This window comes from Labrus mixtus, chromosome 2, assembly GCF_963584025.1.
Source record: "Labrus mixtus chromosome 2, fLabMix1.1, whole genome shotgun sequence".
NCBI classification, from domain to species: Eukaryota; Metazoa; Chordata; class Actinopteri; order Labriformes; family Labridae; genus Labrus; species Labrus mixtus.
Window position 1 is genome coordinate 29,751,263 of NC_083613.1, and position 144,179 is coordinate 29,895,441.

Below are 144,179 nucleotides of genomic sequence, written 5' to 3' on the forward strand. Positions count from 1 at the left end.
GATCAATAATATACATTTCAGACAACCCCATTTGAATTCCACACAACCCAACGTGAGGAAAGCCAACATCTGCCCATGATGACTTTCAGACTTAAATGAGCTGGACGAGCAATAGAAACACAAACTTTGATTTCCGTCTCTCTTCTACAAGGATTAAAAGGACAGCAGACAAAGAAAGAGCTTTAAATCCTCTAAGCATGTTTACATTTTCTCTCCTTTAATTAAATAAAGGCATTTGAATCACAATCACTCTGAAAAGTACCAGAAAAAAAATCATGATCTAAAGAATAATTATTTCTTATTTCATTTAATCTATATATTATTTTGTAGTTTATATCTATTTATTTAAATAAAATAAATAGATATAAACTACAAAATAAAAAATACTAAATGGGGACTTGTTCACTCAGATTAAAAAGCAGAATTTTTTGTTTTTCCCAATAACCTGTCAATACGATTTTGATAAATAATACAAAAAGAGAGCCCAACTATGTATTCTTGTATAGTCAACGTAATTATAACGCATAATATTATTTTACATTCTGTTTTTATATCCGCTCGTACAGTGTCGACGCATATAGTGTGCTTCCACCACAGATACAGCAGAGGGCGACCTCACACAAAGTAAATGACTTAAACAATTCTTTGTCCTTGTGTTTATGATATCTGCCCACTTCTTCTGTTATCCTGCAATCAGTTAATAAAGATCTATAATTAAAAGAAACACGATCTTCAGCTCCTCTGACTCTCTACCAAACAGACTCTCTGTATTATCCCTATAATATATTATTACTTATTACGTATATTTAACATAAACAATTGTTTTTTTTTAATGTCTATAAAGATGAAAAGGTTGTTTTTTATATTACAGCAGGGAGACTGACCAGTGTGACTTCTTTATATACTGGACTGGTTTACAGGCAATAAAATGAATTGAGCCAAAGGTCATCCCTCCCTCTCTTCTGTTATTTCATTACTGCTCAAAGCAAACACTGGTGGTGACACAGCACCTTCGGTCCTTTCCCATACTGTACGGAGGTGGAGGGGTGACAGCTTATTTCTGCTCTACAAACCCAGGAGCAGGCGTGAAATGCCAGCTGTGTGACACGAATATTCCCTTTCTGCAGAACACACCCTGCTGACTCAGACCTCATCAGGATGCACTGAAGGGAGCAGCTGCATGATTTCAAAAGCAAATTGATAAAATTAGAGCAGAGAGATGAAAAAAAGAAAGATGAAAAAACGGATGTTGGGAAATGTTTCTTTGTTGGCAGAGAGACAATGAGAGACCAGAGTGAATGAAGCAACACTTTTATTATTGGATTTTTTAGGAGCTTCATGCAGGAATAAAGCATGAAACTTCTGATGTTTGCTGCCGCTATTTAAACTGTTATTATTGCTTTTATTGTGAAAACGCCTCTGGCCACGTAATGACCATAACGTTACAGTGTAACATGCTGTACGTAGTCTGTGTCATTTTGTCGCAGCTCTTCATATACACTAAGCTACTGTTTCTAATGTTTCAGCTGAGCGACTTCATCAAACACAGACTTGAATGATCGCTCTTCATGGCTGCAGCCTTCAATCACATGGAAATGACCTTGAAGTCTTGTCGCTTCAATAATATAAACCTCCATCCTTTTGCTTCATGTCATCTTTGCTTGAGTGGAAAATAAATGTGTATGGCTCTGATGAATGTTTGGCTGAACAGGATGAGGACTGTAAAGGCTGACGCTAACAGACGGGCCTGTGGGTAACTAATCTGCCCGGTTGGTACAGATGTGTGCACATGTGTACAGCACTGATGGATATTGTCATAACGCCCGCAGCTGCATGTCTTTATGTTTTTGCAGGTCGTGTCTACATTTATATGTCACGTACATGTGCAGTCAGGCAGTCCAGCACTGTTTCGTCTCCTTCTTGTACCCGTCAGGCGGTAAGGACTCAGGTGCTGTTAAGGGGGCAAGACAAGGTCACTGGTTCCATTTCTCAGAGCCACCAGGCGCCGTTCGTCTGAGGCGGGTTATGATTTAAAGCCCCGCCTGCGATAAATAACAGAGTGAATCCGTTTTCTTCTGGCTCCTGTCCCGGGGTCACAGTATCTGTAAATCGTGAGCATTCCTCTCCCTCAGACACTTGTTTCGCTCCATGAATGCTTCAACCTGCTGCTTTGTCTCTGGCTCCAACCTACAGCGGTAAAGTTAGAGCATCCATTCTTAAGAGTAATGAGGTTTCACATTAACCTCCGGGCCCCAGATTATTAATGCAAAGTCATACACAAGTCGGGGGGGGGGGGGGGGGGGGGGGGGGGGGGGGGACCCGGCCTTAAACCACAGAAACCTTCAAACTGCAAAGGCCACCACTGATGCCTGCTCTGATGGGGATGCTGTTAGAGATAAGAGGCACCTCGAAGTATTCAAATTTACACCATGATGGCATTTATAGTGCTGATGTGACAAACAGAGGCGGCGTGCAACAACAACCACAACATAAAGATGATTTAGTTGTGACTGTTAAACCGTTGCATTAGTGTTTTACACGGGAAATAAAAAACAGAAACAAGAGTTCAATCACATCTGGACTTTACTGTATAAAAAGACAGATAACAGCATATTACAGCAGCACATAGATATATTGTACATCCCGTATTTATACTGTAGAAGAGGAGGTGTTATATGCTGGTACTTAAGGAGGAGATGAGCAGCTGTACATGCTTCATTTGTCTCTTCTTGGTTTGAATTCATGGGACAAAGTGAAACACACAATAACACTCTGCACTTCTACTGTGTGCTGTAGGCTACAGCATAAAGCAATAAGACTACATACAGATTTAATATTATTTATGTACATCATATACACTAAATACATAGATTGATTTGGAATGTCGTTTTTTATACAACTCTGTTTCCTTAAACGTTGGGACTTTGTGTAAAATGTCCAAAAAAATCAGAATTATCCAAATCAAATTCAAAGTCTAGATATGTTTGTAGATTTATTAAACAAAAACCTGAAAAAATGATTCTAAACAAAAAGTCCAGAAGGAGATGATCATTACGATAAATTCGATAACGATGGCGGTCAACAGAAAACATTCAAACCCTCTTTGTCTAGCCTCCCGCCTCACAAATGCACAGGTTAAAAATAAGGTTCACCACGCCCTCTGCAAATGGTTTACGTTTTTTACAAATCGTTCTGTTTTAATTTACATTTTACACAACATCCAAATGTTTTTTGGAAACAGGGATGTATTTGACCTCTGACTGAATTCAAACTCTCTGACTGTACACAGTGGAGGCGACACATTTACCTCTGCTCTCATCTCATCTGCTCTGAGGAGAACGAGTCTCTAAATAAGCAGCGAGCAGGTTTCGGCGGTTTGCAGGAGAAGAAGAAAATAGAATAATGCAGTCGTGCATTCGGCCTGAATAAACATCCGCTCAGCTTTGGGGAATCGCACGCCCGCCCCTCTCTCTGCTTTTTAGATGTCATGCTGGCAAATACGGGAGGCTTTTCAATCTTCCCTGGCTCCTGGGGCGCTTGGCTTTCGGCTGTGTGCTTAAGTGTGTGTGTGTGTGTGTGTGTGTTTGTGTTTATGTGTGTGTGTCCGTGTATCTGTGAACGGTCCATGTGTGTTTCTGAAGAGCATCCTGGGGGCTACATTAGCTCTAGATCTGTCAGTTCAGACAGGATGCCTGCTTTGCCTCTCACTGTCAGGAGCTGCTTTTCTGTACACTAAGCACACACGCACACACACAAACACACACACAAACACACACACACACAAACACAAACACACAAACAAAATGGGAGGAGCAGATTTAGCCACAGAGGGGAAACACACAATTACGTATACAGCTTGAATGACTGTGGCACGTGTCTGTTCTGCGCCTGCAGTCAGCGGATTTGTATTCTTCCGGTTTCCTGACATGTACAATAAGTTTACTCAAACATGAACGCATGAGGTCGAAACTCATTTTCTCCGTTGACGTCTGATTGTGTGTCTGCAGCAGCATCAAATCTAATAACGCTTTGAACTCCACATCAAACAAAACGTTACATCGGCTGAACCAGCGCTATTAAATTCAGGGTCTCATTATATGGTCTGTTGTTCATTTCTGTCCTTGTATCCAATTCTGCCCCTTAAACACAGTGCTGTGTGTGTGTGTGTGTGTGTGTGTGTGTGTGTGTGTGTGTGTGTGTGTGTGTGTGTGTGTGTGTGTGTGTGTGTGTGTGGTGATGAAGTGGGAAAATGGGGATGAAGAGAAAGCAGCGGGGAATTGTGGAGAGAGGGGAAGATTCTCATTTGAGATAAAAATATACTCTCTGCAGTTTCTGAACAACTGAACACATGTACATGTACACGCACACAATCACACACTTACAGATGGGACAGACGCTGAGCCTGGAAAGAGGTGAGCCTTTTCCATTCAGGTTCTCAACGCAGGGCCACATTTACGCTCTCTATGACTCAGGCTGTGAACCTCATTGCAGCTCAAATATGTGAAACCAAAAGCGAGAATATGACGTTAAACAACAGAAGATAAAAGGAAGAGGTGGAATAATTTGCATTTGTAGCTTGTTAAAAATCTAAAATAAGCTGCACATTACTGACACTCTGTTTGCTTCAGAGGAATATCAAGATTAAGCATCATGATGTGTTTTTGTCTAAAAAGGCATCAGCGTTCCTTACAGTACTGCAGCTCATAAGGTTGTGCTGATTATGTCAAAAGTCTTTCTTTAAACTGTCAGGGAGAAGGAGCAGGATAGAAATCGGGAGCAGAGCGCTTGCAGACTGCAGCATAAAATAACAGGGAATATGTTAAAATAGCATCAATGCACACTATCAGTTCATGTTAGGAAAAGTGAAAGCATAAAATGATGAGGCATCTCAGCCGTCCTGACAACCTCTCTCTCTCTCTCTCCGTCTCACTTTTTTGTCAACAGAAATAGAAGAAGCTGAAAGCAGCCGTGTAGGTCTGTGGATGTGTGTGTGTGTGTGTGTGTGTGTGTGTGTGTGTGTGTGTTTGTCCTACGCTGTCTGCAGGAACAATATAACAGGCAAGGGAGGGAAAAAAAACACCTCGAGACAGCTGTTCTGTCATGCTCACACAAACACTGCAGATTCTTCTTCATCACGGGCGTCGGTGGTAGTTCACTTCTACAGGAGAGGTTAACAAAAAGTTTGTAATGTGAAGACTCCATCAGAAACGCCGACACTCAACAACGACCCTAAACATAAAATAAAATAAAAATGATAGGGAGCCGTTACAGGAGAGTTCAGTGTGCTTCTGTCGAGGTCTGACACCTGAAGTGTGTTCAGTAATCAGTCTCTCACTTCCTGGTGGCGCTCACATGCTGCCAGGCAGATGGGTTTGCACGTCAGCGGTGGTGAAGAGGAGGGTTCTCTGAGCCGCATCATACCAAGTCCATCACTGGATGTTGTTGTTTTCACAGTCTGACAGCCACCACGCACGCTCCCGCCCTGCCCACGCACAGAGGCGCTACCTGCAGACGAAAGAAGAATGACTGTCACAGCTGGACACAAACTGGAGCATCAGTGGATTAACGATGAATTTAATATTTAATCCATCAGGTCCTGTGAAATCTTTTCTCTTTCAATTAATATATCCTATAGTCAGCTAATATTGTTTGTACTCATGGCTGTCTTAACACATTAGAAATATGGGTAACACTTTATTTTGATAGTCCGTCTGTTGACACTCAACAAGCTATCAGTAGATATTCAGTTGCATGTCAACAGTGTGTCAGTTGATATTCAGCATAACTTTTTCAACAGACAAGTAACATACATTCAACTAACTATTAGTAGACTATAAGGTGCATTTCAAGTTGTTACAACATTTTACAAAAAGTGTCTTCCGACTCTATTTTTTTAAAACAGGTTATTGATTGACATTCAACTAACTATCTGTAGATTGTCAACTTCTTGTAAGTTTACACTCAACTACTCTGAATCACTATGTCAATTGAAAGTCAACAGTATGATGTCAACATATCCCCAAGGTTTCTCACTCATCAAATGACTGACTCTGTAGATACTCTGTTGGTTAACATGCAACTGAATATCTACCGATAGCTTGTTGAGTGTCAACAGACGGACTATCAAAATAAAGTGTTACCGAAATATGAAATACAACACAGTCAATAACCTTGAAAATGAACTTTTCTGGTGCTCGGTTTGAACTTGACAAGATCGTCTTGACCATGTCTACATGCCTAAATGCATTGAGATGCTGCCATGTGGCTGATTAAATATTTGCAACAAGCAGTTGAACAGCTGTTCCTAATATAGTGGCCGGCGAGTGTATGTTGTAGTATCACGTCCAGACTACCATATTCCGAAAATGCAAAGAGCGGTCTACACGTCTACAACACCACCACCACAACTAACAACACCAACACAAACACCACAACCACCAAGAACAACAACAACCACAATGATGTTTGAATCTCTATTGTTTTGTGCAAACATAATAGAAACTTTTAAAGTGGTCAGAGATTGGACCAGCACCACATAACTCAGCGTAACTGCTAAATCTTTTCATTCTTAGGGAACAAAAGCGTAAAAATAATATTTGTCAATGAAATTAGATGTTGGAAAAATATACTTCCCTTTTTTCAAACACAATGTTACAGAGTTTTAGATTTGATCGTTCATTTCAGTTTTGAGGTTTCTTTTAAAGGTCACTCTTATGATGCACTGATGCTTCGTCTGTCAGGAACATGAATCCTTTAAAAAGACATTATTTTGAATAAAAAGATCATTAGCATAATGTTTCATTGTCAAGGACAAAAACTATTGTGATGTAATAATTAATATATGAAAGGGTTAATGAATGCTTATGTTGACCATTGTTCTGTGACTTCTGCGCTGCTAAAAGGACCTTGACCTGAGATTTTTCAAACGTTGTTTTCAAGGTCAAGACTTAATTTAAAAATAAATAGCTAACTGAAGGGAATGTGTAAGTGTGTTATAAAAGTACAAGTTGTAAAACATGGTGTTGTCGATGACTGCTGACGCACACTGGCTTCAGCACGGCAGGGAGTGGGTATGGATGTTAAACATTCGGCTCTATGGGAAGATTTTTTTTCTGTGGTTGTCTACTCCAGTTAGTTTTTGTGTCTCAAATTTCTCCACAGGAATTCAAAGCTGACTTTCAGTCCCCTAATACTAAACTTAACCGCCATGTCTTTAGAAACCAGGAGACGTGACGCTGACAGGACAGAGAACAAATCCTCTGCTTTGTTTGTTTCTGTTACTGACAATGAGCAGAGGATACATTTAATGGTGACTACTTGTCCCCTCTCCTCTCAGATTGTCCTCCTCCCTCTGTGTCAGTCTGGTCGATCTCTGTATGTTGCATCTTACCCACCTGCAGCCCTCTTGTTTGAATTGCCCCCCCGGGGACAAATAAAGTTTTTTGAATTGAATTGAATTCTCACCAGGGTACATGACACCAAAACAGCAGATTTCTCTTGACTTTGGTTGGAAATCCTATTCCAGAGATGAGGTATAAACTGAAGTGCCAAAGACTTTATTTACATGAAAATATATATATAAAATTGTCCTTTAAGCAAGGGCAATTTCAGCCTTAAGAAAACACACATTTACATAGTGACAAAAACATGCCAAGCTTCATGGACGAGGAGCTGGAAGAAGGTCCAAATGTGACCATGTTTGTAATACACAACTTTATTTGTATTCATCCTGATTTATTTCTTGTTTAGATCAAACTACAGTCAATTCGCCTGTGTAGTCTCAAAGTGTCTGTGAAGACAAAGACGTACTTTAGTCCCCAAGAGGAAATTCAGTTTTTCATTTTACATACACAAAGTCAAGGAATACACAGACACACATGCACAAACACAATCCTGTGAGCATACATAATGGAGCGATGTCTGAGTGAGGTGCTGCACACTGAAGAGCGCCCGAACAGTTGGGGGTTCAGTGCCTTTATTCAGAGCACCTTGGTGATGCGTCAGAGAGTGTGTGTCTGCACTGTACTGTGTGTGTGTGTGTGTGTGTGTGTGTGTGTGTGTACCTGTGTCCATTCATTAGTCTGCGGGTCGTAAGCTTCAACGGTATTGAGGTACACCTGCCCGTCGTAACCGCCGACAGCATAGAGACGGTCGCCAAGGAGACAGACTCCGACAGCATCCCTGCTAATACTCATGGGGGCGACTGCCGTCCACACATCCGTCTGAGGGTCGTACCTGTAAACCGTCAACACACACACACAAACAGGTTCACAAAATATGATGGGTTCGATCAAACTGAGTTTAGTTTGTTGCAGATAAGAATGAAGTAAAATAGTTAAATAAGGTGTTAGAATACAAAATACATTCAAATATAAGATCACAAAAACAGGAGATTAATATTAGTTTAATTAAAATAATAAGCATAAGTAGATAAGAAGTGACGGAGCTTATGGGACCCGAGACTGAGAGCGCCTCAGGTTCTCTGGTCGCTTGAGCCACAGTTTGGAGTGTAGGAACTAAAAGCCGCCTCACCCTGCAAACACTCCCATTCCTCATAGACTTAGACTCACCTCTCCACACAGTCACTAAGCCGAGAGGCAAGCGACGAAGCTGGAGCATCATGACCTCCGATGGCGTACAGGAAGCCGTGCCATGTGGCCACGCCCACACCTCCACGCCTTTTAGCCATTGGAGCACAACCACTCCACCTAAAAAAAAAAAGATTGAAACCACCAGAAACAAAAGGTGAGAAAAGGCAAAGCAAGGCGAGTTTATTTAGAGAGCACCAATCATAAAGCCAATCAAAGTGTTTAACAGAGCTAAGAACGTTAGAAACATGAAGAGCAATTAAAATATGGGATCAAAAGCAAAAACTTAAGCAAAAAGAAGACATTAATATACCATTTTAATATCCACAAAGTGGGCAATTATTGATGAGTAATCCTCATTGCGCCCTACCATTATTAAAGAGCTCTTTAGAGAATGACAGAGTCCAACCTTCCCATCTTCTCGTCTTTCCTTCATTGATTAGATTCTGTTTAACAATCCACCCCAAAACCTTTTCCCCTGGATTTAGACTCACAGTTAGCTCTGTCTGTGTCGGGCACAGCTCAAAGCTACCCCACACAGGGTTGCTGCTGTGGTTGTGAAATCCAGCCGCACTCTTCACACCTCAACACCTCACCAGTTGTAATTGAGATGCTTCAGACATAATGAATTTGTTTCAGACAAAATGCTACAGAGCACTTTTTTTTCCATCACCAATAAAACCTAATGAAGGTGCAGCCTCTGCTCTGTTTAAAATCTCTACAGCGAGGTCCGTAATGAATGTGTTGGATAAACAGAAGTTGTTTGAATGTGATCTATTTCTCACATCCTGGGAGGGTTAGCTGTCTCCTTTGATCTGTAGGTAAACAACCTAAAAAGCCTAGAGGCGCTTCACTACAAACAACAGCAGGCAGGAAATAAATCAGGAGTGTGCAATTAATTCAGGTCAGATGAAGAGCCCTCGTCTCTGACCTGTTGGTGTGTGGGTCGAAACACTCCACTGATCGCAGGCAGGACGAGCCATCACGACCCCCTACTGCATATAACCTGAGGAGGAGAGAAGATGCTGTTATCTCTGAGGAAACACACACACACACACACACACACACACTTCACACCTGCCGCATAGAAAAAACTGCCAGCATTTCTGGACGCTGGAAGTCCCTTTCCGATTTAGTGACAATAAAACAGATGGTGTCAGGGTTTATTTATGTGTGTGTGTGTGTGCTGTGTGTAGGTTTTTGGGACAAAGTGAGGTGAGCAAAATCAATCAGCCAGACCTCTCAGGGCACCACACATCCAGCTTGTGTGTGTGTGTGTGTGTGTGTGTGTGTGTGTGTGTGTGTGTGTGTGTGTGTGTGTGTGTGTGTGTGTAGGTATACATGGATGTGGACTTTGGAGGGCAAAATAAAAAGTGCATCAGAACCAGTCAAGCAGGTAATAAGCTCCATCAGGCAAAGAGCCCAGAGAACACACACACACACACACACACACACACACACACACACACACACACACACACACACACACACACACACACACACACACACACACACACACACACACACACACACACACACACACACACACACACACACACACACACACACACACACGCACACACAATGATTAGCATCTATGAAAAGCTTATTTTGGAGCGTCTGTCTGAGGCACTGAATAATAAAACCAACACTGGAATACTGAAATTCTAACAAATGCAAGTCAGTAGAGTGGAGGCTTGAACTTATGAAATGTCACTATTAATGTGTGCATGAGTGAGTCTGTGGGGGTCTTTGTGCAGTAGCTTACACCGCTGAGTGTCTGTGCATGAATTAGCAGACGAGATACAGAGAAATAAACACCTGTCTGTGAATCATCTAAATTAAATTAACATGTTTATTTGACTTGATTATTTTAGTATGGTTAATAGATTGTTTCTTCTAAATTAGCAACATGTGATGTGAAGCTGTGTAAGTACAGTTCAACAATTAAAAAGACACTTTTTATGGGACACACACAAAACACTTTGGTGTCCAATTTGGTAAAGACTCAAACAGTTTCTTACAACGTGATCTAGCTCATATTTCACAAATGAATCAAACATGACTCATACATTCATCTCATTCATTCTTCAGATTGGAGACAGTGTAGATGTTTGAGGAAATAAAACGAGTGGGTTTTTGAGATCACTTACTTGCCATTGAGTACAGCGACTCCCACTGTGCTTCTGGGCGTCGCCATGCTTGCAACAAAGCTCCACTGGCGAGCTTGTGGGTCCCATCTATTTAGAAATTAAAGTGAATAAAGTGAAAAAGAATCCATTACTGAACAAAATAAAACAATATGTGTTATGAGATATTGTATTGTCGCTTTGCATTATCTCTCAGCAGTCTCTGGCTCCTTTGTCACTCGTGATCCTCCACAGAAACTGCTGACAATCGTTTTATTTGTTCAGTTTCATCCTGAGGGAAATTCCCTTTGAACTTTCACCTCAGTGTGTTGGGATGGAGACAAAAATAGCCGAGAGAATATCCTAAAACTTTGTCAAATCTGCTCGTAAATAATCTGATTGGCTACGTTCCACAACAGGTAAAGGGCCAAATATGAACATATCTTATCGTATTATTGTGTGATCTGATCCTTTAAGCAGCTGTCTCTTACCTTTCCACAGTGCTGAGGTAGCTCCAGCCGTCATGTCCTCCCACCGCGTACATGGGCCCCTCTAGGACAGCTACACCTGTGATACACAACCACACACGCATCATTAAATCATGGCAACGTACCAAGACACAATCAGCTTGGACAGGCAACCAAACACACACCGGACAAGAGTGTGAGTTTTTCATTGTGTGTGCAAATACACTCTTGGCTCCAGGCATGCAGATTTAGCAGCATGTTGACACCTTCATATTTATCTGCCAGCGCATCTGTGGCGCCAGATGTGAGTTTGAATATTCCCCTCCCTTACATGCACACACTTGATAAAACAATGACACACCAGAGCAGCGCAGGTTGCCCTTTCTCAATGGGGAGACTGACTTCAAACAGAAATACACGTGTTCAGTTCACACTGTTAAAGTGCTCTGTGAATCTCTCACTGCAGAGACGCTGTGAAAAGAGCTTTGGGTTTAAAAGGGGTCCATCTTTTTTTTTTTTTTTTTTAATTACAAATGAAAATGAAACCTTAATTTAAACAAATAATCTTCATTTGGTAGCATCTTGAGAGTTGAAATCTTAATAAGCAGACTTTTCTGGAGCCTAATTAGTTTCAACTGTGTTTTTATGAAAGTTTATGGAGTCATACCTGCGAGCTGGTTTCAGGCAGGTAACTCGGGCTGCACTCATTATACACTATCGTGCGTCATTCTCTCCACTTCACAAACACATCCTCCCACTGTGGCCGTCTATTTAAGCTGCAAGATTTCCCGTCTCTCCGGCTCTGCTCTGTCATTTGTACTCTTGCGTTCAGCCCCAACACCTTCTCCCCAGCCACCTTCAGGCTCCCTCTGACTAAACGTTTTCAGATACCATCTCATCCCTTCAATTTCTAGATGTAAAACAATCAGTGAGGAGTGATGACGTCAGAGGCTAGACACTAAACACAAACGACGCTCTGCTGCTGCAATTAACATTTCAAACCATTACAGTTGTGAGTCGACTGTTCAGACAGGTGACTCACCTAAGCCGTGCCTGTGCGTGGACATGGGAGGCATGACGCTCCAGGTCTTGCTGTGCGGGTTGTAACACTCCACAGTGTTGAGGGTCTTGAGTCCATCTCGGCCGCCCACCACGTACAGACGACCGTCAAGGACAGCTACACCGAACTGAAGTCTCCGCCCACTCATGGTGGCCACCTGCCTCCACGTGTCCTGACGCAAACAGTACTGCTCGATACTGGTCGCACCTGCACAAAACAACACAAGAAAAAAAACTGTCATTTCATTTGCTCATTTTTATTTTAAGGTTAGATCTGTTCTGTTATGTAGATTTGGTTCCTATGGCTACATCAGACATTTTTCTTTGCTCTCCATTCTCACAAACTGAATAATACCAAAAAACCAGACCGGGTTAACGACACACAAGACGTCAGGTGACATTGAGAAAACTTTTCATTCACTGTGCACCAGTAGACTGTTAATAGAAACACAGAGCCTGCAGGCACACATAGATCAATTAACTGTTTATTATGATAAACACTGCCATGATTGCAAGATAAAGGCCTACTTATTATGTGACAAAATGTCTGTGCAAATTGTTTTCTGTTTCAACACAAAGTGCTGAATCCTGAAAGCTGAAAGCCACAGGGTGAGGAACGAGGGCTGCAACAAATGATTGCTCTCATTATCGATTACTCTGGCCTTTATTGTCTCCGTTCATTGAATGTTTAAAAGGTGTTGCAGACAAATCACAGCGAGCTCAAGCCAAAATTAAAATGCACAAATGACTTTTTCTTGTTTGATCTGTGGTGCAAAAATACACTGATATTTCTTTGCATGTCATAGGAGGCAAATGGTGTTTCCACAGATGTTCAAAAATCCTGAAAGGTTTCTGACATTTTCAGAGTGAGCTCAAACAGACACATTTTTCACCCCAACTTTACCAGGATTTTTTCCAGCCCCCCCCCCCTACATGGAAGTAAAATTTCAGCGTGAAGTCAAGATAAGCTGATGTGTGATTGTTGCAATCGATGTGCAAGTTTAAACGTAGCTTCATACTCTTCTTGGCTCACCAGTACGATCTTTTCCACTTGTTTGTAGCATTGATGTAAAAGCAAAAACTGTCATGGTGTTCGACTCTGTCGCTTCGGCTGCCACCTGTTTACCTGATTTATTGCCTCCTGAGTATTATTGTACTGTGTGGTTATGCAATGTGCGATTGTTCCACCTTTTGTAGCGTCCATGCCTCCGACAGCAAACATGGCTCCTACGGTGGCCTTGCGGGGACGAGTGCGGGGGCTCTGGAGCAGGGGCCGCCGCTGGGGCAAGAGGTGATACTTCATCCCCTCCATCAGCAGCCGCTGGCACTCGATACTGTCCCGCAGCAGAGGGTTTGACTCCAGGTCTGCCAGAAACTACACAAACACACACACACACAAACACACACACACAACCACATCAACAAGAAGTAGAAACAAATGCAGGGTGTGTGTGTGTGTGTGTGTGTGTGTTTGATCTTATCACTGATTGAGGAGATCTGAGAGACAGAACAAAGCTGTTCTCTCATTGATTCAGAGATTAGATCAGCTCAGACCAGCAGTCATTAGTTTGTACACACACTCATACACAAGAGCAGGCACACACTGATCATCAGACACACGAGAGGACTAATCTGTCCTCAGCATCTCATCAACTTAGCCTGTATCCTCTAACCTCATCTATCATCACACACACACACACACACACACACACACACACACACACACACACACACACACACACACACACACACACACACACACAGACACACACATAGAAACAGCCCGGAGCTGCAAAGCACTTCACTCCACCAGTCTGTTCCTTAAAATACATTCACAGGAAATCACTGCCTGTGAGAGCAGCAGGCTGGTAAGAAGCAAGTTTTCCCTGAAGGCAAGACCGACATGATTTACATTTAGATAGGTGTGTGTTTGTGTGTGTGTGTGTGTGTGTGTGTGTGTTAATAAATGGTTGCAGAGGGAAACAGTTTTTCTTTTTATAAAAGTAATTTAAAGTTTCCAGACTATGTGCATCCTCGCACGTCTAAGTTGGCTGAAGCTAAGTCAGAGGGGACGCTCAGATGTGGCTGTGAAGATTCAATCACGGAGAAGGAGGATAACAGATGTTTGATCAAACACTAGAAAGAGAGTATTCAGGAAGACAACAGGGGAAATTATTTTTACACCCTCCTTTTGCTCCATAATGCCACCGTGCAAAAAGAAAGATTTGGCCTAAATAATTCCATTTGGTCACTGAATGTAAAATCAATTTTCTCAGCCAGACGTGGCGAGCGTAAAGCAAGCGTGCTAAATGGATAAGCAGCTTACACACCAGGGTGAACACACACACACTCCCATTGCATTCAAGCATAGAGGGACACATTACAGTGAACCCTGTTTGGGCATTTATTTGTGTGTGTGTGCGTGTGTGTGTGATAAAGAAGGACAGAGACAGAATATTAGCTTAGTCCTCTCCTGTGCTATTTAACCATCACGCTGTGAAGGACTGAACATGGAGGGCGAGATAAGACTGCATCCTGCAGGCGTTCCACCTTCTCCTCTCTGTCCTCTCTTTACCTCACAGCGGGCCGGAAGAAAGCAGTGCCCCCCTCGCTGTTTGGACCAACAGAAACACTTAAAACACACGCACACACACACACACACCTTTTATTTCCCTCACCAGTCAGCACTTCAAACCATCAGCCCCTATCTTGACTTTTTATGAGCCCCAAATCGGGCACCTTAAAATAGAGCCAAACATATGCGCCCGTTCATTGATGAGTCATCTGACTCAAAATTCAAATTTGTTTAGACAACATTATCAAATCATTTAGTTCCAATTTAGTTTATTTTCTAAACACGAATACCAAGAAAATCCTGCTTATGAACTTTAAAATAAACTCACAAAGAATCTTTGGCGAGGAAACATTTTTTTAAAAAAGTGTTTTTTTTGTCATTGTCTGACACCTACCTGGGGGAGGGAGGGGGAGGGGGGAGGGAGGTGAAGTTACAATCATGACATCTTTTCTGATGTTTTATAAAACCAAGGGAATATCTGAGAAAATATGCAACAGATTAACTTCATGATCATTGCTGATGATGACACCCACACAAACGTTTACTGCCTGATTAACAGCCAACAGATGCTCCACCGAGAAGATTAAACCAAGTGTGTGTGTGTGTGTGTGTGTGTGTGTGTGTGTGGGGGGGGGGGGGGGGGGGGTGTGTGTGTTTAATGGGGAGAAAGGATTAAAGGTATTAATTTGGTGCACTGACATCCCTCTTGATGAGAAATCTCACAGCGGCCTACATAGAGAGCTGGCTAATTGGTTGATGAATATTGATTGGCTGTGTGTGCGTGTGTGTGTGTGTGTGTGTGTGTGTGTGTGTGTGTGTGTGTGTGTGTGTGTGTGAGGTATGGCATTTCACAGCTCATGAGGTTGTTGAGTGGTTAATTCATTAGCCTTTGTCATATGATGGTGGTGTTTTGTATAACACTGCTGAATAGACCTCAGCTCTGTGTGTGTCCTGCTGTCCCTCTCTCCGCTCTTGTTCCTCTGCTTCACCTCTCTGCCATCCATCTTTTCCCCTGATTACATGTTACAGCTACTTGTGATTTCAGCTGAGGCAGAGTCATTTATCTGTGTACTGCACGTGTGCACAACCTGGGAGACGTGTAGACGCAGGCGGAGAAGATGGAAAGAGGAAGCGGGAAGGAAGGAAGGAAGGGGATCTTTATCTCTGCAGTTTCTATATAGATGGTGGGAGAGAAGACTGATGAGGGAGATGGAGGGAACAGATAATTTAGCTGCAGTTAAAAGAGATTTCACACTTAATTAAGGTTTAAAAAGTTTGTGTATCTGTGTGTGTGTGTGTGTGCATCCAGCGCCTTAGGCAGTAACTGAGCTTCTGCCTGGCATATAAACCTCTCAGCATCACATTACCAGTGAAGATACTCTGCCACACAAGCCCAGAAGAAGAGAGAGGGGAGGAGGGGGGAAAAGCAAAGGAGAGACTCACACAGCATCTAAAACACTCAAGTGTAAATATAAACACACACACAGACCTGACAAAGTGATGATTGTGATCTACAGTTAGTGCAATGACTTTAATCACCCTAATTGCCTCAGGGGCTAGATAGTGGAAAAAGACCGGCAGATCATCAGGGGGGAAAACTGACACAAACTGTGACCTTGTGGGTCGCTGTGCAAGATAGCAATGCATGAACAAAAAAGACAAAGCTACATCTCAAAAAAAGGACAAAAACCTCATTAACACAGGAGATACTAATGTGCACTTGATATTGCATGTACAGGGTGGAGACAGAAGATAAGGACAAACATAGACAGGCTGGTAAGCTTTTTGTTTTACAGGTGTGATGAACGTTATTATAGGGTATACGCAGTGATGAAAACTAACCCATATTAATAGCTTCTTTGGCATAACATTTTTAAAACTCAGGCTCCAATTTACAAAAGGATTGAAGGGTTGAAATTCTCAAAGCACCTGCGAGGGGTGAAATGCATCCATTACTGCCAAGAAAGAAGTGTGCTGAGCTTTGGCCAAAATATAACATGAATCAAGCACCAGAGGAGGTTTGTGATCCTGTATAAACCAGCTCTCTCAGAACGCTCCGTTTTGGTGTGTGTGTCTCTTTAAATGCAATGACCCCGCCCCCTGAGTTTTCCCCGTAGACATCACTCCTCTGTAGCGAGAATAAAAATGGCAGACCTGCGCAAAAGTTTTGTTCTAGGCTAGGGGTGGAGTCCATGGGTGGAGATATCAGGGGAGGGGAGAGGATTTTTTTTTACCAGAATCCCACTGTGACATCACAAGGAGAGCAAATTCAAAACAGAGCATTTCTCTCTGTGTTGTAAGATTTATGCAGACCACAAACAAAGGACTGGATGGATTTATTTCACATTTTGTGGGTCAGTAGACACTCAGGGTACACAAATATATGTTCAAAAACACTGTACAAGTGGATGTTTCATAATTTGTCCCCTTTAAAACAGTCAGGTGTATTAGTCACTGGCAATCTTTGCTGTTGAATAAATAAAAAAGTTTTCTCAGCGTGCTCGGCTGACACCGACAGTGGTAGAGGTTCCAGGCATTAAAATTAACTATACAAATAGTCAGTCTGGTCAATGATGGTCTTGTTTGCTTTTTCTTCTTTGTGGGTCACTTCAAGGCATCACAAATCATTTGAGTCTGTTTCAGAACGACATTTAAAACTCCTCACAGGAGCTTTAAATGAGGCAATGTGAATACCATCGGCCCAGAATTGGCCCTGTCATGCAAACGAGCAGAATTCAAATAAAGTCCTATTCAAAAATAACAATGCTTATAGACAGTTAGAACAAACAATATCTGCACCCTCAGAGAGTTTATGGCAACGGAAGCATTGTGTGCTAATGGCAGCAGTGATAGGAGACTGGTAAATGCAGAATCATGCCAGGAGTGCTCGTGAGAGGAACGAGAAGAATAACACTTTCTGATTTATCTGCAATTTTCCTGCCAACTGTGTTCTTAGATAAAGTCACCGTTGATACTTCCAAATGGATAATCACACTCAGACACATAACAAGGGCAACGCTGCTGCAAAACTTTACTTGGGGGGGGCTTACATTGTTTTATAAATATGGGGTATTTTTATGAATCCCATATTGAAAGAGGGAAGATGGTAGTTGCAAGTGCTGCACAATTAAGGGTGTGATAATAACAGTTAAGAAGACAATAGAAGTCTGGATTAAGGTTTTTTAAGAGACAAATGTCAGTTGTGTTTCTGCACATTCTCGTTTCGCTCTGTTTTTAGTCTCTTTGAAATGCCCAATTCAAATGAGGAGGAAATATTGCTCCTTAGCTGCTAAAAGCTCCACTATGTCAAACTGTAAGCCTCAAACTGAGTCCGTCTGCTGTCAAGAAGGAATCACAGATTGAGGAGCTAAACTGATGTTCTGCTAAATGTGGTGATTATTCTCTGTATTAAAATCCTAAGAGGCGACCTCCTGACACTGTTTCCCGCTCTCAGCTCTCACCTGCGGCTGCAGCAGAGGCAGTCGGATGTGAGCCATCAGCATCGGCAGGTGACGTTGCCGCGTGGCAGCGTCGTGTCCGACCCACGTTAGCAAGGACGTTACCACGGTTTCCTCGTCGGGCACGTTCACGTCTTCAGACGTGAGCAGCCTCTCCATCTCCTCCATCGGGAGCAGCAGGAACTCCTGGCCTCCCACAACATCGAGAAAGTGCTCCTGTTGAACAGAGAGGCGAAAGCAAAATAAGAACTGAGAAGGAAAGGGGCGGAGAAGACTCAAAAGATTAATGGGTGGATGAATAATGAAGTGCAGAAAAAAAAAAGGGAATGAAGGGAGGGAAACCAATTGGAAGATAGGAGTTGAGGGAGGAAAGGGATCAAGGGTTGGGAGGAGAGAGAATAAAAGGGAAGGAAATGAAGGCTTCAGAAAGGTCAGGGGAAGATGGATGAAAAGCTGCAGACAAAAAAGGGTGTGGGTGTGAAAACGCTGAAATAATTCAGTAGAGGATGAGAAGGCTTCTTCAGAAGAATAGCGCTGCATTACTTGTATTCTTAATTAATCTTTTCATGTTTGGTCTATAAGGTGTCCCACAATGATTACATGTCAATCATAACTCCTTAAAGCACGATGTGACATCTTGAAATAGCTTTTTATGTCCCACAGCTCATTAAAAACAAAGACATTGACTTCTATGACAAAGAAAATCATCAGATTTTAAAACTTTGGAGCCACAGAGCTATTCATTTAATCATTTCACATTTAATTAAGTGTCAATGGAAAGAAGAAGTAGATGATACAACACAATAATACAACACATGCAGTACATGTTCTCAGACTGCATAGAAAGAGCGAGGCTGGTGGCGCGAAACGTCATGAGGCGAGAGGTCTCCGGGCTGCAGCCGTACCTGTCTCTGAGGAACCGAGAAGCTTTCTCTTTCACTGCTCTGCTCGACCCCTCTGCTTGTAATAGTATCTGTCAGCAGTCTGCTTGTGAAGTTTTTTAGCGTGTCTTGAGAGAAAGTGTTTCTTTGGTTGCGAAGGAAAGTCACAGCTTTTTTTCTCTCCCAGAGGACGAGGAAACAATGTCTCGTCTCAACTTGTATGGACAGGAAGTGGACAAGCTATTTGGGCTTTGTCGAACCATAGTATATACTTATACAAGTGTCTGGGGGCTGAAAAGAGCTGAAAAGAGCACTACAGCATCTCAAGAAAAAACATGTGGATGTGGATTATATTGTGACTGACCGGCACGCACAGGTGCAGAAGTTCTTGAAGGAAGAAAACATCACCCAACACTACGATGTATGGCGCCTCGAGAAGGGTAATTACTATTATAGTTTTATTAGCTTGACTTCTATATGAAACTTCAAGTCAGTAAGTTTAATTCCCTTTTCCTTCTCGGGTTTGTCCAAAAATCTGTCGAGCCTGGCAAAGAACAGAGAGTGTCAGCTGGTGTCTAAGTGGTTGCCTTCCATCAAAAATCACATTTACTGGTCAGCGACTTCCTCAAAGACCGGGCCAGAGAAGGAGTCAAAGTGGACGTCTCTGGTAAATCACATTCAGGATGTCCACACACACACACACGAAGACCCCCTCTACCCCAAGTGTACTCACCCTGAGAGAGTCTCTGGAGACCCCAAGAAGTGGTTTCAACCAGGTTTGTATTAGTCAATTTTCTTTCTATTCATTACTATCCAAGGAGAATTGTTACAGTAATGTATATAAAGAATCACTCTTGGATAAAATGTGTGTGAGGGGAAAAAAAGGAATCAGCTGCAATACATTTTAATGAGAATGCAGAGCGGGAACAAGCCAAGAGTGTAGAGGGCAAACCCGTCTACAAGATGCTGTTTGAAATATCCAGGAAGGGAAAAGTGACAGCACAGCCCGTCAAGACAGAGCTCACATTCAGTGAGAAAACTTGTTTTATTATAAAAAATAAAGACAATACATAAATGCATTTAAATTCACACTTAAATTCACATACAAACTTTTATAAATGAAATAAATATCTACAATTTCAACGTTTGTATTTTTCAGTGTATGTGGGGCGACCTCATGACACTGCTCTTTGAAGAGGTATTTGATGACCCCGCCACCTACGTCGAAGAGCTGAAGAGAATCAACATCCCAGAGGAGCTGAGGGCTTAGATTGAGAGACCCATAAAAGGAGGAGGTCATCGCCGGGCGCACGTCCCGTTTCTATTGGAGGGGCGGCCAGAACCCATCATAGTGCCCCGCTGGATACTCGGAATCTGAAACTCCACGGGAAGAGATGACGACCTTTACATGTCTCCTGAGGTTTCCCCCGGCAACAGCTCACAAAACTCCTGTACGCGAGGAAACGATATCGTCTGGAAGATAAAAAGATGTTACACTGTTATAAATATCTTGTGTTATTTCTTGTAAATAAAATGTTTTTTGGTCTTATTTCAATGTTTATTTTATTTTCAAACTGTTTATTGTCTTTTTAAGATATATGGATTATATTCTCCTCCTCAGAGCTCCATTGTTTCTGCAGGGTGTATTCTTCTTCTTGAAGATTCATTCACTCATGGTTCATTCGTCTCAACACTTAAAAACTAAAAATATGTTTGAGTCAATATAACGGGTATACATGAGAGAATAGAATAGTGTAGTGACATGGGCATACAGGTTAGTAAGAAATAATAGGTAATGAACGGATGAAGTCGTAAGACAATGAGCTCCATTATAATCCTAATAAAACAGTTAAGCTCCAGCAGAACTTTGCTGTCAAAATGAGGCCTTCCCAGAATATATGTCTATATTCCATGATATCTATTTCCAAGCCAAAAAAGAACTTTGAGTCATATTTTACTTCAACAGATACAGTAAATGTAACACTAGGTGAAGGAAGATAATTTTAGAGGAGCAGAGAAAAATCTTTCTAGCTATCGTACCTTTGGTGTTTCCTGACAGCTGAGGTTTTCAGCCTCACTCTGTGTTTTTTTTTTTTTTTACATTTTCCAGAGGTTAACTTATTACCAGGGGAAGAAAAAAATGAAAAGGTAAAAACACTGTTAACCACATTCATGTCACCTTGTAACTGAGGTCACTTAGGTAATAGCTGCTACTTACCAAACTGAGACGTCTTCTACATTGCTGCGGCTGATGTTCTCCAAAATGTCAGATTCGGGGTCCAATGCGTGCGGTTGTATTTCACAGTTACACATTTTTAAAAGCGAAAAGCTGGAGTCCGTTATGACGACAACACAGGAAGACGCTGACGTAGCGGGGCCTGACCAACTGCCCCCCGTCAGAAGGCTGCCAGAGAGCTGGCCATTCAGAAGAAAGTGGCCATGTTGGGAGGGGGGGCCTTAAAGAGAGAACAGCTGAAATTAACCTTTTCAGGAACATCTGAAATTGGGGATTTTATGGACGCCAGAGAAGATAAATAAGAAGTTTTTTTTTTTAGCTTCAAATCATTCAAAGCTTCTCTGTACGTGTTACAGTCTGACAACATGAACGGTGAAAATGAGTACAATACGAGATCTTTAATGCGCGGTTCTTTCCGTGCTCTGTCAGCATCCGTAGTGGATGGTTTTTGGCTTCACTTCATAACAGAGGGAAACAGAGAATCGACGCCCATATTTATATACGAACAAGGGTTAGACAACATTATGTTCTGTAATTGTTCATAGCTGTGTTAACTGTGAGGGTACAGAAGGCAATTATCTCGTCAGTGATATTTATCATTATTATACTCTGACTGTAAAGTTTAGCTATTAAAGACACATTTTCTTTTTTCATGTAATTGATTTTTTTTAAACAATTTTGACATGTGGGAAAAAGAAAATGGGACTGACTCTGTCACATAATGTGAACGTTTAAAATTATGAACAAAAACACAATCCATCCATTCACTCCGTAGTGTAGTTCCAGCATATGCTATAATATTTGAATGTGTGAATGAGTGTGTGTGAGAGAGAATTACAGAGACAAGCAGACAGTCACACCCTGAGAAAGCAACCTCAACGACCTAATTACCCCAGATTAAAGTTGAACAATAATCCACTTAGAGAGAAACACAGAAATGAAGGGAAGAAAGAAGCTAGCTGACATTGACTGTGACTGACACAGAGAGGAAGGCAGGGTGGAAATAAAGAGACACGTGAAGCAGACGGGGTAGAACACAAAAAAAGGGAAAATAATAAAAAAAAAAGGTCGATGGAGAAGCTTTTTCACAGTCACCATAGCAACCCAGTGCTGAAGAAAAGCCATTGTGCTGATAATGGTGTGTGGTGCATTGAGAACGAGGGACCAATTTGTTACCAAGAATAACATCAAGACTGAAAAATGACCAAAATCTGACCAGAGGAAAGTGCACAGAGGTAGAGAAGGGGAGGTGAAAGAAGCCCGTTTAATCTTGTAACATTACATGTTAAGAACTGAACTCCACCTTTGGTCGACCTCGACTTACACCTTTCATAATTATCACCCTATTTAACCCAGCAGTTTTTTTTGTTTCATTCATTCTCTCTACAGTCACCGGAGTTGTACCCACCATGGTGTAGGCGTGGGCGGCTCTCTGCAGGTCGTGGCAGCCCTGGGCGTCGGCGTAGGAGCGGATACCCAGACAGTTAGACGGGTGGAGCTGCTTCATCAGGAACGAGCAGCAGGCCTGAACCACCGACGTCAACTGGAGCAGACAGGACGCCGACAGCAGAGACTCGATGGTGTCCTCCCTCAACTCCAGACGGCCTGGACAAGAAGGCAGACGGTCAGGTGGCATTCAGAAAGTCAACCAACTCAAACCATCATAAGAGATATTCATTAATTATAGAGGTGAGACTAAATGAAAATAATTAGTGAGAACATGCAGGCTGCTGAAGTTGGTCAGCTGGAGAAGATTTGCCAAACCAAAACCTTCTAAAAGTTAATTACACCTTCCCGTCCCCACTGGTTTACATTTACTGATGGAGACGTTACAAACATTAACAACAGCTGGAGTATTTTTACCTTTTTGGTGTGTGGCCTCAAACCAATTTGTCCTTAGTGATATTTACATATTTGTAAAAATGGATTTAACATTTAAAGTTTCAATAAAAAGGAGGTCATTTCCTGTTATTTTTGTATTTAAGTATTACTCAGTTTATGTGGGTTTTTTTTCTCGCTAGCGATGGCGTGATGTCTACTGGGAAAACTCAGGGGGGGGGGCTCATTGCATTTAAAGAGACACACACACCAAAACGGAGCGTTCTGAGAGAGCTGGTTTATACAGGGTCACAAACCTCCTCTGGTGCTTGATTCATGTTATATTTTGATCAAAGCACAGCTCAGACGTTTCATTTAGACCACAGGGGGACTGTTTGAAAAGCTGGATAAGTGGGATAATATGTCCTCTTTAAAGGTTAAAAGTAAGCGCTCTTCAATTACCGAAGTCTTTGTATGAGGCTTTGCTTCTTAACAATATGAAAAATACAGAGAATCAACAGCTTATTTAAAAGTAATTCATGATTATTCTTCTCAGTGCTCTGACTGCTTTGATGTACCTTTAAATGTAAGAACATTTACCTGCACTGATTTCCCATCTTACATCGTAGCAGGTCTGATAGTGACCGATACATCATGATGTGTACTTCACTCTAGAGAAAGAGAGAAGCCACATCCTTTTTAAATCATGTTTTTTTCCAGTGTGTCTGTGTACCTGTGTATGCATACTGCACCAGGACCCACAATGCATCAGGGTCCACTCCTTCCATCTTCACCTCGTCCTGCTTGGCTTCCCTGACATCACTGGTAAACATGGCTGCAAAGTAGTCAGACACGGATGAGAGGACCAATCTGTGAAGGAGAGAGAGAGAGAGAGAGAGAGAGAGAGAGAGAGAGAGTCAGGGATTAGTCAGAGAGGATGGACGCCCGCTGTAATGGAGGGGCGGGACACTTTGACCTTGCTGACAGGACAGGAGTCTGGAGAACTGTGAGGGAAAAGATGCAGAAGAGAGAGGGAAAGAGCAGCGTGAAGATGATGACACACAACCAGACAATACACGACGTTATCATCCTGTAAATAAGTCATAGAGGTGATACTCATCAGAGACACTTTAAAGGCATCAGATAGCTTCAAAATCAGACCACTTTCCACAACATCTCTCTGACGTAGGAGCTGAGGGGGGGGGGGGGGGGGGGGCAGTTACCATTCAACACAACACTGACGCTCACTTCACACAGCTGTGCAGGGTTGTGAAAGTAATAAGTGTCCCTCTCTTTCAAGATGCTTTTTGATTATTTACTAAGGATGTCACAAGACCAGAATTTTAAACTCAGATGTTACTTGCAAAAATCAAACAATATTGATACTCGTTTTAATACCAACAAAAATAGAATCCTACGCCACTACTGGGTAATTTCTTCTTTCAATGACTGTACACTGTCTGAAATGCACGGTCCTGAAACGTTGCTGATGTCCGTGCAATATAGAGAGTGCTCTCTCTCTCTTTCACTCGCAGCAACTTTTGGTTAAAAGTTATGACTCAAGATAGATATTTTAAGGTCTGGTACTTTTGACACAATCAATCATGTAAATTAGGAGATCGTGTTGTTCTAAAACACATTGTAGTGGACCAATTTTAACAAGCCCAATATTGTTTAGAAAAGTCACTTGAGGGATGAATGTGGAAGCTTTCGGACGCGTGCTTAGCTCGAATTGATGTTGTGATTTGGATATTTCAATCCATTTATTTTTAAACACTTCTTATCGATAAAGGGAAATATGACGAACCACTACGTCTGTAAATAAAACAAATAAATCCGCTTTGGATGCGTTTAACTCCGACAGGCTGACACAGTTAAAAAAAACTGTTTGCCTCCATTCAATCACCTTCAGTCCCACCTCACCTGGAGCCTTGCTTTATACACAGCATCTGCCCAGGTTACACATAGTGCCCAGTAGAGGGCCAACACACACAACCATAAAGAAAATACCATGACACAAAACAAACACATCATTTGGCTCCAACACACGTCTCATTGAAAAGTATTGAACCGTCGAACATTTTTACAACTTTACTCTTTACTAAACTATTTGAGTCACTTTTCAAGTAAACAGTTTGAAATCCTTCCAGGAGAAACTTTGTTTTAATGTTTTTTTTTTTTAAATAAGCTTTTTATGCCTTTATTTTAAAAAAAGTGAAAAGAGTAAGAAATCAGAGAGAGAGAGAGAGAGAGAGAGAGAGGGGAGTGACAAGCGGGAAAGGAGCCACAGCACCGACTTGAACCAGGACAGCCCACCTGGAGGACTCCAGCCTCCGTACATGGGGCAGGCTCACAAACTTCCAGACCTCCAGGAGAAACTTTTGATTTTTTCTCCTCTTTTTTTCCTTAAATCAAGACAGGATCACATCTCTCCTCTCTTTCACTTTTCCCCAATAAATGTGACATATACTTGGCTTCCTGATGTTGTTGGACAGCTCCGGTTATACGAATCAGTCGTCTTCCAGGTAAAACCTACACTGACTAACTTACATCCTGTGCTGTCATATATTAAAAAGTGGTTGCATACATTTAAAATGAAAGCTAAGAAGAAGCGTACAGTATGGTGACAGGAATTATAGCATATGAAACATTCTGATGCAGGTGTGGAAGCAGAAGCTGAATCAATACGCTGTGTGTTCATATAGAAAGTCTGCCTATGTCTGCCCTCAAAGACAAAAGGGGGTTGGGGGGGGGGGGGGGGGGGGGGGGGGGGCACTTGTAGCACCGTATGTGTGAGTTTTGTGAGCTTGAAAGTTTAGCAGAAGTGTTAAAAAAAAAAAAGCAACCGCAGGAGATGAGAGTCAGAGACCTGTTAATGGTCATCTCACGAACATCCGTGAACATCTTCAGAACATAGTTTCAAAATGTATTTTGAGAAAACACACTTCCCCATTTTCAACTTGTTCATACTGAAATACACAAAGGTGTCAAAAACTTTGGAGGGTCAGAGTCAGATCTGAATAAAAAGACGCGTGCATGTCTTTCAACATTACTACCTTTGATCTCTCTCAGCGTTATGAGAGGCTGAGAAGGTGCGCTGAAAAAGAAAGTAAATGGACGTGTCATTATTTCTGTAAGTAGAAGGGGGACAGCGTGTAGATATGTGCTCCACACTGGATTTAAAAATGACCCTTTAGTGCTTGTTATATTAAATACTGAATCACCATGTTCCCCTTAAAGAATGAAATACTTTCCAAATAGTGCTCTCATCATCTCTGTGTGTATTCCTCTCTCTGAAGAGATGTTATTAGAGGCAGGAAAAAAAAACAACTGTGCAAACAAAAGCTGAGCACGGGCCCGAGGCATCTCCAGATGTGTGTGCGCAGTGAGCATATTGAGGATAAAGAGAAAGGATGTCCTCGGAGGGGAAAGCTTCTTATTCAAACTGTGTTGGAGGATCTTTTTTTCCCCCTCAATGGCAGTTAGGACGAGGGTTTTTAATATCTAATGTGCTTTGTAATAACATGTGTAATGAGGGAGTTTGACCCTGAAGTTGTTTCATTATTTAGGGCGGTTTATCTTCACAAGCAGTTTGACATTAAAAACTCGCTCGAGTGTATTTACACTCCGGGATAATGAACCTCTCAACAAAAAAGTGAAAAAAGAAAAAGAAAAAGATAAGACCTTGGGGCGCCGGTGGCCGAGTGGCTAGGGAGCTCGCCCCACGCACAGAGGATGTAGTCCTCAAACCGGACGACCCGGGGTTCAAATCTGACCTGTGGCTCCCTCCCTGCATACCGGGTTGCATGTCCCCACTCTCTCTGTCCCTGATTCCAGACTCTATCCACGGTCCTATCTCTACAATAAAAGCATAAAAAGCCCCAAAAACACATCTTTAAAAATAGATATAAAACAAGGCCTTTCTTAACTCAGGTCAGTATACTAAACTGTTATTCTGCTCATACACTCAAGAGTCTCCCCCCCCCCCCCCCCCCCCTTAAAGTAAAAAAAAACTCCCCATTGTCTTCATTTCTTCTGATCTTAAGTTAACCATGGTTTGTTATTTCACAAAACAAATATTTTTCCGTTTTTCTTTTCTTTTTTTTTTTAACACAGAATTCCCAGAAGAGTCTAGAAAACAATAAAACAACAGCAGCCAGATGAAGTCCTGGCACGCAGAATAAAAGACATGCCAGTGCGTGCAGTGAGAGAGAGAGGAGATTATTTAATTTGCATGTGTCAGTCTCCGCAGCTGAGCTCGGGGGCGAGAGGGAAAGTTACACGGACAAGAGAAGGAGAGAGCAGAAGGAGAGAGGGATAGGCTTTAAGTTAGGTCAGTGTAGAATTTAGTGAGCCTGACGAAGAAGAGATATGGCTTAAAGGAGGCTAGACCAAGGACGGAGAGGAATTAGCTTAAGGTCACTTGTAAATATTTTTAAATTCCCCTTTCATAGAACTGAGAAGTTTCACACACTCACAAACAGTTTAAGTTTCATTCAGCTGCAGCTCTGACGATAAGAGCGGCATGGAGACACTAAACATTGATATAAAAATATCATTCAAAGCCATAAGAAGCTATTTATAAATGATCATCTTAAAAACACAACTCAAAGGCTCCGGTGCTTTTTATTAGTCTCTATTGAAGGATGACCTTAACAGACTATAGCCTAATGTGAAATCATCCAGGACACATGAAGTGTCCTCCCCCCTCTCGATCAGCTCCATGATCAAAAGATCTGATTGGTCAGTGGGCGGAGATTTTCTCAGGTCGATCTCTTATCTCAAACACAACCTTCTCCAGGAGCAGGTTAGGTGTGCAGCATGAGTTACCGTGGCGATAAGAAGTGAACGCGAAGTTACCTCGCTAACCACAAATCCTGCTTCGTAGTACAGGCTCAAATCAGATGTCTGTTAACCAGCTTCATGAACACATTGAAACATTTGGTTACGTTTGCACTTTTCTGCAGATATTATTTTTCCACCGGTGTGTGTGTGTGTGTGTGTGTGTGTGTGTTCCTAAAGTGTATGTGTTATGCACATGTTTATAATCTCATTACAGAGTGTGACACCAGGACCTTGACAGATAGCCTGAAGCAGAGAAGAGTATTGCATGTGTGTGTGTGTGTGTGTGTGTGTGTGTCTGTGTGTGTGTGTGTGTGTGTGTGGATGTCAAACTACACGATTGTCAGCAGGAACTTGTTCAGACAGTATTCAGGTTGGGTATCTCTTTCTTATCTCACACACACACACACACATACAGCATTTTCACTCCTTAATTTTTCATGCGGGTCTGACTTGCAGCGAGGGCTATATACAGCAGGGGAGTTATTATAGCTTGCTATAGACAGAGACATGGCAGGCAGTGTGTCACACTGTAATGGAAAGAGCAGAGAGGAGACAAAGTGCCAGAGAGAACAGAGCAGGAAACAGACGAGTTGGACTCAGGAAAGGAGGGCGAGAACTGGAAATTGAACACTGTGTCTGTTTGTGTTTGAGTACGGCTCTGCTGCTTGGTGCAGAGTCGTGGAAAAAAAATAAATAGAGGGGGGAAAACAGAAGGGTTGGTTGGAGAGACTTGCCTATCAGTTAGGAACTTTCTCTACATGTACTCAAAAATAAAAGGTATGAGACGCTCATCAGTGGTAGGATTGGCAACATGTTGGTTTGTTTGTTTGTCCGTCAGCTGGTCAACACTTTTTTCTCCCCAAGTGAAATGTCTCATCGATTATTTTGATGAATGGACACAAAATGTAACGCAGAAAAAAAAAAGAGTGTTCCCTGGAGCATGACTTTGGTATTCAACTGACTTTTCTTTTCTGATACGTGCAGGTAAAATGTTTCCCGAATCCAGTGAAAAATCCAAAAAGACGCGCACATCCCATGGTGTGTGCTGAATCCAAAAACCGAACAGGTATAAAGAAGCAAAAATAAATCAGACTTGGCAGAGCGAGAGGAAACATGTAGGCTCAAAACATGACTTGTTAATAAATCCTTTGAAGGGAGCTTCTTGGTGTGAGGATCTGTTTTACTTCGTCTTCCCAAGATCCAGTTAAAAATGTCTTCTAAGTACACAGACACTCATGCGTCTCCTCCCATTGGCGATTAGGTTGAACGTCTGTATCGGCCCTGTTGACAGATATCGGCTCATCTGCAAATAATAAAGCTCGCGCTGATGTCAGTAGCCTTTGTGCATCTGTCGTGTCTAATAAACTTTATTTATGTAGCACTTTCTAAAACAAGGTTACAGAGTGCTTTACAAATGAAAACAAAAGTAGTCCCCTTTTGGACGAACTGATTAGCTTTCATGGTCAAATGTGAAAGAAAACGTTGGCAGCGTGGGAGTCTTACACGGTCTCTGGGAAAAATCAGTGCCATGCAGTTTTGTATGAGGTATGAGAATCAAACTTAGGATGTCTTGTCTTTAAGTTTTATTTTGGACCAACTAGCAACAAAACTCATGAAATTTGTGTCCACCTCAGCTTCATTTGTGTTCATTGCTAATTAGCCGATGTAAACATGCACATATCGATGGTAAGCATGGCGAACCTGCTTAATAAGAACATTTTTCCTGTGAGCGTTTTGGTATGCTGATGTTTTAGGTCCAAGTACTGCTTTTAGGTCAAAGTGCCCCAAAAAATATAGCCTGATCGAAAACCTACTATATGCCTTTATTTCTTGTTGTACTAAAACAGACAAGATAGCGTGCACATAATGGGCCCCAGATGCATACCTATTGATCTACAATAACAGCAAAGGAAAGCTTCTGAACTAAAGGTATACTTTGTAAAATCAGTCTAGGCAGCACTTTAACAGAGGTAACTATACGGGGAACAAAAATGGCAAGATTTCAAAGGTAATGTATTTGCCCCAGAGACAAAATGTAGCGCTCTACTTTTTAAAAAATACATACAAAGCTTGAGTTTTGCTCAAAATGCACTGCTTGCAACAATCTCCCCACAGAGTGTGCAGCTGTATACGCTTTAAGAGGCCTATTCAGCATGTGTGCTGCATTTGTCTGTGTGTACATGGAAGACAGAGAGAGAGGGAGCGCGAGAGGGTGTATGTTTTGTTCCAAGAAAAGTGCCTTTATCCTACACATCCAGTGAATCAATTGCAAACAAAACAACAACTTTCAAACGGAGATGTCTTGCTGCCCACCCCCTCGCTGGCAACACATGCATAACTTCAGATGCCGACACACTCTTTCACATACGCCATTAGGGTTCTCTTACAGCAGGGTCTTTTGTTTGTCACCATCTGTGCCTGGAGGACCAAATCAAGCGAGGCAGAAGAGGAAGGCAGCGAGAGGAAAAAGGAGTCTTTCTGCTGGTGGAGGACCGCTCCTCTCGTCTCATCCTGCTGCAGACGGACCCTGCAGCTGAACCAGTGGCCACATGCCCAGAGAGCAATAGCAACAGGCCAGTGCAGCGGGGGCATGAGGTGGGTGAGGTGTGTACGTGTGTGTGTGTGTGTGTGTGTGTGTGTGTGTGTTTGATGCATGATTCAGAGGCCTCGTGGACTATGTGTGCTACAGAGAGACTACAAAAATAAAAGGGATTTTCATGAGCGTGCCGCTGGTTCTGCTGTGTGCATGATATATTATTTCCAAGCTGTATCCCGTGTGTGCAGTATGTGTCATCATGTTTGTGTGTGAGTGTGTGTGTGAGTGTGTGTGTGTGTGTGTTTCATCACTGCATACTTGAGCTACACTGTAAGGCTTCTGTATTTATGTGCAAAGTAGAAAGAACAATGTATGTGTTGATTTAAGAGCTGCCACTAATGACCATTGTCCTGATTAATTGTCGTGTGTGTGTGTGTGTGTGTGTGTGTGTGTGTGTGTGTGTGTGTGTGTGTTTACATTCAGTGGGGCTTTATCGTGTATACAGAAGGATTGAGTTTGTTTGAGTGTGAGTATTTTTGTGTTAACATTTATCAGCAGGCAGAACAGATTGTGAAATGTGAAACTCCTCACCCTATTGTTCGTTGCATCTCCCAAAATGCTACTAAATATTTTGTAGTAGTTCGTAGTTGTCATGAATTGCCCATAAGGGCTCATGTTTTCCAGACCAGTAAAGAATATCATGTATTTAAGTAACACAAGCAGCTGAATAATAAAATAATTAACAAGCATGTTCTACAAATGTTTGAGCAATCTAAAGTTGAAAATTGACTGATTGCAGCTTTTATGTAAGGGTTTCATGCTTTTCTCTGTTTTATATGTTTGTATATGGAATATTTGTGGTTTTGGACGATTGGTCAGAAAAAGGTGCATTTCAAAGAGATCACTGTGGTTTGGAAATAATTGGAATTTTGATAGTATATTCAACTCATTCAGTCCGATAAGATATAACACTTTAACACGCTAAATCGAGTAATTAATGGATATTGACAGCAACAATCAACGCAGCCCCTGCTGGCCTACTTCTACATCACAACCATTCATTGTTCACACGAGTGTCTGTTTGCTCCTACCTGTGTGCAGGTATCCGCCTCTCTCCGGCCACCAGAACGACGTCGCACAGCTGTCGAGACCTCAGGTAACCCTCCATCTTGGAGAAGGTGACATCGGCGTGGGACAGAGCGGTGAACATAGAGTCCTCTGGACACGCACAGGGCTCCATGGACACGCACGAGGACAGGGTGGCGCTGCTGTTAGATGTCCTGAGCCCACGCGGCGGCCGATAAAAGACACACAAACACAAACAGACACAAAGAGAAGGGGACAGGAGCGTGAGTGCACGTATCAATACTGATTCTCTTTCTTCAGACAAAGAGGCAGATGTGTAGAGAGAGAGAGAGAGAGAGAAAACCCAGCTGCTCTGAGTCTCTCCTTCACTTTCAACAGGGTAACTGTACGTCGCCAGGAGCAGACAAAAGCCCTTTAATGCTCCAATTACTAGGAGTAAATGACCAGATAAATTTAGCCCACTTAAAAGAGAGGCTGCCAATTAAATAACTGTAGGAGCCGAGCCCATAGGATACGCTGTAATTTACTCTGCTCCCTAATGGCAACCAGTTTCCTTCCATCTATACCAACAGTGAGAAATGAAGCAGAGTCTGAGGCCAGGAAGGCTTCAACATTCGTTATTCACTGGTGGAGGAGTCGAAGCCTCAGGCTGATATGTCTTATTCCTCCAGTTTGGCTGATGAGCTGTGTGCGTGTGTGTCTGTGTGTGTGTGTCGGAGTGTGTGTATGTGCATGCTTGTTCATCAAAAGACACGCACCAAAGTAAAGCTTCCCTGTGAATCATCAGCCATCATGGCTCCCAAACCAGCTCTTAATTTATGAGAGTCGGAGCTGTACTTCCATTTTTAATTTAACAGCAGCGGCGGCAGGACCGGCCCTACAGCACAAAGAGATTAGAAATGAACTGATACTCCAAGGACGAATCGTTTCACTTCTACAGCTAAAGAGAAATCACACTCTTATGGGGAGTGTGTGTTCATGTGCGTGTGTGTTAAACTGTCTTTAATAGAGATTTTCCCCTGCATACCCTCGCTGGAATAAACAAAGTGAAAGTAGACAGAAAATCTGCTAAGGCACTGAAAATGTGGACTGTGAATATAACACGATTTAAAAAACAAAGACTTAATGATCCTAAACACGATCAAGTCATAAATAATGATCTTGTGTTTCTGTAGCATGTCCTCTTTTCTGTCTTTGTGATACAGAGAAGGTCGCCTGGTTTAGGTCCTCTAGGGAGCCACAAGTAGGGCTGCGCAATTAATCACAACTCCATGGTTAACAGGATGTAAGCATTCACAAGAAAGGTGTCAACAAGCAACGCTATCTCGCTGAGCGTGCATATAGTTAACCCACTGGATAGAGGCCTGGGTAAAATGACTACTCCTCTACACCTTTTGGCTGCAGGCAGATGAAGCTGAAGCTAGCTATGTCCGCTACACCTCAGATTAAATGGTGCCAATTAAAAACAATACTTTTAGGATTTATTTTGGATGCAGGAGAATCGTGACACAAACTTACATTTGTATTGTGTAAACCATGAAGAACGTCTGATGTACACACAAATGTGAGTTAAAGCTAACATGCAGTCTTTAATATTTGTTTATTTATCTCACTTACTTAATGCACATTCAATTTTTTTCTCACATCCTGCACGCCTATTAAGCAGCAAATGGAAGTCTCTACTCGGGCCCGACCGATATGACATTTTTAGGCCCGATACCGATATTAGAGAGAGAGAAAAAAACGATACCGATATATTGGCCGATATCTTTCTCAGACCTTACATCGATCTGTAGAGATAAATATAGATACAGATATTAACATTTATTGCATTGATCACTCAAATGCAGTTGTCAAACATGTGGAAAAGATAAGATTCCTCAACAGGAAAGTAACTGCGCATGTTTGTGCATCACCGCTTGATACTCTGGAGAGTGATGATGTTTGTTGTAATCCATATAGCGCCCTCTGCTGGTGAAAGAGAACTGCTAAGTTAATTTAATGAAACTCAAATGAAATATAAATCTAGTAATATCGGCACATATCTGCGATAAAAAAAATCAGCCGATACCGATAGTGACTGGATATGCTAATATCAGCCGATATTATCTGTCACATTCTTTTAACCATGTTTACTTGGATACCAAATCGTTTAATTCTGTCTCCATATTGGATTCCTCAAAAGGTCACATTTGTGTTTAGATGTGTTCAAGAGATCTTGTGTGATATTTTCCCTATCTGGTTTAAATAGTGTTCTGCTGATGTTCCCGCCATCTCACATGGAACTTAAGTACCGTGGAAATCTCTATCAATCTGATGCTGACTCAAATACCTCGACCAGGTATCAGTGACAAAAGGAGCCAGTCCTGTGTCAATCTACTTGATTAAACTCCATGTTTATGTTCATGTTCCCTGTACCAGTCATGCATTTGTAGCATGCCTCCTGGCGCCCATATTACTCAAAGGAAGGAGGTGCAGGGAGCTCAAAGTTCAGTTATTATGAGTCGCCCAGTGCGGGGTCTGAAAAGGAGACAATGCTGATGGAAACCTGAGGTTGTGATTTTCTGCCCTGGAAGTTACTGTTTTCTTTTAACATAACAATTCTTACCACCTTTGTTTTTAGATAAAAGAAAATAGCACTTAACAAACCTCCTGTGCTTTACCTAACCGGCACCAAACTGCAGACAAAGTGGGCCACTAGCGATCCAATTTGTCTGTTCAAAAGGTAACAAAATATCAGTTTACAGCCTCTTCCTGCTCTCTCAAGATGCAGAACACATCTGCTATCACAGATGTAAAACACTCAGGAGACACATTTGTGTTTTGTTTTGTTAAGGAAATGTGTAGGAAAACGCTGGGCCAAGCAGTGTGCACACAATACTCATGCACACAGTTTTGTTTTATGTATGCCGCCTGATGGTGATGTGTCATCTTCCCTCTGCCTCCGTCCTCTCCTCCTCTCGATACATCTCCCGTCCTCACTTTTATATATCCCACTAATCTCATCCATCACTCACTTCATCCCACCGTATCCCATCATCCATCTTCGCCTCGGTCCTCTCTCTTCCCCGTCCCATTTCTCACCCTCCAGGAAAGGCTTTTTGGCAAAGCCTTCCCTGTGCTCCTGTAAGTGAGTGAGTGTGTGCGCATGTGTGAGTGTGTATGTAGACGAATGGTGGGGCTAAATACTGCCAGAGGAGATGGCTTTGAAGTAGGGGAACGCTGCCTTCCAGTCCCCTTAATTGAGCCTGGCAGGCACTCAACATGGACACAGAGAGAAACAGAGAGAGAGAGAGAGAGGGAGAGGAGAAACACAGAGGGTGAATCAACACCATGCAGCCAGATTTTTTAAACCCCTGCAACCAGGCAAGGACACTCACACAGCTGTAACTCAGTGTCTCTCTCTATGCCTGTCTCTTTCACACATATTTGCAACCTCCCCCTTGTAATAAACTATCACAGGCTGGTTAGCCCGTATGATGCAAATTAAACTTAGTGCTTAAAGCCGATACATGGCGAGTCACAGAGTGTGTGGTGAGCGCCTGCCTGGTCAGGTTAAACCATCCAATGACACACATGCAAACACTTTTGTTTCTCAACACAAAGATAGAGAGAGAGAGAGAGAGAGAGAGAGAGAGAGAGAGAGAGTGTAAGGGCAAATGAATGGACAAGGGGACAAGGGTGGGCAAAGATGAACACGGGACAGAGGGAGAGAGAGTGAGTAAGGGTTGCACACCAGGATTAAAGAGCTATGGGGGGGCGGGAGCGAGGGGGGGGGCGTGTTACGGGTGAGAAAGTAAAAAAAAATAAAAAAAGGAGAGGAGGAGATCAGTGGATTCGAGGCAAGCCATCACCCACTCTGGGATTCTGAGTGCGTCCCTTTCCGCGATCCCATTTGGGATTCTGCCACTCGTGTTCTTGGGAGTGTTTTACCGTAAGCAGGAGCTCTCAGAAGGAGGCGTACAGCAAAGACACACATACAAATCAGATAACATGTAATGTCAAATTTGCACATGTATGCTGCAGAAACTGATCTCTGTGTTGGTATGGCAACCATAACATATGACACGGTTTTGCACATATACAGGCTATACTGTGTGCACTCAAAGCCCTGTGCAGGTTCACATCTTTCTTTGTTCATGCTAATGATGAGGCTGATATGTGTCTACATGAGCATCACTATTAAAGCAATGTTCCTAACCCATCATCATAGGAGACATGACATCGAGCCTTGCATAACATAACAAAGGGTATTTTTAAAAGCATGTTTCTCTCCTTCTCTCTCTCTCTCTCTCATGCATGAACGTACACAGTTGAGACGAAAACAAATGACGTGAGGAAACTGATGTATCTGCATTTGCTTCCACTGGAAGCTGTTTAAAAGTACGAGTGTGTGTGTGAGCGTGTGTGTGTGTGTGAGCAGGCATGACCTATGAATCATTTATGCATCTGATGTGTGTCTTGGGAACACAGAGTATAATAGGAGGCTTTCAGATGCATTATCAGAGTAAACACAGAGGTGCAAACACACTCTGTAATTCTCCCTTCACTTCATCACGTTTACTGCTGCATCATAATAAAAGCATAAATCTGGGAGTCTGTGCAGATGCACTCGGTGGAGGAGTTACGATGCCCTAATTGGTTTGTTACGCTGTCTCCATGGCAACTATTAATTAAATGCCATTTCACATCACTACAGCTGGACAGCCCCAGAGCCACACAGTGAAATATGCACATGCACACAAACGTACAGACAGAGCAGTGAGGATTGTGAGTAAAAAAAAAAAAAAAGCTGGAAGAATGAGTCGCTGAAGACAAAAAAAGGATATAAATGTCAAGTGCAGTATGTTGCTACATGCTGGATGGAGCTCAGCCCTGGAGTCGTATTGTTAATTTGACTCTGAAAATCCCATAGTCACAAGAGTGTGTCTGTTTGTGTGTGTAATGTAACAGAGTGTGGTTGATGAAGCCTCATTAAAAAGAGGTTGAGAGGAGAAATCAGTGGACCACATGCTGTCCCAAAGGTGCTCAACCATCATTGTCTCTCTCTTTCTGTCATATAGGCTAATGCATGTCCCTCCTCCATACTGCATATCTGACTGTCCACTTGTTATAGATAGCTACTTACTCCCCTTTTTGTGTCTATAAATTCAGTCGTAGTTCACACTTCCCACATGCACTTGGTTTCCTGAAGTCTGATAATGATTAAATGATGGCAGTTCCCATGAACATGAAGGTTAAAAGTGACACAGCAGAATAATGCACAATTTCCTGTTCAGCCTGTTAAAGTAAATAACGAATGCATTAATTGTCCTAACTTTTCAGGAGTTTCTTTTTGCATGAATTGGTCAAAGAAAGTTTTGGATTCAAAGTCCCGGCCGGAACCGACAAGAATTCCTCCCTACCTGCAGGAGCTGGAGTCGGTTTCCGGGTGGTTGTTAGTTTCCTCGGTGCCCGACGCTGACGGTGCCGCCGCCGCCGCCGCCGCCTCCTCCTCCTCCCCGACCTGAGCTGAGGGCTCGGGCAAAAGCTGAGCCTCACCGGGGAGCTCCATGCTCGTCACCGGCCGGGAGCGACGATGGGGAGGCGGGGAAACCCAGGACAACGCCGCCGTGGAGCTCCTACACTCTGGCTGGCTGAAGGAGCGGGGACAGGAGCTGCCCGTCGCTCCCGCTGCCGCGCCTCCCGGACCGCCCCGACTCCCTGCCGGATCAGCAAACTTTCTGCTGCTGCCGTTACACAGGTTAGACCCCGCGCTGCCGCTGGCCACCAGACCGCCGTGACTCCCCACGCTCGGGGTTACGTTGGTTGAATTAGAATTGCTGCTGCTGCTGCCGCTGACTGAAGGTCCGTCCCCCGCGCTGCCGCCCGCTCTCCTCCCGGCGAAGTAGTCTCCCAGCGGCGGGGAGTGAGGCGGAGGAACCGCGGGGTGACCAAACCACCTCCATCGGATACGGAGGATCTGCTTCACGTCGAACTCCTTCCGCGAGGAAGAAGAGCCCGAGCCGCTGCTCGACATCCCACGGCTCGAGACGAGGAAATGGCGCGGGAGAGCCCGTGCCGCTCTGCCGTTACAGCGCGTCTCTCCTGGCAACCGCACGCCCGTTAACCGCGACTGAAGGGAGTGAGCGGAATGAGAGGAGTATATAAACACAAGAGGGGCAGAGAGAGAGAGAGAGCGAGAGAGAGAGAGAGAGAGAGAGAGAGAGGTCTTCTCTGAGTTTTATGCTCTGTGCCAAAATCTTTCCTTGCACAAAACCAAACCACAAACATTTGCCACGAGGACAAACTAATGTCACAGTTCTGCCAATAATGCAGAGCAGACCACAAGCATTTTGTAGAGGGATGATCATTATGTTATTATCATCATCATCATCACTCAACAGGCAAGACATCCAATCAATATTACTTGAATGGAAGCTACTATCTGTTGGCACCTATAGGCTATAACCATATGGGCCTAGGGCTAGACATGTCTCTTTATGTGTGGGTCTATTGCCGACTCTTGACAGGCAATTTTCTAGAAAGATTGTAACAGGCGATGTACTTTCAACCAATTTAAGTCTGTCTTCAAATTGCTTGTTATGTAGGCTTCCCCAGCAGTCAAAATCCAAAAGGAATGACGCTCACCAAGCAGAAGCAACACATTTTTTTCAAATCAGTTATTAATTGAAAATAAGCCAATTAATAGGCATTTTTGTTGCAACATAGTTAAAATGCTCAAACTATGGGGCGCTGGTGCAACAGTGGTTAGTGCGTGCGCCCCATGTATGGAGGCTATAGTCGTCCAAGCGGGCGGCCCGGGCTCAAATCCAGCCTGTGGCATGTCATTCCCCACTCTCTCTCCCTGATTTCCAACTCTATCCACTGTCCTATCCCTCAATTAAAGGCACAAAAAGCCCCAAAAAATAATCTTAAAAAAAATAAATGCTCAAACTATAGCGCCACATTTATTTTCTTCCAACTTCACAATTTCATGATTTTTTTTTGTTTCAGATGTATTTCATGTGTAATTTCCTCCATGGTCCAGCTTTACCACAGTGAACATGTGTGGTCTTCTTAGTCTTCTTAAAGAAAGTCTTAAAAGGTTTTGAGTCGTTAGAAGGACAAAAGAAAACAGTGATGATTTCTTCATGATTTGGCAATATCAATGTTTTCTGAGCTCATGGCAACCGATTTTTTTCCCACACAATCTCAAGTGGAAATCCCCTTTTTAAAAAAAAAAAAAAAAAAGAGAGACATAATGGGTGGGAAAAGCAGCAGTGTGATACAATTATCGAACTTGTTGCGGGTGAAAATAGATATTTAAAACAAATTTTAAATACAGCGCATTTGCCATGTTTTCCAGGCAATTTGACTCAGTCGGCACATCACTAACTTAATGACTCCTCATGTAGGCGCTTACCACACGAATTAGAACAGAGTGAGCGTAAGTTAATTGGCCAATAAAGAAGTTGACAGCTGGAATGAAAGAGAAAGAACACAGCGGGTAATGAAAGCAGAAAGCAGTGCGAACAAAGTTAAGGATAAGAGGTCCAAAAATACCAAATTGCAGTGAAAGAATGCATTAATCCTGCACTTTGCTTTTTTTTTTTTTACAGAAATTGCAGTTCATCATTAAGTATCTTGTAATCTGAATATTATTGCAGAAGCGCTGTGTTGTGATGTTGCTAATGGGGCCACGTATTGTATCGAATGAGTTACCCTGCGACTCTCACCCCTCGTACTTAACATGTGTCCGTGTGAATGTAAATAGTGTTTGAGTGAACATGGAGCTTTGTGAAGCTGCAGCGACTCTGTAATCAAAGACTCATGAATGTAATGAGGCAGCGGACACATCCTCTTCTTCTTCTTCTTCATATCCGGTCTGGCTGTCTGGACTCACTCCTCTCAGCACCTGTCTCACAGTCAGTCTCCGTCTTGTTGTTCCCTTACACTCACGTTGTTTGAGAAACTGCAATAAGCTGACATGCCCATGTGCTGTCTTATCGCATAAATGAAACAGTGAATAGCCAGAATGAATACAGTCAGGGACCTGAGTGTCCTTGAAAATGAAATTTCACTTGTCCCTTCTTCCACACACACGAACGCACACACACCTCCTATTCCACTTTACTCGTTTCTCCACAAACCAACGCTCTCCTCCACCCATTTCTCAGTCTTTCTCCTCCCTCTCTTCCCTCCATCTGCAATGCAGCAGCTATTCATAGACGGTAACGAGCAGTGGGAGCAGGTCCTGTGGGAGCCATCCCGTCCAGGCGCCCGGGGGCACCCAGCAGACCAGCAGCAGAACCAGCCAGCCAGAACCCCTATCACCCTCAGTTGTCACCCTGGGACGACCACAGGATGTGCCACACCATGTTCCGGATGGAGTCCCACCAGCAGAAGTAGAGGGATGCTTCAGGAGCCCCACTACAGCAAAAATCAATAAGTCAAAGAGCCGAGGTCAGTTTGTGAATTACACAGACGGAAGATGTGTTGCTCATAAATTTGACTACGGCAGCCGGGCCCGGAGACTCATATTTTCCATAAATGAATGACCGAACGGAGCAGATGAACACGGCCAATTTCACTTTTACCACTTCTGTTTGCCAGATTCAGAGAAACACAGGGCTTTTATTTCCTCAGTTCCAGGATGCACTGACATCTAAGCGGAGGACCACCCCGCTGCTCTATCGGATCAATACTACAAAGGAAACACAGACGCACACACAGGCACATAAACACACACACACACACACACACACACAAGCGGAGTCTGGAGGAGTAAAAACAAGGAGCAGTGTCATTAAAGCAAAGGAATAAAACACAGAATCTGAGCAAAGGAGCAATATTTCACTGTCAACCAGCTGTTTAGGGTGATTAGGGCATTTGGGTAAAATGCCAACTTGTTGAATGGAACAAGACTTCAAAGCTAATGTGCTGCTAATATTTAAGTAGCTGTATAAGTAATGAACGTGCCTTCATATTGTTGAATTCTTTATATGGAGTGACAGGTGTGCCAGCATGGGGCTAGCTTCACCAAGGTAGTTTGGACTGGAAATGTTTCAGGAAGTCAAGAGGCACGTAAATTAGTATGTTGCTTGAAAAAAACGTAAATCTTCTTTCATCCAAACTTCATCTTGATTTCTCTATTTTGTGCTTCTTTTGCATCTTTGATTGATTTGATTCAATTCCAAGCATGAACTCTGCATCAGGAGGTAAGCGTTTTCACTTCCCTCATACCGGCATCCATCATACTAGTAATGATACCTATGCTTGTTATCAGCCTTCGATAAGGCCTGGGTTTACACTGATCGTACCGTAACCCATTGGTCCCCCAAAAAACAACTGGTTTCCTGGAGCAGGTAAAGAACAGTGCGGCTGGTAGAGAGATTCATGTTAGTCAAATCTAGCAAAATGGTAGCATCAGTGATTTTCCATCAACATTATCATTATTTTGGTAACACTATCAGAGGGGTACTTCAGCCCATACTCATGTCTAGGTTGAATTGGTAAGGAAAAAAACAATACCACTGGACCAATTCTACTTCCCCTGTTGTCACTTCACCAGAGAGGACTTTCAATATGTGCAGACCAAGCAAGAAACCTACAATGTTGAAAATTAAAGTCTATGCTGAATTGCAAACTTTGCAGTTCCACTTGAGGCTGGCTGCAGAAGCCAAGGAATCCGTAATAGGTCCCATGTAGGAATGTTTGTTTTTACAGCAGAAATAAAGCCTGGTTATGAATTTGGTTTTGGTCTGAATATCTCATTTCACAGGGGGTGAATATTTTTCTGTACACATTAGTTTTGTGATGACATTTAGATAAAGAGTTTTACATAATTTGCATAATTAGGGGAGCGGCAGGTGGGCATGTTGGAGCTGTTTGCCAGGAGGATTAATGCCCTCCTCGCCTCTTTCCCAGCAGTTAGATGGAGCCAAAGTTGGGCTGAGATAGTCCCAGCCCCAATGGATTTCACATTTTACCTGTGCTTTTTTTTTTTTGGAGTTTAAAAGGCCCCTTGTTTAACGGTGAACCGGACAACTGCATTATGCGTTTGCCTTTTTAATTCCCAACCCGAGGGTGCGTTCGACTACAAGGAGCCAAATGTTCTCGCTCACCTCATGGGCCTCGCACACCGCTTCAAATAAAAGAAAAACACAACTCAGGACCCTGAGAGTAAAAAACCAATGCATTTCTGCAACACTCAAGCTGGAAATGCCATGGTGTTACTGGGGGAGTCTGAAAACAGGGCTCTAAGGAGGAATGTAGCCGAGGAATGACGGGCCGTGCAGCTCTGGTCTCCTTCAGTTGGATCTAATCATTGGTCACTTGATGGGAGCCTCCTTGAGCCGCCTGCTGTTATTGGTCTCCCGGCTGTGGTAGTTCGAGGCCATCATTCAAAAGTCTCTAGCACAGCTTTTACGGCTGTATGCCTCAGTCTGGACACACACACTATCACATAAACACACACACACACACACACACTTAAGAAAATGTCCCAGTGAAATCCCATTCACACACACTTCACACCAGCTAATCGACCTGTTTATGTGCATTCACACTCGCAAGCATGCATGCACACGGCGGGGACACGTACACACAGAGAGCATGCAATCCCGTTTATGCATACTTTGTCCTCCAGTGGCTTTGAACTACACACACACACACACACACACACACACACACACACACACACACACACACACACACACATTTATGCACACAACCACAAATACAGAGCCGAATAAAAACAGGTAGCAGTCATCTGGGGAGAGCTGTCGTAAAAGATTTTACAGGGCAAGAAAAGTGAAACATTATCTGTCTGGCCCGTTTGTGACGATCCCTCATGACTGATTTTCATCCTCCGATGGCCCTTTTTTTTTTTCAATCTCTCTATTTATTTCTTTGCTCTCCATTCCTCATACTTTTCTTCTTCTCCTCCCCTTCTTCCTCCTCCACAATAGTCTCCCCAATCTCCTTCCCAACCTCAATTTCCTGCTCCCCATCCCTGCTATTTAACTGTGACACACAAGGGAACGTGTGTGTGTGTGTGTGTGTGTGTGTGTGTGTGTGTGTGTGTGTGTGTGTGTGTGTGTGTGTGTAATGATGGGACTATGGCTGTGATTCCCTGAGGCGCAGACCGGCAGGGACCACGCTGCCAGAGCTATTGTTCTATATATGTTCAGAGGCGCACACACATCAAGTGCCCGCATATGCCCACACACACATACAGATGCACACAGAAGAATATGAACTCTATAGCAACTGTACATTCTGTAAGCATACACAAAGAAACACAGGGGCACGCTTTCATTCAAGTCACGGCACCAACATTATAAACAAGCACACACACACACACACACACACACACGCATACACACTGACTGCCTGTTTCCGTTGTGTAATCAGAGTGTTGTTCGGTGCTCTCGCTGCAGGCCGGTCCGTCCTTGAGACTCAGAGCCGGCTCAGACTGGCCAAGCAAATAATTACCTCTCCACATCGACACGCCATTGCTTCTCCCAACATACGAGCGAAAGAGGAGTGTGTTGGTGTGTGATTGTGTGTGAATGTGATTGCGGTTACATTGATCTGGAGGCACAATATACAATGTTATTGAACAGAAAATTAATTTTCACACCGAGGCAAAAAAGGCTTTCAGGGGCGGAAGGAGAGCAAAGGTCTCTTCGTATGTGAGTTTGTGTTATAGGTTTCCTGTTTGTCTATCTCTATGAGGACCAAACAGAGAGGGGACAGACATGGGGTCTCATTAATAAACATGATGCTATGTGTGCAGAACAGTGCCTGATACTGACGTACACCACTTCCCTTGCAAAGTTGGTGATGTGTGGAAACAAACCTGTCAGGGAAACGTGCATACTGGTAATAAAACTCTGACCCATGGTGATATTTTGTAGGTTTGCATCTGTGTTTCTAATCAGAATAAAATGCAAAACCACCTTCAGCAGGTAATTTCCCTCATCCTCCATCACACCAGTCAGGAGCAGAGCTACATGGATCAATCAGGGACGGTATTCTCTTAGGTGTGCGTTTGTGTGTGTGTGTGTGTGTGTGTGTTTGCATGTGCTTATTGATTTCTCAGCATCTGGGGAGTTTGTATTTTGGCGACAGACAAACTATGTCGTCCCAGTTTCCCCAGAAGTAACGCACACACATGGATGGAAGATGAAAGAAACGCAACATCAGTCCATCAGCAGATTTTAGAGTCCCCACTTTTCTGTTCCCTCTCTGCCCTCACTCTTCTGATTGCATCTTATCTGTGTGTTATCAGACATGAAAACATGCTGAAAAGCTCATGAGGTGGGATTCAATGCAAGGGGAACAGGGCATCATCCTGCTGATCAGCAGAGCAGCTTTTCCATATCTCTAATAGCTCCCTCTGTGTTTTTGCTTTTCATCCCTTCCCCTAATTACTTCCTTAATAATTTCTTCCTCCTCTCCTCTCCTCTCCCGTCCATTATCTTTGTTCTCTCACTTCTTCGGCTATCCTCCCTTAAGTGAAAGATGGATCTGTATGAGAAAGACCCATAGTAATTGGGGCGCGGCTGGTGGACTTGGGTGCAGATACAGTAGATTGTAATGAGTGGGAGGAAAAGCAGAAAACTAAGAAGGAGAAGAAGAAAGAAATTCTGCGTTATCGGAAAGTTAAAAATACATTGGCTAAGGATGAAAAACACCCAAACTGCCCACAATTAAATCTATGCCTTGCACTGACAGAGGGAGGCACACACACACACACACACACACACATTCAAACACATCCTTTACTATCTGATCTTATATTGAAGCAGGAGCTTTCCATCTCGCCTCCTGCTGCACTAAGCAAGACTTTGACACACTTTTACTGCCATGTTTTATTCAACACAAATGTAGAGAGACAAAGATGTTATTGAGAGTGCGTGTGTGTGTGTGTGTGTGTGTGTGTGTGTGTGTGTGTGTGTGTGTGTGTGTGTGTGTTGTTTAAAAAAATGTGTGGATTGTGGAAGCATTTTGCTCGGCGCGGCTTTAAGGCAAAGAATACAACAAGTAACAAACACTCATATGTAACAAAGGCTTTGGATGACGGAGTGTGACCCAAACTGTCCAATTACTTTGATCCATGCCTGTTGATGTGGGGTCGAGGAAATAGTTTGCCTTACAGCACGTCACCTGGGAACACACAAACACACTCGCACACACAAACATAATGGCTAAAGCCTGGCCTGAGAACTGGCTCTAGTTTCTCTAATGGCCTTCGAGGATGGAGGGAGGAGAAAACTAGCAGAGGGAGGACGGAGAATGCAAACTGCCACATTTAACCACATTTGTCGAGCTGTGCATCTGTTTAGCAACCCCAGAGCATGAGGGGGAGGATGATGATGGTGATGGTGATGATTGGGAGCAGCTGAAAAGCAATGGTCTTTGGCTCTCATCCAGTCTATAATCAAACTTGCTGTTGCAACAGCTCCTGCACAAACACCCCCCCCCCACACACACACACAAATACATCTATTTGGAGCAGCCGTTGACCTGCCATTGATCAGCCGGGGCCCGGCGTTTGGCCCTGGTGTGTGTACCTGTTAAACTCTGACATAAAATTCTGCTGCTGCAGGACAAATACAAGTTTATGAGCAGAGGTTGTGGGATTATATGACCCCTGACAAATCATACGGTACCCTCCAGCAAATAGAACAATTGCAACCTGGGTCCTTCCAACAATCCATGTGCAGCAAGACAACCAGCTCAAAACCTAATTGATCAAGTTATATGAGATATTGGACTGCAGTTTTATGAAACACAACGAAAGAATATAAATTACATCCTTACAGCCGATCATAACTGCGGCGGAAAAGTTCCTCACTGGTACTAGAAGGAGTCGCCCCTTCACAGGGAAATGTCATTACATTTATCAACAAGAGCTGATCAGAAATGTAGTGGCAAAACCTCCGGTGCTGCAAAATGTTGTCACCTCAACTAAGAGGACTCATGATGTGTGCACACCGAGCAAGAAAACTACAATGCTGGGGGGGGAAAAAAGCCAACGCAGAAGTGCAAAGAAACTGCAGTTCCTCGAGTGTCCACATGAGGCTGTCTGCAAAACTGAAGAAGCTCCATTAACACCAATGTTAAAATGCCCATTTTGATAGCAGAAAGAAACAAATACAGAGGTTTATAGTTGAAAAAAGTGGTTTTAGGGTTTAGTTACTCTTTAACAGTCCTTTAAATAGCTCATTTCATTATTAGTACACTCTGCACAGGGGCTGAATGTTTAAACTGATCCGTTTTAAGTACGTTTGGGCTAATACTTATGCATCATTAAGGGCCTGTAGCTAATCTGACCAACAGGTGAGCGTGTTGTAGCCGTTTGTCAGAAGCCATCCTCAACGCCATTTCTTTACCTAAATGAAAGTTAGGTGAAGGTAGCATTCCTGATATGAGAGCCACCATCGTTTGGCTTCAAAAGTCCGCTTCAGTAACCAATAAATTCTGCTGACAAGGAACAACATTTGCAGTGCTTTCAATTAATGCTTTTGCCGACATGATAAACCTCTTTGGATGTTCTGTTACTTTATTTTTTGCTTGTTTTATAATGCGCTTCTTCACCAGCTAATTGCTTACTGTGGTTGGAAGTCTTTGAGCAGTGGTTCATCACAGCTTTTGCAGATAAAAGGCAGTGAGTTTGAATCCCTACAAAGGACCCCTTTCACATTACACATCCATTATTTGATCCATTGTTAGGGTAAAAACTAAAGTATGAGCTGCTTTAAAAGTCTTAAAGATAAAGAAGCAGTGCAGAGTTCGCTCAGTGTGGTGCTGGTTAATAGATTCAAAAAACAGCTACAGATAAAAAAAAGTACACTATTAACTAACCCACTTATTTTCTGTAGTTGTTTCCCCACAGCTAGAATCCCAGCTTTACATAAATTACTAGTCTGTGAGCAAAATGACACAAACAATCACTAATCCTCCGTGTGTGTGTGTGTGTGTGTGTGTGTGTGTGTGTGTGTGTGTGTGTGTGTGTGTGTGTGTGTGTGCACATGCACGTGCAGGGTTTTGTTTGCCTCTGTAAAAATCGCTGAGGCATGAAGTTTCCTGCTGCACATCAGGATATAATACACAACCTGAATTATTGATGGAAATGAAAACTACTCTAATTTTCCTTGAAACTCTCTTTACAGTCTCTCCACCGCTCTCTTCCTCTCTCACTCATTCAGCATTTAGCCTAATGACCGCAACACCAAAATTCTCTCTTTGGTTAAGTATGCAAGAATAGCGTCAACACACATACCACCATAAAATCACGTCTTGCAGGCATAAATGCGGTGTGTGTGTGTCTGCATGAAGCACTCAGGTGTCCTTGCAGGGCAGGTGGCAGGTGGAGGATATAGCAATGCTTGCTGTACAATTCATCAGCACTCTCCCTCTGTCACTCCCCTCCCTCCCTCCCTCCTCTCTCTCTAATGCTCCTAATCTTTTTTCTCCATCGACATTCCTTCTCCAGATTTCGTCCATCTCTACATCCTCATTTGTCTCGTTGTTATTCTCCCTTTCTGTCTCCTTCCGCCCATGCTGCACTGCCTCCTCATCCTGTTCACTCTCTTCCTAAATGGGTTGAGTGTTGAGGGAGGAGAGGAAGTAGAAAACACGAGGGAGAGAGAGAGAGAGAGAGAAAATAGAGAGAGATGGAAAGAGAGCAAGGGAAAGAGAGAGAGAGCATTTACGGCCAAATACAGAGCAGGCCTTAATAATTTACTCTGACCCGCAGCCACAAGCCAATCACAGCCCATCACTCCCATAGAAATGAGAGTGACTCACGAAAAAGTGAGAGAGGGATGGGGGAATAAAAAAGAGGGAGAGAGAGACAGAGAGAGAACGAGGCTGCATGCTATGTTGGTACAGACGGTCCCTTGGTACTGTTATGAATTATTTGAGGAGATACAGTGTTCTAAAAGCCTTGAAACATTCACTGTCAAACATCAAGCACAGATAGACCGAGGCATCCATTTAAAAAGTCAATTAATTTTTGAACAGTTAATTTTAATGACGCTCAGTAGGGCTCTGTTACTAAACCAGTGTTTGAGTTGTAAGATCTTTATTTATCAACGACATGTTTGTTAGAATAAAAAGGAATCTTTAATAATATAACGGACAACTTGATTTGAAGGTCAGAGACTGTGCTGGAATATTTTGTTCAGGACGTTTTTTTAAAACAGAGATGGCAGTTAGGGGCAGAGGAAGAAGACAAAAAGTATGTTACACCTTATTGTATAAATGTGTTGCAAAAGAGCCTTTACATGGAGCAGACAAGAGACAAAATTAGCATTCATGTTTCCCACACTGACACTCCTTGAAGCTCTATTGTGCTCTCCATAACTCCCCGTGTGGATGCGGGGATGGATGTTGGTATTGGTCCATGGTTTCTGTAAGTAGTACGAGGTGTATCTTCCAGTAGGTAGTTCAGCGCGCATCAGAATGTAGAGAGCAATCTAAAGGCCATTTCAGGGACAGGCATTGGAAATTGGCATTAGCTATAAATGCTGTGGTGCATTGAAATGGAAAATTGGTTTTCAGTTCTCCATGTAAACTGCATTTGTCCATCCATGCCAAATAAACCAGAGGAAAAACAAAACAAACAAAAAAACAAACAGAGAGAGGGCTAACTATGATTTCAAGTCAGGACGGTCCATACAAGACCCCGTTCAACTATTTGTCAACAGTCTAAAATACAGTAACTTGTTCATCTAAGTGTTACAAGGAGGCTGGAAGTGATGCAGCAGCATTTCTTCCGAATCATTTTTCAGTGCTTGGTGAAATCCTGTCTTCACAAAGACGTCATTTCAATGCCTTTTATTCTTCAAACAAAAGTAAGCAAACGTGGAGCTTTATTGACTGTTTGACGTTAACAAGGAGGTTCATAGGCGTTCAGAGGCATTTTAAAGAGAGTGGTTTTAAACAGCCTCAGAGGAAGAAGAGAACAGACTGCTCATCTGCAGGTACTTATAGGCTGTGCAGCTCTGCTCAGCTTGATGTTTTCCTTCAAGCCCCCCATTAGAATTTCAACGTGAAGTCCTGGTGAGCCGATTTGTGTTTGAACGCAGCAGAAAATATTCAGGAAAATTAACCACAACGGGGAGAGGCTGAGGACGTTTTTTTGTTGTTGCCCTTGCCTATATTAGACAAGATAGCTGAGGTGTGACAGGATTGTGGGGAAGAGAGGGTGGGGTAAAACATGCACCAAATGGTCGAGTTTAACCATTGGCCGACGATTCGAGGACCACGCCTTTGCACATGGACAGACTGAGCGAAACCAGGGCCCTGAGTGCTTATTTATTTCTATGGATTTGAACACAGAAAGCGCCTTTAACAGAATACAGTCTTTTAACCCTGTTTTTTTTTTTTTATATGAAGCCATTTTCAGATATGCACTCCTGAAAATTTCAAGAAATGTCAGGCCCCTGAACTCTTCCTGTGTTGGTTGTCAAAAAATGTCCCTCAGAGCCGGAGACTATCCTTGTCAGATGTTAGTGGGGGTTCAGGAGGCAAGACGTAATGATGTAAAAAAATAAACGAGGCAGAATCCATTATGCTATAATGAGATTTTTTGCTGTTAATAATGTGACCTGTAGTTCAACAAATTGACAAGATCAACATAAGAACGTACGGGCAAACAGAACACATAATCGAGTAGTTTCCTTAGGTGCAAAGAGATCGCCTCGGTCTGCATACAGTCAAATAGTTGAAGCACATAAACACCCCCACACCTTGTCTGCATTCGCTCTCACGTCACCTCACCCGGCTTCTCTCTGAGAATTTACTAAGGTGCTTGCTGGAAGAAAAAAAGAAACCTGGCAAAGTCAGAGTAAATTCAGCAGTTTGCATTCACACATGAAAAAAAAACTTCAGGAAGCTTTCAGCAGATTTGTGTGACTGTGACAACACCATTAAGGAAACTCTCAGCTCAAGGTTGTGTTGTGTGCTTGTATTACCACAGACACACAGAACACACTTGTTAATTTCCTTTTTATTTACAGTCATTCAATAGAGGCTCCCACGGTAATTAGCCAGAATGGATCCTCAGCCAGAACCTTAACCTAACCTTCATTTACCCCCAAAGGAGAAAGAACCAATTTTTTGCTGAAGTCACTCACTGTTGAACCTAATGAGACACGTCATCCTCAATCAGCCTGTTAAGCAGCATAACTTGTGCAGCTGGTAACACAGACCCCACAAACATGTGCGTTCACATACCCAGTGTTTTCTCTGGTCTACTCTGGGTCAGCCGGATATTGCCTGAGAAGCATTTTTCAGTCTCTGGATGAGGCAGCACCTTATACAGCGAGCTCTCAGATTGGTCCATCAGAGGAAGGTCACCTTACCCCCCCCCCCCCCCCCCCCTCTGGTCATTGATCCATAAACCAATGAGACAACAGGCCCACAGAGAAGAGAACAGGGATGGGACTGATGGTGAAATCGAGTGGAAGAGGTGAAATAGGGGGATTAAAAGGTAATCGATTAATATTAGAATAGCGGTTAACGACGCAGGACAATTATAGCTGCTTCTGTAACTGAACGTCAGCCCAATCTGCGACCAATCAAGCCCCCAAAGTCGCAGTCTTAAAGTAATTAGTCAGCCGGTTGACACTTCATCAATACTGGATCAATTCCTCACTTAGTGTTTGAAAGTGATGCCTACATATATACGAGTCTGGCCATCAAAACAGAGAGAAAGAGAAGACAAAGCTGGATGAGAAAAGGAGTAGGAAGAATGAGACGAAACGAGTAAATACTTCATCATCCTTTGACCTCTTACTGCTGTCACCTGCCGTGGCTTAGACTTCAATTAAATAACCATACATCTCTAAAAACAAAAACCATTAAAAAGACAAATCCTGAGCTGATTCTGCATGAAGGAAACGACTGACTGGAACAGAAGTAGACGACAGACGTACTGGGAGCAGGGACAAATTGAATCGCAGGATAACTTCTGGAATGAGTGACGATCAAACAGTGTATTGACGTAGAGCAGCAAAACAAAAATCTGACAAGGAAAGCTGTGCAAGTCTCCTAAAGCTTGACAAATAGACTTGAATTGCACATCAGTCACCAACAGATTGCAGCCAACTGTACAGAGATCTACGACAGAGGAAGGAACGAGACAGCGTTCCTCTTTGTTTGTTGGTGCACAGGCTGCGGGTCCCTGAAGCTTTAGCCTGTTTGTGCCTGCAACAAAAAGCAACACGTGTTTTGATGTTTAAAGTCTCCTTTAGAGAAATTCTGAACAAGGTGCAATCACTGATGATTCAACTATCACAAGGTTGAGTGTAAGTCATTCCACTTTTGACTGCATCGATTGGATTCATCAGAGTATGCAGAGAAGAGAAGACTGACAAACACTCGGTAAGCTTGTTTTAAAGTCAGGCGACATATTCATGGACTCTTCTGTGCCTGTATTCAACACATATTGAATGGAGACTTTTTGAGATTCACCAGATTTTTCCTCCAACATCTCTCTATTGTCTTTTTTTTTTTGCTACAAGATTACAATAAAACAAAAAATACAGGTCCCATCCCTCGTAGACGTAGGCAAGGTAAAGAGAAGGTAAAGAGCCATGTGAACCGATGGCGCATGTTCAGGTGTAGATTCCACACAGAAGTCTAAATAAGCTTAAAGTTTAACAGGAATATAGTAGAATGAGACGTGTAGAATAAGGTCCACCTAACTCCTGAGCGCCAGTGTCTTTTTGAAATTGTTTTCAATGATTATAGGAGCTTCTTTTTTTGGAGCCTCCACCCTTTTTGTGGGACTGTTAGGAGCGCTTAAAGTTGAAAAACTTTTCAGAAAGGTGTTCACACCGTCACTGTTTTCCAAACGTCTGAGATTCTCTCTAATTTTGACGCCTACGGGTCGTGCCTCGTACCCACATCCTCTTTGCTCCGTGTCTGATCAGGTAATACGTAGTACACAGAGGCCAGTTTTAACAGACCGTTGTCATAGAAACAGGATGGACGTGCAATGTTTTATTCTTGCTTCATGCAAGCCCTCCCAAGCGCACAGCCATCACTTTTCTGCCACGAAAAAAAACTCCAGGTGGACACAAGGCCGAAGTAGAGAATGTTGATGGGGTGAAAAATTAGAGAATGAGGGGTTAGTGCGCACGCCTGAATTACAGAGGCTGTAGAAACCAAAGCAGGAGGCCCGGGTTCAAATCCGACCGGTTGCTCCTTTTCTGCATGTCATTACCCACTCTCTCTCTTTCTCTCTCTCTCTCTGATGTCTCACTCAATCCCCTGTCCTATCTCAAAATAAAAGCATAAAAAAGCCTGTTAAAAAATAAATAAATAATAAGAGGATGAGGGGCTGGAGGCCTTGACGATCGGTGGGATAATTACCGGACGGGGGGCTTTTAAAAGAGGCCGACACTGCAGACCATGAACTCATAACTTGGCCTCAGTTCTTCATTTTTAAGCACAGGGGAGCTTTTAACATGCATCTGGTTCAGTGAGGGAGTAGGAGAATGAGTGAAATCGATGGGATGACAGAAAAGAATGAAAGATGTGTGTGTGTGTGTGTGTGTGTGTGTGTCAGAGTCTGGAGACTGGTGATAAAATGTTAATCAAGACTTTAATGGCTTGAATGTTCTTAATGATGAACTGATTTATATTTATGCAAGTCAAAAACGATTACAGTTAACATTACAGAAATAACCCATGTCCTCTGATTAGCAGGAAATTTATTGATGGTAAAGAAAAGAACAACAGAACTTGAGTGTGGGCTAGCGCACGCAAGGGGGAGAGAACGGGCAGGGAGACGGGGGGGGGGGGGGGGGGGGGGGGGGGTTTGATTGGTGGAAGTTTTGACAGGCTTACAGCTGCTACAGATGACGGATTTTCCTCATCATTTTTCAGAGCTCATGAGTTATTCATTTCTGTCAGGACCTAAAAACCATTTCCACCAAAATCTTAAAAAGTTTTTCTGGAGAAAAAGTAAATACAAAGATGCTTATTTAGTGACTTTGATTTTCATCATGATTGTTGAACAAAAAGACTTGTGTTTAGGTTGTACATTAAATTACATGCATATGTAGTAATAATTTCTGTTATTGTAATTTCATATATCATTGGAGCTAATTTCAATAATCCAGATTCTTACACTGAGACCGCAAAGTGTCTGTGTGCTCCACTTCCGTTCCTGCTGCCCACTCAGAAGCTGATCGCGCCCCTTTCTAGAAAACGCTGGTTTTTCCATTGCACATGCCACGATCCGTGTTAGGGGTCAAAACAGGCGCCAACTGAACATCAAATCAACACGAGAAGAAGGCAAAGTCACCTGTTGTTATGTTGTTCCCTTCGTTCACACGGAATCGTGTAGTTCTCCTGAATCCAGCTGCTCGTAGCTGTGCTCCTTCAGAAGCGGATAAACCACCGAACAGACGGAACGCGGCGCAAACTAATGTCGGGTCTCAGCTTTGGATCACATTTTCCCGGAGCTGCTACTGATTGTTTGACAAAATCTCAACTTAAAAGATTCACTCAAAAACCTGCTTTAGCTTCAAAACCCCTTGAAGTGCAGACCCCTGAGGCTCTGACACGCACAGCACAAACAGACACTCTGGTATCAAGGCAGCACCTTTAACACCTCAGGCAGCTCTGTCTGACTGGCCTTCAGTCTGTCTTCTAGAAAGAGAATCGAAAGAAACATCACTGTGTGGTTTGGCAACCGACTCCCTTTGGACAGATGGGCTCTGCAGAGAGACTCCCCTCCCTGTTGGAGTTTCAAACAAAGAGGTGTAGAGACAGAGTCTGCAGGATCATGAACCATCTTCATATACCCAAAAACAGACAAGCTGTCCCTTTACCGTCAGACAGCCAAAGCACAAAGAAGAATATACCATTATATTTCCCCTCAGGACATTAGGCTTGCCCCGCTCTCGTCATTTACTTCTAATGTTGTATTTATTTTATTAATGTAGTTAAGGCTTGGTCCATTAACATTTGAAGTCTATGATTTACACATCAAGCGGACACGCCGTATCAACATCATTAGTACTAGTTTAAAGTTCTGACAGCTGAATTTAGTTTCTACTTGTTGACACGTTGTCTGTTTCATGAAAACAGCTGCCTGATGCGTCTGAAAACAGACGCTATGAGAACTGTCTGTGAGAGTAAACCAAAACAATCAAATTAAAAACAAGCTGAAAGACACTAACGCTGGCAGTAAACTTTCTTTCAAACAGATGCTCGGGATAGCTTCCTTCAGTCTTTTGCGTCCGTTTGCCTTGTGTGTCGTGCACGCCTACAAAACTTAACACATCGTCGTAGCAAGATGCCGTATGCACAAGAACAATGAGGGCACATGCAGCCAGAATGTTTCTTGATATTGTGGACATTGCAGGAAAGGAAGTAGATATTACACTAAGGAGAAGGAAATGTGCAAACCCAGACTAATGTGTCTGGGTTGTAGAATGGCTTATAGTGAAAACGGGGACTCACTAGGTGGACATTGTAATTAATGGAAGTGTATAACTGACATAATCCAGCAGCTGGCAGTAATGCAACTCTGATGGAGGCCAACCGCACAAGTCATCACCAAAGAAGAAGAAGAAGAAGAAGAAGAAGAGTAGGGGTAGTGCAGAGGCAGAGGCAGCAGCAGATATTAAAATAGCAGGAAGTTTTGGGGACAAGCTGATAGACCAAGTCCACAGTCATCCTCCTGTGTAGCCTACGATGTGTCGCTGCCACTGCAGGAATAAAAGATACAAATGAGTTTTAGAAGACAACTTGGAAACCTGCAAAAATGAAAACAATGGAAACAAATCAGGGACAATTACCGTGCATGAAGGGAAATGCTGGAAAAACAGAATTGGGATGGTGCAGAGAGACGCTGTGATCTGTCAACCGAGCACCAGTCCCCTGAGCTGATCTGAAGTTACTATAGATGCTAATCGCTCTGATCTCAAAATGAACACAATAGTAACATCCTCAAGTGTCTGCTGTATACATCAGGTAGTTGTATATGGCCCTTCTGGTGTGCCCTCTTATGGTATCCTTCAATAACACTTGTGGTGCATTTTTTTTATTTTTTTTGATATCCTTTATTAATCCCTGAGGGAAATTTGAGTTTACACTCTGTTATTTATAGGGACATGCTTCTCACACATACAGGCCCGAATCACACGCATGCACAAAACAGGACCTGTGGACATGCATTGGTGGAGAGATGTCAGAGTGGGGCTGCTACAAGCTGCGAAGCAGAGAGCGCACCAGAGCAGTTGGGGGTTCAGTGCCTTGCTCAGGGGCGCCTCGACTGTGCCCGGGAGGTGCCCTGTCACCTCTCCAGCTACCAGACCATCTTCCACATTTGGTCCGCACCGGGACTTGAACCTGCAACCCTTCCGGTTCCCAAACTAAGTCCCTATACGGACTGAGCTACTGCCGCCCCAATTACGCCCCATGCATTACTAAATATGTGAACAAATGCCCTCATGACGCAGCTGGTTGTGCACAAGAACACGAGGTTAAAAAAGCAATGGGCTAAATCTCCTCGCCTACAAAGCTTTGTGTTCAGAAGGGAGCTGCTAAGAGTGTGATACAGTAGTTGACACGAGTTTGTCTTTACATATTTTTAAATAAAAAACGTCTGTTTCATAATTAAACATTTATAGTCGTGCAAACACTTTGTTTCCTGCAACTATGAAGCCCACAGATAACAGAGATAACTTAAGAACACAGGGGCCGCTTCGTATTTATGAAAATGGAAATATTTAATGCTATCTCTCTTCAGGGGAAACAAAACCATTAAGAATGGATCATTTCAACGACATTATCTGGTCTTCCCAACTTCTACGGCTGTGTGATGCGTCTATTTATCAAGCATTTTATTGAGCTTTTATGCTAATGTTTTGTTGTTGTGTTTTTATCGGTTTTATGATGCATTTTTATGGCGCATGTTTACTGCAACCCTGCCTGCAAGCCTGCTTTCTATTTCCAGACAATAAAAGTTTGTGTTGTAACCAATAAAGCAACTTAAGAGTAGGGTGTTCATACAGAGTCATATCAAAAAAAAAAGAAAGGATATACCTTTAAGAAATAACAAAATGTCCTTTATGTTTGAAATCAGAAGTTCTACTTTCATTGTTTTCCCCAACCCGCGCTCGCCCCGTGTGCAGAGGCTGCACGTCTCATTTGTTCAGCAGACAGGCTCATAGTAAGGTGCAATTGGAGTACATTGATTTTTCCTCATGTTAAAAAGCTTTTATTGACATGGCATTTTCTCGCCAGGGAAGGTTACAACGGGGAGAAGAAGAGGGGGAGAGAAAAAGGTGAACCATGAAGGGAACACAAAAGAGATACAGCGTGTCCTGTAAAGTCAGCCCAATTTAGCCCGCTTTAGTGTGTGCTAACGTTTGAAGTGCGACCGCTCGCAACACTTTTAAACACACCGCACACACTCGCAGTCAAGACTAATGCTGGAAAAGCTCAAAAAATGACTCTTAAAACTCTGAGAGAAAAGGCATGATTGGCTATGTTTTATTTATTTTATTCAACTAAACAGAAACAGGAATGTGGAGGAAATACTCTTTTCAGACAGACAGACACAGACACACACACACACACACACACACACACACACACACACACACACACACATACACACACACACACACACACACATACACACACACACACACACACACACACAGACAAATAAGAGCCAGTAGGAGGATGAGTCTAGCAAACCTCCATCACCTTTAAAGGTTTGCTCATAACGATAATCTCTCTGTGAAACATCGTAATTTCTCCATAAAGAGTCATAAAGCTTCACAGTGACTTCGTCTCTGGAGAGCATCATGATGCCTAACTGCTGACACAGCACTAAATCACCATGCTCTCCATCGCCCTCCTCCTCCTCCTCCTCGTCCTCCTCCCTCTGCTCAGTTTTTCACTGAAAACCCGGCTCACAACTCTTACACCTAATTTCCCATTATTTCTCTCCTCGTTTGTCTCGTCCTTAACTTGTTTTCCGTCTTTTGCGAGTACATTTACCTTCATCACCTTCATGTGCACTCTTCACGATCGCAGCATTAGAACAGTTTTAAATGTGCGAGCTTTAAAGAAAAACACCAGGAGAGGAGAAAACTAAAGATCTTTTTTTAAGCCACTTTCTGACAGCGAGATCGACTACATACTTATGCTGTGCTTGAAATGTATCATAACCTATACTGCCCCACCTTCAATTTCTCATTGGATAAGGGATGTACTTAATAACCTGAAACTTGAGAAAATCAGATGCACACTGCGCGGTTCTGAAAAGAAATTCAATGAAATCTGGAGATCGTTCCTGACATTCTTTGGCAAACCCTCCACACATGTACAGGAATAAATAGTGAATTTGCTTTGCCTTGACCCTTGACCCTACTGACCTGGTAATGCTGCTTCTGGCTTTTTTTAATTTATTTTTTATTTTAATTTATTTATTTTTATTCCACCTTACCTATACATCAGAATATTATTATTAATACTTAATTGTGTATATTTATGTTTATTTTATTTATTTTGCCTCAACAACTATTCTTTCATTTGAACCGTCAACAGAATATGGCGAGGTAGTGAAAGAGTCTTTATACGTGAGTGACAGCAAGGGGTGGGGGATTGTATTGGGGTTGGATCTGTTTGTGTTTAATGTGTGTAATTATCTAAAATTCAATAAAAATAACTTTGAAGAAGAAAATGTATCACAACCTAGTTAGCAGTAAGATGCTAATTGACACATCCTGCAGTTCTTGAGCAGCAACATTCTTTATAGTCATGTTTCTGGTGACCTCTGAATGCAAGGCTTATAATAACCCTCTGTTAGCTCTGCTCTTGGTCTCGAACATCTCCTGTGGGAAATCTATAGCTGCTTAAGGCTTCAACATAATCACCAGGTTGTCTCTTACTCATCTGTGTGCGCTGAGCAATACGAGTACAGTGTTTAAAAAATATATATTTTAGGGCTTTTGTGGATGGATAGATTCAGAAAGTGGGTAGAGAGAGAGAGAGAGTGGGGAGTGACATGCAGGGATGAAGCCACTCGCACCCGGGCCGCCCGCTTCGAGGACAACAGCCTCTGTACGCATGCCCACAAACTAACCACTGGGCCAACTGGCACGCAACAGAGTGTATCTTTTCAGACGTTTTTCACACAAACACATCTGCTCACAGAATCCAAAAACGACAAAGTGAGCATTGAGAATGACTATGCAAAGATGTAGCAGCGAAACCATTTGCCAAAAAGTTGCTTCATTGGATAAAGCTCTGGAAGATTGTTGTACTACTCAGGGATGAGGTCTTAACCCCGGCATTAAGCAGGTTGTAAAATGCGAGTCATTTGTAGAAAAATTATAGGGAAGAGGGTGGTGGAACAAAAATAAAAATAAACTAATGACATTATTTGAATATAAACCAAAAAAAATATGTCTGATGATCAAACAACTGTTTCATTCAAAACTATTTAATAACTGTATTATTAATTAAAAGGACATATATTAAGACGATGAATGTTGATGATACATGACATCTTAATGTACAAGGAATTTAAGACATTTTGCAAGAGAGGGGTCCCGCCAGAGGCAGATGCTATGTGGGTCTCCCTGGCCTAGAAGTCACTAAATTAACAGATCATTGAATTGACTTTCAATCTATTTGAATAAAAAATGCTGATAAGTGTTTGCACAGAAAATGGCTCAAAAACATAGGCAACACATAAGAAATAACAACACCTTGAAATATGCCAGGAATGCAACCCATATCTCGTCTCAACACATTACAGATGTGGGTTAAAAAAAAACAAAAAAAAACACTCATTCTTTCTGTTGAGCATCAACACTGCAAAAAAAAAGAAGGGGAAAAAAAATACACCTGCTTCTGACCTCTATCCTCCGTCAATGTCTCAACACAAACAAAGACAAGGTAGTAAAGGATGAAAGAGAATATTAAATCACTGCAGCGAGAACCGAGAACATCATTGTGTCCATTTAGAGCAGATCTAGGGATTAAGTTCAGGCACGATGTGAGGGATCCAGTGTACAACATCTAATGCCTGAAATACAATCATAACCTGCTCTGCTGAGCCTGTTGTTAAATATCCCCCTCCTATTTAAATCCCTAATCTCATCACGCTGTTCCATTCAGTGCCTTAACTCTCTACATCACATCATCTTTATATCCTGCGCTAATGCAGAGCTTCATACAGTACATAGCCCACATACACACACGTACAGTAAAGATGAAGTGATTTCTGTCTGAGGTGACGCTGCAGACTGTCGACGTGTCCGACAGGAAGTGTTTGTAATACTCAGCAAATTACTGCGTTTTCAAAAAAAGTAAGGCGCTGAGAAGGACGACCGTATTATCTCCTTCTCCTTTACACTTACACACACACACACACACGCCCATAAACACTTGTCACCTAGTCAGCATTTGTACCGCACTCTTGTGTTCATCATTAAAGCCACTGACTGCAGCATTAAAAGTGATGGATGGGAACCATTAGCTGAATGTGACAGATGCTCCAGACTGCACTGCGCGACAGATTAATACCAAACAAATCTCGTGTTTGATTTTGTTAAATGATCGAAAAGGATTGCCAAAATGTTCAAGGTGGATATCTGATATAAAGAGAACTAAATGTATTCAGTGCCGTCAGTTATGTCTCAAGGCTGTAGAGCTCATTCCAGCCCATAAAAGTAACACAATGACAGGTTGAGCATTTTTCTTGCAGAGGAGCTAAATATGCTAAGTTGGTTCAGAGGAAGGTGTCAGAGTGAAGGTCATGGAGTTTTTAAAATGTGTCCTTGGAGCCTGACTTTAAAGGCAAAGTGCTGCAGATGTTCATATTTCTCCATCACAGTGAAAGTGGCTAGCTAGCAAAATGTTACTCTGGATTACGGTTAATCAGGTCTCTGGTGAATGAATGAAAAAAAGAAAAAAGAAAAGCCCCTAAAATCCAACAATGTAAAGAAAGACAAGGTGACAATGAGACAGCTGCGAGGATGAAATCCACACAAGAAGCAAGATACGGAGACAAACAGACCGAGAACAAAAGGGAAGACGCGAGCTGTGTTCCAGTTCAGGGGCTGCATCTATCGGAAGGGGCCGATTACATCACAGCATCTCGTCCAAAGCTGTTCTATTTTGAATGCGTCTTGAAGTGAGAGCCAACAAATGCATCCTACTTTTCCCAGCCCACGAAGGATCCATATCCCATGACTCATTGTGCTCCAATTAAAACAAGCTGGCTGAAAACGTCGAGTAATAACCTTTAAATGTAACTTGGATTGCTTTCAGTGCAGTCGTTAACAAATAGAAGAGGCCTTGAAACTTTACATCTTTAAAACGGTACATTCATTTCTCTAAAACAGCTTGCCCATAGCACTGCCCAAAGGTTAGAAACATCTGTCCGCTGGCACCTCAGAAGTTCAGCAGCATGTTGAATTTTTCCATTTATACCTTTGGTAATGCTGTGCACAAACTCAAATGTAAAAACTGTAGTTTGTGGGATTAGGTGCATGACTTCTTATTGGCTGGACGCAGTGACTGGAGTCTTTGTTGCTAAGCCTGACGCCTGTAATGAAGTCATAAAGGTCGCGGCGGTCGTTGCTTTTCTTCAGGAAAGTCTGGCTAACGGTTTTTGAGATGGATTGGTATTTCGTGTGTCGATGTCCAACCTGAATTTAAAATCAATCTGGCCAACACTGTTTAAATAGATTTGCTACATATATCTGAATGGACCATCACACACACTGACTCTGGCAGGCCAACTAAGAGCCCCGTACGTCAGCCTTGAGCTTGAAATGCAATAAAATGTGAGGCGTTACATCATGAACGCAGAGCTTTTTGAACACCTGGCTTTCCTCCCAAGACCCAACTCTCTGCAGACATCTCCAACTTTTCATATTCTGTGTCCAATCTGTGCAGGTTGCCACCCGATCAACCCCGGTACTGATTCATTAGATCTCTGGCAAACTGTCGGGTTAAAAGTTAGACTCATGCCGTGTGGGACTGAAAGAAAGTTTCATGTTTGTGCTGGCTGGTCAGTGATCACACACACACACACACACACACACACACACACACACATCAGTACTGTGAACACAAGTCCACACCCGTGGTTTTCTAATAAGATTTCCAGGAGGCTTGAGAATCCTGGAAGAGTTTCCATCTGATTCCCTGCGAAACTCAATTTCAGACTGTTACTGCAGCCAAACTGTTTTGATCAGCGTTTCACAGCCCCTCTGCTGTTTTCTATACTTCCTGTTGTACCATCTCTCTGAAGCTGTGGGATAACACGCTGAGCCCAAAACACATACCAGAAAAGTTCAATTCTTCTATATATTCTTTACACGTAAAATGTAAAGATTTTGTATCTGCACTTATTAGAGCAGCACTTTGCTGCCTTTCCATAAACCAACTTTTAGTGTGCTCTAGACTACTAATAACTTTTTCTTAAATGTTCTGTGTATTAATTTCTTGATTTAGTGTTTTTAAGCCCCTAAAAAATGTCGAAACTCCTACCCTTGATAGAACAACACGTTATGTTTATTGTACAACTGCAGATCTCGTTTATTAAAAGGATGGTTTTATAAAAATAAAAAAAATGAAAGCACAGTTGTAAAGGGGTAAGTATGGACCCAAGTGCAGCACACAGAGAAGGGATCAGTGGCAATGACTTAATAATAACTTCAGCAGGCTCAGAACAGCTCAGATCAATGCTGGGGCTAGAGGCCCTATCGGTGTCTTTCAACAGCTCACAGAGGGGGGACAAAACTGAATCAGGGGCAAGCAGGAGACTTCCCATAACCAATCCATACAAACAAAGTTTTCAGAGAGGGAAAGGCAGAATGCAAACAAGCAGATAGGTATAAACACCTCGCAGCAAACGCAGCAACACAGGAGGAGTCTCAGAACCACCCACGGGCAAGAGAACGGGTAAACTCACACTGATGCTGGGGGGAAACAAAAACAGCCCATGGAAGAGGCAGATGGAAACCAGGAACGCAGAGGGAGAACGTGGTCCAGAAGAACAGAAGGCTGTGTTTTCAAGGATAGCAACAAGGGAGGGTGGTCAGATGCTGCTCGGGTTGGAACCGGGTAATTAATCCAAGAGAACATGCTGGAGAGTATTTCAGGAGATGGAAAGAACAATCTGGCAAAGAGGGAGTGAGCAGGTGAGGCTTATATACTGGCTCGATTGCTGATGGACAGCTTGCCTGAACAACACATCCCACCCCCACCCCCTTGCTCCCTATCCCTCTTCCTGCATTTTATCCCATCTCTCCCCCTATCCCTTTCCAAGTGTGACAGAAGTGTGACAAAAATGTATTCTTTGGTTGTTTTTTTAAACATCTGCCTTTTCACATGTAGGCCTATCTCTGGATATCCAGATCAGAATGTAACCATATTTTGACTGGATGTTCACAGAAATTGCTTACAATAAAGCAAAGTTTTCACCGATACCATTGTCAGTCTTTGAAATTTGTTTTTAACGTACAGTATTTAAATTCCTCCACCAGGGGGCTCTCAATCAATACAATAACAAAAGATGACCTGAGGAGGAGAATATGTTTCCTGATGATGTATCCAAGTATAATTTTACATGACATTTTTTTTTATCACAGCAGCACGTACAGCAACAGTACGGCAGCTTTCAGTTGCAGCTCCCGCTTCCTTACGCAGCGCTCTTTGACATAACATCCAGTGTTTCCATAGCAACGATAAACATTTAGTCTCTGTCATGGCGGACTCCATGGATGCCACGTCCCGATACAACTATAAAATGAAAGATTTCTCTGGCTTTGATAACTGTTGGAAATATTTGAGGTAAAGTAAGAACTCAACAAAACAAAAAAAGGAACATAGTTTTAGTCAATTTTTAATTAATTAATTTATAAATTCTACATATTACATCATATATTTAAGTCATTTATCATTATGAGATTTGAAAGAATTGTGAAAGACGTCTCACTTTTCCAGAGCCTGAAGGCAGACAAGGCGGTGTTACGTTTCCATAGCAACGTCTGTGCTCTTGAAGTCTAACTGCACGGCTTTCAAGCTTTTCTGTGGCTTGATATCATTTGCAGCCTCCTGAAACATTAATGAGGACAGGGCGAGTGAGTCACTTGCTACAGTCATATTTCAGGTATTGATAAAAAAGTGGAAATAGTAGAAAACCAGAGGCTCCAGAATTTAAGGCTGTCCACGAGAGCTACCCCCCTCTTTTAGGAATTGTTCTGCTCCAGTCTACATTTTCTGCAGCAGTCTCGTTGTTTGGAGGATTTGGGGTCACTTCTAATGATAAATTAAAGATTATTCTTTTTTTCCCTTTATTTCGATAGAGGTCTGTGTTTGACCAAACCTGAGCAGTTGTGTTATGGCAAAATCTAGTAATTTTACATTTTACAATAATAATAACTTTATTTATATAGCACCTTTAAAATCACAAGTTACCAAAGTGATTTTAAGCAAACGCAAACATTAGAGCAAAGCGAACCCAAACACATAAGAACCCAAGTGACACCAAACTGAACCAGACAAAACCCTAACCCGACAGCGAATAAACCCATAATACAAAAAACCCAACCAACATAATCAACCCAATCATCATAAGAACCACTACATGAGCAATATAATCTTATTAATAACATGATATACTGACTTTATCCCTTTTTACAATGAGATGCGGCTGCAGCGTCTAACGAAGCTCTGCCTTCACCATATAAGTGTGTGATTTGACATTACGTGATGGCATTTAAGAGGTGAAATGTAAAGCAAATATAAGCTTCACATACACACATTTAGAAGCACACACACACACACACACACACACACACACACACACACACACACACACAAGGTGCTGTTTCGTTCTGCCAGCATCAAGTGTTTTACGGCGACACAGTTTCGACTCTGATGCTGGCTCCCGAGCTTTTGCTACAAGCTTATTGGTTGTGGAAGATGGTGAAGGATGTTACATCCTAAAAGAAGTATACAGTATAGGACGCCATCACATGATTACATGGTTATGTGACAAGCGTGAACTTCCTGCTTGTAATAAAGCTTGTTCATACTGTTATCTGATCACCAGTTTGTTCTTTTCTACTCTAATTGATACTGTAAACATGTCCAAGTTCTCTGTATATTATTCTGCTTATTCTGGCATGTCCACAGCACAGTGAACAGACATACAAGAGCTATATGGGTCAAACAACAACAGAGTTTACCCAGGAGAGCCGGGTTTGAGTCCTTCAAATGTCAACCGAGTCTGAAAACATTCACAGGTAGTTTGGCTGGAAAGAAATTTCCGCAATTCATTCAAAAATATTTGTAGAAACTCCAATGGTTAAGCAATGTGTTTGGACATAAAAGGACAGAAAGTGATTTTTTTTTGTTTGGTTTAGTTTTGGCTGCTTCCATCTGGTTGTAAGCTGCCAACTGAGCCCTGAGAGAGGCAAGCCGCTGTGGTGAGGAGATAAGACTCCACCTGCCAGCCACGCTCATCCCTGTGTTTGTGTGTTTGAGTGTGTGTGAGTCTGTGTGTGTGTGCTCGTGTTCCCGTCAGACGCCTGCCATGATAAGTAGCTCTCGAGAACCCAACCGTAAAATCTGAGCAACACTAAACACCCGACAGAGATCAAGTCAAACAGTAGGAAGGAAAAAAATACATGTTTATTTCAGAACAGAGGGTAATAAAAAGAGGGGGAAAGGTTAGTTCCTCTGCTGTTGGAACAGAAACACCAGACGCTCTCTATTGATTCAACATTAATTCAACGGCTGCCGGCTGGCCCGGGGTCTGTGGAGGACCATTTCTCTTTGACATTAAGAAACCCTCGTACAATTCAGAGTTAGTTTCAGATCATTAAAACCCATTTGATACCATTTTAATAACTATAACTTTGTATTTATGTTATAATAACCCTGCGTTTCATACAGAATTATGAAGGATCTGTCCTGTATGATTAAATATCTCATATTTATGAGAGCTCAAAATCAAGGCATAGTGCCTAAAGGCCCTGTGAGGAGTGGTTGACTGGATATGAAACAGACTGAAATGAATACTCATGTCTATATATGACCTACAAAAGCAAACAAGACCATCAGCGATAAGACTGCTTATTCCTGTGTAATACGGTTTAATGCTTGTAACCACTGCTACGAGATGAATGACAGCACACTGAGGAAACACACTTCTGTTTACACTTTCCTCAGCAAATATTCACAATGAGCGATCATTTTGACTGTTAAAAAAGCAGGAAGTGGGGTGCTGATAGTGTAGTGGTTGGTGCACACACCCCATGTACGGAGGGTATAGTCCTCCATGGCAGGTGGCCTGGGTTTAAATCCAACATGTGACTTTTTTTCCGCATGTCATTCCCCACTCACTCTCTCTGATTCATGACTCTATCCACTGTCCTATCTGTAAATAAAGGCATGAAAAGGCCCCTCCAAAAAAACCTTTAAAACAAAAACAGAGCAGGAAGATTGTTTTTTGTTGTTGTCAGCAAACACTACTCACACATGTAAATGACAAATTCAACAAATACAAGAGGTACGGCTTGGTCCACGAGGGCGCCAAAATCAACACAAACGGAAAGTTCCTCAAAGTGTGTGATACTTGGGTAATTTTTCAAAATGTAGAAATAATGAGATAGAATGTTGTGAAGATGAGGAAACATTGCACACATGATGGGAGAGTATGCAGTATAAGAAAGTAATAATTATGAGAAATGGGCTCCCACTTTAATTACTGATGAAAAATGTCTCTTCAGTCTGACTTATTGTACTGATAACTGATGAGACCCCATAATTATTACACATCTCATCCCAAGAAGATACAATAGAGTCATTCTCAGATTCATAAACATGTTCAGATAAAATCACATTAATGCTTCAATTTCTCAAAAACACGAGATAAGACATCATATCACGATGAAATGAAATAAAGAGGTCAGAGCATAGGGGAGTTTGTTTGAGAGTTGCTCTCCTCATTTTAACATCATGCTTGCTTGTTTGAAACAGTCTGCCATGACGGTTATAGGGAGGACTAAAAACCTCTCCCTCCAGGCGAGCAGTCTGTTCTCAGAGAGTATTGTCTGACCCATCGCACATCCTCTCTCCTCTGAGTTGGAGCACTTAAAGGGGACATATTATGAAAAACCCACTTTGACAGTGTTTCTGAACATATATTTGGGTAACCTGAGTGTCTACTGACCCACAAAATGTGAAATAAACTCATCCAGTCCTTTGTTTGTGGTCTGCATAAGTCTTACAACACAGAGAAAAATGCTCTGTTTCAAATCTTTTCAGTTTGTGACATCACAGTGGGATTCTGGTAAAAAAAAAAATCCCCTCCCCTCCCCTGGTATCTCCACCCATGGACTCCACCCCCAGCCTAGATCAAAACTTTTGCGCAGGTTGCCCATTTTTATTCTCGCTAGTGAAGGAGTGATGTCTACCAGGAAAACTCAGGGGGGCTCAATGCATTTAAAGAGACACACACACCAAAACGGAGCGTTCTGAGAGAGCTGGTTTATACAGGGTCAAAAACCTCCTCTGGTGCTTGAGTCATGTTATATTTTGACCAAAGCACAGCACAGATGTTTCATTTAGACCACAGGGGGACTGTTTGAAAAGGTGGAAAAGTTGGACAATATGTCTTCTTTAACATAGCAGACGATACAGAGCCCCTCCATGCAAAGTGAACCATTTTAAAAACTCATTTAAAATTGCAAAATAATCTTACTCAAGGGTTTACGGGCTGTGCAATAGCGTCATGGTTTCTTATCCTTCCCACTGATTGTGTGGTGTTGTATGCGGATCTTGTGCAATAAGAATGATGTGCAATGTCCTGCATGTTGCCTGAATTTGTCCTTGTTATGTGCTTCTCTTGATAAACGTGGATTTCTGCTATCTTCTATTGTTTTGTTATATTTATTAATGATACTGTGGAGGCAGCGCTTGGAGTCCAGGAGAAATTTCCAAAAGGGGACATAATAGTGTATCATATCTTCTTACAAGTCTGCGTAGCATCAGTCTGCTATCTCTCAATAGATCAACGTTGTAAAGACGGACAAACCATTACTAAGAAGAACAGATGTTTGGGCTCTAATCACAGAATCGGAATCATATCAACCTCCGCAAAGACGTCTGGTTAATTTGGCGTCTGACTGATAACTGTCGGGGAAAAGGAGAAAGGAAAAGAAGACGGCAGAGAAAAGTGGTTAAGAGATTCAAGAACCTGTAGCCTACTTTATGTCAGAGAAATCAATACAAAGTGAAGATGGCACTCAAAGAAAATACATAAAAGAACAGCTTTGGGATACAGTGGTGTTTAAGAACTGCTGAGTGGAAAATAAATGTTAACTGAGACAGAAAAAACTCAGTAAGTTGGCTGAGTGCTACAGAAGAAATGTTCAGTTTAATGTGCCTAATCAAAACTATTTTAGCTCAATTACTTAATCTCTCTTTATTTGTATAGCGCCAATTTATAGCAAATGTTATCTCCGGACAAAAACGAAAGCAGGTCTAGGCCGGACTCTTTGTCATATTTATGAAGGCTAAAGAGTTAACGGTTGCTATGGACGCAGCTCGTTCAATTCCAATGGACTATTTCTATAGAAGAATAAATAAATAATTTTAACATAAATAATTTAATTTCCAAAATCAACTTTTTATTTTTTAATTTTTTTTTAGAAATAATTGATTCCTCAATAAGCTGTAAGCTGTGTAATAATAAGCGAGACAATGCATAGTGAGTGTGTTATTATTGAGGAGGGTGAACAAGACCCCTCCGCTTCACATCAGGTTCCTTTTCACCTTGTCGAGGTTCCATTCAGTGATTCAAAAAAACCCACTCTTACGTATTTTATCTTTCCTTTTCTTATTGTACTGTGTCATATCCTATTGTGTCTCGTCGTGTGGTATCGTGTCTTCTGCTTCTGTCTTTGTTTTACCCAGATAACAGATTCAAACTCTCTGTTCACATACAGACAGAGAGCACACACAAACATGACTGTCGTTGTTGCTCACACAGGACTTAAATACATAAATACAGAATAAAAAAGCCTACTTATTGAAAGGAGACAGTCCCCGTACACTCTCACCCACACACCCAACCACACACACAGACTTTTTTTTACTTACATGCTGCTGATAGAAACTCTTTGCTGTTTCTGCAACTCTCCATTTTCACACTCTGTGAGAAAACGACAGGAAGTGCAATAGGAAGTGATGCTGCCTCGTATTCTGCACGTGTGTGTCGCTGCGTTGTGGCCTGCCTCGACGAGAATTATGAACAACGCTGTCAGGCAGTCGGAGGCTATACTCTGATGGGCAGAGCGTGAATGGATGCCTTTGTTTTCCAGGAAAGGAAGCAGGAACCACGAGCTGCAAGTCATGCCTGTGTCGGCGTGTGTGTCTGTGATCATATTGTGCAACCATGACAAGAGCAGCACTGACGAGAATTCTCATCCTCGTGATCCTCGCCTTCATCATCTGCCTGCCTGAGTTCTTCACGTTGTACAGAGGTGGGTCATCCGCACAGATTCAGATACTGCGAGTGTGTGTTCTGACCTTATGATTGTGTGTGTTCTCATGAATGCTTCACTATCTATGATTTCACAACATTTTGAGGCGTAAAAAAAAAAAGGCAAGAAGGGAGGCCCAGTTTTTCAATAAAGTTTGTTCGAACTTTACATGAAAGGTCATCTTTTAAAGAAGTGGGCTTTTTTAAGTCACTTTATCTGGTTTCTACTCGTCTTCCCAAATACAGCTACAAAACACTCTGACTGACAGCTGCTTAGAAAACGTCTGTGCACTGTGTAGCCTTGAGAAGCTTGTGCTCTTTTTGAGAGCATGTTGCTCTGGCCTTTGTACTCCTGCACATGTTCGCCTTCATGTCCTCTCGAGTGCGTCTCCCGCGTGTCTGTTGTTGTGTGATACAAACTGGAGGCAACAGTTTCCATTTTCAGATTTCGCTCTGATTCTTGACTTGAGAGCATTTTGTCCCCCCCCCCCCCCCCCCCCCCCCCCCTCCACTCTCAGCCTGCTCCCGCTGAGAAATCCTTCTGAGTTTTCTGTTCTCTCCTCCTTCTCTTCTTTCCCTAGCATTAAAAGTGAACTTCCTCTGCCTGCCCTACCGACCCTGTGAGCGAGGGAGCGAGGTGAAGCGGGGGGGAGATGGAAAGATCCGGAAGCATGACATTGTGAGAGACGGCAAATGTGACCCTTCACAGATTCCAGCGCAAGAAAAGTGGGAGCAGGCCTGTGAACATGAGAGTCAAAGAAACACAACAGACTCCAGGAGAGATGGTGAAAACCCAGAAAAGAGCTGGTTCATGTGTGAAACGGATTTGGACATGTCAGAGTTACAGAGGAACATCTCATCCTCAGGTAAATTCACAGTTTTATTTAAAGGTTTTGGGCTTTTTATGCCTTTAATTAGAGATATGACAGTGGACTGAGTCAGAAATGAGGGTGCGAGTGAGTTCAGTAAAAAAAATGTGTTAACTCTACATAACGCCCCCACCCTGCTCTCAGCTCTCACTTGTCATCATTTCCAGTCATGTATAAATAAATAAATGAATTCATATCATACAGGTTACACTTTAGATTATGCTTTCCTAAAACAACTGTCAGGACATACTGGATGATATATTAATGTTGTTTCTGGAAACGTTGACTTTATTTATCGCTACATCACAGCCATGAACACTTTTATAAACTATTACAAAAAAAAAAAATACAATTAAAAATGTGATGACCAAACTCAGGGAAGACTGTTTAAAGACACCCACATAAGGTATGTGATGTCAGCCACTGGATGTGCTCAATCATAAAGTCTGTTTTTTTTGTTTTTTTTTAAACCTGTTCTTCAATGTCCATCTTTGGAAGTTCAACTCAATACTAGATTTTCTAATGTGATAAAAAGTTACTGTAGATACCCAGCATCCTGGTGCTAATTAGTAAGTGGACTTAAATGTGGACATACCCACATTGTACCTGTTAACAGGGGCGCGTCCAGAGGAGTGACCATGGGTGGCATGGGCCCCCTTTACAATCTGATTGGCCACCACTGGTGTGATCCCAAAATCCTTAACTACGATTGGCTTTTTGCCTTGTCAGGGGCGGGACTCGTGCTAAAATCAACTATTTGTTCTGTCTTGCAGAAAAGCTGCTAGTCGTTTTGTTTGAATTTCTGTCTAACACATTACATTCTTGTTAGACGTTTCATCATGATTTTGGAAAAAGCATCTTCTTTTTGAGTCCTTAAAGGATTAAGATTAAATAGTTGAACTGTTGTCTCTCCGTTGTGTTACTGTTTTTGATTTGAAAATGAAAAAGCCCTGATAGTGGTGATTGTGATAGTTGCCGATTGAAAATATTCCTAGCTTCAGATCGTTCATTATATTCACAAATCTGTCGTCAGAACTTAGCTTGCATGACAGTAAAATGTTTAGTTATGTTTCAACATCAATTCTCTCTCTCTCTCTCTCTCTCTCACAGGTTTAAATGTACATTTTGAGGTGTCAGTGGAGCTTCAACTAAGACAAGAAGAAACCTTGAATCTCACCTTGTACGGCCACAATAACCTCAGCTCCTTACACCTCCATCCAATTGAGGGAGCCGAGGAGGAGGAAGAGGAGGAGGATCAAGATGAAGGACAGCTGAAGGCATTTTACTGCTGTCTCCCTGTTGTGCCAAAGTCAAGGTCCGCTAATCAAAGCCGCTGTCTCCTCTGGCTCTCCAATCAAACAGTTTTGAATGTAACAGCAAAAGAAGAGCTGCCAGGGAAACGGACAGTGAAAGGTTGGTGTGAAAAAGAAATTCTTTTTTCTGTTTTTTTGTGTGGTCATTGTGGCTGTACTCTCACACATGTACAAAAGTCAGCAGCATGTGTGAAAGTTAACAGCCTAAGTTTTCACTCTGACTTTAACTGATCTTAGGACATAACATCACTCACATTTTTACATCCAGCCCCCTGGTAAATTTTTCCCTGTGGAGTCGTTGTGAGCCACTGCGAGAACAACATTTCCAGCATGGCGGCGGCTGCTGCCCCCTGCCGTAATAGATGGCGGACGTCACTCAGGCTTTTATCGATTAATATTTGCAGTCGATGGGTAAAACTAGGATCAATATTGGAGATGCTTTTGAAAAATGCAGAGAGGTTAGAAAGATTTACAGACCGATACAGAGCTGGCTAAACACTGAAGCTTCAGTGTCTGCGAACATGGCAACCTGTGTGCACATCGACTCTAAAGAGGAGGGGGCGGGGGGAGATAGCTCTCTCTAATGTTTGGACTGCAGTACCCATTTTAAACACCAGGTGTCAGAGTTACATATTGCTCCATTAAAAAACATGCAACTTCACATCAAATACACAAATAAACAGCCTGCCCGAAATTTAGTGGAAATTTTTTTTGGAGTGCATTTGTGAAAACAGCTTCAGACTGGCATATAGAGAGAGGAGGAAATAGAAAAGACAAAGAAATGATCCAATCATTTTCCATTTGGTGTCTCAGTTCCAAGTGGACTCATTTTTTTCAATAGAACAAATTTACCTCGGTTCTCCTTCCCTCGTCTCTGGCCTTGACTTCCTCTCTCTGTACGGTGTGATGAGAGGGTTCATCTTTATCTAGTGAATCTCCAAGGCTGCATTGATTTCGGCTCGCACACTTTCTGTCTGACACTCCAACACTCCCACAATTTTACAAACAACGACAAAGTCACATTTTCCAGTTGGAAAGGCTGTTAGAAGGAAAGCCCTTTTCCACCAAACTGAAACATACTTGCTGCTCTTTTATTGCTCCTATTTGTTTTATTTCCTAGAATGTTTAAGCTCAATTGTATCTCAGGAAAATTGGTAAGTTTGTCCTCTGACATTGTAGACTTCAGAGTAATCTTAATAATTGACAAATTGGGTAGAGAAATGAAAAGATTTTCAAACCTGGATTTTTTTCAGGTCTAAAACGTGTCTCTGTTTTCCCTCACTCTCTCTCTCTCTCCTCCAGATGAGTGGCGGTGTATGTTCAGGGTGCTCTGGCTGGCTCTGCTGGGCGTCTTCCTGCTCGCTGTGGTCTTCACTGTTCTCGGAGAATTCTACTGGAGAAAATGCTTTTGCAGTATGACACAAAAATACTCATACATACAAACTCATATGATTCCGATGGTTGTATATTTTGAAGAATAACTAAACATTTTTTTATTGTTTTTAATCAGGAGAGCCGAAGAGGCAGCCTGTTGGTTTCCACCTCGCCGGCCAACAGTTAAACGGTAAATTTACATTTCATAACAAAACCTAACGTTCTACCTCGCATTTTTCCTTTGGTCTCTTTCAGTATGTATCACCATGACTGAAGTGCATTTAACCTACTATTTATTATGACTGTTGTTCTGTGTGAATATGGGTCGTTTTTAGACTTATCTGTTGCTCTTGTTTGTTTTTAACTTTTTACCACGGAGAGATAATGCACCGACATTTCAATGCACGTCTGTGACATGACAATAAAGCATGCTTTACTATTTTATTCTAATCCATGTATTCACCTTAAAAACTCAGATACAAACTTATCTCTTAGCCTAAATCTTAAACCTGTAAGCTCAGTGTTTTTATATTCAATCCAGACACTATACCACTGAGTCAGAGGATATCGTGTTAATCTTAAAGTCAGCCCACTTTTCATCATTTCAATACTGAATAAATGTAATCTTAACTTTCCCGAAAAGATGATTATGACAAAGAAACTGGACTGAACGTGTTTATGATTTTCTTTCTGACCTTATCTTTCATTTAAGGAAGGTCTGTTTTTCAACTCTCAGGATAATAAATAGTTTTCTACAAATTAAGAGTAATAAGATATTTTAGATAAGACCTGTGTACTGTACCTCTTTATGAAATATCGTGAAACTTCAAACAAAAGCCCATCCCACTCAAAGGCCCAGTCCTTTTTATGAGCCTGGTGTAGCCGCATGTTTGGATAATAAATAAAGGCAGGTCTCAATTAGAGGCCCCTTTGAATTTAGTGTTGATTAGTTTGCGGTTCAAAATATAACTACAAGGCGGGTGTCTCCCTCTCGCCCCCGGACAGAATGTCATATGACCCAATCAGTGATTTTTAAATTTAAAAAAAAGTGTACACATTTAAATATTCTTTCTAATGTACATTTACAATTTTAAAGTCTCTGCCATCTTTGCTGTGCACAACTTTTGTTTGAAAATAATTAAGGGCCGGTCTAGTATTGATGCCTGTCCCAATAAAGTCAGGGTTCTTTTATAGACTCAGCCCGGGCTGTTCATTAAAGTTTTACGGTATGTCATTATACGCCTTATATATATATATAATGTTTGTTTCTAATGATTGTTCAACCAGATGGAGAGACACAAACAGAAGACATGACTTACAAAGGTGACTGATGTTTTCTATACGATCATTTCACATTAAGACCATTTAAGATTATTGAAGCATGATTTCATGTTCAGTCAATTTAAAATCTGATGACCTTCTCTCGTCTGAAAGGAATGATCCTGCAGCCATACAGGTCCCACTCTTGGTCAGGTCAGTTTGTAAATACACACACAAGCTGTTTGGATGAACATATTTTTTTTTTTTGTAAAGCTGTGGTTTAAGTGCTTTGGCAACTTTTCTATTGACAGGACTTTCACCCATCCAAGAGGTTGACATTCAAGGTAAGGACTTACAAACACTTGAACTAATACAGAGGTCATTTTGATCATTGTGTTCCTGTGACTCTCTGTTTTAATAGTCATCTAAATAAATCATTTTTCAGACGACATAGAAACTCTGCTGGATGGAAATGTCGACAACATCTATTCAGGTAACTTAAAGACAAACAGGAAGTTCTCTGCTCTTGATAAAAGTTACAATCTAACGGTTTTGCTGCTACTTGCTAGTCATCAAATCATGCTAGTTTTTGAAAATTCAATATTTAAGCTGGTGAAAGTAGACTTTTCACCTTAGAAAACTAACTCATTAGGCTACATTAAATCATTTTATGTTAAAATCTGAACCTGAAAAAAAAACAGTAGTCTATAAAAACTATTCTTAAACAGTGAAGTTCAGATGTGAACTAGCTTGAATTGGAAATTAGTATTGTTACCAAAGAACGGTTAAACAAATGAAAGTACTTTCCTTCACCGCGACTCTTTTCACCGTCATCCAACTTCAGTCTGCTCATAGATTTTAAATCTTGTTTCTTTACAGAAAATCTGCATCATCGAGGCCATCCATCCATTTCTCCCTAACAGAGGAGAACACTTGGTGACAGAGGAGAACACCTGGTGACAGAGGAGCACACCTGGTGACAGAGGAGCACACCTGGTGACAGAGGAGCACACCTGGTGAGAGAGGAGAACACCTGGTGACAGAGGAGCACACCTGGTGAGAGAGGAGCACACCTGGTGACAGAGGAGCACACCTGGTGAGAGAGGAGCACACCTGGTGAGAGAGGAGCACACCTGGTGACAGAGGAGCACACCTGGTGACAGAGGAGAACACCTGGTGACAGAGGAGCACACCTGGTGAGAGAGGAGCACACCTGGTGACAGAGGAGCACACCTGGTGAGAGAGGAGCACACCTGGTGAGAGAGGAGCACACCTGGTGACAGAGGAGCACACCTGGTGACAGAGGAGAACACCTGGTGAGAGAGGAGCACACCTGGTGACAGAGGAGCACACCTGGTGACAGAGGTGAACACCTGGTGACAGAGGTGAACACCTGGTGACAGAGGAGCAGACAGAGGAGCACACCTGGTCACAGAGGAGAACACCTGGTGACAGAGGAGCAGACAGAGGAGCACACCTGGTCACAGAGGAGAACACCTGGTGACAGAGGAGCAGACAGAGGAGAACACCTGGTGACAGAGGAGCACCCCTGGTGACAGAGGAGAACACCTGGTGACAGAGGAGCACACCTGGTGACAGAGGAGAACACCTGGTGACAGAGGAGCACACCTGGTGACAGAGGAGAACACCTGGTGACAGAGGAACACACTTGGTGACAGGAGCAGACAGAGGAGAACACCTGGTGACAGAGGAGAACACCTGGTGACAGAGGAGCACACCTGGTGACAGAGGAGAACACCTGGTGACAGAGGAACACACTTGGTGACAGGAGCAGACAGAGGAGAACACCTGGTGACAGAGGAGAACACCTGGTGACAGAGGAGCACACCTGGTGACAGAGGAGCACACCTGGTGACAGAGGAGAACACCTGGTGACAGAGGAACACACCTGGTGACAGAGGTGAACACCTGGTGACAGAGGAGAACACCTGGTGACAGAGGAACACACTTGGTGACAGGAGCAGACAGAGGAGAACACCTGGTGACAGAGGAGAACACCTGGTGACAGAGGAACACACCTGGTGACAGAGGAGAACACCTGGTGACAGAGGAGCACACCTGGTGACAGGAGCAGACAGAGGAGAACACCTGGTGACAGAGAAGCAGTGACGGAAAATAAATATGACTACTTCAATATCCTGCCACCTGTGTGCGGGGAAATAAAAACACCTGAGACACATGAAATAGTTATTCTTCTTTATTTTCGTCATCTCTGTCTCAAACATGTTAAGGCTGTTTCATTAGGAGGAAATCCTATAAAACAAGACTTGTCTTCCAAACATTAATCTTACATTACAATTAATTAAATTTTTTAAGGCATTTGTAACTCTGTCAAACGGCCTCTGATGGTGTCTGAAAGGAACAACTCATGTTTTTTATTGTTAATAATATATCCTGCCTGCATACATTCATCTCTAAAAGTGAGGAGGGAAAAAGTAAAGATGAGGAGTAAAGGAGTCGTGACTGGAAGCGAGGAGCTAATGTAACACTAGATACATATATTTAAATAAATCAGACTCACTGTGATAATCTTTGGGCTGCTGCTCAAACTCAAAAACTGTGTCCCAGTTCATTAAAAAGTTAAATTTGCTCCATCAACTTGAAAGTCGAGTATTGTTCATTTTTGTGTTAACGACTTTATTCTTCAGCCCAAAAGCAGCCGTGACCAGTGGTTTACATTCACACTGTTTGAATGACTTGTTGTGGTTTTAAAGCGGTTCTTGTTTATTATTTAATGTGCCAGAAGCTCGCTGTTTTCCCGTTCCCACTGTCAACGCCAAAGCAATGAAGGAAACTTCCACAAAAAGCCAGAATCAACTTTTTAAATGTAGCAGCAACACCAGATAATTAGAGATAAATTAACCAACATGAAATGATACACTCTGCAATGTACAAAAAAAAATGAGGAAGGGAGAACTAATTATTTTCTTATGTGTTAATATGTCGTCACTTTTTCTTTCAAATCAAACTGGATTACAGTGACATAAAAGGTAGTGTCACCGCACATAATTTAACATAAAAATCAAACAGTCATGATCTCTTGAACTCTTAAACTTTAAAACATTTTAGAGAAACAGACAGCCCACTAGTGTTAGTCAACTCTCCTGACGTTTGAATAACTATGGACCACGAGGAGTGCAAAGAAAGCTTAATATACATTAATGTCAAATCCCTTCAACACATTCTGCTCTTCAATAAGGTTTTGTTTTTGGTTCAGCTTTTAGAGATGATAAAGAAACAGAAAAACTCAAATCATCTCTGTTTGGTTCATCTGAGAAGAATATCTTAGCACTGCTAAATCAAAGTAAAACACAGAGATACAACATGGAAGAGACACAAATCAAAGGTGTGTAACAGTTCTTCATGTACCTGTCTGTTAAACTGTTACCTACCAGACTATAGTCAGATATTATGATATTTAAAACCTCTTCTGCCTGATGCTATGGCACTTAATGTAGTTTAAAGCACTTCATCTGTTATAATCTATTTTATTTACTGTACAATTATAAGTACATTAAGACAAGCAGGTGAGCAGGTGTGTGTGTGTGTGTGTGTGTGTGTTAATGCTGTGTTTGTGTGCTGGGCTCTGTGTCGGGCTGACTGTGTTGGCTCTGGATGTGGGAGATCTGCAGGATGGGAAGCAGCAGCTGAAATGCATTCTGGATGTAGTTCGTGCTATTGGAGCCCTGCAGACAGAAAACAAAGAAAACATCCAATCAGCTCGTTGATCCACTGCAACTGAATATCTGGTGTCTTATAAAACCATGAGGGTGGGTCACTTAGTGTGCATGACAGGTAAATAAAATACAATCAATCATCATTTCTCATTCCAATAAACAGTTGTCGGTTCGTCCCACACCTAATGCTCTGCAGCGATTTCAGGAATTCATAATAATCATATAGAAATGATCAGTATTGATGTTAAAGGTGCACTATGTAGTTTTGGTAGAGAAATGTGAAAGTTGGAGAAGTGTACAGATTATGTGGTATATGTTCATAACTCTATACACAAACTGTCCTCAGAGGAAAATTTGATCCCTGTAACACAGTCTGAAGATAACATGCTACGTGAGAAGTTATGGTGGGGAGCCCACAACAGTGAAATCTTAACTCTCCTGGTAGTTGTTTAGCTCCAAACAGTGTTCCAGGGACCCATTTTTCCCTTTGAATAAAGTTTGTGTATTTAGTTTAGAAATTATAGAATATAATAGTTTTTCTTCTCCAACTTTCAAATTTCACTACCAAATCAACATAGTGCCCCTTTAATGGTTGTATTTGCTTTTGTAGATGATAAAGTGACAACAGTATAAACTTCAGTCTCTTTCATAACCAGCTAAAAACTCCTCACCGGAGCTTTTGCAGGTCTCACGTTGTTGCCTTTAACAAACTGAACACGATCAGTTTCAATCCGCAGCAGTACACATTACACTGAGACGGCTACATCACTAACTTCATTCGACATATATGTTGACAGGGGCGCTGTATAAGGGAAGAAAATGTAGGACGATTCTGAGAGCCCATGATTGACAGGGGTCCTAAAAGATGAAAGTATATTAAATGATTAACCTGTCACCATAAATGAAGATGTTAATTACACTGTACTGATTTCTTTTTTTTTTTTTTATACAAAACAGTTTCATCCAGGTAGCCTTTGTATTGCTAAGCTTTTAATGTAATTTTTCCATAATGCAGGTGTGGTTATAGTGGGTTGGTTTGGGCTGTGGTGGTGGGGGCCACTGTGATAACTTTTCTTGGGGCCAAGAATTCCTGGCGGCGCCCCTCTATGTTCATAACAGACAAAATGGTCTAAGGTGAAATCTGTGCCTCTCACCTCTAGCTGCACACTGTCTATCAGCGGAGTCAGCTCCTCTGCTTTCCTCTGACCCTGAGAGAGAAACAAAGATGTGACAGTTTCAACAAGAGGCGTGTTTACATGTTCAGTTGTTTTCTTTTTACAGGAACACAAACTAAATAAAAAGTGTAATATTAATGATGGACCTCCATTATATACCAAGATTGTTGATAATTGAGCAACACAATTTGACTAAGGAACATTTTCCCTTATTATTATTATTATTATTGAAGGCTATGCTTGTTGCTTCCTCACCAAAAAGGCACTTAAAAGCTTAAATGAGGACATGCCTAAGTATTGTTGTCTGACTGAATGTCTCATTAGGCTTCCTTGTAACAGTCAACAGATGAAATGTGAAAATAAGGGATGTGTTCCTCTCGCTTTTAAAATAGACAATGTTGGATTTGAACACTATTCTATGAAGGGGTTAAAACATCCTCCATGTTTCAAAGAAATCAAATCAAAATCATTATTAATCGTTTATTCAGTCCCACAAAAACATCCCTCCGTGGGAGGAACTCAGCAGACGAAGATGTTTGTATAAATACACAGAAGAAAATAGTCCCAAACAAATGCAATGCAGCAATGCAGATGACTTTAAAGAAATCTTATTTTTATGCTTTTGTGTGTTTTCATCGGGACCTGGTGAGCTGACAGGCTCAGGGATGAGCTCCGAGACTGGGTGGGGAAGTCGCAGGGTATTGTAGCAGATTAATGCATTCCTGCTTTAAAACCCTTTATGGGATTTGCTAACAGTAGAAAAAAAAAATGTACACCAGCCTTATCCTTTAACACGACCACTGAGCACACAAACACGATGCCTCTCACCTACCCCGACAAAAAGCAGCGTGTCAGAGAACTTCTTGGCCAAACACTGCACCTCCTTACACATGGCACACGTCAACCTGGGATTCAAATTGAGATTTTAGCACATTTGATGTCTGTCATATACGAGCCCATCACACACACACACACACACACACACACACACACAAACCTGGTGAGGATGTGCGCCTGGTCTCTGGCTGGTTTCTCCAGCTCCTGACCGTGGAGGATGAGCTCTGCCACCTTGTGGAGCTGCTCGATACTGCGAGCTGTCACTTCTGCCAAACTGCTCACTGAGGACAGGTAGACAGCCTGCAGAGAGGGAGACACACACACACACACACACACACACACACACACACACACACACACACACACACACACACACACACACACACACACACACACACACACACACACACACACACACACACACACACACACACACACACACACACACACACACACACACACACACACACACACACACACACACACACACACACACACACACACACACACACACACACACACACACACACACACACACACACACACACACACACACACACACACACACACACACACACACACACACACACACACACACACACACACACACACACACACACACACACACACACACACACACACACACACACACACACACACACACACACACACACACACACACACACACACACACACACATATATAAAATACAACAGAAGGATAGGGAGGTTTCATTTAAAAACTTTGGTGATGTTGAGATGACCTCACCTCCACAGATCTCGGGTCCTCCTCTTTCTCCTTCCTTTCCTCGTCTTCTCCGTTCGTCTCCTCCCCCCCGCCGCTCTCCTCCTTTTGCTCTTCTCCTCCTTGCTTCTTCTTCTCCTCGTTTTCAGTCTCTTCAGGTGAGGCCTCTCCTCCCTGCAGGTCCTGCGTTTCCCTGCCAACTGTCTCCGTAGTGACAGTCTGTTCCACCACGCTCACCCAATCATGGGCCCTCCTGCGAGCCTGGAGATGCATAATTACCACCCATCAGCTCCGCTCGCTGAGAGATCGCCATCCTGATGTATGCTAATCAGATGCATGCACACGATTATATGCTAATGAAGGTTTCTATATGTGAATTTGAATATTCAGAATGACTTCAAAGATGGTAACTTATATATTACTTTGAGACAGCAGCAGGAGGGAGCAGCTGCATGAAAGCATACAGTGAATCTAATATGAGAGAGAAAACTCTCAAAAAGTCTCCAATGTGTGGACATTTTGTAGGATTTATTATTGGATTTGTTTGGAGGGGTTTAAAGTTAAAGGTCACATATTATACAAAATACACTTTACAATGTTTTTAGAATACTAATGTATCTCTAGTCTGTCTACAAGCCCCCCCAATCATGAGAAAAGTCCATCCTCTCTGTCTTTTCCCTGCTCCACTTTTCAGAAAATGTGTGCTCAAACAAGCCGTTTGGAGGTTTTCCCTTCATGACATCACAAAGGGCAGTAACCCCTCCCCCAGGTGGGTGACACTCCCACAGCTAGGTGTCTGTTCTGCCCTCTGAGTCTGCCTTTCCACTAAACAATGGGGCATGAATCGAGAAAGCCCGAGACACCCAAGCCCTTCCAGAGAGGGGGCGTGGTCAGACACAGCTCATTTACATATTTAAAGGTACAGACACAGAAACAGCCTGTTCTGAGCAGGGCTGAAATAGAGGGGTTTATATATGATCAAATACAGGATCAGAGTGGATTTAGAACCTTCACAGACATGTTTTGGGGATCTCTGAGTCATATTTAAACGTGTCAAAAAGGAGGAGAATATGTGACCTTTAAAATATGCATATTTCTAAAAATTAAGTGTATAACTGAAACGTATCATTGTTTTCTTGATGGCCAATCCGCTGGTTATTTCCTGAATTCTTCAACTGATTTTCTGGGTTGTAGTAACATGTAGTTTAAAATGGTGAAATAAGGTAAGGTGTGTGTGACTCACCTTGTTCAGTTTGTCTGGAGTTGCAGCAACATGAAGCTCAAACAGCAGCTCAGTGAGAATGCTCACAAACTCCTCGCCGTCCGCTGCTACGAGAGTCACAGATGGACAGACAGACACACACACATCATGTCAGCTTACTTATGTTTAGACTGCTTATGTATAAGCCAAACATGCACACACTGTCAGAGGAAGCAGATTTGATCAACATGCACTGTTTCTCCCCATGCTGAGATCTTAATTATGACATTCTCGTTCGCCTTCAGCAAGCAGCGCAGCAGAGATTTGCTGCACTTCTCAATTTTATTTTCATGCCAAATTAATTGTTAACTCGAGCACATCGTTTATGGTTAGAGCTTCATGTTTGCAGCAAGAATGCAAAATGAATCATCTCGATCTGGCAGATTGTTTTTGTTGCTTTTGCTCTGAATCTGTAATGTCATGTGAACGTGTCGGCGGCCCCTGAACACCAACACTGGACCAGACACCGGGTTCAAAATCCCAAAAGAGACATCAATGTGCTGTGAGCTCTTCACTGCTGTTGTCACATTACGTACCTATATGAGTTTGAATGATATAGAACGACTAGGCGAGATATGATTCAGACCAAAACTAGCCTTCACTGCTCCACTGCCTCCACTCTGAATCTGCTTTGGTAGAACATTTTTACTTTGTCAGGAGAGACGACAACATCAGGTCTGGAGCTAAACACCGCTAACGGGTTGTCATGAAGTTCTAAGGTTTACCTTCTTAAAAAAAACTTTTATTATAATACTCTACAAATAATATGCTGTTCTTAATAATGATGTTGCAGATAAGAGCAGGTAGCATCATGTCCCCGCTCTGTAGGGTGGTGTGAGGATCAAAATATACCATATACATGAGAAGCTTCAGTTTTAACCTGAGCATTGCACCTCAATTGGTGTCTTTACAGGAGGGACATAGGGACTTTCTCTCCCGCTCTCGTGCAGCAATGTTTTGAATGAATAAAAAATGGTGGGACATATTCTTGCACGGCCATAATAGACCTGGGTGGCCCGCCTGGGTTTTGTCTACTTGTGGGAAACACTCACATTGGTTGCTTTTTTGTAACATTGAGTTCAAACTAATTTTGAAAACTTCATAGTTTAGTTGGTTTTGTTGCCTAACTTGATCCATATTCCACTTGATCAAGAATTTCAGGTCCCATTACTTGTAAATTTTAACTCGAGTTTCAACCAAAGTGAAATATCACCTCTGTTTGCGATCATCTGATGCAGTATCAGGATTAGCATCTGTATGAAAGTTAGAAAAAAAAACTGGTCGTGTGTCGGCGCTCAGGGACCTCCTCTACCTCCAGGTCGTTTCTCTCACTCACATAGAGGGGTAGAACAGTGTAATTGTGAACTTAGATCACCGTTATCCTTCGTCTGTCCTTCGTCTTCTCCTTCTTTCTCCTTTTCCTCCTCTTCCTCCTCTCGCTTCATGAAGATGTCCTTGATAAAAATCAGCTCCTTCTTCACCTCGTCCTGTTCTTCTTCTGTCAGGGAGGAGAGGAAGGCCTGGACCTGAGAGAGTGGAACACTTCAGTGACTCTAATCTCATTTAAAAAAAAAACTCACTCAGATTTGATTGCCGATCTTCTGTTGCCTACCTTTCCCTCGCTCTCATTGGACAGGATCTCCAGAGCCTCGAGGTGGGACAGGCCCTGGTAGTCGTCAAACAGAATACCGTAGTGAGCTGTGTGCTCACTTATTGGCTGGTTACCCAGACGTGCACGCTCCTTCTCTTTTGCTTCCTTCAACATCTAAAGGAAAAATCACACAAAAACACTGAATAACACAGCTGCAGCGTTCACATGTAGAGAGGTGACAGAGTGTGTATGTAGGTATGTATGCATTTATAATCCTCTAGTTTTAAATGATTTATCTGAGTGTCTGTGTGTCTGCCTGCCTGGCTCAGTGACACGGTCTTCTGCATCAGGGTCTTGGTCTTTTTGAAACCCGGGTCACTCTCGGCAAGAACGGTCATGGTCTTCTTTCCAATGAACTCCAAGGCATCCAACCCTCCGCTGATCACAGACTTACCCTGAGAGAGGAGAGGCAGCACATCACCAGAGAGATCAGGAACAAAACAGGAAACTATTTGAAAGTGAATAAAAAATACTGCCAAGCAAGGAAAATAAAACCACTTACAGAGAGCCAACAAATCCATTATTTATTAAACTAAGAACACTAAAATTTCAAGATTTGATTGACTATAAAACTATTCAAATTATGTACAAAGCAAAGTATCAGCAATCGCCTCATGGTATCCAGGAGTTGTTCCAATCGAGAGAAACCTGTATATTCAAGAAACCACCAATCAGAACTAAAGCAAAACTTCACTGCGTAACAACTAAGAGTGTTAGTCTGTGGAACAACTGCGATGACGAGCTGAAAAATGCAACACTATATTTAAACTAAAAAAAACTAAAATATTGAATAGATATGAGCTGGAGCAGCGACTTTCTGTTTTTCTCTTTGGTTACTTCTTGGCTGATGGTCTTGGTTAATCTATTCCCATTATTATTGTTGTTGTTGTTGTTGTTGTTTTGTCTAAAAACTGAATTTCTTTTGGCCAACAAGTCCAACATCATACACTGATTGATGAAAACATTTTTATTTTTCTGTGAATAATAAAGCACAAAAATAAGAAGGGGTACGACCAGAAAAGTTTTTAACTTCGTCCTATCCCTTTTGAACATGAACTATATTATTTGAGTTATTTATTTGTTGCTATGGAATCTGAGGAATCCAGTTTGTTTTTTTTGTTTTGTTTTTCTCCTTTTTATTTTGTGTTTGTATTTTCTTAACATGTTCAATAAATTAGCTAATAAAAAAAATGACAATAGGGGAGGCACAACAACAAGACAGTAGACATAATATTATATTATTATCAGACAGTGTGTGTGTGTGTGTGTGTGTGTGTGTGTGTGTGTGTGTGTGTGTGTGTGTGTGTGTGTGTGTGTGTGTGTGTGTGTGTGTGTGTGGACTCACTGTGTTCTGCACCGCGTGTGTGATAGAAGAGAAGACGCCCCTGCCTGGAGCTGCAGCGCTGCCAGAGGATTCTGCAGAGCTGGACGGGTCAGTGTCTCCTTCCTCTCTCTTCCCCTCTGCTCCCTCCTCCCCCCCCTCCTCCCCCTCCTCCTCCTCCTCTCGCGCCTCCTCTCCTACTGAAGTCCTGTTGAGACGCAGCGCCTCCCCTGCCTTCACCTTCACTGAGGTCAAGCTCTGCCCTACACACACACACACACACACACACACACACACACACACAGGTAAGGAGACCAAAGACATCAGGAGGAACAGAGTCAGATAAAACGAATAGAAGATGTTAGGTGGTGAATAGAAAATATCATCAGAGGACTCACCCACTGAGGAGGTGGCACTGCTCAGGAGAGATTTCCCCCATGAACCCCAACCTCCCCAAGCTTTCTCTTTCTCCTGAAGAGACCTCTGCACACACAAAGCACAAAACACATTCACATCACAGGTCAGGTTCAAAACAACATCAAGTTTTAATTGCATTTTAAGGACTACTAGTTGCAGAAGTATCCAATAATACAACAATAATACGATTATCTGTATCAACTTTTTATTTTCTGAACGCTGATGTCCTGCCTATAACACTATTCGATTGGCTAGACACCACACGAGAAATAGCCAATCAACACTGAAGCCATTTACATGCAGTGAGACGAGAGCAGCCGGGAGCAGGAGGAGAGTCTCCGGATGAAATGAGGAAACTTTCTGTGATGTAAATGTTTTTATCACGTTTGTCTATTTTACTATCATCATATCTAGGTTGCCACAAACCTCTTGATTTTCCTCTGCTGCCTCTGCGTCAGCCTCCAGGCTCACTGGTTGGTCACATTCAATCACCTGACCCTCAGCCGCAGCCTCCGGTTGGTCAGTCTGACCCTGCGAGGTGTTAGCCTCGGTGTCCTCTGCGGTCGTGTCCTCGACGGGCCGCGGAGGGACGACACTCTCGGGGGTCAGAGCAGACTGCAGAGGGGCCGAGGGCGGAGGAGTGAGGGACGCTGGGACATCCTGAGTGGAGTCAGGGTCAGGGAGAGGGGGCTGGACAGGTGGAGGCGCGATGTCAACCAAGAGGTCCGTGTCGGAGCAGGCGGCCTGGGACATATTGATCTGGAAGAGGAGAGAGCTTTGATTTTAGTTCAATCTGTGTTGCTGCCACGTCTGATGATCTCCAGACATTTAAAAAAAAAACGAAAAAATTAAAGCTGCAACTTGGGACTATTTTCTTCATATTTCACTCCATGAAGTTCAAATGAATAATAGAAATGCCCAGAAAAAGTTCCCTGTGTCTAATGGGATGTCTTCCATTGTCTAAGACTTTCAATCAACACTAATACAAAACTAGAGATTGTCACATTAAAACCAGAGAATATATGTCTCAGTCAACTAATGTGCATATATGTTGTTGTTTGTTTTTTGCTTGTCATTGTGGTTTTATGTAAATGTATATACATGTACCACCAACCTGCCGACAGGGACGACAGATGGAAATCAGCCTATATGGTTACAATCTGGCTTCTTTACATGTTTAAGTTCATTAATGTGCACTGTCCCTATTTTAGATCAATAAATACATTTGAATGTTTGACATGATCGTTCTTGAATTATTGACTTAATTCATTTAAAAAGGTTAAATATTTATGATTATGTCTTTGAACAAACTAGTGAATCAACTATTCATTCTTTACTTCAAAACACTGATTACCTTCATTTCTAAAAAAAAATGTAAAAATATTCATAATGTGCTCCGACACATGAGCACAGCACAAAGTTAAAATGTTAAAGACGTGCAGATCACTGAATTAGTCAACATTTTTGCATAAATCACCCGTTAGCTGTTAACACACCTTACCGTGCAGGACTTTCCTTTATTTTTATTCCATACTTTTTTTTTTTTGCTTTTTTAAAAATGTACTTTGGATTAGGTTTTAATATGTTATGCTTAATGTTGTAGTGACTCTACATATATTATGAGGTCTCTAAATACTGTGGCAGCAAATATGATTTAATTCACTCAGCTACAAATATGATCATTTCACTTTGTGCAATTTGTTGCTCCAAAAGTTAGAAAGTTAAGTTTTCTGCAACTTTTGCTCTGAAAAATCTGCAATCTGATTATAAAACTTAGTTACCCTGAATGTTTTTAAATCCTTAGTGAAGTCTTGAATCCAAACTTTCTGTATAAGCTGATGATTTTATGATGAAATCTGCACTGGATGTGTTTAAGTGTTTGTGTTGCTGCTATTCTTGGCCAGTTCTCCTTAAAAACCAGATCCCTAATCACACTGGGATTACCTGGATAAATAAAGGTTAAAGAAACAAGATGTACTGCTTTAAATCTGACTTTAAAGTACATTACATATACTTTTGTAGGTTTTCTGAAATTAGTGCATATTTACTTATAATTCATTTCCCTACTGTTTCAGAGGACATCACTCATCTTCATTAAACGAGCAATAGTTACACATTTATAACTGTGTTACCCAAATGAGTTTGTTGTTCGCATGACATGCAAGATTTGAGGCCAATTTTAGCCTCGCATCGTCTGTTCTGTTCTCGTGGTTAAATGTCGCCATCTAGTGGTTAGTTGCTGCACATGCATCCACATCACATCTGTCATTCTAAGGTTTTCCATTATTAAGTTTGTTTAAGGCTGATTCCTGGCAACAAGACGTCAGTCAGCACAGCGTTATTATCTCTGACAAAATGTGTGCTTTAGAAATTAGTAAATAATCCATCAGTGACACATTTGTCCAGAATAAAAAAAAATAAAGAGATAATAAAGCACAGTCAGTATAATGTGTCACTATTTTCCTGTGTTTAATCTGAGGGTTGTTAGAGTTTAATTTTAACACTTAATCCATTAACTTTAAAACAGAAGCTTGTAACTCATGCAAACTATTGAACATTAAAACAATCACACACATCATGAGGCATATTCTCCTTGTAGGCCAAAACCCCTTCAGTCATTTTTTTTTTTTTACATTATTTGACAACATTACACTGTGACAACATGCAGGACATGTTAAAAAGAAAACACTCAATAACACCTCTGTTGTATTGGAGAGCCGATATGACAATTAAGCTATTATTCAGGCAGGATTGTCATCTCCCAAAACGAGTCATACAAACTCAGTTTCAACACTGCAGCCGTGTCTGTAAAGTCTTGTACAAGTTCTCGTTGCAGAACTGTGTCTGTCCCGGTTGTTTTCAGTAAAGAAGAAAGTTTAAAAAAGCTAAAAGAGAGGTTTGTTTTTGTGTAAGTGACAGCGCAGCTCACCCGTTTGGTGCCAGCCAGCAGCTCCTCTTCCGCCCCGCCACGTCGGCAGGCCGGTAGGTGACTGAACCAAAGAGTGACAACAGACAAGAGAAGTCACTGCAGCAGCGACGACTGGTTTTATTTTTAAGTTTTCTCTCTTTTCCACGACAAAGAAGTAACGAAATTAATAATTCCTCACAATGAAAATGCAAAAAAATGTGTTTATTATCATGTGTTTGTAAGTTAATTTCAGTCATAGACCAAACAATACAATTAAATATAAACATAAAATCTCAAATCTTAGGATAAAAAGGAGCAAAATTAAGTATTTTATAGCCTATAATCTGACCATCTTTCACAAGACATTATTTAACAAAACACATAATTTAAAAAAATTAAAATAAAATAAAATTTAGCTGCAGGCCATCACAGCCTATTGTTTTAATACCTTATATATAAGGGCTACTGATTGTCTAGTTTAAAACATTTTTATTTTATTGATCTTACTTTAGCTATACTGTCTTTTCATCTTTTATGTTTTTGTACATTTGAGTAAAAAGGTTTAAATTAAATGCATCATATTCTTTAATTTCATCCAGTTGACACACTCAGGATTCATTTTATAGCCAACGTTTGATACTTGAAGAAAAATACATGTTTCTCACTTCTGAGCATGACAATCTTTAACTCTAAGAATTGACTTCTGTTCATTTGATCCCAGCTGATTTCAGCCTTCAAGTAAGTACAAACAGTCTGATAATTGATTAAATGTTCTAACTTTTTTGTTCTTAATTTTGTTCTTAAATACACAACAGAAGTAATTACAGGAAATATCCAATGCTTTGGTCTTTATCACAGATTTATTTATTTTCTTTCTCTAGACTAATTTGTTTTTTAGAACTCTAACAGCATTAAAAAACATGACCTTTGTTTTCTTCCATGCAATGTGCTTGAAAATAGGCCTTTTACCTTTACCCTGCTTATCGTGCATTTTGATTGGTTTGTTCAACAGTGAACACGCTTTTCTTGACTTTCCTGTCTAGGAGTTACAGGTCTTAACTACTCATATAGTCTGATCCAGAGCCTTAAAGGTAATCAGCACAATACAGAACATTCAGTTTTTTATTGTGAAGAAACGAGGAAGAGGGTAGAGTATGTCAGTGACCAGGCTCCAGCTATGTGGAGGCTGTAACCTGTCAGACACATTGTGTTTCTACCATCGACAAGATTCTGAAAACCATGAAGAAGACAACTACCTGAATGAGCTTCATTATCACCGTGAGTTTGCATGGTTATAAATTACTGTTTCTGTAATTATTAATTAACGAAATTATTAATTATTAAGATTAGTTCCTGTTTGTCTATTTGTTTGCTGCCACAAAATTCAGTGTAATCTATCCGAAAAATAAAGGTGAACTATGACCCAATGCTGCTTTTACAGTGACGTTTCGCGAATTTATTGACATAGCATACGGTGTATTATCACTATAATTACTTGTTAGGCTACAACTATGTGGGCTCTTAAATAAGCCAATCAGATTTAACATTCAATAAAAACTTGTGAATAAAGTAACAAAGCATGTATCAATCAAAAGATGCGTGACAAGACGTTCAACTAGAGACTCTGAGAGGTTTTAAACGAACCCGGAAATGGGCAGCAGTGAATCCTCTCACCTCGCCTCGACACTTGTGTTTATATGGTTCATGCAGTTCAAAGGACGTCGCTCCGTTTATTTACGACTCGAAAAGGTTAAAAATCAGCTGCTGTGCTATGAAGACTATCATGGAAATAACATGAAAAAGACAAGAAAATACCAGGTGTAAATATATGAAGGTTTTATTGTCTGTTTTCTAGCAGCTCGGCTCGTTGGTCTAGGGGTATGATTCTCGCTTAGGGTGCGAGAGGTCCCGGGTTCAAATCCCGGACGAGCCCAATTTTTTTGCTGATCATAAAATGAGAGGATGTTGAGCAGTCTGAATACTTGTGTTATGATAAGCACATACTGTTTTATATTGGTTTATATGGAGTACACAAACGGGTTATGTTTACATCAGTCCTCCCCATTTCATCTTTGACATCATAGTTCATATTAGATAAATAAGATTTAAAGAATACCCCTAGATGAATCAAATTTAAAATGTGCAATTAAAAATAGACTTATACAAGAAATGTACATAACCCGTGCAGGGATAAAAAATATATGTGCAATTTAAAACAAGAACCTATAAACAGTTGAGGAAAAAATCTGTAATTAGACCTGAAAATAAAAAATAAAAATAGTTGTTTATATATGTACAACAATGTTTAAAAAGCAAAATACTTGTACCGTATACTGGCATTGTAGCTCTTAATCCCAGGCTTCCCAACCTTGGGATCCTGACCCCATGTGGGTTTGCATGGAATTCAAATGGGGTCGTCTGAATATTTCATTTATTGATCAATAAAAACAATATTAAAATATAATGGACACAGGCTACTTTGCGCCATAGCCAATGCTAAAACAAGACTTGCAAAGTCTCTGTGTGTCATCCAATGTGCATAAATGTCATCCCAGTCTTTCTTCCTCTGTCCACAATAATAAACAGGAAGAGGCCTGAATGTGGTCTAAAGTTAATGTTTACTTGCAACACAGTTGAAAAACTATTACATGATTAAAAACTAATTTATTTGAGCAAAAAGCTGAATGTGTTTTGGATGTCAGGGGTCGCCAGAGTTTTGTGAAAGTAGGGTCACGCGCTCTATCTCCTCTCAACCCCAACACAGTCACTGCAGAAGGCTGTTCATCTTGGATTAATGTTGAGTGTAAATAATATAACAAAGAGTCCGGTGTAGTCCTGCTCTTTTGTTAAGTGTCCTGAGTGTAGGAGCCATAATGTGTATTTTTACCTCTGTTGATTATTTGTTATATTTTGCTCCTTATATCGGTTTGATGTAATTTCCGGTACTTTGAAGCGGTCGTGGTTTACCTTGTTTTTTTTTACCTGTGCATTTGTGAGGCTGGACAAAGAGGTTGAGTGGGTTTGAATATTTTCTGTGTTTACCGTCATCGTCACCCTTATCGAAATCATCGTAATTATCATCGTCTTCTGGAACTTTTTTGTTTAGAATAATTTTTTCACTTCACAAAAAAATAAAAAAATCTACAAACATATCTGGACTTTGAATTTTGGATACAAACGAGTCACAGGTTCAGGCCTACTCAGTCTCTGTGCGGCTCAACGATACTGAGATAACATTTATGATAAAGATTGATTTACACACACACACACACACACACACACACACACACACACACACACACACACACACACACACACACACACACACACACACACACACACACACACACACACACACACACACACACACACACACACACACAACTGAAGACACAAGACTCCATTCTGCAAATATTATCAATAAGTTTATTAAGTGGTATGAATATTCTGTTTTCAAATAAATGCAAAATTGCTGACAGACCTGTACAGATATATGTTCACAGTTTAACATGTTCCCTTTGAATTGCCAACATTAGATTAAAAAAAAATAATAGAAATGTATAATATCCTTTATTATAAGAGTATCAAAATCATGCTTAATAATAACCTTTAATTGCCCTTTCAATCTAAAAATCAATTATAAAATATATATATATATATATATATATTACCACTTATGTTTCAGAGATACAAAAACATTTACAAGCAAACCGTAAAGATTATCCAGGGCTAAATGCAGATCAGTTGAGCTGCTACATTCGGTGTTTGAGCTTGTGTTTGAAATCGTGTTTGTGTGCATGTGGGTGTGTTTACATGTGAATAAAAGATCTCTTTCCTGGCATTGAATCGTTACTAAACTAAAAACCAAAACCTGTGTTAGGTTTCTTTTTTTCAGGGGGGGGGGGGGGGGGGGGGGATCAAACTGACCAGCAGATCTGTGAATAAATCTCTTGTGATTTAAATGTCTTTGGGAATGTTTTATGTATAAAGTGCACATTGTAGGCATGTACAAAGACGCTATAAACAAAACCTTTTTGTTCTCCAGAAGCTATGAAAACAGAAAAGTATGCTCTGAATTTGCGTTGGTTTACAAAAAAAAAAAAAAAAAAAAGAGTAAAAGTTGGTTCATTTCTCATGACCTTTGATGAAGAAACGGTTGATTTAAATGTGTCTTTATGTCAAATTGTATATCGTTAAAATAAAACTAATCTTGCCCTGGATAAACAAAAAATCAAAGAGCGTATTTCTCTGTTTTTTTCCTATATAAAAGTGTCATACAATAAAAAGAAAAGGCAACCACGGTGTCACAACACAAACCAAACAATAACTCATATAGGTACATTAACTTGATATAAGACATTAGATATTTCATTGCTTCTACCCTTCCACCTACCGAGTGGTGTCTTTTCCTCTCTAAAATAATAATGCCCTTGTGCAGCAACCTTCACATTTCTGAATGAAACACAAAATAAACACTTCACTCTGACAATACAATGACCCAGAGGATCCCCCCCCCCCCCCCCCCCCCCCACATTTTTGAACCCTCAAATACCAATCAAAGCACACCAGACTGAGGCTGACCTGCTTTTCTTAAGTGCATGTTTTCTGCTGAGTGTGCCTTTAAAAGTGTGCGTTTATGTACAAGAGAAAGCGAGCACTGGCTACCTGTTTAAAATGTATCTTCATGAAAAAAAAAAAAAAAAAGCTTGTAGAGGCAGATGGGGTGTGTGGTGGAGGGGTTAGCATTAGCGTTATGTGACTGGCAGCTGATGAAAGACAGCTTAAGTATGTACGATATGATGCACAGTATGTGTGATATGATACATTCTGGAAAAGTTTCACAGTATATTGGCCTAGCTAGCAATAACATGTATGTGTGTTTACGGTATGTCCACAACCTTTACTTGCAAAGCGTGCAGAGAAACGAGAGGTGATGTTGCAAAAAAATAAAAAATATATTTAAAAAAGAAGCTTGGGCATGCCCTGTGCAGGTGTACATGCAGTTTGGTTCTGCAGCCACAAGATGGGGCTGCTCTCAGGCCAGCTGAGATTCTGCAGCCTCTTTTTTTTTTTTTTTTAAAGTTTCTGAATCTTCCTCAGCTGATCAGAGTTCCGGTTCAACGACCTCATTTCTACTAACATGAAAATGAGCTGAGAAACTGACATTTGGTGTGATGCTTTGATAAACTGACGCCAGCTCACACTCAGGCTAACGAGGTGAAAAGGGTCTTAAACGTGCACCCTGAGGACTACCGTCCAATGTGTGAAGCCAGCTCTTTTAAAATCTCCCCTCAAGTCAAAGTGGTACAGTCCTACGCTGAAACCGAGCACCGAGTTTCTTTCGAGCTTCCCGGTGGAGGTGCCTCACACCAGGAGGTGACGTTTCTTGTGCAGCGCGAGGTGGTCTGACCGGGAGAAGCTGCGTTCGCAGTCGGGGCACTGGAACGGTTTGACTCCTGTGTGCTTGCGGAAGTGTCTCGTCAACTCGTCTGAACGTGCAAACTTCCACGTGCATCCTTCCCACATGCACTTGTACGGTTTCTCACCTGCACAAAGATAAAAAAAAAAAAAAATGACTATCAACTCAAAAAGGCTTCAAAAAAATATGATACAAATAAACATTTTAAAAACGAGACCCTTACCGGTGTGTGTCCTGCGGTGGGCTTTGAGGTGGGAGCTCTTGGTGTACACTTTGTTGCAGCCGGAGAAGTCACAGCGATGAATCCGCCGCTTCTTCAGCGTGTCGGGGGAGTCCGGGGGGAGAGGATGCTGTGAGCCTGAGTGAACTATTACCGACGGATTGTTACCCCTAAGAGAGACACAGAGAGGAGACAGTAAGTCGAGGGGTTCAGATCTGCTGCTTCATCTAAAGTGACTAAGAAATAGCCACATCCCTTCATCATGTTGAAATCTTAACTCGTGTTTACCAGCTCACGGCACTCAGGAAGCTGAAAAACATCTCCTGCCGTTTTTCAGCCCTACCCCGCCTTTCCTTTGTGTTGTTGTAACCATAGAAGCGGTTAAAGAATTCACCAGCGAGTGTGTCGAAATGTGATGCAAATAATCTGAGCAACACTTTAAAAAACAGAAATAAGTCTTAAAAGAAAAGTCTGAAAATTATGTTATTATTATGTAATAGTAGATGCACATCTGTTTAAATCTTTCCAGCCTGATACTTAAGTTAACAGAGCCGAGGCAGATTGGGTTTCTCACACTGTGGTCGTATGTGTGTGTGTGTGTGTGTGTGTGTGTGTGTTAAAACCGTGTGCAATGAATGAAAGTCCAGAAACGGTTAGCAGGGCAGAACATAAAAGAAGAGAAGATTGTTAAAAAATCACGTGAAAAACAAGACGGAGTTGTCTTTCAGTACCATCACTGAGGTTTGTGTGTGTGTGTGTGTGTGTGTGTGTGTGTGTGTGTGTGTGTGTGTGTGTGTGTGTGCGCGCGTGTGTGTGGCAGTTGAGAGCAGGTGTTGAGTGATGAAATATGAATCCCTCACAGATCAGTTCTGTGTAAAGGAATGTGCTGAAAAACCCCAGTGTTACACACACACACACACACACACACACACACACACACACACACACACACACACACACACACACACACACACACACACACACACACACACACACACACACACACACACACACACTTAAGTCGACCCCTCACTAAACACACTCCGCCATAGAGCAAACTTGACCTATTTACCGCATACATACTCTATATTTACACTGGTTCTGTGTGAGTGTGTTTTGAGAGGACAGGTGATGACAGATGGAGACACACCCTTCTTTCTTTTCTTTTTTTTTTTTTTTCAAGGTTGGCAACCGCTCTCATAACTGTCAGTCAAGGATGGTTGGACGCACGAACACAAACACAAACACCCACACCCACACGCACACGCACACACACACACACACACACACACACACACAAAGCGAGACCTTACTGGCAGCACTCCCTCACCTTCACCTATAACTTCCTCCCCCAAATGTCTTCTAGGAAAAGCCGTTACTTTGTAGCAGAAGAACTTTGAGGTGTATACAAACGGCAACCTCTGGTGTTGAAAGTGAAGCCAATGCAAACAGTGCAGTTCCTTAAGTGTCCACTAGAGGCTGATTCCAAAACACCAGGGAGTCTCATCTAGCCTCATGGTAAGATGTCTTGTGTTTACAGCCTGGATCAGAGTTTGTATCAGAATTGTTTTATTTGTACACTCTGTACAGGGTTTGATTTTTTTTTTTTAACTCATCTGTTTTTGATGATCTGACCTGAGAGTTTTTCATTAATTTGTATTATAAGGGTTGTGGCTGATTTGACCGACAGGTTGACGTGTCGTAGCTGTTTTTCAGAAACCTCAAGGCCCCCTCAGCTCCGCCTCTTTGCCTGCTTCCAGACTGACTCAAAGTTAGGTGGAGGTAGCATTCGACGCACTCTGCGGGCTTCAAACCCCCCTCCTCAGAAACCATATGTGATGTCACTGAGACTATGAGTCCATGTTTTGTACAGTCAATGGGTACATAACAGCTTAGGTAACGAGGGGAGGAAACAGGAGGCGGAGGAGGATACAGGCAGTAATGAGGGGAAGGGGGTCCAGAAGACTAGAGAGGGAAAAAAAATAAAAGATGTGTGAAAATTCTGGACAATGAGCGATAAAAACTACCGGAAATGCAGAGCAATGAAGCAGTGAGAGGAGGAGAAAGAAATGGGAGGAGAGGAGGAAGAGGAAGAGAAAAAAAAGACTGACTGGAAAGTGATAAGAAGGAAGAGGCGTGGCTGATGGAGGAGACGGAAAATGACAGAATAAAAGACGCCACAGTGGAACAAAGGAATCTGACACGCCTCACACTTAGCAAGAAGCAATTTCACCTTCCAGTCATGACAGTTGTTGTGTTACTGGTCCTCTGTTATCTCTGTCAGTCAAACTGGTCTTTTAGCGACTCTTAGCTGCCTATACCTGCTTCCCAAATGACACTGCATCAAAGACATGAGGCCAGATTTACACCTCGCTTCTTTGCATGTTTTCACAGAGCTTCAAAAAGAGTGAAAAATAATTGTACTCTAATTTCACTGAATAAATCTGATTTTGAAAAGTCTGACTATGAACTGTCTCTATTAAAACTTTCTCTACTTTTATGAAATTTGAAAAACCAGAGGGTTGTATATTGCGACTTAATAATTTCTTACATTTAGATTTTTTTTTGTCTATCTAATAAAACTTCCAGCTGAGTCTGTTGCCCCAGCTTTCTCTCCATACATTCAAGTACTTGAACCAAGAGCGTGGGAACAGACAGTGAGGGGCGAGACACATCCCCTCTGCATTGATTCATGCATTTCCTCTGTCAATTTTATACCAAATATTTATTTTTAATGGGTGTTATAAGATATTATAATTTAGACATAAATTAAACATAAGTGGTCACTGAAGTCCTGGCGGTCCTTCACAACTTCTTGCAAACAGACTGGAGACAAAACGACCAGATCCAAACAACCTTCTATTGAGATTGTGTAACACTGAGACTTGGATGTTACAGCACAGGAGCTCTGAAAGACCCTGAGATAACACTGGGGAAGGGACATAACTTTGCTGTGCACATGTTCAATCATAAGGCACAAACATATTTTTTTAGGCATGCACAAAACTCTTGAAAATGTCCTGATCTTTCGGGTTGAGCTGCATGTGTGAACGAAAAAGCCACATTTTCCAGCCTAACTTCACCCTGACTCTGTTCTGCCAGCTGCCTGGTAGACTTTCCACCTGAAGTCCACTAAGCAGGTATTCATACTGGAAAATTCAGAAATAGCGAGCGGGGAGGGATGACGTATAAATCCAGAGACCGGTGCAGTTGTTGTGCAGGTTATGATGCTGCTTCATATTTTGTCAGCTCACATGTCTGTTCTTTGCACTCATGAATAAATCTTATAACGTGCAGGACTGATGCAAAGGCAGTGTTACACAATCTCCTTTCTTTTACCATCTTGGATTTTCATTGCACACAGGGAAAACTGTGACGGACAGGTAAATAAGCATGTCAGGACGATATGCCCTTAGATTTTCAGGAGTGCATGTGTGAAAACAGCTAATTCAAGTTTGCTTCCAAATTAGTTCTACAGTTTGTTTTCACTCAAACCCTACCAAGGGACTGCACCTAAATAACAATTAAAAAAAATCTAAATTGAAACTGGCAGAAATGAAAACTGCAACAACACCTCCATCTGAAAGCTGAAGGGGAAGTGCTGCAGCCGACGGAGAAACATGAACTAGTGTGTGTTTGTGTGTCACTCACCCGTATTCGTGTGATATCCTTATGACTGATGATTTCATCTCATGGCTGCTGTGGAGGTCATGAGCTAGCTCAGGGCGAGGCTCTGTTTTGATTGGCTTGTGCAGGTCGTGGGTGTCACCTCGCAGCTCCAGGGGCTTCGCACAGTGAACTACGAAGATATAAAAAAAATAATCAAGACAGGCTCCAAAAGCCAAGAAAGCCTTATTAGGTCACATATTACAACACCCCCCCCCCCCCCCCCCCCCCCTCCCCCTTTATTTCTGGATTTGTTTATGTCTTTATCACAGAGACAGCACAGTAGAGTCAGAAATCAAAGAAGAGAGAGCGTGGGGAAAGCCACAGGTCACACAGATTCAAACCCGGACCGGCTGCTTTGAGGACTGTAGCCTCTGTACAGATGGTGTTCAAATCAACCACTAGGTCACCGGCGTCGCCTAAAATGACAATTTTTACAGAAGACATAAACCCGTTTATAATCCGGTCCAAAGAAGGGTTTTGGTCTGAATAGTACACATTGTACAAGGTTGAATTATTTATAACTCATCCGTTTTGATTATATATTAAGCCAAAACGCGGTGGATAAATTAGCATAATTAGGGGCGTGGCTTGTTTGACTGACAGGTGGGAGCATTGTAGCTGTTAGCCAGGAGGCTTAAGGCTCCACCTCTTTGTCTTTTACGAGATTGATCAAAAGTTAGGTTGAGAGAACATTTCCATCGCCGCAATCTCAGCTTCAAAACGCTTCTTCAGAATGACATCACTGAGACTACGTCCATGTTGAATACAGTCCTTGCATCGTTGTCAGCAGTGACATATCAAGCATGCTATTTTACTAAGCATGAGTTTAGCTCACAGCCCTGTTGTGACATATTAATCCAAACAGATCGGTCTGCTATGAATTTGGTCACTCTCTATGCGTTCTGGAGATTCAGAGCTGTGATTTATGTGAATCTCAGTGACCTCCATCTGACCATAACAAACAGAAACATGGCTTCCCTATGAACAGAGGAAATGAAAGGCACTTCCACATTTTGGGTTAATGGCATACAGATTTTATGATTTCTCTTCAAAGGTTCAGATGACAATAAATAGTCTAAACTGATCCAACGTTGTGATAATCTAATTATTCTCTTTTTTCCACTTGCTTTGTTTGTTCCTGATTTTGAGGCTTCTATGAGGAGTTTTTGGTTTTTGCCAAATGTTGTGCCCCCTGTAGAAAAAGTCAATTTAGCTTTTTGTTGATTTTGACCCGTACATGTGTGAGAAGCATTTTCTGACGACATATTCTCATCCTGCTGTCTGTTATCAGTCAATTGTATCACTAACTGTGACACTTCACTGTGCAGAAACGTAAACAAAGGCAAACTGTTAATCGCCACATCTGACACCTATACCTGATGGTTACAGACAGACAAATATTGAGGCACATTCTGAGGGCTATGTTCACTTTTATAGCTCACATCAGTATTTTTCAGTCTGTTTCAAAACCCCTCACAGGAGCTGAGAGGATTGTTGTGTGTTTAAATCTTAAATCCTCTGGAATAAATATAAATGAAGAAAGTAAATAAGTCTTCACCTGACTTGTGCTCTCTGCTTCGGTGATGCTCCTCCTCGCTGGCGACCTGTGGGCTCACCATGATGGATTGGTGCAGGTGGAGGGGTGAGGAGTATAGGACGGACAGAGGCACCATCACTGGAGACACCATGACCCCGGACCTCTGGATGACCCCGGATCCAGAGCCAATCAGAGGAGCCACCATGGTGGGATACGGAAGTGAGGGATTAGGGAGACTGTGGGATGGCGAGGAGCGCAGCTGGGAGTGTTGGGGGGAGCGGTGGGGGGAGGCACGGCTCGCGGAGCAGTAGGGGGAAGGCGGGGAGCTGCGTGAGGAGGAGGCCGGGGAGGAGGCGGAGGAGCAGGGAGGGGAGGAGGAGGCGGAGGAGGAGGAAGAGGAACGCTTGCTGACTGACAGGTCCACAGGCTCCATCTGGGTGTGTGGCTGGGACTGGGCGAAGGCGTGCATGTGCGAGGGGTGGTAGAGGTGGGCGGGATGGGAGAAGATGACTCCGTACTGCTCCGGGGTTTTCACTAACGATGAGTAGAAGGACTGTGAGAGAGAGGAAGAGGAGAGGATGCAGGAGGTGGAAGCAGGGAAGGGGGGAACAAAAGAGCAGAAAGTCCGTTAAAAATATCCGCTCTGCGTTGAATAACAGGGGAACATGTTTCTGTGACACAAACAGCTTCAGCCAGCCAAAAAACTTTAACCCAGCTCTGCTCGGGAGCGGATAACTGTTATTTCTCAGTGTACGTGTGTGTGTGTGTGTGTGTGTGTGTGTGTGTGTGTGTGTGTGTGTGTGTGTAGTCATTAGCCTACTGCCTGGCAGTGTTTGTTCTCATTGTATGCAAATGTCCACTGTACAGCAGCCTGTTTGTCCAGGAAGAACTGGAATGTGGGAACCAGTTTGTCTAGACACGTATTGAGTGTGTGTGTGTGTGTGTGTGTGTGTGTGTGTGTGTGTGTGTGTGTGTGTGTGTGTAGGTCAAAGTCACTATAAGTTACCAAAAACATGTTCAGGCATGATGGGGAACACACAAATACAGGCACAAAAACACCCAAAATGAAATCTTTCCACACACACACACACACACACACACACACACACACACACACACACACACACACACACACACACACACACACACACACACACACACACACACACACACACACACACACACACACACACACACACACACACACACACACACACACACACACACACACACACACACACACACACACACACACACACACACACACACACACGTCTTACCGTCTCCATGTCTGTCTTCAGAGGATAATCATACATCAGCATGGCTGCTCGGGCCAGGCTCCTACAAAAAAAGGAAACACATTAATAAACACTATTTGTATATATGACGACACACTGACACACTTTTACTTCCATGTATGTTCAGCGTGGTTATTATTATTATCTATAACCAGTTTTAAAGGAAGGACAATCTGTCCAGCGAGAGTTTACAGGTAGAGATACGACTTTTGAACTTTAGTAATATGGCAGAAGACTATAAGTTCAGGTCAACGATCAAATATACTTTAAATTACAGTTTTACAAATACTGGTGGATGAGAGTTCAGTGGTTCCCAACCTCTGGTTTGGGCCCCTTCAAAGGGGCACAAGATAAAAGTGAGTGGTCTTGAGATGATTCATTTGGTTTGGGGGAAAAAAAAACTGCTGAGCTACAATATGTCTAATCATGACTTTTTTATATATTTATTGGAGAGTTTTGGTTTCTTCTGACTTCAAAACAGTGTAAAGGTTAAAGGGGAAATGTCAATTCAGAGGAAATGCTTCAATTCAAAAAGCAACAGTCAAAAAAAGGTAATTCATTAAAAACAGTAACAAGTACAACATTTCCCTCTAACATAACACTAAGTGACATTAAATGAGGCGATTACATCCAGTTAGCTAAAAGAACGTACTTAAGTACAGCACTAATTTAACTCAGTCTGCTTCACACACCTGGGATGAAAATGTACTTTCATACCACATGTTTTAAAAAAAAAGATACTATCTCTGTTTATTCAGATCATTATCACTGAAGAGCTTAAAAAATAACTACAGATCATCAGTCATACTTGAACACAGAGCTGCTTCGAGCAGAGGAAAGTGTGGCAACGTAAATGCGCAATTTAGTCAGTGAGCAGAAGTTTGACGTTTAAAGCACAAGAGGTCATAAAGCTCCAGCAACACTTGCCGATCACCATGGTAACTTAGTCTAAACTCAAAACCTTGTCGATACCAGGTTATATTCGGAGTAACGGCTTGAAATCGGCGGCAGAGTGCCGTTCCTTTTATGTTATGTACTACCTAATAGATCTTCAGTTTAAGAGATAGGGTTGTGGAAGAAAAGACAGGAGTCTGTTGGTAAGGTGCCTGAGAAGTCTCTTCAGTGTGTCTGCGTGTAAGTGCTCTTAACAGACCTCCCTCCTAATAAATCAAGTAAGACAACAAGCTACTCCTCCTCTCTCACTTTTTTACAATTGCCACCAGAAAGTCATTTTTTCTCACACTCTTTTGCTCACAATTTGTCAGGTTGTGTTTTTTTTTTTTTTAAAGAGAAGTCATTAACGGCATGTGTGTCTGCTCAGACAGGACTACAGACACATTTATGATGACTTGTTTTACGAGCCTGTGAGGCCTTTAAAGGTGGGATGTGGTTAAAAAAAAAAAAAAAAAAACTGGCCGGCGTCAAAGACTAGACAGTGATAGCACACGAACACAAAAACACACACAACCACACACACACACACACACACACACACACACCGACTAAGACCTGTTGAGAGTTTGGATCAAAAGCGTGTGAGGTTTCAAAAAGGTTCCAGTTACCTTTACTTTGTCCAGGTGCAGCTGCAATGACTCTGTTTGTGCCTTATTGATTGATGTATTGGGTTTTTAAGGCCTGGTTGTGTGTTTTATGTGTGTGTGTGTGTGTGTGTGTGTGTGTGTGTGTGTGTGTGTGTGTACACTTTAGCATTTAGGCAACATGAACTATCAAAGAATTCACCCTGAGGGAGTCTGTGTGTGTTTGACCTGATTGAAGTCCACAGTCTGGAGACATGTTAGCCTTTAATTATTAACAAATGGACAAGAACACAGGCGTCACACCCTCGCAAACACACACACACACACACACACACACACACACACACACAGTGCAGATGGTCCAATAGCGGAGCAGGATGTTGGCTTGCTGGGTCAGGAAGGGTGTGAACATGACGACTGATGCCTCGCCCTTTGCCCGGCTCCAAAGAAACAAAGAAACTGCAGGCAGGTGGTTTCTTGCTGTGTGTGTGTGTGTGTGTGTGTGTGTGTGTGTGTGTGTGTGTGTGTGTGTGTGGTTGCTCGTGTGTACATATGTCTTTATGGGTTTGTTTTCTAATCCGGGTTTGTATTGCGCTGTAGTTCATCTAGAGGACAAGCAGTTGTTCAATTGTGGATGTGAACGGCACACAGAGGTGACAATAAGAGCAGGTATGAAAGACAAACAGACGGATCACGAAACAGGGAAAGGACAAAAGAAGCAGCCTCTGAGTCCCTTTACACTTCAAACAAAGTCAAGGTTTTACCCGACAGACACAAGAATTTCAAAACCACAACAAACTGCTCCACTTGTGGAAGTCCCCTCACACCTTAGGTCCGACCTTTTAATATGATAATCCTTTCAATTTGCAACCAAAACAGCAAAGCAGCTAGAAAGGTTATTGAAAGAAAGGTTGTCAAAGTTTTTGACTTTTCAATAAAGTATGCAGTTTGTTTGCATGCAATATGTGGTAATAAAAGAAAAAAGAAATCCAAGTTTAAAATTCTGGTATCGTTACAAAAAGTTCTCTTTAAAATTGTCAGACACTGCTGTACCTTGCAACATAAATGCAGCTGTATGTCCACTCTTATTGTACAGGTTTAACTTTAACTGTTAATCCGTTTGTTCGGGTTAATATACACATACGGGAGGGGGGACGGTGGGTGTTATTAGATGTGTCTCATGTCATCTGTGTCTTGTAAGCTGCTACTGGATGCTTTGAATTTCTCTCAGGATCAATAATCCGTCCATCCATCTATCTCTACATAAAATAATTTAAATTCTGCAAGAGATACATCTCACCTCACAATTAATCCCATTAGCAAAAAAAAAAAAAGTCATGTTGAAGGAAAGCACCATTACAGGGTCTGTGTGTGTGTCCCAAATAATAAAAGCCAGTTAAGGTTCAAATCCAACATGCACTGCTGCTTCTGAAGATTACGATCATATTAATCTGTGAACTTGCACTTTTTATTCAGTTTAAAAAGGAAGAATATGCGACTTTTTGATCCAGCAGATGTCGCCCTTGAGCACCAGCATGAAACCAAAACAACTCGCGCTGCATTGTTACGTTATGTTGTTCATAAGAAGTTCTGCCGGTATATGGAAACATCTTGTTTTGTCCCTCCGTAAATTAAAAAACCAAAAGACAAGAGGCAACACTTGCTGTCTTCTAATAGTTATTATAATTTACAATGCTTTCAATATCATTTTTAAGACAATTTAACAGAGAACTCCCATGATTCCCCAGCAGCCTCAACGTCATCTTTTGTGATTGTAGTATTGATTGAGAGCCCCCAGGCAGCAGAATCTACATACTGTACCTTTAACTTCATAATATAATAAAGAGTTACGCTGAGCAAGTCCTCACATTAGAGAAGCTTAAAACGCCAATATGACAATACTTAACTCAACATTTGAGCTTCAATAAAGGCATTCAATTCGTCCGTTTTAGAAATCGTGAATGGTACATTTTTCTGTCATAAAATGTTCCCTATCAGTTTGTTCCAACAATAATTCTACAATTCACTTAGCAGACGCTTTTATCCAAAGCGACGTACATCAGAGAGTAAGTACAACACAAGCGAACGAGTAATGCAGCAGGTGGCGCCCCCAACAATTCTCAGACTGCTGCTACTCTTTCCCTGAAGGACCTTTGCAAAAGGTTAGCCATTATAAATGATTAGACATCTCCTCCTGAAGCCCGATAAACCAAGCAGTGTGACGTAGCGAGCGTCTTTGTGTGTGACAAGCCAGTTCAGTAAGTTCAAAACATCCATCACATACACTCCTGGATGTTTCTTGGGAATGTAATAATTAGAAACGTATTTGTCACTGCAGGGCTCGACTGGAGGCAGAAGTAACGCGGGTGTATCTGTATTTGATGTAAAGAAAGAAAAGGCAGTTATCAGCAGTTCATCTATCACTCAATCTGTACCAAAGCCCTGCAGCACTCTAGGACTACATTACCTAGAAAAAGCACACGTTGTCTCTGGAACATACCATTCCACTCAAAGTTCACCTGCTCACCTGAATGTGGATTCATACGTCAGAGACACAGAGACCTTTAAAAAGAGGGATAAACCTGCTCCTCATTTGTTTGAATAAAGACGGGGGGGAGTTTAGGTTACTGTGGCAGAAATCTGGGTCATGTAGCAGCAGCAGCAGTGTGTTACTCATGTTGTGTGTTTTAATCTGGATGGTGGTGTGTATGTGTGCCGGATGGCGGTGTGTGTGTGTGCCGGATGGCAGTGTGTGTGTGTGTGTGTGCCGGATGGTTGGGCCTTCCCACATGTGGGAATGCGCAGAGGGGGAGAATAGGCAGCATGTGACAGCAGGATGGTGATTGTTTGGAGATCAGACAAACTTTCCCCTCGGGTGTGTGATGATAAATGTGAAAAAGAATAAAGATTCAGACAACAACAGGAAAGAAGTGTGTTTCAACTTTGAAACGTCTTCTTTACGAGAGAAAACACAGCGTGATTTCAGCATGAATCAGTTTACTGCAATGGTTTGTCGATTAATCATTTCATAGGAAAAAGAACAGGCAGCAAGTTTTTTTTTTGTATTTTTTTTAAAGCTCCTGTGAGAGACTTTCGGCTCTCGGCTTGTGGGGCAAAGTTTAGGCTCAGCTGTTTGCTGATCTGGTCCTGTGCATGTGTACGTAGTGTTTTCTGAAGCTAAAAAAAATAATGCAACCCCCCTCTTCATTTTCAGCGTGCATCTTATAAAGAATCTGTGTTTTTTTTTTTTTTAAAGCTGTTTCTGCTGTGTGTTGTTAATCTCTAGAGTCCCCCCCCCCCCCCCCCCCCCCCCCCCTGCAGTGGTGAAGGACATACAAAAGTAGAATAATGAAATCATTTCCTCACAGGGCCGGTTTGCTTTCGAAGCTCCTGTAGAAGCATCGGTATTAATTGCATTCTGGCTCACAGGAGCTTTAAGCAACAAATACCAAACATTCCCATTCTTCACCTGCTGCCTCTTCAGGACTTTCTGCCGCCATTTCTTGATTAAACTCTAAATTAAATTTTATGGGAGATTTTGGAATTCATGGTCTGTTGGTTTTGATAGGGCAGGGGGTTCTGGTTTTCAACTCACTCTATTTACGTCCCTGTGACGTTTCGCCTTCAATCTGAATTTCCATGGAGGTGTAATGTGGGGACTGTACCATCTTCAGAGGTAGTATAACAGAGGCGTTACAGAGGCCGGGCAGGATCAGCTGAGCCAGCGGGGGGGGGGGGGGGGGGGGGGGGGGAGGGAGCACAGCGCCGTGTGTGTGTGCGTGCATGTGGAGCTCCCGCTGTGCCGTGCTTCCAAGACACCGAAATGCAAATTTGAGTTAACAGACTGCGAATCCAACATACCGCTGTTCAAAGTGTACAAAGACGCGACGACAGCTGAGCTTAGTTACGACCCTTTTGTGGAAAAAAAGCAATCCTCTGAAAAGCATTCCCAGGGGACATACCTGTACAGTAAAGTAAAAAGCAGTGTGTGTTCTCCATCTGTTTGGTGAATAATTAGCTCTTCCTGGGTTGTTGAGGAATATTTTCTCCCCGTGCGCTCTACATGTGGGCGTGTGTTTGTGCAACGTGAAGTGTGGTCTGCAAATATTGTCCTTCTAGGTCAGTAGAGCTTCTGTGTGCTCAACCCCAACCCACTCAGCAAACACGTCCTACACTTCTCTCTCTCTCTCTCTCTCTCTGTCTCTCTCATCAGCTACAGATCTTCTTAACTCACTCACTCACTCATCATCATTCCTTTACTACTGTTTTATCTGAGCCTTACACCGCCCCACGCTCTTTCTCTCTCCCTCTCTATGAATGATATAAAACACCATGACTGAAGGGGAAAATATTGTGGCTTGTGGAGCCCCTGGCTACTGCCTCAACCACACACTCACGCTCACACACGTTCATGTACTTACACACATTCACAGCCGCACACCACGTTTCTGCTAGCTCAACAGAATACACACACTAAATCACAAAAAGAAAAAAGAAATAAGAATACAGACACGCACATTTGCTCAAAAAACACACGCAGACACACGCAGAGCTGCACACACACAAACACACACACACACACACACAAGCACACACAAGCGCACACACACACAGACGCTGTAATGGCAACAGGCTGGAGATGATGAGATCACCAGAGAGAGCAGAAACCTCCAGACAACAGCGCTGTCCAAGAACACGCTGCAGTAGACACACACACACACACACACACACACACACACACACACACACACACACACACACACACACACACACACACACACACACACACACACACACACACAGACTACAGTCCGCTGTTTCCTACTCTTGCGCCGTTCTTGACCCTTTTTTTTTTTTTTTGGTAAACCCATCATCAGTCTTACAACAGATTCAAGTCTCACACGACAAATCGCTCAAACGCTCATTAAACAGACTCACTTCTCAGTTTGAACATCTTCATGCTGAGGCAACAGAACGCAACCTTTTTTACACCCCTCGGGGAATGAGCGGATCATTCGTCATTTACGATCCATATTAGGTGACTCATCAAGGTGGCAGATTAATGATCCAGCGTTTAACATTTCCTTTTCCTCAGCCGTTTCTGTTTGCTCAACACTCCTTCTATCGAGTGGAGATGTTTATAAACTACTTTCGCCTTATCGATACTTCTTTTTTTCTTCTTGGAAATTCACTGTTATTGAACATGCTACACACACACACACACACACACACACACACACACACACACACACACACAGGCTGAAATACACACACACACACAGGCACAAACAGGATCTTGTTGATATGCACTAATGGAGAGAAGTCAGAGTGAGGGAGCTGACACAGGAAAGAGCGCCCGAGCAGTTGGGGGGGGGGGGGGGGGGGGTTCTGTGCCTTGCTCATGGGCACCTCGGCAGTGCTCCCAGAAGTTTAACTGGCATTTCTCCAGCTACCAGAGCAATTTATAGACTTGGTCTGCATCCTCCCGGTTCCAACCCAGCAGCACTTTAGGGAATATTATCACAGGTTTCAGAACTGGATCAACTTTTTAACTCTCATCTCCTACTGTACCTCTGTGCTCCCTATAACACCTTATCCCACTTTATACTCCTTAGCCCCCAAATGACGCCCCGTATGTTCTGACTTCCCACGCAAATGTTCATGGGTGAGCGGCCTGTGTAAATGCAAAGGGATGAATTTGTATCCCGACTTCACCTGTTCTTTTCAGTCTGTTCTTTTCCACTTCTTTATTGATACTGTTAATAGTCCGATTACATGCAGCATTGACATGAAGTGAAAAGCTGTCAGACTCCATCGCTTCATTGCCATCTTGGATTTAAGCATCCTATTTACGTCATGCCCCCCCCCCCTTCTCCTCCCACCTGATAGGGGAAACTTCACGCTGGGAGGGTCAGATGTGAAGAAGCAACTCAGGAAGATTTCAGTGGCAGCCCGTCCTGAAATGTTCAGGAATGTACGTTTAGAAAAACAGCTCTTGACTTCTCTCACTTTAAGGCCCCAGCTGAAGCCCCCTATCCTTTTATTTTGGCTTCCTATTCCCTCATCTGAGTTTCCTCACCCGCTCCTCCCCTCCTTTAACTCCCCCACAGACACACTCACACACACACTCACTCCAAAAACCACGTAGCCCCTCTCCGCTCCTCTCCAGCAGACTGTGGGGCTGCAGGCCTGCAGACCTCGGGGGGAAGCCAGAGGGGGCCGTCAGCGGGGGAGAGGAAACAGGATCCATCATCACACACATCATGGGCACACACATTTTGAAAGACACACTGGGGTTGACATAAGGCTCAAACAATGACATGCACACACATACGCGTACACGTTGAGCCATACTTGTCAGAGAGAGCGAGGTTTTGAGTCTTTCCAGACGAGCGAGGACAGCGGGAAGGAGAGAACGAGCGAGGCTGCCAGAGGAGAGAGAGAGAGAGAAGCGGAAGCCCTCAGAGTTTAGTCTGACTGTTATTATTTCCACACTGCGTGATGGGTCGGGGGGTGTAAAGAAGAGGAGGAGGAGGAGGAGGAGGAGGAGGAGGAGAGTGAAGCCAAATAGGGGGTGCTGCTGCAGGGGGCCTGTGGTTTCCTGTCTACTCACTCCCCCTCAACACACACGCACGCACACACACACTTCACCTCCCTGCCTAAAAAAAAGAGAGGAGAGAGGGGGGGGGAAGACAGAGAGAGAGAGAGAGGGCAAAGAAAACAGCCGCTGTGACCAAACTATGTCAAAATGGAAGTGGAAAGAACAAGCAGGAGACAGAAAACGAAGTGGGTTTCAACCAAAGTATGACAAAACTTCAATGAACCTCAAACATGGGGAGGGGGCCAGCGGTGAGCAAAGAGTCACAGTGGCTCAATCCAGTGGTTTCAAAGTGTGTGTGTGTGCTTTGACACGACTGTGTGTGTGTGTGTGTGTGTGTGTGTGCATGTGCTGGCACGCATGTGACGTTGTGTAACTAGTTACAGCTTTTTATATTTACGGCTGCCTGTTGAGCAGTGTCCTAATTCCTAAACTTCTACCGGAGAATCAACAACTACCCAGCATCCAGGAGTTTAATGTTTAGCCCTAATGTTCCCCTGGGACGTGCCCTTTGAGCCTTGTGTTTGTGTGTGTGTTAACACTCCGGTGCATTTTGTTCCACCAGATAACATCAGCTTGTTGATTCAGGAAAAAAAAAAAAAAGGCGTAGGGGTGGGTGGGGTGGGTGGGGTATTTGGGGCGTGTGTACCTAAGTGTGTCAGCCCTGCTCATAATCAAATAAATAAATAATCAGATATAAAAAATCAGGCCTGATATCCGCTCCTCGTTCTCTTTTTAAAACTTTTTTTTTTTTAAGTAAGCGAGGACTGTAAGACAAAGAAACAGAAAGAGAGAGAGGGAGGTCGCCCTCATTCCACCCCCCACATCCACATCCCTCTCTCCTCCCTTCTCTCTCTCTCTATCAGTCCCTCTTTCTCTCTCTCTCTCTCTCTCTCTCTCTCTCTCTCCCCCCTCTCTCCGGGGCTCTAAACAGGATAAGGGCTTCATATGCCAAGTGGAATGTGTGACGCAAGCCTCAGCCTTGAAACAAAGCACAGGAAACAGGGAGAGACAGAGATGCAGAAACACACAGAGAGAGAGAGAGAGAGAGGGAGAGAGAGAGAGATGCGTATTGTTAAAGATGAAGTAAAAAGACAAAGAAGTGCAGGTCTGACTTAATGTGTGAATCTGCAGCACACACACCTGTCAAATGTGTGTGACACTGAACACTAACAGTGAGGGTCAACTGTCACTTATACTAACACACACACACACACAAACACACACACACAAACACACACACACACACACACACACACACACACATTACATCATTCTGCCACAGATTCAGTCCGTCATACATACATACTTACAGTTGATAAAGTAATTAAGCAATTAATCAAGTGACTAATTGATGATTTTGATAATCAATGGAGCCATTGATTGATCCAGCCATATGACAATACTGAAGTCAAGCAACTTTAGTTTTCTGCTTTTTGTTCTTTTTAAGTGATTTCAAAGGGAATTTATCTGTAATATGCAAAAAAAAAAAAAAAAAAAAAAACTCAAAACTGTAGCTTCTTTTCTGAAACTAAACAGGGAATGTATAAACTGTGCCATTACTGTAGTCAAATCACATGTGTGGTCACAGGTTGTTAAGGGATAATTATCCAACACAGACAGTGAGGCTTCACTGAAGGTTGTTCAATATGTTCAGATACTTTGACACATTTTCATACCAATTGTTCTACAACTATACAATCTCTATTCATTAAATGATCAATAATAATAATGTGCTGAGGCTTTTTTTTTTTTTTTTAAATATGACAGATCTTCTGTCTTATTTTTAACCCAAAGGCAAAGCTGCTACAATGAAGAGAGACAGCGGGAAGAAGTTTGCGTGCAATGTTTTTGTCAGTTAAAAACAAGAAATCCAGCAGTACCGGTTGCGTGCCGCGGTTTAATTCTTACCAGTAGCCTGTGACACACAGACAACAGACAAGACAACCCCATAACAGAATCAACAGCCTGTGTTTGACCCCGTTTGTCATTTGAATAAATTAAACAACGACATGCTCTAAAAAAGGCTCTATAGGCTATAAATAGCGTTGACAGTCTGCTGCCTGTCTGTTGGCTTGCATCAGTTATCTGCAGAGTTACGATCATTAGTCATCAAGCAATAAAATATGACGCTCATTCTCATCAATTCTACTTCAAAAAAAACAAAAAAAAAGTCAACATGATTTGACTTTGATTTAACCACCACCAATAACAACAACAACACAATAAGCGGTGCCAAATGTGAGTTTAATTAACTGGCAAGACCAATTAATTAGACTCAAGCAGCTCGAACTCATTAAAAAGTCCCACAAGACTGAATTTATGGACTTCTTCTCTTCGAAGAACTTTAACTCAACATATATTACTTTTAAAAGACCGTGGAGCATTTTACGGCTTTACCAGCGTTCATCAGATCGGAAATAAGAGCAGAGTACCGGCGGGGGGGTCACTCACTCACTCACTCACTCACTCACTCATTCACACATACTGTAAAAAGTCCCGACAGGAAACATTAAGGGGGAGATTTCGGTACCACACTTACTTCTCAGATGAAGTGCTCAGTCTATTCCTTGAGGAGAGACGATAGTTTCACAGCTGCCTTACTGAACGGCAAAAAAAGAAAAAGTAAGACAAACTCAGTGAGGCGACCGGGCTGAAGAGGTGACGCAGGCGACGCTCCGCTGTGTCACTGACATGAGAAAAACAACGAGACAGTGATCGTCCAGTGATCGATGGATACAGAAAAACTTCCCCGAGTTACGAAACTCCTCTCTCAGCCTGTGCGTGTGTGTGTGTGTGTGTGTGTGTCTCTCTCTCCGGTTTGTAGTTCAGAAACTGTTGCTGTGCTGTCACATGATCCGCTGTCTGGTGTCTTCTGCGTGGGGTCGGGCCGCTGGGCGGGGCCTGGGCGGGGCCGGGGCGGGGGTGGTGAGTGTGTGTGTGTGTGTGTGTGTGTGTGTGTGTGTGTGTGTGTGTGTGTGTGTGTGTGTGTGTGTGTGTGTGTGTGTGTTGTTATTATCTTTTCAAGGTTGGAGAAAACAACTTGAACTGTTCTCAAGCCACAACAATCGTAATCTTTAACCACAACAACATTTTTTCCTCATTGAAATTGTATTTCCTCATTGAATATTTAATTAGGCTGACAGGCAGTAAACAAGGGGTATACCGCCCTCAATTAGACTAGTAAGAGAAGTTGATGTGATATATAGCCTTAATATATTATATCAAATAGCCTACAAAGAGCATCATCAACACATCAATAGTGCGTTCACACATGCCTCAAAATTCCTGAAAACCTCCTGTCGATTTCAGGATTAGCCTCATTTGTAAACACAAAAAGCTGATTTTTTTTCACTCCCACTTTACCCAGAACTTTAACTACAAGCCCCCCCATAGTGAAATGTGCTTGTCACCATAGGCTGTATGTGCTTGCAGGCGTAATCTCAGTGCAAGTACTGAAACTGCTTCAATATGTTTTCTCTTCGCCAGTATTTATTTTCTCCGCTCTTTTTGTTGATAGTGAATGTGTCAAACTAGACATTGCATCAATAAAAATGATCATGCATAGCGTCATATAGCATCAGACTCTGTTGCATTCTCCGCCACTTGTTGTTCTTTTTAGGTCATGTCCGTCCTCCTGAGACACCCCACCCCTGACAGTCTTTGTTGCAAGGTGCATGCTTGAACAAGTAATTCAGGAAGATTTCAGGGGAAGTATACCTGAAATTCCTTAGAAATTTCCAAGAATGCATGTGTGAAAAAAGGTTTCAGAGTCTTAATGGCCCTGGCTAGAGTCAAGCTGTTTTTTTATTTTGAATCCTCAGGCCGGACATGACAGAAAAGGAATGATGAGCTTTGATGAAAGTGTTTGACTTTATATCAATGCTACATGTACAGTTGTTGGACATATCCAAATTCTGTTGTTTCTTTGCTCAGGATATTACAATATTGTTAAAAAATCTTCCTGAAGGTCCGTTTAAAATGTTCAAATGCCCGACTTTGGAATACTAATAGGTAAAAAGAAGCAAACAAGATCCGCACACCAAGGAGCCCCTGTTTAAAGGATTTATCGACAAAAGAGGTTTGGTCGGCGTCACTTGGCAAGACAAAAAGTATACATTTCTCCTTCAAGTACAACATAAATCCAAAATGTCCAACAAAAATCCACAAGGAGCAGCGAGGAAATATGTTACAGAACCTGGGTAGTAAGACTAGACATGATTCACAGGGGCAAGAACTACAAAATAAAACAGGAAACACTGAAAACTAACCTCATGATTAAACAGAAGAATACAGAGGAAGGGTATTAGGACAGGTATGTGCACGTTAACCTTCAAGGAGGACTGAAGGCTGATGTTGTTGGCAATGCTAACGTTAGCCACGCTCTGCGAACCTATTTGTATGAATTCAACCGACGATGCACTGCAATTTGTTTCACTTCCCTTGTTTGGTTTGGATCGCGTTCTCACCGATGGCGAACCGAACACCGCTGCACTTGGAAGTGAACAGAGACTTTTGTTTTCAAGCGATCCAGAGTTCGACATATTTCTACTCGGGGGGAAAAAAATGTTGTTTTCTTTCACGGGTGTGTATGTGACTTCCGGAGCTTTTGCCGCCAGCCTCAAGTGGACACTCAGGGAACTGCAGTTTTTTTTTGCATTTCCCCACTGACTTCTTTTTTCAACACCAGAGTTTGCCGCTTGGTCCTTATTGATGAGGTGGCCAGAAAGATGAATCAGATGTCCATGTCAGTGTTGCCCTGAGGTTTTTGGGATGGATTAGTAATTTAAGTTTGAAAAGTGATGAATTAACCGGTTTTGTTGCGACTGAGTTTATTTTTGAAAGATTTTGCACCTTGATACTTATCAATCCATGCATGTGGGATTCTCACTGAAACTGGCTGAACTGCTGGTTCCACGACCAGACCCTGCGCCTGACTGCAGCCGGCGTGAAGAGAACCTTCTCCAAGATCAACACCCGCAAGGCTGCAGGTCCAGACAAACATTCCTGGCCGTGTGCTGAAGGACTGTGCAGAGGAGTTCAAAGATGTCTTCACGGACATTTTCAACGCTTCTCTGAGTCGGGCTGTTGTTCCGTCGTGCTTCAAAGCCACCACCATCATACCCGTTCCAAAGAAGCCCTCACCATCCACTTTCAATGACTATCGACCCGTTGCACTGACCCCCATCGCCATGAAGTGCTTTGAAAGGTTAGTCATGGCCCACATCAAATCCACCCTCCCCGCCACCCTGGACCACCCCTACCAGTTTGCATACCGAGGTGACAGATCCACCGAGGATGCCATCTGTTCTGCTCTTCACCCAGCCCTCACCCACCTGGACACCAAAAACTCATACGTCAGAATGCTGTTCATAGACTTCAGTTCAGCATTCAACACCATCATCCCTCAGCAGCTGATCGGCAAACTGGACCAGCTGGGGCGCGGCACTTCCCCGTGCGACTGGCTGCTGGACTTCCTCAGCGAGAGGCCTCAGGCAGTGCGGGTCGGCGGCAGCACATCAAAAACCACCGTCATGAACACTGGGGCCCCCTCAAGGTTGTGTGCTCAGCCCCCTGCTCTTCACGCTGCTGACCCACGACTGCGCTCCATCCTTCGGCAGCAACCACATTGTGAAGTTCGCGGACGACACAACAGCGGTTGGTCTCATCTCCAACAACGACGAGACGCACTACAGGATGGAGGTCAGCCGACTGGCCACGTGGTGCAGAGACAACAACCGCTTCCTGAACGTCGACAAGACCAAGGAGGTTGTTGTCGACTTCCGGAGAGTCCCCACTCCTACACCCCCACTGACCATCGACGGTGCTGCTGTGGAGAGAGTGAGCAGCACCAAGTTCCTGGGGGTTCACATCAGTGAGGATCTCTCCTGGACAACCAACACCACATCACTGGCCAAGAAGTCCCAGCAGCGCCTCTACTTCCTCCGCAAGCTGAAGAGAGCACGAGCCCCCCCGACCATCATGTGCTCCTTCTACAGAGGCACCATCGAGAGCATCCTGACCAGCTGCATCACTGTGTGGCTCGGGAGCCGCACTGCTGCCAACCGCAAGATCCTGCAGAGCACAGTGAAGGCTGCTGAACGGATTATCGGTGTCCCACTCCCCTCTCTTCTGGACGTCTACGGTACCCGCCTCACCCGCAAAGCAACCGGCATTGTGCGTGACCCCACCCACCCCTCACACAGCCTCTTCAGCCTCCTGCCATCGGGGAGACGGTACCGCAGCCTGTGGGCCGGCTCCACCAGACTGGGAAACAGCTTCTTCCACCAAGCTGTCAGGAAGCTTAACTCTCTCCCCTCTCTTCCTCCCCCCCCCCCCCCCTTAGCTCTGCAATTTGATCAGTAAAATATTTGTAATAGGATACTACAATGTGACAATGTGATAATTAATTATCAATCCGTTTAATGCACACTGCACATATTGCACAAGTTTACTTTTTCTTAAAATTGTATTTTATTTATTTTATTTACCATTTTGCACAATTTAGAATTTATTACTGTAAATATTATTTATCTTATTTTTACCTCATTTTATTTTATCTTTTTTATTTTATCTTTTTACCTCATTTTGGTTGTATTGCACCGCGGGTCGGAGACAAACGCAATTTCGATTCCACTGTATGTCTGGCATATTTTGAAATTGACAATAAAGTTGACTTTGACTTTGGTTAAACGGATGAGAAAGAATCAGGATTTCTGCACAGCCTCTGTCTTTGATAGATTCATCAAAAAACAGTTGAAATAAACCTTCCACAAAAACTACCAAGCGACTATTTCAGATTCTTCATTCTTCCATTTCTTTTTCTTGTGCGCACAAGTTATTATTTATTTTTATTTTTGGGACTTCAGGTGCTCCGTACTGTCTGTGTTTTCTTGCCCAGAGAAACCCTTTATTGTTCAATTTTCTCCCTTTCATATGCAACATGTTGTGTGACAGAGACACTCAGTTTTGTTCTGTGGTCTCAGTTGAAACTTGTTGAATAATTGTCTGTCAAGTGTCTGTTTAAATTTATCATCGGGATGTTCTTAGTAATTACAGTCAACACTTCCTTCTTCTTTATCTTTGGGAACATGCCAGAGTAAATGTAGGTGCAACAAAGCACTACTAATGAGTTTCTTTAGAAAGCAGCATGATGTAACACATTGTTCATCAGGATAACACTCTACATAGTCACTTATAAATTGTTGGTCATTTCTGCTTCATTTTACATTTGTTCACACATGCTGTTGCACATTTAAATGCATCTGTATTGATTTCTTTCTCTTTCGTTACCAGATTAAAACTTCTCACAGGAGCTTTAAACTAGTTTTTTCTAGTAGTTCTGCTTTTTGCTGCAGCGAGGGTAAGACAGTGACTTCAGAGCACTGAGCAGATCATTATCATTTATTGCTTAAACTGAGGATCATTTAAAATAATTTGTATTTTAATGTATTGTCATGTCTCTCTTTTGATATCACATTTCAATACATTTAAGATATCCTTAATTAATCCTGCAAGGGGATATTCAAACTTTACACACACATGCACAATCAGGATCCTATATGGACGTGCATTACAGGAGGGACGTCAGATTGAGGGGGGGAGGGGGGGGCTGCCCACAGCAAGCGCTCCTGAGCTGGTGGGATGGGGGTGGGGGGTTCAGTGACTTGCTCAGTGGCACCTCGGCAGTGCTCATGAAGTGAACTGGCACCTCTTCAGCTACAAGGCCAATTTACAGATTTGGTCCGCAACAGAACTTGAACCGGCGACCCTCCTGTTCCCAACCCAAGTCCCTTCAGACTGAGCTACTGTAGTATTCTATTGTCTTACTTTCGTTATATATCTTTTAACGCTCTTTATGTTCTTAATGATTTATTTTTGAATTGCTTCATGTATGAATAATTTTCTCACATTTGATGCTTCAGGAAAATACTTTGAGGTTTTTTTTATCACTGTGTTTGTCTGAAGGCATAAAGCACAGGACTTTAAACTTCTGCTCCTCGGTTTAAAGGAAGTTGGGTGGAGCAGAACCGACACACACACACACACACACACACACACACACACACGAATAAGACATCTGTCACTGCAGGCCTGTCTTCCACGCTCTCAGTGCAGCGAGGTGAGGCCGCGCAGTTTGCTCTTCTGCTGAGCTTGCTGTTGAGACAAGGCAGTGTTGATGTGACAGCTGTTATTTCATGGATGGTTTCTAAATCTACTTTTTGTGTAAGTCTTTCAAGACTGAACACACATCCGCTTAGGCTTAGCCAGCTCCGTCTGCAGGTGAAGCGGAGCGTGGGACGGGGCGATACCTCACAGTGCATGATGGGTCCATGGCGGTGGGATAAGTCAGCGTGTTTCTGTTTAAAAGAAAATGACTCATGTAGAACTAGATATGTCTGACCCTGAATGCACTTTGAGCCATAGACAGAAACAAGATGTAAGAATTGACATTTTGTAAGTTACATGCTAGGTGTGTTGTTCTGTGTGAACTGTCGGCCCTTAGTTTTCTATGATTGTTGTGATCAGTTAAGGGATTTGCTCGAGCAGTTTTGATATCTGAAATGAGACTTCAATTTCACTGAACATGTATATTTTCTATGGTTTGGTTTTAACACTTTGTAGCAGCAGGAAGTTTTGTTCCACATGTTTATAGCATTTTAGCATGTAGTTGAAGTACTTTGTCCTCTGTTGAGGCGAGTCTTACTGTTTGTTTTGCGTCACTTTTATGTGGGACTACAGATGGAAATTAGCGACTCGCTAAATGTGGTGCAACCATCTTTTCATTTTTTCTTTGTATAGATGATCGATGTCATTGCACACTGTGCCCTGATAAATAAAATCATTGAAAAATGAAAGTGAAAATTACACTAAATCACCGGACATTAAAAGACACGATGCTGAGTTTCAAATGTTTTTAATCTTTCTGTCCTGATCTTTGCTTTCCATGAAAATGATCAACACATTCAAATTCAGGTCAAGTAGACACAATACAAACGCTCGAGGACTGTTTTTTTATCAGAGTAATTGTTACACTGTAAGGTTTTCAAACATGCATCAAACTCCTGAAAACTTTGAGAAATGTTCGAGGTGAGCAGCATGTGTGGAGGCAAACAGCTGACTATCGCTCTGACTTCACCCAGAAGCAAGAAGCAAGCTGCTAGCTGCGTTTCTACGTGCTAACTGGAACTACAAACTATTCTAATGTATATAAAAGGAAGGAAGGGACAGTAACTTTGATTGACTGCTCATGTGAGTCATGATATAAGAGAGGAAGTTCCACATTTTCTTGACTGTTTTACCTGCTAAGATTGTGCAAGGACCATAAAGCCAAACAGAAAGTTAACGTTCCATCGTTTAGTTTAACCACGCAGACAGCTGTAAGCGAACACACTACTAACTAAAAATGTCTTCAGAATAAGAATACATTTCTTGATTTGGACACATTGCACGTCTGCTGTTGGCTTTGCAGAAGATGGTAAAATAACCGTCTACAGGTGGAAGACTCCTTTATTTAATCAAACTCTTCCTCAGTGAGAAACAGTGTCTATCAGGCTCTCTTTGTTTGCTTATAAAATAAGATATCCATCATCTTGACAAACCCACAGGTATCTTATCAATTAAAAAATGTGACATTAATTTTGTCAACAGTTTGTCGTGTGTATCAGATTGTGTCTGTTACGTGCTTATTTACTCAAAGGTGGAATGTGTGTTCTTTCTCTTTCTGAGGAAAACAAACTAACAAACCGTGTCCCTGTTCCAGGACACCTGCCGCTTCACTACGCAAAGATGAAGACATAGTATGAAAAACATTCAAGTGAGTTACTATTACTGAGTCACGTGTTCAATACAAAGCTTACGCTGCGTCGTAATCCCTGCAGAATCAAGACTCTAATGATGACTCCAGTGAAGAGCAGCCTCGAGCTTTACAGAGAAAATAAAGACATTTAAACGCCTCTTCACCACTTGAGGTTCTTCTTAAAACACGTACATTTATATTCAAAGAAACCAACTGCAAGTTCACAACTCAGCCAAAATGTGTTACACAGATCTAGTCATCCGAAAGTCTTGCAGTCTGGTCCTGTGAGAGATTTTGCACGCATGCAGACATATGACGAGAATAAACATGTTTTTAGAGAAAAGCGATCCCGCTGCTGCAGTGACACAGCAGAGAGTAATGGGTAGAAAACTGCTGATCGAGTCGGCGTGTATGTTTGAATTTAGTCTATTTACGTAATATTAAATCTCACTAATGTGCCTATATCACAGGTGAAAACATACAGGTGAAACACATTCAGCCAACCAGCTGTGATCGCATGGTTGTGCTGAGTTTTTTCTGTAACGTGCTGCAGGATGATCATCTGCTGACAGTAGTAGCTTGATCCCAGCATTCAGAAACAAAAAAAACATTTAAAGCTTCAAAAACAGACAGATGCTCCAACGTGTGTCTTTGAAATAGAAACAATTTGATCATGGTTGGAAAAAAGTCAATCAGAGTTAGAGGCACTCCTGCTTGAGTAGCGCTCAGTCTTTACGGTACAAATAGCAGGAATGTTTAAATGTTGCAGTTATGTGTCATATTAAAGCAACTTAATCGCCAAGTGTTGCACTCAGCCTTATTTCAGAGTTTCACAGTTTGAACACGCACATTAACAGATCTTTATCAGATGGAAATCAAAGAGTGCACGTGTTAAGTGGGATTAAAGACAAGATCTCTGAACCAACAAGCCGTACCTGTGATAATGGTGTTATCGCTGCATCATCATTTCATGGTTAAATGTGTTGGAGTATTCAGATGTTTTTTTATTCCTCAGTAAAAACTTTCTTCTCCACACTTCTGTCTTAAAACATCATGGGCACAAACAGCAAACAAGGAATATAGATGCATTTGGACCAAATGATTGGATGCATTTTAAGTTCACATTTATTTTATTTTATTAAAACAACCTGTTCTTCTTTTTTATTATTTGTTTTATCTTATTTATTTATTTGTGTTATTTTGCCTGTACCACTACTAATAATTCAACGGCAAAGCGCTCTATTGTTGCTCCTTAAATATGTTGTACTCTATTTTCTTAACCTGGTCTTGTTCAACAGCTGAGAGCTGGGATTGGGGTGTGTCACATCTCAGTTTGAAATCTCTGTATTATCTGCATGACACGGCGTTACACGTCTGCAATGGCGTGACAGTGTTTAAAATAACAATAAGGAAAAGATGATGGTTCTCTGGAAGGCAGAGAGACTGACAGCAGGAAGATGCCAGGTTGAATTTCGCTGTAAGTCACTATCTGTAAATCTTTGAGATTGTTTTTCAATACTTCTATGCAGATTTAGATCCTAAAATATTTAGCCTCAGCTCCTACTTCTGAAGTTTTCTAACTCTTGGCACTCTAATCTTGATCCACCATTTTTCAGCTCTGCAATCATATCATATACCTTCTGCTGAACCAGGAAGCTTCTCGCTGTGAGGCCACCGCGCCACCGTGTAGCCTCCAAATTCTCATCCCCTAACATTTTTTTGCTTTTCTCAATAGTCCAAATAAACGTAAAAAATTCCCAAACATCTTTGATTACAAAATCCTGTGACAACAAAGGTCTCTCAAAATCAAGCTGCTGCTGCTTGCTGTGCTCCTCTGACCTGATATTCATTTTGCACGCTGGGAAACAACATGTTTCCACTGATCTAAGGTTGCAAACAGACACCACACACACACCTCCCTCAGTCTGTGTGAGGACAGATTAGTCAAGCTGTCAATCGCTGTCCCGGTTGGTGCAGTTCAGTTCAATAATGATACACATCAGTGTAGGAGCGGAGTCTTTTTTTTTCATTCAAAAGTTAATTATTATAAATTATAATTATATAATTATAAAAAAATATTTAAAATATGGCAGAAGGATACTGTGTGTGTTTGTTTGATACTTTATGAAACCTTACATCCCTACATATAATGGTGTGATGCTTTAATGAGGGAATCAGAGTTTCTTTAATGGTTTAGTTTTTATTTGCTGTCCTGTATATGGTTTCGACGTCTTTCTTGTCACTTATATTTAATGGTGTAGTGCAGGGTATATGCATATGCATATGTGGAGTATATCCACTTATTTTTCAGTCTCCATGGGGTATACCCTCTTCTGAATTCCCCCTGATTCACACCGGTGATTGATTGATAATATTCAGTAGTATGCTGCAACTTTTTCCCTATATGGTAAAAGGATGACCGCCCATATTCTGCCTCTAATTGTACGCACTAACTAAATATGCAAGAGTAGTCTTACATGTCACTGTTTATAACAGAGGCCGTTTATACTCTCCAGAACGGGCCACTTAAAAAAAACATTGGGGGAGAATTAGGAGTATACCCACTTCCTTAGGCACCACTGCTTATATTGTGTCTTTATGCTCTTTGGTGCACGGCACATTCCCGTATAGGGGCAATAAAGGTTTCATGTAACTCAATGGCAGAGTGAAGGAACGTAAGAAACCAATCAATGTGACCTGAATTAGACTCACGAAGAAGCAATTTTGGATCTGTTCTGAATCGAACTCGCAGACACAGTAATAGACGTTCGGACCAAGCGGCAACCTGCGGTCATGAAAAATGAAGCCAATGCGGATGTGCAAAGTCCTGCAGTTCGTTGAGTGTCCGCTTGAGGCCAGCTCCAGGAATAGGTCTTATTAGTTATGGTCATCATGGCACACACTGTGCGGGGGTTGATTTAAAAAAGAAAACACAATAAATTGACGTTTTGTAACTCAGTGTAAACGTACTGACAGACACTTCTGTCCGGGGCGTGACATTCAGGCAATCTAAAAAAGATAGACCATAATTATCGCTTAGTCGGTCCTTCCCTGAGGGGGCACGCTGCTGGAAACACACACACACACACACACACACACACACACACACACACACAGGTAAAATTGATTAAAATGTATATCATCACGCAGCAGATGTTCTGGCACCACTGAGCAGTGATTTGGCAGAGTCAGCTGTGGTTTGGACAGGTGTCTGAAACTCTCAAACAATCCTTCACAGCCTCCTTTGCTTTTGCTTAACGACTCTCTCTCACACATTAATATACTGTAGGTGTATGTGTTTGTTTGACTCATTGCAAATAGCAACTCCTATAGAAAGACTATAACTGACATTTTGACAACGATGTATCAAACAGACGTCGTAAACCTCATTTCATCAAATCTTCCACTGCACAATAACAAAATGATCGTAAACTGCAGACAGGAGACACACCTTTTCTCTTTATGCTCCTCCAGACATCGCATTAATAATCTCCATTTGATCCAGACTGATAATGCTTTTTTTGATGAATCGTAATCATGACCCACCTGTATAGTTTCACACAGGTAGACAAGTGAGGTAGGAGAGGCTGCCAAATAATCAAAACAAGAAGAGGCTCAAAGACAGAAAGAAAACATTGTGTAAGATACTCGAGTGTGTGTGCAAAGAAAGAATTGATGCATGTCTTCTGTAAGGAATTCTATGTGCATGCATGTGTGTGTGTGTGTGTGTGTGTGTGTGTGTGTGTGTGTGTGTGTAAGATAAGGTAGCATTATTTATAGGTAAATTTGGTTTGCAGCATGAGTTGGCCTCTTTTTACACACAAAACGACAGCACAGGACAAAACATGATGAAGTGACAACAGTGCTCAATAGTAAAGAGAAAAGCCCGTCAGTAAAAAAAACAAATATAAAGTAACCCATCATAACTATATGATAAATAAAAATAAGATAAAAATGAGACTTTACCCTCGGTCAAGTAAAGTGAAAGCAAGATAAGAATAAGATTTCACCACTGATCAATAAAACATGGTGAGTAAAAGCAAGGTAGAAATGAGCCATCAGTAAAAACAAGACGATAAAAAGTGCAGAGATCAATAAATAAACTAAAAAAGAAGATTGCTACAGCGTCACATCTTGTTCATCTCACTGACGGCTGCTGGGACAAAGCTGCTTTTGTATCTCCTCTTTTTGCAGGGTGCTACCGACGTCCTGAAGGGAGAAGCTGAAATTCAATATTTAAAGGGTGGGAGTCGTCTTTTAAAATGGAGCCGGATGTCCTCTGTACCTGTCTGATGTACGGGGGATTCTGGGTTTAGCCCCGACTCCCATGTGTGTCCCACTTGATCCTGTCATGAACACTATAGAACAGACTGAGAGGTAAAGTGTCATAATCATTCTGGAGAATGTAAGAAGATGATTCCTGGATGATTTCCAGTCTTATCTGACAGCTGAGAGACAGCTGTGACTACCATTAAATATCCAGATGAGTTTATGATTTACCTCCAGGATTATCTCTCTTTTTTTTTTATATACTGTTGTCACATCACTTGAATGCGGTGTGTTTGTGTAATGATAGCAGGTGACTCCAGCTCGCAGCTATGTTATGGTATATTAACGTCTCCCCGGGGAACAATCACGTCTCTGTCTGTATTTTCTCCACAGGCAGACGAGGCAGTATGACGTAACTGCTGTTAGAACAAACACTTGAATTGTTCTTATTTGTTTCTGTCACTGGCTGCACCTCCTTCGAATTCTCTGTTTGGCTCCAAAATTTATCTGGCTCTATAGTTTCTTATTACAGGTGCATGAGAGAGAAAAGGGAGGTTGCCCGTGTATGTCTGTATGTGCATGTTTGTGTTGTTGGCCTTGTTGCGAGGCAGTGTGCCCTGTGGTGGAATTTAATATATCACTAATTGAGCAATGAAATCAACCTGAATGGAAAATCGATCCACCCTAATAAGGAATGTAACAGGGCACAGACATAAGAAGCAGCTATTGTCCTCTAGTTATTGTCTCAAAAAGACTCAGGAGGATTATTCCATTAAAGGGTAACTAAACCCCACATTTTCAGTTGTACTGCTCTAGCCTGGAATTAAAAAAAATGCCTTTAAAATGTCGATGTATCAACTTTGAGAGGGAGGGGCACGGGGGGTAAGACACGCCCACTCACTCCTTCTGAGCTGTCTCTTGTTGACAATTTATGAACTGTTCAAACTTGAGACTGAACCACAACAGGAAGCTTTACTGTGAGAATCATGAGCTTGAGAGCAAGTCAATAGTTTTTGATTTATAATGGGGTGGAGCTGCAGTCGATATGTACTGATATCACACACCTGGCCAAAAACACAGTCACACCGAGGTAGACAACTCCCTTTATATCTATGGCACATTTAAAGAATAAAAGCGCTGCATGAGTTCAAACGTAACCTAATTGACCTAGCAAGTTTACACTCTAACATTTAAGGTGTAGCAGCAGCTGAGACAGTTCTGAAGTAGGCCTAAGTTTTGACTTAAATCTTACAACTCGCTCCTAGTAGGTGTAAAGTCCTCCGTTAAATACAGTTGTCATGGTGATGAACTTAAGTTACAAACTAACTAGTTTCAGCCTAGTGTCCAGTGTGGACTTTACACCCAAACTTAGGACAGAACTTGCACATAGCCTGTGCAACAGGCCACAGGAGATAAGTGTGGTGTTAAGTGTTTTACAGTCAATGCAGAGAGTTAAGAATCTGCCTCAATACAGGTGTGCATGATGTCAGGAGCAATGTCATAAAACGTATAAAAAGCAATGACGCATAACAATGATATTAATACAATTAGAAAATTTAGGTATTAGACCTTGTAAGTATTTGGGTCGATCAGTAAGGTCTTAAAATCAGTTTATTTATTTAACTTGTAAACAGTATAGGCCTGGTAAGAGCTCTGTATTTTCTTCCAGCTGCTGTATTTTGTACCATTTTGCGTCATGTTGTAGTGTAATGGGTTGACCCCATACACAGGGAATCACAAGAATCGAGCCAAGATGTGAATAAAACAGGGACAACTATTTCTAGATCATTATATGAGTAAAAAGCAAATTAAAATTGACAGACGGTTCCTGGCCAATAAGTGCCTTTCTGTCGACAGAGAATGTTCATTGTTTTGAAGGATATCTGTCGCCAAGCATCATTTGACGTTGTCATTAAAGATATTTGATCTGTGAGTGTGAGCAGAGAGCCAGATACAAGTGGTAGATAGAACTGTGTGTCGTCTGCATAGCAGTGGTACAAGAGATTATAGTCTTAAAAGAAAACAGAGCCAAGCGAAAATAAAAAAGGGTCTTAAAAATGACCCTTGGGGGATACCATATTTAATCGGTGCATGTGACAACAAGAAGTTTACTTATAATTTACTTTGAAGTAGTATGTTCAACTCTTTTAATACATTCCACTGCAGACTGACTTTATTCTCCGTTCATTTTAACAGAAGATTTAAGGTCGATCGTGTCAAATGAGATCGGGCAATACATGATTCATACAGGACACAGCAGGCTGAGCCCATTCTATGTACATTACATTTGGACTTTTCTTTTGTTTGATAATAATTAAAATGTAAGGGGAAACTCCCAGATTTTTAAAATGCCAGTGAAATGAATACCTCATTTGTCTGTTCCTCCTGGCAACTCATTACCAGCTGGTTTAAAGGATCAATGATTAAAAAGTTTGGTTAGAGTTAGGGCAGTTCCAGAGGATTGATGGCAACCTCTGGTGTTCAAAACTAAAGCCAATGCAGAAGTACAACATCTGCAGTTCCTCAAGGTCGGATCCACTTGAGGCTGGTTGCAGAAACCAAGGAAACCCCATTTGTTCCCATATTAAAATGCTAAGTTTTACAGCATCAAGAGTTATTTGTAAATTTGCATATTCAGAGGCGTGGATGAGTTAACTGACAGGTCGACCCACTGTAGCGATTTGCCAGGAGGTCTAAGGCCCACTTTAGATTTAGATTAGGTGGAGAAAACATTTCTAATATGGCGACTGCCATGGTTCGCCTTCAAAACTCTTTAAGCTTCATGTCTATCATCAGTCCATCCATGATACTCTGTGCACAGTGAAGTATTCTTGCAGAAATATATTTTCAGCGTTACTTGTGTCTACAATTATCAACGCATTAGTTTTATTGTGCTTCCTATATAATCTATAACCTGTGATTAAAGATTGCTTCAAACTCCATAACATCTTGTGCAGTCGACCTGCAGCACACTCCACAGTGTGTATCCGCGCAGCAGACAGAACAGGCCTGAGGGAAGTGGCCCAGTTACTCAGAGCGGAGCTGGAATAATGCCCGCCTTTATAAGATGATTCCTATAACACAGTTACAGATTCTTGTTCAAGAAGGGTGTGGCAAGAGAAAAAGAACAAGACTTTAGGCTCAGAGATAGTCTGTGTGTGTGTGTGTGTGTGTGTGAGAATTTTGAGCTGTGTGCCTCTGAATCAATGTGTGTGTGTGTGTGTGTGTGTGTGTGTGTGCGGATGCTGTATGTGTGTTAGTCTGTGTGTATGTTGGGCGGGGGCTCAATGGATCCTCTCCCCACCCTGCAGGGAGTAGCTCTTCCTCTCCAGAGTTCAGAAATAACTAACAGACAGCTTTATTGTTCAAGAAAACCTGCCTGATGTCTCTGCCTGCACACACACACACACACACACACACACACACACACACACACACACAGGCATAAAGACCCCCCCTCTCCTTTTACAGATCTAAATAACTGACAAGTGGAGTCTTGGTTACACCCTGGCTCTGAGGAAAGGAGGAAGAAAGAGGGTGAGAGAGACAGAGAGAGAGAGCGAGAGACAGAGAGAGAGAGAGAGAGAGAGTTGAGAGACAGAGAGAGAGAGCGAGAGACAGAGAGAGAGCAGGGGGTAAAGGGAGGGGTTTTGTGGACACTCGATGTGCTGACGGGACAGCGGTGGTCACACCCAAACTGTGGCGCCTGACCTTCTACAACAAACAGAAACACCCTTACACACACACACACACACACACACACACACACACACACACACACACACACACACACACACACACACACACACACACACACACACACACAAATCCTGTAACATCATCCGTTCCAGTTTTCCAGAGAGGAGGTCTTGTCTCTGCTCTGCCTGCTGCTCCGTGTTAGCAGTTTGTGACTCAGCAGGTCCACGTTAATCTCTTTCATAATCTGAGCCTCAGTTTCACCCTGAGGTCGCTGCTGAAGTCCCTGCTGCAGACTGTGGACTTAAGGAAAAGTCAGAGGAGGAAACTAACCCCATCTACTGAACTCATTCACAAAAGATCCTAGTTAATCATGCGCCCAAGTAATTTCATTTAAACCCCTTAACGTTGATACAAAACCTGATCTTTAAAATATGACACATTTACAGAGTGTAAACAAACTTTTCAGAAATCATTGATCAACCTTTATGCATTTTATCTCCTGCTTCATTAATGTAACAGACAGAGTTATAGGAAGGTAAAAGATTTTTAATATGGAGCAATGGGAGATGCCGTTCTCTGGTGCCTTGCCCTTCAGCACCAGATCCCTTTACTGCCTCAGTGGTTCGGCTTCGGCCCGGTAAACAGAGGGAAAGTTTAGGGGCCCAATTGATGAATGCGTCAACTACTAAGTGTTGCTTCATTGGATCTGTAAGGACAGGCTGTATTTCAGATGTCAAGTGTTGGTTGGCAGTGAGAACAAAGAGTCACTGAAGGAATCAAAAGACTCATTCTGCACACGGCTAACCCGAAAGGCAAATACATGAGTAAAAAATGATCTACTTCCTTATATTTCCTTTATTGGTGGAAGACTCGTCAATGGCAGCTTTTTAAAATCAAGCTCAGAATAAGTCCAGCAGGAAAATTGTTTCTCACTCCTTCATTCACATCTCTCTGACCCCTCTCTTGGTAAATGGACTTGAGCTTGTAGAGCTCTTTACACCGCAGGTCACACCGACACATTCACACACCGATGGCAGAGGCTGCTTTGTAAAGTGTCCATCAGAAGTAACTCATCCCATTCACTGATCATCATCATACGTCGCAGACTAAGCACCAGGAGCAATTCAGGGTAAAGTGTCTTGGCTAAAGACACAGTGGACATGGAGCTGCAGGAGCTGGGGATCGAACCCCCGACCGTCAAGTTGAGAGACGACCAACTCTACCACCTGAGCCACATCTCTCTTCATGCTCCAGCTACCAGTATTGAAAAATGAAGCTAATGTGGAAGTGCAACAAAATGTAGTTCCTTAAGTGTCCACAAATTGAGAAGTTCAGTTTAATTGCAGAATTAAACGTGTTTACTGACTGGTACAGAAAAAAAGGTTTTGGTCTAATTATCCAATGTCTTTACCGTGCACGCAGTACAGGGGAATTCATTTATTTAGAAGCACCAATATGTAAGATATCTACTGAATTAAATCATAAAATGACCTCACTGCATCATCAGACATTAAGGAAACATGATATGTAGAAGTGCTGGCTCCTCTCACAACAACGCAGCAGACAGTATGTCCTCCTTCTAAGTTTTGATTTCTGTCAGGTATGGTTTGTTTTTGTTTTGCCCAGAGAAGATAGGCTGTTTTAAGGCACCCCCACATGGCTGTTTCAGACGCCCTTCGGTTTGCCAGGCAAACAGCAAACCAACAGGTGTTGCAGAGATTAAAGCGGAAAGCGAACTGCTTCAGACGTAATGGAATCTAGACGATGCAGAGCTGGATAAACAGCTTCAGTGTCCCCAACATGGCAACATGTGTGCACATCAACTCTTGGGACTAACACATTAAAAAACCATGAACAAAAAAATATATATATTTGCTGCTGTTTAGCACGTCTGATAATCTCTTTTAATCTATACATGCAGCACAAATTATAAGTGAGAACCTCATTGGAAACTTTTATCAGAGCAGCAGTGTTTCATATTTATAGACTCAAACACATGATGAAATGTCAGCCAAAGTTTCTGCTGAGCAGAAGTCTGAAAAAAGAAACAAAACGGTTTTAATTAGCATAAAAAAGAACAATTTAAAAATAGCACACGCACACACACACACACACACACACACACACACAGCCTTGCCCTTGCATACCCAAAAAGTGATATTGCATTTTAATCCGATATCAGTGGAATGTGTGTGTCATCAACTGAACTCAACATTATGCAACTGTAACATGTTAACTAGCAGTTTAGACATGTAGAGCTGCAATCTGTAGGTGGTATGTGCACACACACACACACACACACACTCACACACACACACACACACACACACACACACACACACACACACACACACTCATACACACACACACACACACGGATGTTGAAATGCACAGGGTGGGATATATGTGCAATTTCCTAACCGACACTTTGAACGAGGCGGTTCAAACCAATCTTTCCTCTATGATGACAGCTCACTGATACAAACACTCAGAGAGAAATGCAGAATAAACACAACTGAACCATCAAATACATTTGTATCCTTGGACGACCCATTCATTTATTGGAGATTTTAACAAGGTTTTCTTTCAAGGACAATGTGATGTAGAAGGATTCTTGTCGCAAGTTACGGCTGAACCCAGGTGAGGTTAAGTGTCATCGCTTGCAGGGGATGGTGAAGGCGAAGGTGGTGGGGGTCCAGAGCAGGGAGCTATAGGGAGTGTTCTGCGGGGAGGATTTGTAGTAGGCAAAGGCGGGCTCAGAAAATGGAGATCCTGGAGACGGGTGAAACAGTAAGTCAACGTTACTGTGAAGGTGAGCAAACAGCTGAGTTGTTAAGGCCTGGCATAAATGCTAAACTAGCGCTGCTGGACGCCGCACAAACAAACCGTGAATGGCACAACGGCCCAACAGAGACTGACAGTTAGCGCAGAGTCCTTGTAGGAGTTGTTGAGTGCTCCATTGCAGGCAGGTGTGCAGAGAGTGAAGGCGACAGAGGGGAAGGAGTGAGGGGGGAAAACCAAATCACACCAAACGCCCCACGCTCTCACTGCAATGATGGAAATAAACCAAAAAAAAAACAAAAAAAACGGGCAAACAGATGTCACACAGGAGGGACTGTGATGATTGTACATGTTTATGGAAATAACAGGTTATGATTTGTTTGAGCGTTTGAAGTGTGAGCTTTATTGGGGAGTAATGATTAGTCACAAGTACGTACACGTACATTTCAAAAATGTTTACAGCAGAGTTAAACGTGTTCACAGCCTGGTTTAACAAAAAAGGTCTGAATAGCTAATGTCTTTATTGGCATGCATTTTATGAAGTACAAGAGTTATTGGTAATACGTCATGTGGCTGACCTGACTGACGGGCGGGCACGTTGTAGCTGTTGGTGTGGAGGCTCAAACCTGCATCTCACATCCTGTTGTTCTCCAGCATGGCAACCGCCTTCAAAACCCTCTTCAGTAACCAATGGGTGACGTCACTCAGGCTTCATCCATGTTTATATTCAGTCTATGGTTTATACGTTAAAAACAGCCTGCATGGTATGAAGACGGATGAGGGGATGTAATTTACATGAGTCAATATAAAAAATCTTATTTACAGCCCTGTGGATGTTTATGCTACGGGGTTATTTATACACTTCCGTGGAGAGAAACTGCTCCTGTGTCTGGTTTCTTTTGGTGGACTGTGCTCTGTACCGCCTACCAGAGGGGAGTTCAAACAGCTGTGTGTCCGGGGTGTGTCCGTTTCGTTTTTCCTGTCTCTCCTGTTTGGTGGCAAACCGAACAGTGATGGACATCCAGAGGACAGATTGGCGGTGTAAAACATGATCAGCAGCTCCCGAGGGACTCTGAACATCCCGAGCTGGCGCAGGAACTACATCCCCCGTGGAGGGTTTTCCTGATAGTGTGTCTGTGGGAGGATCACTTCAGGTCCCAAAGTTTGTGGATCCCAGAAACCTGGAGGTGTCCTCAGTAGCCGTGGTGCTGTTGAGAGGGAGGTGCAATGTTCCTAGAGAGGCTACAATACCAAGTCAATGCATGGAGTTGACCTGTACCATCTGCAGGTCCTAAAATCAATTTAATATACGGTCCCCGGCTAGAGGATGTATCAGATAAGATAAGAACAGCTACTACACTTCGTCTCAGCCAATTGCTGAAGACCAAGCACAAATACATAGAAAGTGATTGCAAGGAAAAGTACATTGTGCGTTTTTTATTGTACAGACAATTGAGTCACAGCTGTAAAGATTACAACACGATAACATGTCGTATAAGTGACAGTGCAAATATGAAAGAGTTCTGCAGAGGACTCGCAGAGGACACGTGTGACCCCTGAGAGGCTTGAATACTGTGTGCAATATAGTTGCACATTGCTGATTATATTACAATCACAAACTTTAACTAACTTCTAACTTCATCTGCGGGTTTATTTTGATTTTTTAGAAGAATAACCAAAAAAAAAAAAAAGAAAAAGAGAAATAAAAAAAAAATGGCTGGCTGAAGTGTCTTCTGATTCCTCTACCTGTTGTGTCTTTTAAAGTGTGAAATATGTCATCTGCAGTGCTGGTGTTCCAAAGATTTATAATCCCTATCATAAAGTCAGTATAAATGATTAAAGAGGAGGACGGATGATAAGAGTAAAAGTGTGATGAGTGAGTGGGGAATGACATGCAGCAACGTGCTGAGGATCAGAGTCGTACCCGGAACGTTTGAGGACTATCCCCTCCGTACGTCGGTCGTGTGATATAAACCTTCAGGCTATCAGATGCACAAGTGCAAGTTTATCAAGCTTATTCAAAATCCATGTTAATAGGTTCATATTAAGTCAGACTGAAGGTGTCACAGCTCAGGTATAATCAGTAGCTCTCTTTATGGCTGCAGGTGCTGTGGGTGAAGTAGCTTCCTTATCAATGTTTACCGCTTTATGAGCCGTTACTGACTCTGTTTGACTTTTTGGACTGAGCAGCCAGCTCTCATCTCAGCACCTGATGTGTCGAGTGATGTCTTTAATGATGAGCGTCATTAATGATTGCATCCACCTAAATCACTTTATACGCCACATAAAAGGATCAGGTTGGTGTTCAATGGCGTGTAAAGGTGAGCTGATTAATACTCAGCTGTCATTTTCTCCTCTTAAATCAATTCACAGAGCAGGTTTCTCTTGGGCGGGCAGCTGAATCCACACATGGAGACGGTAACTACAGAATTTAAAGGTGGTCTCATCTATATGTGTTTGCATCTTTTTTTTTTTCCTTAAAAAGGGAAAGTTAGGGGCGCTGGTGGCACAGTGGTTCCCACCTGTGGCCTCTCTCCCGCATGTCACTCCCCACTCTCTCTCTCCCTGATTTCCGACTCTATCCACTGTCCTATCCATCTATTAAAAGCCCAAAAATAAATCTTTAAAAAAAAAGGGAAAGTTATTGTTAAAGTGAGGATCTATTTTCATTACAGGATTCTTATTGCATCAGCAGCATTTACATCAATATCAAAGGTTACTAACTGTGTCTACATCCCTCACTGAGACAGATGCAGTGACAAGACATCAAAGCTCCACTTTGGGAGGAACAGAAACACACGACACAAGAGAGTGAAGGAAAGACGGAGACAGAGGAGGTGGTGACGAAGAGAGAGGAAATGATAAATGGGCTTGAGCTTGTACAGTTCTTTTCAAGTCTTCTGACTCCTCAAAGCGCTTTTTTTTTTTACACCACAAGTCACACCTACACACCCTAACCCTGATGGCAGAGGCTGCTGTGTAACGTCTCCATCAGTATTAACCAATTCCATTTCTACACACACTCGTAAGCCGCCGCCAAAGCAGCGGGAGAAACTCGGGGGTTTAGTGTCTTGACCAAGGACACATCGGACATGTGGCTGCAGGAGCTCGGGGACCGACTCTACCAACTGAGCTGCAGCCGCCCACATGACAAGATAGACAAGAGACAGAGACAGAGGAGGTGGTGAAGAAGGGAGAGGAAGAAGAGGGGTTACAACACAGGGATAACTGATATTTAATAAGCTCCTCAAACAAAGCTATTATCTACAATTATTTCAAGATTGTTATGTTGATCATTCATTACCAGACTTTACCTGTCATTCAAATATTCATATCTAATGCTACTTCCCACACACACAGATTAAGAGCTTTAATCCAGAATTCTCAAGCATTTAAATGCAAAGATTTTGTTCTGTATATTTACGTTTGTGTTCTGGAGCAGCAGACTCCCACTAATCACAAATTCAGTTTTAGGACTTTGGTAGCCTTCAATGTGTCTAAATCTACATGTTACAAATGCTCTCTGGCCCTCTCAGAGTGTGGTTTGTCGGGGTTGTAGGAGGATATGTGCATGTGGTGGAGCTCGGTGAAGGGCAGGGCAGAGCTGAGGTGGAGTGTGGAGGGATAAATGGACGCCAAGTCAAATAAAACAAAACTCGAGGCAACGTCACAGCCCCTGGCACTTTACTCGGCCCGGCAGAGAGAGAGACACAAAGACACACAGATACACACTGTACTCATGCGCTTTGTTTACACACCGCACATGCATCCTTTGAGTGCACATGCTGCCTCTCTGTTCACTCTACCAGGGAATTAAGAAAATCTGCCCGCAGATGCCAAGTTTTAACCACAGTCACACAAGAACTTGTATGCTCTTTAGAATCAGGAGCTCTGATCCAGCAGGTGTGGACAAAAACAAACACGCACACACATCACAACAGCCCTGCATCATAACTGAGCTTTAAACACAGGCACACACACGACATGGGCAGGGCTGCTCGGTCAGGGGTTACGAGGCTTTAAAACAAAATCCACATAAGCACCGGAGAGATCATCACAGATTAGTGGAGCCTGGGTGAGGCGGGCTCAGGTGGTCTTCAGGGTGTGTTCACATCAGTCTACAGTCTACCTGCGGATCGCTCAGGAGGGCGTGCTCCTCAAGAACCTGACTCGCTTTGTTGCTGCTCGGTGGAAATCTCCGTCCAGGAGGAGTGTTTGCTTTGGATCAACTCTTAAGCTGTGTCTTTAAAGCACAGTCATCAGAGGCACTGAAAGAATTAATTATGGTCTTTGATTAATGACAGCGTGATTCTTCTGCTGAGTCTTTTGTCTGATCTCGTCAAGGTCATTTAACGAGCAACATTTCATCAGCTGTCTGGGAGCTATCACACAAGTATTCCTTACCAGCATTTTGCTTTTATTGTATTTATTTGTTGGCTTCTTGCCTCTATTAGGACTGTAGATAAAGCAGCATATAGGGAGATGGAGTGAGGCATGATAGGAGACCCCAGGTGTGACTAGGCTGCAGGGCCCTCCACCTGGAGGACCGTAGCCTTAGTACAGTAAATGGCATGCGACCCAAGAGCTAGGCCAATCTACAGAAGCGTCTCAGTTTGATTCACTGACGGCAGCAGAGACCATAAACTGTACGTAACATGGACGTTTGAAACATGGACGTTGTCTCCGTGACGACACACATTGGTTTATGAACAGGTGATTTGAGGCCAAACGATTGTCAGCGTATTGGAAATTCTATTTTCACCTGACTTTTGATCTAGCGTCAGGAGAAAGAGTTGGAGTTGAGATGGGCCTGTCAGTCACCTTAACCACACCCCCAGATACGAATAACTCAGGGTTCATGTTAAAAAAAAGGATGAAAAATAAAAAATGCCAACCTCTGCAGTTTGACCCACTAAAAAATTAAGTTTTAGTTACCGAGTTATTTTATTAACCAGGGTGTAAACATGTTTTTTTTTTTTTTTTTTTTTTTTTTTTGGAGTCTGCCTCTAGTGGACACTTGATGAACTGCAGTTTCTTTTGCACTTGTGCATTGGTTTCATTTTTCAACATCGGCAGATACAGTTTGTCAAAGACACTTGAAGGTTGAACTTAGCCAACAACAAGGTTTGAACCACATTACGTTAGTCCACCACTGACCTGTGAAACACAGCTGTGAGAAAACAAAGTCATTGGCAAAGATAATTTTGAAATCTGACCAAAAAAATGAACCCACAAACTAAACAATAGTACGTTTAAATATTTTAGACACCAACTTAATAATCTGCGATCGCCTTTAAGGAAGGATTTTTGTTACTTATGCTCATGTGCACACACAGAAAAACACCCGGATAAGAAGTCGGCTCCAGCATCACCAGCTGTCTGTGGGTTAGTGGGTTCATTCAGAGGACCTCAAACAGGAATGTCAGGAGACAAGAAAGTCTTGCTGGGAGCTCTAATGTCATCGTAAACTCCTGTCAACTTTGAGGAATCTTTAAAAAAAAACAGAAGGAAAAAAAAAAAAAGCCAAAAGGCTCGTTCAAAATTGGCAGAAAATATGTTAAATTTTTTATATTTTTCTGAAGGTTATAAGACAATTACCTGAGAGGATTTATCATAGCAAACAAAATTCACTTCACTCTTATTTCACCTGTATTTTTATAGGATTTTTTTTGTCTCCGGTTCTGCTCTAGTTACTATTTCTGTGTGTACTGTACATGCACACAAACAGAGCCACAACTTGTCCAGACATGTCTTTCACTCTAGCCGTGGAGGAGTTCCTGGAAAGAGCTGCATGTCTGTGCTTTAAATACTGTGTACAGTGAACTTCCATATGCTTGAAACCCAATATTGGCGTTCAAAGTGACTGACATGTTTGGACAGGAGGTGGTACAATCTACACCATCCACAATCCTTATCAGTCACATGACACCTGACACATGTAGGCAAACGTAAGAAAAAAAAAACCAACAACAACACTGGCTTCAGATGTGCTCAAAGGATATGAAATGTATTTTTAAAGTACAGAATTACAATATTTAAAACAAAATGTGCAAGGAGAGTCTGGAGTAAAAGCAACATTTCTTTACAGTGTAAATCAACAGATTTGTGAACACGCACACAGCAACACAAAAAGACGTTAACATACAAACACACCAAGCAGCAGCTCGGCCTGACGGCGCTCAGTGTGATGAATACAGTAAATGACTCGTAGCTGACAGATTGTCTCCACAGCAGAGGTTTCCTGTGTGAAGTTCCAGACATTAAGTATCTTTTTTCTGTTCTTATTCTATAAGTAACTGATCTGTGGAGATGTGCACTACAAGGGCACAGCTTTTTTTTTGGTGAACTGACATTCATTTCAACTTTCTACAAGCATGGACCGAACTGGAAGGTGGTGATGGTGTTGTGTTTTTTTCTGAATTCAACATACTGTAGCTAGATAAGGTTGAGACCGGTTAGGATAAGGTTACAAACTTTGGAATACTGCAGAGAATCAGAAACAGTTCCCCTCTGCTCTTTGAATATAAGCACCAAGATCTAATATCATTTACGTCATATTCAACTTCTACCAGAGGAACAAAATGAAACTTTGTCCCTTCTTCATCTTTCCATTACTTTCATTGTTACATGCGTGGGTGATCAATGACACGGTATTTGTGCGAGCTTGTTTGGTAACAAGGAGGACAAATCTTTGGCTTTTTTTTTGCCGTGTTGCAACTAAAACACACACATTGGAGACATTCACAGACAGACGGACATCCCAGGTGCAAATGTAACTGTAGTTTGGACAGTGGAGACCCGATGGGACAGTGCTATCTTTGGGGATTGTTGGTCAGATAATAAGGTTCATTTCTTTCTTTTTTTTTTTTTTTTTTTTTTTTAAGAGAGCTGATAGTAGCTCTCGTGTCGTTTTGGGATAATATTACAGTTTCCATCCTTCATTTCTACTTTCTCTTTCACCTCATCCCCATTTTTGTTCTATTTCCTCTCTACTCTCTATTAGGTCCAACTTCCGCAGAGTTTCCTCTTTTTTTATTAAAACATTCACAAGCTAGAAACAGGATAAAGGTGGAGGTAAAGAGTCGTCTCAACATCTCCCTCAACCTTCTCCCCCTCAGCACCTCCACACCCGGCTCCTCCTCCGCTCAACCTAACCATTTGGAAAAGTATGAGGTGCGGTTATGAGCCCTCTGGAAGAGCCAGAGGGTGAGGGAGAGAGTCCACAGTTCTGTTTCCCAGCCCCTCCACATTCTCTGTGGTTGTGTGTCTTTCAGAGGGTGAGGGGAGTGTGTGTCCATCGGCGTTGTTGTGAATGCCGAGGCTGGTGAGCAGGTCCTGTAAGCGTGTGACGGTGCTTGCGAGCTGCTTCTTCTCCTCTTGCAGGGCAGAAACCTGCTCCTTCAGGCGGCCCTCTGACTGTGCGAGAGACTCCAAGCGGCTCTCCAGGCTGCAGACACAAGCGTGAGACACCTGAGGGGGGGGGAGAGAGCGATGGTTAAAATAAAAAACATAGAGTGCAAGAGAAGGTGACATTGTGTATTTCTAGGAGTCTGTGTGTACCTGCAGCTCCTCGAGCAGGTCAAGGTTCTGCTGTCGGAGGCTCTGATTGGTCCTCTCCAGCTGCGCAGCTCTCTGGTGTTGGTTGAGGGTGGGGGGCGTGTCCAGCATCTCATCCTGCAGGACGTGATACTCCACCTCGTAGGCCTGCAGCTGCTTGGACACATCCATCTCACACACCTGTGGAGAAAACAGACGTTTTCACAATATCAGGAAACATATTTAAAATGATCATTTTCAACTTCCTGGGTATCAGAATCATCTAAGTTTCTGTTTCTAGTCCAAGTTTAATTGTCCACATGCGTTTAGCAGGATTTGATTGTAAGCAGGGAAACATTCTGTGTAGGGAGCAGCTCAGGTACGACGGATATAAATTTATGCAATATTTGATCTGCTCAGCAGTCATTTAACAACAAGGCTTTTATCAAACTTTAAACAGGCATTAGCATAAAAAACGCATAAGCAATGAAATACTTGGTGTGTTCTTTACGTAGGAAGAAGGAAGAAAGACGAGTTCTCATACTGATGCCGCCGTGCCTGTAGTGTCTACATGTACCAGGAAGCAATGCGTGTGACCAGCACAGATTGCTATTGTTCTTGCTCTTTAAGATTAATCAAGTGGAGCACTGGAGCCCAAGACAAACTTGCTTCAGGGGACATTGAAGTGTATCATATTCCATCCCATCTTATCGCATTGATCTTATCGTATCTATGAACATAAGATCACCTTTATAGTTTCGCTTTTTTCATTAGGGGCAAAATGTTAAAGACTATTTCCCATAAGGAAAAAAAAAAAAAACAGATTTTAATCATGGTTAAAAATGATTTTTTTTTGGCAACTTTATTTGCCAAACTGAGCGGACCAGAAATGTCTGTACAGATTCCTTGTTGCTACAGACGACCAAAACATTAGAATCAATCAGACTGTAAGATCAGAATTTCATTTGTTAGTGTCTCTTCATTTTTAAAACTTCCTACTAACAATGACAGAGATGTGAGAAGCTCCCCTCAGATCTCTACCGTCTAACTGATTGAGTAGTGTTATCATTACTGATAGGAGAGATGACCTCAACGAGAACAGAAGGTCAACGTCTCAAATGACACACATTTAACAGGTTTTCGTTCCCATCTTACTACAAACCAGAAGATAAACAGTGGATACTTGTTTTGCACTTGAGGCTCCAAACATCCTGCAGGGACACTCCCTGATTCTTCTTTTCTTTTTTTTTTTTGTGTGTGTGTGTTGTGAAACTTTGAGTCACACCTCAGTGAACATATAGACACCCTGACGTGGATAAGTGGCGCTTGAGGGAAAGTACCGGCAAGCTACAGCATGAGTCAACGAACCCTTTGCCGTTTCTGTCAAATGATAAGGTAAATGCATAGCTGCTAAACTACAGCGTGGCTTGTTGATATTTCTCTACTCTACATGGGTTTGACTCATCACTTATGTCAAATGTCATAGAAAATGACTCAAATGTTTTTTTCATATGATGGATCCACTTTTTCTGACACGAAGGTGAAGGTGATGTGACGACTTCTGTGACACTCCACCTGCCGCTTCATCAGTGCACCGAGGAGAGAGCGTGGTTCAAATCATTATCATTCCGTTTTATTTGTCGTGTCATACAGCTGTAATTACTTTGCCTCTTTATTGTCGTCATGAGTCATGAAGTCAGATCTCATGATGACACCTTTAAGTGTTTCTCGAGCCACAACAACAATCTGACACAGGCACCGTGTGGTGATCTCATCTGGACGCTCATCCGGTTACAACGGTTATATAACCTAAAACCTTATCAGTCAACCTATCAGAGGGTTGAGAGATACTGTATGTTGGTGTTGGGAGATTTTCTACACTCATTTATTGTGAAAATACACCCCTTCACATAACCCAAACCAACAGTAATTCTATTAACATTTGTTTGATTTTTAAAGCCTTTTGTTTGTTATTCCACCTCTGTCCTCCTTTTGTGTCTAAAAACTAATCAAAATCTCAAACTCTTCAGGACAGCTGCCCCTGAACTCTTCTTCACATATCTCCCTCTCAGGGTGCAACACTTTGATGACAGTTTTTATGCCCTTATATAAATGCTTTTGTGTGATTGGACGTCTTCACAGTGTCAGGGAACAAGTTGTAAAGAACATACTGACGAGAAGTAAAGCGCATGGAGCAGTTTCTTTACATGGATCGAGATCACACACTGGTCGCTCACCGGTCCTGTGATATACTGAATGTCATCGACCTCAAATTTTCCTGAATATTTCCTGCTGTGTTCGTGCATCTTTTCTTCCCCACTTCACTGATATTTGACTAGGTGTTTGGTTGTAGTGATGATATCCCTTTGTTAATGTATCTGTGCTTTTTTATAACGATATGGACCTATGGGTCTGACATAAAGTATCAAGTAAAGTAGGAAAGTATGGAAGAGCACTTCTACAGTAAATCACTGTACCGAGTCTCTCTTTATTCTTTGGCTGAAAATAGTTTATCTATAAACGTTTAACTCCTGTAAAACAAACATTTAAAGATTAGTATGCAGCCGATTTAGGAAACTATTGCACTTTATATACATAAACAAGTTTACTGGAGTAGAAAAACATGGAGCTTGATCTGAATACCTCCTAAAGGCTGGAGAGTTTGGAAGTATTAGATTTGTTCCCCTTGATTTATAAAGTCATTACAGACCTTTTCTGAGCAAATATAACCTTTTATATTCTCACCTTAAACATATCGAAAATAAGACGAATTACTATCAACAATAAATACTCTTGAGTGAGCAAAACAGCGACAGACAGATGAGTCACTCTGTATTGTTTTCCAGTTTCCAGTCATTAAAGTGACGTCATACTGACGGCTTGTTGTTCTAACCTGGTTGATGGTTTTCTCCATCTGCACCAGGCCCAGGTTTGGCAGCGTGGTCTTGATGAAGTCCACTATGGACTCCAGGTTCTCATGCTGCAGGATCAGAGGTTTGTGGCTCCCAAGCAGGCTCATGGCCACCTTAAAGATGACCTCTGACCCCTGAAGGAACAACATATCTGACAGAAAAAGACAGAAACAATGAGAACGGGGGGTGAGACGTTACTTAAAATGAATAGTGACAGGCGCTCACAAACAGCTTACCCAGATGATTGGTGACTGAAAGACTTAAATTATAGATGCCTTGACGTCAATAGAAAGGTTTAAACAAACATAAATAAAGGCCAGGGTGAATATGCAGAGTAGGTGTGTGTATTTGTGTGCGTGCTGTGAACGCATCAGGGTGGAGTAAGGGTGAGGCAGGATTGCATGAGGTCATACAACAGATTAAGGAAAAAGAGTAGAGATGTGATATGAAAGACTCAAGATAGCTACCATGATGCCTTCTCAATGTAACACACACGCACACACACACACACACACACGGTTATGCTCGGATGAACATGAGGAGCCAGTGAGTCTGGCTCACTGACCGAGCACTGTGTAGGAAAATAGGCATGAAAACAACAGTACGGAAGGAATGAAGAAGAAAGAAAAGTAAGGACATGAAGAGAGAATGACGTAGATGAGGAAGCTGTGGGTGTGATGATATTTACACAACTTGTGAAAAGGTCACAACAGATAAAAACATCAGCGTACAACTGACTCACTATGGGAGAGAAACATCCGTCTAGATTTAAATAATGTGCGACTTGTCTTCTTTGACCCGCTGCCAAACTGCGAAGATTTTCTCGTTTGAATTTTGTTTAATTTCCTCAAAATTTGCAAAAATAAAAGTTGACTTATGTTCCACCTTTCCTTCCCACGCCCCGTCATTCACATTTAAGATCTGATTGAAAAGTAATCTGAGGAGTGGAGACCATCTAAAGACCTACATGTACCACCATCCTGTTCTCTCCTTACATCTTACAATCCAACCTAACTAGAGTGTGCTCTCCGAGTCCAGACACACAGGAGGAGCTCTCAAAGCTTACCGAAGACTCTGGCCACAAAGCCGAGGGGGAAGTGTGAGGCGAAGGCAGTGAGGAACCAAGGGGTGGCATACAGGCTGGGCCCGATCTCCTGCTGCTCCAGGTGGGTGTGAAGATCCCTGTGGTAGTCATGGAGCAGCCGGGACAGCTGGTACATCTGAATCTGACATGAACATCAAAAACACACAATGTGAGCTTGGGAGAAGGTGGCTCCGTGTACAATACTACCCACACATGTACAGGACAAGATCAGCAATATGAGATATCACCTTCACAGGTGTCTGACAGGAGCTTTAATGTAGGCATAGTTATACAGATGTGAATACACACCAGAGCTACAGCGGCTACTGAAATGGAGAATTCATTGTCAATAGAAATCCTTTGTTTTCTTCTAAAAGACCAGTTACAGTAAGATGAAGACAGATTCAGAAATAACCCGGCAAGTCTTTAAAAACGTTCTAGTGGCCGGGATCATGACTCTCTAAAGGGAAGTGAACTTGATTTGTGTAGCACATAACAACACAAGTTGCATTGGCAACAGAGAAAAGAAAAGAAAGAATGGCCGTGGGGTAAATAATGCAATCATGATACAGTCTGATCAGTGCATCAGCCTCTGGTTACAGTCGTTCTATTTCAGGGTGAAATCTAATGCTCCACAAAAACCTGCGTCGCAGACATCACAGATGTTAACCTCCTGCATCAGGTAGAAACGGAGCTGAATTCCCACGCAAACCAGGTTTCAACTAAAACCCATGATCTGCTACTGTTTCATTATATAATATGGAAATGAGAGCAGATCGATGTCAAGGTGACGAGATCACGAGGAATGAGAAGAGTCATCTTTCATATGAAAAGTGTGACATGAATAGACTGAGTGTTTTTATATGCTCATTAATCATAGTGATGTAATTCATGAATGAAAGGGGTGTGAGAAGAAGAGAAATGATCTACATGATGAGTCTGTTTGCTACAGTAACTGTGGGACAAAGACACTCATGTGCACAATGTTACCTGCAGGATTATCATGTCAGGCCTGTACTGTTTGCGGAGCCCGACGTCGAACATGAGAAACTTGAGCATGTAGAAGGCGTCCTCCTCCTCCATGTGTAACAGCAGCACTCCTGCAATGAAGGACAGGCCCTGGCAGTAGCCCACCTACAATAAAAACAACAACAGACTCAACGTCTACACAGGCGAGGGGGAGGGGGGGAGGGGGGGAGGGGGAGAAAGCTGAAGGCAGATCACAACTCAGTTCATCAGGTGAAGGGGATTCAGAGAGACTACAAAAGAAAAGTGAAAGACAGCCAGAGAGGATACTAAAAAGAAGAATTAGATAATACCTCGGGGTCCAGAAGGGAGTATGCCTTGAGTAGATTATACAGAGACAGCTGCCCTGCACCCAGCTGGGCTTGGAAATATGGATGAGTGGGAAAAGTGCGACCTAGGAGGGAAAAGAGAGCAGACACGATCCTTATTGCAAAACATCTGCGCTGTTTACATTTAGCAGGAATTCCTCTGCCAGACGCAGTGTCTAGGTGATGTCTGCGACAGACCTGATATTCATCTGAAGAGGGCAGCTCTTTAATAGATGTGATTTACTACATTCAGTCTGATGACACTCCTAAAAAAAAATAACTCTGAAGGATCCATAAGACACCGGGGTCCGTAGGTGTGCACCACTTGTTTGAACAAAGCAGCTTCTCATTGCCTTAGGATGAGAGCCTCTACACTTATCTGTTCATGTTAAAAGAGAAGAGTACATGTGCATGTGCCAACCTATTCCAAGTTGTCATGTTCACAAACATGTTCATGAAAACACACACACACACACACACATGCATGCGTGTTTAAGTAAAGGCTGCATTCTCTCTCTCTCTCTCTCTCGGTAGCTGAACATGTAAAGCAGGACAGGACGTGCACCTTTCAAACATGACAACATAATGACCGTGGATCTGTGTGGGAGCATTCTTACATTGGACGGGTGGGTAATTGGCAGGTGTGTGTGTGTGTGTGTGTGTGTGTGTGTGTGTGTGTGTGTGTGTGTGTGTGTGTGTGTGTGTGTGTGTGTGTGTGTGTGTGTGTGTGTGTGTGTGTGTGTGTGTGTGTGTGTGTGTGTGTTTTTGGACTGAGGACTTCTTGACTTACAGTGTGTGACAGAGAGGCTTTGGAGAAGACAATGACGACGGTGTGAGTGTATATTTCTGGAATGTGCTGGAGGGGCTTTATGTTTGTGAACATAATGCCATGACTCCCTCCCCCGCCTCGAGGTAAGATCGGTGTGTGTCTGTGACTGTGAGGCGTGGGAGGGCCGTGCTTCACAACCCCCAAACCTCAGAAAATCTACGCCTCCGTTACCTAACATTTGTTAACTGCGAGATCGAAATAACAGCCTTGAATTTCTGTGCGTTCCCACCTGCACACTTCTTGTCCGCTTTAGTTTGTTTTGATCCTACAGCACATAACACCTTCACATCGGAACACGCCACTGTGCACGCCGTTTCTTCTGTCCCCACCCTTCATGATGTAGCGTGAATAACACGGACAGATGAAAGACGAGGGGGTGAACCGTAGAGACAGAGGAGGTGCGCTGCTGCAGGGATAGATGTGTGGGTGGATGTGTATGAATTCTATGTATGTGGGTGTGAAATGGGTGGGGTGCTTTGTGTGTGTGTGTGTGTGTGTGTGTGTGTGTGTGTGTGTGGGGGTGGGTTTCTTGGTCAGATGTGTGTGAAACTTTGAAAATGAGTTTTGAGACCTGTTATCACTGTTTTAATGTGTTTTGATCCTCCACAAAGAGAATTTAGAACGATCTGAAACCAGTAGGAACATATTTCCCTGTGACCCCTGTGATACCTGTAGTATCTTTGGATGAAATTGTCACATTTAAATGCCATAAACTCATCATTCAATCATTCCATATAGCCTTCACAATGACTGACTTCATCACCCTTCGTGTGCAGTGAACGATGTTGGCATATTAAAAAAATAACGGCGTTTGGTCAGCGTCTGAATATACAGTAAGATTATTCCATTTTCTTAAGATGCATTTTTGCAATTGAAAAAAAGTCTTATATTATATTAAAAATATATACCTCTTATATATACCAATAAGGTAATCAGTTCATTTAAAAGTGGAATTAACTGATTAAAGGAGTCCTTCAAACTTTTTGAAATTTGCATTTTGTGTGTCGATCATAGCTTAAATCACTGCTGACATAAAGTTAAAGCGATGGGACTTATCAATGCAGAGTACCTTATAGAGAAACTTATACTCATACAATAACGTCAGCCAAAAACTCCTTAGCCCCTCGCCTGCTTTTTGGCATGTTTCAAAATGATGTAGTGGGTAGAGTGTGGCTCAGACCTGAGTTTGAAGTTACACTTTGCGTTATGATTGAAGCAAATGTCTGGAAATTTACAATTTATTAATACAGTTTGACAGCCCCTGTGGACATAAGCGGTACTTCTGGTTTCTTTTTTATTTTGATCTGGCTTAGTCTGTTTGTTTAAAAAAAAACAAAAAAAAACTAAATGAATAAAGGGAAATATCTAATGTAGCTGTGTTACATGTAAAGCTTCATCAGCCTCCATCATCCAAGGACTTGAAGTTGCAGAAAAGATTCAGTCGCAATCAAAGAAATGGTGTGTGTGTGTGTGTGTGTGTGTGTGTGTGTGTGTGTGTGTGTGTGTGTGTGTGTGTGTGTGTGTGTGTGTGAGAGAAAATTACCCAGATCTATGAGGATGGCGTGTTGCTGTGACGTGAGCTGTTTCAGCAGCTCTTTGTACGGAGTGTGATTGGCGGGTGGTCGGGAGGGGACCGTCTGCCGGAGCAGGTACTGTTCAGAGAGAAACTTCCAGATCTCGCCGCGATGCTGCCGTGGGACACCTGCGTGACATGACAGAGATGAGAGGAGGAGTAGGGTGTGACTGAGTAGGATGGGGTGGTTCAAAGGTGCTATGACATGTTAATCTACTTCAACTATCAGTTCAGGTGCATTCCTTGTAAAAGGTCGATTTCTATCAGTTCTATGCAAATGTTCTCTGAAGTATGCAAATCATAAGGAGTTGTGACATGACATTGTGGTCATTGTCGAGGAGCTGAAGACACGTAAAGAGGCTGTAAAAATACCTCGTCAGACCAGTAATTACTCTTGAGTGAGTGACGGACATACTGTCCTTTATGGCCTTACTGAGTTAAAGCCTTTAAACTGTAGAAGGGGGGAAAAGCTCACAGAGATTTGTCCAAATCTACGCACAGCTCATCTAAACCTTTTTAATTGTCTCCATGACAGCTTTATAAGAGGTCACATCTGTTTGTTGTGCAAAACTTCCCGGACTCCTAACTGCACGTCTGGACAACACTCCTGCATGTTGGGAATTCCCTTCCTCTTCAGTGTTTGTACGGCTAAAAAAAAAAAAAAACTGGTCCCCAAGTTGATCCCCTTTATGGCCACACAATTCTGCTTTCTATTCTTCTTGTCATTGTGTTGTTGTTGTTTTTTTTTATATTCCTGATCCCCTTATTTAATGCAGACCCACTCTGATTTCAAACAACCTCAGGTTCATTTATGCGTTCAACTATCTGTGCAGTTTTCACGTCAACTAAATAAAGTTAAGAAACTGTAAATGTATAAATAATCATAGTACTTCATAGTTTCATGTGATTCATGATACGTAATCATTTCTTCTTTAATAAGAGGGGCAATATAGAAACAGGCTTTAAAGTAAAAACACCAGAGACACTGTCAGCCTGTAAAGACCCCAGAAGGAGGATGTTTAAACATGCAGAAC

The 144,179-nt window shown here is 42.3% G+C and overlaps 5 protein-coding genes and 2 non-coding genes across 14 annotated transcripts in view; 2 read left to right on the top strand and 5 right to left on the bottom strand.

The window, feature by feature from the left end:
- Positions 1-2,565: 2,565 nt before the first annotated feature.
- klhl5 (kelch-like family member 5) lies at positions 2,566-68,094 on the bottom strand. 5 transcript variants are annotated; one of them, XR_009676939.1, is made up of 15 exons: positions 67,841-67,968; positions 37,084-37,793; positions 31,684-31,872; positions 23,945-24,081; positions 22,802-22,998; positions 18,280-18,492; positions 13,432-13,618; positions 12,227-12,451; positions 11,209-11,284; positions 10,742-10,828; positions 9,520-9,594; positions 8,571-8,708; positions 8,064-8,235; positions 3,775-5,505; positions 2,566-3,732 (listed from the first exon to the last, which is right to left on the bottom strand). XR_009676939.1 is itself a non-coding variant. In XM_061065184.1 (14 exons), the coding sequence occupies exons 2-14, from the start codon at positions 37,695-37,697 to the stop codon at positions 5,449-5,451; spliced, it is 2,355 nt and encodes a 784-aa protein (XP_060921167.1). In that variant the 5' UTR covers positions 37,698-37,793; positions 67,841-67,968; the 3' UTR covers positions 2,566-5,448. The 5 variants fall into 5 exon arrangements, 4 of the variants coding, with proteins under 4 accessions (XP_060921167.1, XP_060921166.1, XP_060921169.1 ...); XM_061065184.1 differs by having other exon boundaries at positions 2,566-5,505; positions 31,684-31,860; XM_061065183.1 differs by having other exon boundaries at positions 2,566-5,505.
- Positions 68,094-75,664, top strand: si:dkey-192k22.2 (uncharacterized). Its single transcript, XM_061065318.1, has 10 exons — positions 68,094-68,223; positions 68,804-69,088; positions 70,202-70,504; positions 71,707-71,817; positions 71,915-71,968; positions 73,066-73,101; positions 73,213-73,251; positions 73,350-73,382; positions 73,484-73,531; positions 73,918-75,664. Exons 1-10 carry the CDS (start codon positions 68,136-68,138, stop codon positions 73,956-73,958), a joined length of 1,038 nt encoding a protein of 345 aa, XP_060921301.1. The 5' UTR covers positions 68,094-68,135; the 3' UTR covers positions 73,959-75,664.
- Positions 75,241-87,139, bottom strand: fam114a1 (family with sequence similarity 114 member A1). Its single transcript, XM_061065608.1, has 13 exons — positions 87,072-87,139; positions 84,569-84,901; positions 84,124-84,208; positions 83,750-83,988; positions 82,665-82,799; positions 82,366-82,518; positions 82,129-82,279; positions 80,736-80,821; positions 79,517-79,753; positions 78,909-79,048; positions 78,744-78,816; positions 77,891-77,944; positions 75,241-76,745 (listed from the first exon to the last, which is right to left on the bottom strand). Exons 2-13 carry the CDS (start codon positions 84,893-84,895, stop codon positions 76,620-76,622), a joined length of 1,806 nt encoding a protein of 601 aa, XP_060921591.1. The 5' UTR covers positions 84,896-84,901; positions 87,072-87,139; the 3' UTR covers positions 75,241-76,619.
- Positions 87,140-88,911: 1,772 nt separating this feature from the next.
- Positions 88,912-88,983, top strand: trnap-agg (transfer RNA proline (anticodon AGG)). Its single transcript has one exon. It is a non-coding gene; the product is annotated as a tRNA-Pro (tRNA).
- Positions 88,984-90,453: 1,470 nt separating this feature from the next.
- On the bottom strand, positions 90,454-110,145 carry klf3 (Kruppel like factor 3 (basic)). Its single transcript, XM_061065293.1, has 6 exons — positions 109,872-110,145; positions 99,176-99,236; positions 97,917-98,448; positions 96,341-96,488; positions 92,693-92,859; positions 90,454-92,596 (listed from the first exon to the last, which is right to left on the bottom strand). The coding sequence occupies exons 2-6, from the start codon at positions 99,215-99,217 to the stop codon at positions 92,415-92,417; spliced, it is 1,071 nt and encodes a 356-aa protein (XP_060921276.1). The 5' UTR covers positions 99,218-99,236; positions 109,872-110,145; the 3' UTR covers positions 90,454-92,414.
- An 18,949-nt stretch (positions 110,146-129,094) lies between these two features.
- Positions 129,095-129,287, bottom strand: LOC132955125 (U2 spliceosomal RNA). Its single transcript, XR_009665888.1, has one exon. It is a non-coding gene; the product is annotated as a U2 spliceosomal RNA (small nuclear RNA).
- Positions 129,288-133,857: 4,570 nt separating this feature from the next.
- tbc1d1 (TBC1 (tre-2/USP6, BUB2, cdc16) domain family, member 1) overlaps positions 133,858-144,179 on the bottom strand; it is a 47,600-nt gene continuing 37,278 nt past the window's right edge. For all 4 annotated transcript variants that reach the window (XM_061065165.1, XM_061065167.1, XM_061065166.1 and 1 more), the window contains 7 exons: positions 143,116-143,274; positions 140,729-140,829; positions 140,400-140,543; positions 139,392-139,551; positions 138,307-138,476; positions 135,438-135,614; positions 133,858-135,347 (listed from right to left, as the gene is read on the bottom strand). In XM_061065165.1, coding sequence (XP_060921148.1) covers positions 135,057-135,347; positions 135,438-135,614; positions 138,307-138,476; positions 139,392-139,551; positions 140,400-140,543; positions 140,729-140,829; positions 143,116-143,274 — 1,202 coding nt within the window. In that variant the 3' untranslated portion in view covers positions 133,858-135,056. The remainder of the gene's footprint in view (positions 135,348-135,437; positions 135,615-138,306; positions 138,477-139,391; positions 139,552-140,399; positions 140,544-140,728; positions 140,830-143,115; positions 143,275-144,179) is intronic.

What these genes read in the sequence shown, in the direction of transcription:
- klf3 (XM_061065293.1), bottom strand. Translation starts at nt 99,217, where the DNA reads ATGCTGATGTATGATTATCCTCTGAAGACAGACATGGAGACG. An exon ending in AAGCAGAGAGCACAAGTCAG is followed by an intron (nt 96,489 to 97,916) that starts GTGAAGACTTAT and finishes ATATCTTCGTAG; the next exon opens with TTCACTGTGCGAAGCCCCTG. An exon ending in AGGATATCACACGAATACGG is followed by an intron (nt 92,860 to 96,340) that starts GTGAGTGACACA and finishes TGTCTCTCTTAG; the next exon opens with GGGTAACAATCCGTCGGTAA.
- fam114a1 (XM_061065608.1), bottom strand. Translation starts at nt 84,895, where the DNA reads ATGTCCCAGGCCGCCTGCTCCGACACGGACCTCTTGGTTGACATCGCG. An exon ending in CACACGCGGTGCAGAACACA is followed by an intron (nt 82,800 to 83,749) that starts GTGAGTCCACAC and finishes CTCCTCTCTCAG; the next exon opens with GGTAAGTCTGTGATCAGCGG. An exon ending in AGGACAGACGAAGGATAACG is followed by an intron (nt 80,822 to 82,128) that starts GTGATCTAAGTT and finishes TGACTCTCGTAG; the next exon opens with CAGCGGACGGCGAGGAGTTT.
- klhl5 (XM_061065183.1), bottom strand. Translation starts at nt 37,697, where the DNA reads ATGTCGAGCAGCGGCTCGGGCTCTTCTTCCTCGCGGAAGGAGTTCGAC. An exon ending in ACCGACTCCAGCTCCTGCAG is followed by an intron (nt 31,873 to 37,083) that starts GTAGGGAGGAAT and finishes GCGTGGGCTCAG; the next exon opens with GACATCTAACAGCAGCGCCA. An exon ending in AGGCATGGACGCTACAAAAG is followed by an intron (nt 12,452 to 13,431) that starts GTGGAACAATCG and finishes TGTTTTGTGCAG; the next exon opens with GTGCGACCAGTATCGAGCAG.
- si:dkey-192k22.2 (XM_061065318.1), top strand. Translation starts at nt 68,136, where the DNA reads ATGACAAGAGCAGCACTGACGAGAATTCTCATCCTCGTGATCCTCGCC. An exon ending in CTGGAGAAAATGCTTTTGCA is followed by an intron (nt 71,818 to 71,914) that starts GTATGACACAAA and finishes GTTTTTAATCAG; the next exon opens with GAGAGCCGAAGAGGCAGCCT. An exon ending in CAGGTCCCACTCTTGGTCAG is followed by an intron (nt 73,252 to 73,349) that starts GTCAGTTTGTAA and finishes TTCTATTGACAG; the next exon opens with GACTTTCACCCATCCAAGAG.